Raw genomic sequence first — 144179 nt, 5'->3', positions numbered from 1 at the left:
GACACAATGTTCAAAATAAAGAATAAGACGAAGAAACAAAGCAACCAATTTACTCAGAAATCTATATACTGAGATAAAGACACAAACCCAAACAAAACGAAGTTTAAACCATGTTTAAGAAAGAAAACCAGTTTCTGCTCCACTAGTGTTACCTTTCATGTTGCTAATGACTAGTACAGATTTAATGAAAAGTTGCATCAAGTGATATTACAGTCGAGGAAAAGAGAACAGTGGTTCTTACTGTATATCATATTTGTGTTTGTCTTTTCTTTTGTACATAAATTCGGCCGTTAGTTTTCTCGTTTTGATTGTTTTACACATGTCATTTCGGGGCCTTTTATAGCTTGCTATGTGGTATGGGTTTTGCTCATTTTGAAGGCCGTACGGTGACCTTTATTTTCTTAAGTCTATGTAATTTGTTCTCTGGTGAAGAGTTGTCTCATTTGCAATCATACTACATCATCTTATTTTCATGAGGACTGTGGCTACTACAGATGTAAAGCCAAGTAATTACGAGATTTGTAAACATAACGGCATTAAAAATTATGTGTTTAATTTGGTGATACACTTAGTCAGCATGTCTGTATTTATCGTTCTATTTCTATTCTTTATACAAACATATATAAATAAATCTATCAACCTTGTGTACAATTGAATCCCTTCCACCCTCTAGTACATCCACCAGTGCAGCCTCCAGTTGTATGATCACATTGTGGCGTTAAACAGTTTAAAGAACAATTAAGAAGACACTCCATTCCATAAAAACCAGAACTACACGCTGTAAAATCAATGTATAATTTATTTGACCCATTGTCATGAAAATTTGCGTTTCTCAGTCAAAATAATTTAAAAATATTATTTTAACTTTTTCTGATGTATGTAAATACTAATGGAACCCACTTCTGCAATCTTTCATTAAGTGATTTAAGGGGAACATTTGCAGTTGGTTATAATTATTAATGGTATATTGTCACATCATTGAAGTGTAAGGTACTGGTAAAAAAAGACATGATATGAAGTTGTTACATACTTTTGTCATATCAATGAAACGAAGGTTAAGGAACTGATATATATATCGTTGTTCTTCGAACTATAATTGTGTTTAACAAATAAATGAAACTGAAATGCGAAAGGCTGTTTTCCTTCCTGTTACATTCGTTGGAATAAATTTAGGTACCTATGTTATCTCTTCGATTTAATCTCAGTATGTAAATTTACCGCAAAATTAGTATAAAAAATAGACAGAAATATGTTTAATTTCTTTACCCTGGTCACATATTTCACCAATCCACCCATTTAAACAGCCTAATATGCAGTGTCCTGTTTCAAGATCACATGGTCCATGACAATTTGATGGACATGTTCTGTTACAAATTGGACCATACTGTGAAGAAGGACATCCTTAAAACAAAAACACTTAGATATAACATGGTTTCATATGACATAATTTCATTGATAATTTTGACAAGAAGTTGTCGAAGCTTGTTCCATATTAATAGCTTTTTAATTAATTTTGCCCGATAGGACACGGCTTGGTTTTTTTAATAATGACAAATGCAAGAAAAGAACAATCAATCACTTTGAAATGTAAATGAATTGGGTGAGTTAAAAAAGCACACAGCTAAAAAATTCCATTAATAATTATCATTGTAAGCAACAACATAATTCATACAGAATGTAACATTACATTAATATATCACTAGTGCATCAAATTAATGACGTCATTGAATGACAAAAAGATGTTTTAAACAGTTTTTCCATGCTTTGATATGCAATAAAAGGGTTATTGCATAGATATTGGTGAATATCCTCCCTCGGAAGCTCGTGCAATATTAAAGTACGACAAATTTTAGTAACAATCTAGAGCTAGCTGTACCAACAGAAATATACACAATTCAAAACGATAAAGTGTATAGAAAATTTCTTAGGAACATTGGGTAAAAATATAATGAAAAAAAAAATATTCCTAAATGTTCCTAGAGCTAGAATATACTGTTGACAAACTGTGTCCCTTACATTATCCCATACCGCAGGACGATCAGCAATGTAATCACGATAGAAATGATAAAATAAGTTTGCACGTCAGTATAAACGAAGAAAATATGACAAATCAAAATCTAACAAATCCTTACATTCTAAGAAAAACACCTGTTTTAGAAAAACTCAGTGCCGTATTTCACTTTCTACTTTTGTTTTATGAACGTTCTATAGTGAAATTGACATATAGCTTCTAAACAACTCCTTAGGTGGCTGGGGAATAGGGATATGGTCACTTGGTCTGCTCCACCCGGCAGTAAAATTCTTGCCGAAGTGGGGCATCCGTTTGATTTTTGCGGGTTGTATACATTCGCAGCCACGTCCGGTCAGAATGGGAAATTACAAAACCCTTAAAAAACCTCTTTAGAGGGGTCCGTAAGTGGCCTGTTGCAAGGCTAAATTTCAGTCCATATCCAAAAAAAGTATAAACAAAAACACCGAACTCAAAGGTAAATTAAAAAAAAGTAGAATTCCATATAAAATGAAAAAATCAATCGTTAAACTATATCAACCAACTTTGATTTCACTTTTACCGATGATCATATCTCGTAAACGAATAGGAAGAGACACATTATGGTAACAAACAAAACATGGGACTAGCATGAATTCCAAAATGAGTGAGACCAGGTGCATCGACAGGGTATATCTCCTGCTATGCATTCATCACCATACTAATTCAGTCAAAATGTTACAATCGGGAATAGGATCCAATCGGATACAGATCAGATGACTTTATTAATGTATAAAGATCTAAGACCACCTGTCGCTAGTGAGTTGAGACACCGACACATCTTATCGGTCAACCAATTGGTGGTAGTGAACGTAAACTTATGTAGTGTCGATTTAAGTCGTTCTTCCTTATAACTCTGTTGGATCAGTTTATGTATAAGGAGGACACCAATGTTAATAAAGTCCGTGTAGTGTGAATATGAACGAGAGTAACGCCTAAACTGAGATATGTAAACGTCATACGAAGGAGCAGAGAGTGTGTTACTGCTGAGAAATATGAAGTTGACAATTGGAAAGTTGAAATCATCATGTTGTCATAGATTCTTTTTGAAGTCATCCATTTTTGTCAATTTTGAGGAAAAGATGATGATATTCATTTTTTCTATCATAGTGTTTTGGTTACTTATTCGTTAATCAAAAATTTCGTATAAAACATCTTTGCGCTTGTCCATTTTTACGACAATTCCTAATTACAAAATGTTCAGAACAAATTGAAAATTATCATGACTTTTACGATTTGTGCATTAGACAGACTAAGAGATAAATTGTAAAATGAAAGAGGTAGTACAAAGAAGGTGTTATGGGCCCAATTTGTTCTCAAATGTTGTATGGAAAGACAGCATTTAGGTAAGCGAATTATTTTCTATTTGACAAACTATAAAAATACAAGACTAGTACACTTCTAATAGAAGTTTGGTTTTGGTGAAGAATATCCTTATGATTACTAAATCTTTGCTAAAATCTGTCAAATTTCAAGTAATTTAACCATCATTAATTTGAACAAATTTCGATAATACATGCACACTAAAACTTTAAAATAGCTTATATGGTACTGTAAAATTTTAGTAAAAGATTGAAGGATTTTTAGAAAACAAAAGTCCTGTTGTGAATTAAATTGATAGAAAATTGGCACCACCTCTTTTATTTTTGATTCAAAAAAGCTTGATATTAAGTTTATTTCATTATGAAATACATCAAAATAGTTTTGAAGTAATCATCTATAGTAACTTCAATCAAGGATCCTCCTTGCTTAAATCTGGATATCCCCATTTCTACCAACAGATATTCGAGTTCCTATTGATACTGGATATTCATTCGTATAAATAAGAATTCCTGTTTCTACTAGACGTATAAATCTGGTAGATATTGGAATTTCAATTTTAGTAGTCTGGTTTTCTTTTTTCTCTGCCAGAAGATAGTAACTGTTTATGTGGCAATCTTTTTGGACAAATATAAAGCGTTTTATACATATACATGTAGCTACTCTGCACGTGTGAACCAAAAAGTAGTAGTATTTTGAATAGTTTTGCAATTTTTATGCCGAAGATTCATTTCACAACTAAATAATTTTAAAAACCATAGAAAGAAAATGTTTTAAGAGAAATTGTAATATAACGATGCAAAAGTTAAGGAAGATAACAGTCCAAAACCATTTGACATGTACTTATCTGAACGAAACATCTTTAGACTGGATAAAACACAACATGATGTAAAGATTTCAGATGAAACCGTTAAAGCATACTTCAGATGTAGAAAAACAAATAAAAGATTAGAAGTTTTATTAAAGTCCTGTAAACTACTGCATGTTAAAATTCGGATTCGAAATTGCTAAAGCATACTTGACCTAAAGTAAGAATAGCTTGAATTGCTCACTGACGGACTTTATTACCAAATAATACGTCAGTCTTCGTCTGAACGGAATACCCAGAAATAACACATCTACACAGTCTGATAAGAGAAAACAAATTATAAATTTCAATAATAATAACAATAAAATTAAAATTTTATGTATTCCAGGCATCAGAATAACTTTGAAACTCAAATGATGGTTTAAACAAAATAGAATATGTTATTTGTTTTCAAAGGATTTGCCTTAGTTTAACGTTTTGGTAACGTAATAACAACTTCAACCTTATCCATTATCATTTCAGATTTGTGTACCTCGTTTCGATTCAAATACTCACCAACGATCCCAATTTCACAAATTTCAAGTTCTATTACTGCACTCTTATTATCTGGTACAAATGTCAAGTATCTGAAAACGGCATTTGTGCTGATATTTTTTGGTAAAGATTCCCCACGGTGTAAAACAATTCCCTTTTCCGGGTCACCACTTGAATTTGAAGCGTAAATTGTATGTACACTGCCCTTTATTGTAGCATTCACTGAAAACATGACAGAATGATTAAAATACGAAAAACATTAATTAATGAGTTAACTACAAAACCTTTCTTTGGGAGTACAATTATTATCAAAATTGGTAAAATAGTTCATAAACTTGTTTCCGAATCCCATATTTGAACTTTATCTAACATTGTATTGTAATATTTTATTCTTGTAAATTTTTTCATTAATAAATACTGTTTAAACAAAACCTGGTTTTATAGCTAGCTCAACATCCCACTTGTATGACAGTTGCTTTAAGTTTTGTTATATTGGCAAATTTTGGTAAGTAACCCAAAAAGACATATGTTAATGTGACAATAATTTGGATCCAGCAGCCAAAACTGTGTAAACGTCAATCACAGACATACAACACATCTGACTAGAACAATCAAACAAACATATAAATAAATCTAAAAAAGCTAATCTTACATACCTTACATATCGTTAGCCCTGTCCACCTGATTTCCTGGTTTTCGCGATTTTCGTGTCAAAATCTGTAGTTTTGTGTTTGATGTTTTATGGGCTGTTATTTTCATTTCGTTCATTTTATTTCGCCATACGGATTTTTCATTCTTCTGCATACGAATTTTGAACGTACCTTGGACTTTTATCAGAGTGTTTGCTTTGGTTTTCCTTTTCCGGTTTGAGATGCCCAAGCAAGGACTACATCGAACTAAGTTAATGGACACATTTCACTTGCTTTTTTATTGATAATCTTATACTCATTGTTCCACGTATGGTAAGTGCTATAGTTAGATCAAAAGTGTATACTTTTGCTCATTAACACCAGTCCAGCCTCAAACCCAAGTTATTCAAAAGCACTGATATATATGGATATATATTAAGTTCTTTTATTTTTTTTTTATTTTTTTGTAAAAATATATAAAGGCAACTTAATTAATAATTTTGAAGTGAGGGTTGATTGCTTATTGATTTGTAATTCAAATGTAAAAACCTGTAAACTGACATACCTTTGCCTGTGAGATACATTTCTGTCACGATTCTTATTTCCGTCATGTCAACCTGAATCCGTACGTTAGTTCCTTGTCTCTTGAAACACGATGTTTTATCTCCGTCATTTGCAAGATAAGTCGGTTTGGTACCAAATTGAATCTGTGATACTGAAGCGTCAGTTGCAATGTTATCTGTCATAGAGAAATTCTGATTAATTATATTATGTGGGCTTGAAGGAATTACCAAACGATATGTGTAGCAAACCGTTTATTTTAATGTTTGCTGTTTAAACCTCGATTAATTAGTTTTTTGGGTTTTTTTTTCAGTTTACTAATTAATTTCATCATATCTAAAGTTAGGAAGGCAACTCCAAAGACAAAGTTGATCTTAGATGGTACTGATGCACAAGACTTTTTTCGCTAGTATACATGAAAAAAAACGAAGAAATGTCAGTATCAAACGCTTTTGTTATTACCACTTTGTTTGTACCGCTGGCAATCCCCAACTTTTCGATACGCCCTGACGCTAATACATATAAATCTGTATTGGAATGATTAAATGAAACATATACACATAATTTCAGTTGATAAACAATGAAATCATACTAAAACTGATGTTGAACTCTCTAGGTCCATTAGTGCCCTTAGACCGAATTAGAGCTGAAGTACTGTGTGTTTATTATGCGTGGGTTACTAATCTTATTTTAAATGCAATGTTCCTTAAGGTGGATCATCGGTATATATTTCCTCAGATAGAATTTTCTTATACTCTGCCAAAATGTAGATTTTTCCATGATTTTTTCAAAAATATAATAAAAAGTAGGGGTCACCATGTTTTTTTTCAAGCTATTAGTCGTGTAAAATTAACCAAATTTGCATACATTATTAATGAAAAAAAACACTTTTTTGTGAATAAAAAGAAATCTATGAGATAAAATTTTGAAATAAAATATTAAAAGATAGGTTTTGAAATATACTTTATATATATAACGGGTGCCACATGTGGAGCATGATCTGCTTACCCTTCCGGAGCACCTGAGATCACCCCCATTTTTTGGTGGGGTTCGTGTTGCTTAGTCTTTAGTTTTCTATGTTGTGTCATCTGTACTATTATTTGTCTATTTGTCTTTTTATTTTTGGTCATGGCGTTGTCAGTTTGTTTTCGATCTACGAGTTTGACTGTTCCTCTGGTATCTTTTGTCCCTCTTTTAGAAAATAAAAAGAAAAAATGGTGTCATCGAACTTGTTTTCTTGCTATAAGTAAAAAATGAAAATTTCTTTATCATTCCTTTATGAATATTTTACTATTTGAGTTGTCTCCCCTTAAAAGGCAAAATAAAAATTTGATTCGAACAAACACAAATATTTGGTATTTGATAAAACAGTCTAAATAATGTAATAAAGCATTATTTTTTCTTGATTCAAATGAACACTCTTACACATTAATGCCAATCTGTCTCAAAATTTGCAGATTTAAAAAAAGAACTATACCGATTGTAAACTGCTATTTTACGATCCAAGATGGCGGTATACAGTTATTCTACCTGAAGCATTGTATACAATCGTAGTCAATACTACGAAATAAACTATCTACGAAAAAAAGTTTTTTTTCATTCCATGAAAATTGGTTCACACGAAAATAAATGAATCCGTTGTTATTTCATTGTGAAAACACAGTTGGTTTTGTGAAAAACTGTTCATGTGTTTTGCTTCCCAAACATTTTGTCTAGAGACTAGATAATGAGAGTGATACCAGACACAAGTATAGTGCGCTCTGAAGTCAGTATCGTCCGTTTGCATGGCTACCTTTTCAATTTTTTGACTTGAATAAAACCTTTTCATGATATGAAATGCTTTTGGTCTTTTTCTATGTTTTTCAGCCACACACTTCCATGTTTTTTTTTCTATTTCTATTGATCATCATTCATTTCTATATACAAAAAAACATATGACAGTTTTAGACTCGATTAGCAAATTGTCGGGAAATACCCCCTTGGTTCAAATGTATTTCCAATTTGCGAGATGCACATGGATATGCTAAAAGATATCATTTTGTACAGTTATTTCATTTGCTATTTTGAAATAGTACATACCTATTGTCAATTGCAACACTGAAGGAAATTTCAGTATAATTTATATATTAAAAGACCTGTAAATTCTATCTATCTATCTAAACTGGACACACAAAAATAAATTTCTACTCAAAGTCTTCCTATTACAAATATTTTCGTGAAGTTTCTACAAACGAAAGCTATTAAATATTCTATGAATGCATTTCCATTGAATTTTGCATTCGTATGTGTATAAAAGGGTCTTAATTCTATATTTAAGAATGAAAGCATCTTATGATTAATTCAACTTTTATAATAAAAACAATGTATGGTTAATGATAACTTTTTAATACGAAATTAATACTATATTTCTATTTAAAGCTTCGGTTTCATGTTTTACTTGAAAGGAAGTATGTTTTTTACATTGAACTTCATATTCAGACGACAAAAAACATGATCACACTCGAAAAAACCAGATCAATTCACTCGAGAAAAAACACAATCCCAAACGTACACTATACCTACTGTACATAAAGGATATGATGACTGATCGGGAGTAGCAATTTGCACTAGCTCGTCTGTTCTCTGATACAGTTCATTTAAATGTATCTTTGAAACTTACATTCAATTAATACGTTGACTGCAGTGTAAGTTGTCATGTTATGTCGAAATCTTGGTCTAAGTGGTCTTGGTAAAGTAACTTACATTTGTTGCAATACGTTCCAGTTCGTCTTTCCCTACAACCGTTGGTACACACTGCAGTTCTTTTATCGCAAGTATCATTCAAACAGTTTTTAGTGTTGCACCCCAAAACACACGAACCATTTCCAGGATAGCAATTTTGGTCTATACATCGTTCTGTACAGGACTTAGTGCAGCTACTTCCCCAAAAATGTTTTTTACAACCTAAAATATTTGAAAAGATGCTGGAAAAATAGAAATTCACGTACCTGATGGAAGTACCTATGAGAATGTTGTGATTGTCTACCGATACCATAATTAAATATAAAACATTTTATCATTAGCTATACATGCTTTATACTAGTAAATAGTTTAAAATGCAAATGTGGGCAACAATTTCGTATTTTGTCATCTTGCTTGCCAAAAGGCATACCAGTAAGCGTATAACTTCTAAAATAATTGCTATATTGTAATTTAACATTAGGTAAAAAGTTAATCGATCGACTTTACTTTATCAAAAGATTTGTGTTTATCATTTTGTGTTGAACTTTTGTTTGGCAGAGAAATAATTTCTATTATATCATTTTTTAAGTGAAATCATCTCCTGTTTGCCTTACCTTTGTTTTTTTTTATTTTTTTATTTTTATTAGCTTTTCAACGTTTGCAACTGGATTGTCAAATATTAGGCCTCGGTCATCATCGAGGAGACATTTTAAAATTGTCGAATTGTGTATTTGGTGCAGAAAGATTGTAAGTGTTAATGTCATTTTATAATAGAAATATTTTAAGTACCATTTATGGCAACATAACACAATTCAATAATACTCCCACGTTTACTGGGTGCCAGTACATCATCATAATAAATGACATATTGTCCAAGTTGATTGCATGAAATAGTCTGAATGATGTCTGGATAAGGATAACCTGGAGGATCTTGGTAGCAAAGGTCAGAGGCAGAAGGAGGAATAGTTGAAGTATTGGATATATACAATTCAAATCCATCCATCCGAGTTTGAACTGCAACAAAATTTGGAGCAAAACATATATTATATTAATATGAATGTGTAGAAAAACTGTTATCAGATAACTTGAAAAAGGATAATGTCTATCTAAAGACAAACGAAAAGTATAACAACAGTTATATAAAAGGTCGTGTCAAACATTTTTTAATACTAGACCACAAGTTTGAATGAAACTTCCTACAGTTTGATCATAACCTTTAAAGTACATGTTACCATCTTTATCTATGTGAAGCAGGCAAGTTTCTATTGAACACGAAGGAAGTAGCCAATGTTACCAAGAATTTGAATATAATCAGTGAGGAAAGACCAAAAAACAGGATGGTATGGAGAGACCCCCTGTGTATAAGAAAACCCGAACACAATACCACTCTAGATCGGGATATGACAATTCCGCCTTTTCTAAAAAGATAGCTTGCAAAATTTTTAGTCGGGTGCATCCCCATCTCGATGACCTCAAACCATTAAGGTCTCATCAATTTGGAGATAATTCAAATAGGTACAGCAACGTAACATTATGTTGATATTGAGGTTAGCGGATTCATACGTCCGCTGTATGTCACAAGTGTAATGGTAAAGGCCATAAGGCTACGTTTTGTATTATGTATTAGGTTCTCGACCAAGAAGCGAGCGCTGTAAATGGCGATAGTTCTTGTGAAGCAAAGGACTGTAAGAAAGGAAAAAGCGGTAGCATAAACGTGGAAAAATGTTAAGTCCAAGGCAAAATCTATTTCTTAAATAAATAGACTTTTTAAACAGTAGCGGTGCCACTATCAAATTACACGAATTAAACACTTATCTCTCTAATTATAACGTAGACATTGTCGAAACCTCTTTAAAAACATATAATAGACCCGCTAATATTGATCATGCTTATACGTAGATCGGAAAATACAGGTTATATGGTAAAGGTAAAGGAGATTTAGGTCTTTGTTTAAAAACAGAACTTCCTGTTCTTGACGATAACCTTCTTAATAGTAAAAACGATAAACATAAACGTTTCTGGATTCTATCTAGAACAGGCAATACTAAAAAATGCTATCGAAATTGAATATTTTCCAAATGATTGAATCGGTCGGCAAACACCCAATATATATTCATGTATGAATTACTAGAAACCCACTGCTCAAAGTTAGTGCATTCTGGTTATGAAATTTTATTAATAGGTAACTTTCACGAATAATGTATGGACAATTGTCAAGCTACAAACTTTAATATCATGTGTGATCAAGCATCCTATAATGAAAAAGAGCTTTGTCATTTTAAAGATGCGGGTGACTTACTTACCGTAAATTGTCTCCCTGTTTGTGAAGGACTTTATAAACGTATTCTTAATAACCAAAGGTCTGCAATCGACTACATTATTCTTTCTGAAGCCTTGGCCTCAACGTAAATCGTTTTATATAGATGAAAATTGCTTTTTTATCAACATTATGCTCATGACATAAAACGAACCGAAATAAACACAAACAATTGGATAATAAAAACAAACCTAAAAAGTCGGCTTTTATTTGGAAAATAAACAAAAATACCAGTTGGAATATTTTTTTTCAAAAAATACTTAAAAGAAAACTTAATGGCAGTTGAGCACACTATGAAAATGTCCTCGAATATCAATTCAATTTGAGGTCATTAGAAAAGTCCGTCCTTGATCTGTATCGTAAGTTTTGGGACAACGAACTTGACCTTTTGAATGGCATACTGAATAAAGCTTCGAGCGAATGTGATGAATACCTAACGGTTTTTGTACAAATGGCAGAAGTTTATTAATAGAGACATCATGAAGAGAAAGTACTGTATAATGGCGATGACCATGACTGCGTCTACGTCAAGGAGCAGCGTTGAAAATATTCATCACATTTACCGACAAGATATTTTTCAGAACTTATTTGGTTTTTTTTAAACGTCATTTTATTGAACGGTGCATCGTTTTATTGATATATTGACTACATCTATATTATTATCTTGTCTTGGGGAGGGATAAATCCTACTTTGTAAAGAATCACTCTGATTCAAACAAAAAATTCTCTGAAACTGACATTATCAAGATGCTTGATTTCTTGATTGACAACATATTTGTTACGTTTGGAGGACGTGTTTTTCAACAGACTGTCGGAATTCCAATGGGAACCAATTGTGCCCCTCTTCTTGCCGACTTGTTTCTTTATTATTATGAGGCTGACTTCATACAGGAACTTCTTAGGAAGAAAGATAAGAAGTTAGCAATATCCTTTAACTTTACGTTCCGCTATATAGATGATGTTCTCTCACTAAATAATACAAAATTTGGTGACTATGTTGAACGAATCTATCCCATCGAACTAGAGATAAAGGATACTACAGATACAGTCAGGTCTGCCTCATATCTTGACTTACATCTAGAAATTGACAATGAGGGTCGGTGGAATACAAAACTTTACGACAAAAGAGATGATTTCAGCTTCCCAATTATGAACTTTCCATTTCTATGTAGCAACATTCCAGCAGCGCCTGCATACGGAGTATATATCTCCCAATTGATACGATATTCCCGGGCTTGTATTTCCTATCATGATTTCCTTGATAGAGGATTACTGCTCACAAGGAAGCTATTAAACCAAGAGTTCCGAATGGTGAAGTTGAAATCATCCCTTCGTAAATTTTACGGACGCCATCACGAGTTGGTTGACCGTTATGGAATAACCGTTTCACAGATGATTTCGGATATGTTCCTTATGTCGTAACTACATAACCCTTCCCTTCTCATGAATGTGACCTACCGAGTTAGACTATTTACCGGATTTGTAATAACATAAGCAACACGACGGGTGCCACATGTGGAGCAGGATCTGCTTACCCTTCCGGAGCACCTGAGATCATCCCCAGTTTTTGGTGGGGTTCGTGTTGCTTAGTCTTTAGTTTTCTATGTTGTGTCATCTGTACTATTATTTGTCTGTTTGTCTTTTTATTTTTGGCCATGGCGTTGTCAGTTTGTTTTCGATCTATGAGTTTGACTGTCCCTCTGGTATCTTTCGTCCCTCTTTTAATAAACTTGAAATCAAGGTTACCGCAGGCACAGTTAAAACTTTCTGCGTCATAGCTCTACTCACATCTATGACAATGCGGGTCGATAACTTAAGGCGACAGTAGCTCAATAACGATATTATTCGGTAAAGCGATTAGGAAGAGACAAATCAAGGTAAAAAACAAAAACCTAGGGAATCGCATAAACTCCAAAAGTAGCGAGACCGGGTGCGTCGACAGGGTAAGTGATACGCGTCTCCTGTAACACTTGCAACACACGCCATGCGAATTCATACTCATTCAAAATGTCCTTATCGGAATTGGACACAATTATTTGTTTTAATATTGCTTTCATACACAAAAACCAATATATTGAATGTCAAAATATTGTTTTAACTCAAGAGTAAGTCAAGTACATGCATCAGCATTTAACAAATGTCTACATGATTGCACAGCTTATCTATCTAGGCTATCATGTTCATTTGATAAGTAGTATAATTAAACAATTTAATATGATACTGACTTGCAACCTATACCCAATCAATTGCATCGACATGACCGTTTTGAGGCGGAACATTTTAAAATATCACAGATATGAACTTTGATGACAACTTAATAAAGATGCTGTGTCTACTAGTACTGGAACAATAACATATTTTTCGTAAAGAGAGCATAACGCATCGACAACCTAGTGTTCTTGAAAGGACAAGAAACCTTCAAAGCAATCCAGTTTCATACACTCTACAAGGAACAATATTTCCATTACCACTCGTGATGCCCGCCGCGGTACCCTTGTTAACATCTGTTGATTAGGCATATACAATAGCACTTGCACTTTTTTTCAAGACAAAAGATAGCCCACAAAGTTAAGAGAAAATATATTTTTCAGAAAATACAATAAGTTTAATTAAAGCAAGGATAACATGGACTATTCAACAAACAATAGAGTGGACGTCAGGTTCTTACAAGGGTAGACACTTTCTGCTAGACTGATGGCATCTGCCGTGTGGTTCGTCTTAAGACAAAGAGGGCGATATCGTGACTAAGACAAGTGGAAATATCCGTGGTTACTTGTGACAAAGACATTTTATAACGATCAACCATATATTTTCGGAAAACTTTTGAACAGAATACTTCAACTTGCAGACTTACAAACCCTATTTATTGTAAACAGCTTTAACATTTTAAAAGCAAAGCCCTTCTATCAAAGAAAGTAAGACGGAAAAGGCAAATATTTGAATATCGTATCAACTCTGAGATTTTAATCCGTATACAGGTGCTGTTAGAATGTTCTATCACAAGCTTTTTTGATAGTCCATGTAACATATACATCAAAATTAAGACTCCGTACTTTGGACTAACCTCCAGGTATAGACTGCATTGCCGTATTGGGGCAATATTTTTGGATTTTTTAGTTTTTAAAGCTCTACAACTGCGTAGTTAATTTGTCCTTCACACTGTTTAATTCTACCGCAACTGATGAGTCTTATGTCAACTAAACAAGCGTCTAGCGTACAAAATTATAAGCCTGGTATCTCTGGTGAGTTTTTTACAAACACTTGGTCGATGCTTCTGCTGCTGGACGTTTCGTCGCCGATGGTATCACTAGCCGAGTAATTAGCACTTTGATCATTGATAAGTTCATTTTCTGTAAATGTATTCTCTAGAAAATTCTGAACTATTCATACACTTAGGTTTTTAAATACCCTCAGGTATAGATTGCCTTTGCCGTATTTGGGCACAATTTTTCGGAATTTTTCTGTCGTATTTTATTTGGTGTTCCTTTTTTAAGTTAGCGCCACTAATGAGTCTGATGTTGACGAAACGCGCGTCTGGCGTACAAAAAATTAGCCTGGTAGCTATGTCGAGTTTTTTAAACGTTTTTTTTTTTAATGGAAATATAAAAGTTAGATTAAAGAAGCAGCTTAGAATGAAAGCTTAATTCAAGGAGCAACATTGTTACACGTAATATATAGATGGAAGTAGAAAATATTTGTGCCATTGAAACGTGGTAATACAAAGCCAACCATATATCTAAAGGAAAACAGGTTTCGTTTCACCATTATTCTCAGAAAGGTACTGTATGTCTTTTTGTTAGTTATTTTTGTGCTTTGTAGCAAGCCCTTTCCAAAAAGAGGCCGACAAACCAGAGTTCGAAGTGATTTTAAGAGTTTGGTCTTGTTTTGTGCTGTATCATCACTGTCAAGGTTATGGGAGTGTTGAACGCTCTCAAGCATTTTAAATCCCACGACATTCTCTGTGTGCCTTTTCGAAGTCAGGAGCCTGTAGTACAGTGGTTGTTGTTATTTGTAGTTTTTTGTTATTTGTTTTACATTTTGTAATGCCGTTGCCTTTTACAGCTTTTGCTCCATATTGAAGCATGTACGGCAACCAATAGTTTCTTAGATTCTCGTTTTTTGGTCACTGTTGGATAGTTTTCTCATTGCCAATCATAACACGTACATCTCCTCATTTTGAAATTTAGTTGAGCACAGATCAAGTTTTATATGTCAGAAATGCGTTTGTTTGACAGAATATATATCTAATATTCAATATTCAGGTGAATTATGGAAGTGGGTTCAATGCATCAATAGCATTAAATATCCGAATTTATATATTCGAAAATTTAAATTCAAATTCGAAACATGTAGAATTCTTAATTCAAAATTACGATCAGTTGACGAAATTTTACATACTAGATTGAAAATAAGTATCTGCCAATCAGAATAGGTTTTCAAATTAATGAAATAAGTTCTCTTCTTAAAGGCCAGCTAAAATGAATTAGTAGACTTTTATCCACATTTTTGAAAAAAAGGGGCGGGTGGGAGGATTTTATTTTTCAATTTCTATTTCCGCTGAAACCCTTTTGTGACGTGTTTTTCAAATGCAAGGGTAAAAAATAGTCTTATATCATGTATATATTAGAAAATCTACAAAATTTTTCAAATTCTTAAATACAAATTTCTGATTGGCAACCACTGCTATTGCCGCTTTAGAATCCTATTTTTAGTAAATAGCAAAAACGTGGAGAAATGCTCTTTTAGACTACCTACATCAAAATAATCTTGCTTTCTAAGCTCTGGTTTGTAATGTTCATACAATGAAGCATATGCATTGGTATGCAACACAAGTATTACGATTACAGAGTGAAATGAAAACTCAAACGGTGTTGAAAATACTAGGGTTGATATTTTTAAGATTCGTTTGCAAAGTGCAAAAATAGTTACAATGTAAAACATGAACTTTACAAAAAGGAGTTGTGAAATGACTCTATTGAGGGGCTGGGGACAGAGGGTGTTTGCTAATTGCCAACAACAAAAAAACGACAGCCTTGGGGGTAAATCTAAGGATTAGCTAAAACACGTTTTGTACGTTGGCCGACTTTTTGTACTCAATATACGGTCATAAATCGCACTAGGTCGTGCTTGGGTCAATTCTTTATTCCAGTCATGTTTTTGTACGAATTTGTTCACGATTATTGCGCTTTGGATATCATTCACAGTCCAAATTTTCTGACACAAAGTCATTGTATAAATAAAAAAAATCCACGGGTTTCTAATCACTGAAATTCAAGACATATCGCAATATGCGGTTCGGGACGATTTTAGTTGGAATTTTTTATTCACCATTTGTATTTTCCGTGGCAAATGGGATATGTAAAAGAAAAGCAGTTATCCCTCTGCCCGCTGCACTGAACTGCTTAGGGTTTATGTATTCCGGGTAATTTAAAATAAAAGATACTATTCATTAAAAAAAGATGTTATTGAACTTTTCTTTTGACAACATATTGGTTACGTTTGGGGGACTTTTTCAACAAAAAAACGGCATTTCTATGGAAATGAACTGTGCTTCTCACCTTGTCGACTTGTTTCTCGATTTATTTGACGCAGACTCCATATAATATGGGAAGCTCTTTATAAAGAATTAAAAGAATCTAGCATTATTTTCGGATTTAAAATAAAATAAGTCCTGTCACTAAATTGTTCAAAGTATGATGACTTTGTTAGACGCAAATTTTCTATCGAAATTGAAATAAAGGATACCACAGAATCGGTTACTTCACAGTTATAATGACTAACAGCTAGAAATTACCAATGAGCGTCAATTTTTGAAAAGAACTTTACGACAAGGGAGATGATTTTAGCTTTCCTGTTGTAAAATTTCCTGAGTTCACCCCAGTTTAAGGTTGATTTCTTGTAGCTCTATTTTTAATTTTCTATGTAGTAGGTGTTGAATTTTTCGTCTGTTTTTACTCAAGTTGAATGTCCACTTGGTATCTTCAGATTCTTTTTTTCATTTCAATTTTATAGCAACATTCCATCAACGCCTACGTATGGAGTACATATTTCCCATTTGTAACGATATTTAGGGCTTGTGTACTAAATTATGAGTTCCGTGATAAGGGTTGCTGATAACAAGGAAGCTATTGACCTAAAGGTTGCTAGTGCGTAAGTTAAAGCCATCCCTGCGAATGATTCATTAGTTGATTAACCGTTTTGGAATATAAGTGTTACATATAAACATGGATATGTTCCAAATGGTCGTAGCTACAATCCCGTCATCTTTTCCTGGATTGTAACATCAACGAATCAGATGTGTCACCAAATTTGTATTAACCATGAGCAACATGACGGCTGCCATAGTGAGCAGGGTCTGCTTCAGAAAAACCTTGAATCGCCCCGGTTTTTTTAATGTTCGTGTTGTTCAGTCTATACTTTTTTCACATTTGTAAATAACACATGTATTGGCAATAACGAAACATATTTTAACAATTAAGTTAGTTCTTAAAATTGAACTAAAAGTGATTGACAGTGAGACGTTACAAATTTCCACTGGCTTCATCTAAAGCGATTTATTGGATCATAAGAACTTCAATGAATGTAATTTTGAACTACGAAAAGGTGTAGATACATGACTTCAATATCATGAACATTGAGACTATTTGATAAAAACATCATATTTTTTTTTTACAATTTCACATCTCGAATTTAGATATTGAAGTATAAATGTCAAATATTTAAAGGAATTAACATCCATGTCATTTGGTCTCTGGTTTATAGTTGTATTATTACCATATATACATTCATAGGAATTTATATTTTCCGGATATTCAATCACATTTAAAACATTTGAACATCGGTTAAATCCTGTTACCTCTTCTGTATGTAGTCGAGATACAAAATCATAAAACGCACTTTACATAACCCTACGGTAAATAAAATGACGAAGCCTTCAACACAGAGCAGAGATTTTGACCTCACTGCAAATAAAATAATTTGTTTTTAAGTTGCTTATAATCCCCCTAAATACTGACATATAACTGCAGCCACACCATACAATTGTCAATAATTGTACGCTAATTGGTTAACCTACAAAATCTAGTTAGTATTTATTTCAATACTAAATATATAAATATGAGTTAATCATCGATGTATACGTACAAATTTCTCTGTAATATATTTTTACGTCTGTGATAAATGCAGATCCAAATGAAAAGTTAAACATCCACCAAGCTGGCCTTTTATTTTCAACAGTGTGTGTACATCCCGTTGAACTCCATGCATTTGATATGGGTTCATCAATTGCATTTTGTGGTCCAGCACCATATGCTATTGAACTTTGTGTAGCCTTACCAAATGGTGTAAGGTTTTCTGAAATTAATGATTCGGTAATTTTACAAATATCTCCTTGAATTGTTTCAAGTTTTGCTCATAATAATCAGAAAACCCAAAATACTGATGGCAAACTGTGCTGTGACAATCCTTTGAATAGTTGAGTTCTATGAAGTATTGATCAGAGCAATTACAAGCAACGTTTACAGTTCTTGGCCAACTCCGATATATGTACATGTATTTCATTAGGTTACTAATGTCTTTCTTCGACGGTTAACTAGGTTCGTATGATATACGGTAGCATGTAGATGAGATGACCTTGCAGGAAACCTGACTGTTTGAATCTGATGTAAATGAAGATAATACCTTCCATGCATTCTCATCCATGTGTTTTTATTTTTATACGTTTTACCTTATCATGTGAAAACCCTTCGATTCCCCATCAGATTATTCAAAAACGACACACAGGGATAACACAACAAACTACTTATTCTTTGTCTGAAATTTTTCAATTGTTGACGTTATGAACATGCGTGTTTTACTGTACTTACTATTTAGTACACGTTCTATACCCATTCTAAACTGTATATAATGATAGACTTACAATTTACTTAAAGCATATACAGTGAATAGAACTATTTATATTTCATTACGACTGTAATGATCCAATAACTGGTGATATGTTCAACATAATTAAACATTATACATAGGAAATACTATGAATAAAACAATCGTGTATACAGTGCAGATTAAGCAAAGGAAATGCATAAAAAAGATATCAATAAAAATATCAGCGCTTATCCGACGCGATCATATTTCAATTTATATACCTATATGGAGTTATTTTCTTTCAGAACGATAGGTCTTTCTTTTGATGTGTCAACCCGGACGATACCAAGTTTCAATGAAATTTGCTTTAATGCATAAAATAATGACCTGTGTAAGGTCATTATTTTCCTTGATTAAAATGCAAACTATAATTTACCTAAAATTAAATTCGTTTAAAAGGTACCGGATGTTGTTGCCAATTGGGATTATTTTGTTTATTTTTATCTTTAATAGAAAAAAGTAAAATAACAAAAATACCGAACTCCAAGAAAATTCAAATTGGAAAGCCCCTTATCAAATGGCAAAATCAAAAGCTCAAACACATCAAACGAATGGAAAGCAACTGTCATATTCCTGACTTGGTACAGGTATTTCCTTTTTTAGAAAACTAATAGGTTTAAGGCAGAAACAATCATCTCCTCCGTTTATTAGACTGAAATACCAAAAAACGTCGTTGATGCACATTTTAACTTTCGAAAACAAATAATGTGAAGTTTTGTTAATTTTCGTTACAATAAAGAGACATTATGTGAGTTGAATTTAATAATGCAAAATTTTCAAAACACTTTTAAAACAAGCCAGATTTCACACAATCGTGTGTAGGATTTTGAATATCTTATTGATTCACACTTTATTGGAAATCATACTTTGACTTATGGATATTCGTTTTTCGTGTTACGTGTACATGTATCACGATTTCATGCTCTATTCGTGCCAGTTCCTAATTTTTTACATCTATATAAACCTTTTACTCTATTAAATGATAAAATGACCAAATATTCTTATTTTCTATAAATAACAGCCATGTACTTCATAATTGGATGGGGGTGTAATATTTAAAAAACAATTATTCTGAATAGTTCGTTATAATCCGTTAAAAGAATCTGCTTTTCTGCGATATAAATATCATAAAGAATTACTATTTGTATTGTAACTGGAAATACTATTTGTATTGTAACTGGATAATGATTTCTAAGTTGATAAAAAAAACTAAGAGTGAGTTTTATTTCACATTATAAATGAGCCGTAGGGCGTATTCAAACCTGAACACACCAAAAAAGAATATCCCATTTTAGTATGGTCGATAGAATAGGATGCAAATCATTCAAATCTTTGCAGAAAATAATATTTTTGACGATATATAAGTCAGATAATTCATATTTAATGTTTTCACTGTCGTATAACACACCTCTGGGTGTCAGGATTGCCAAAGAAAGACCTCCCTACGATTTAATCAATCCTGACAACCCTCGGTGTGCTATACGACAAGAAGAACTTTAAAATATGCATTATCAATAACATAATCCCTTCATCGGGGCTCAACACCCATAACTTCTTCGCCTCTATTATTAGACGTTCCTTATAAAATAACTTATCTAAGCCAATAGAATCTGAGCAACAACATCAGGAAAAAAAACAATCGAAGTAACTTTTGTTAGATAATAATTTCAAGATGGTGTGTATATCTCTGGAACTTAATATCTTTGCATCTTGATGCGACACAATACGCATAAAATTGAATTTGTGTTATAACCGCTTTTAATGTTGCATTAACCAACTATTTTTATAATCATTGAATATTCTGTTCTTGAGAGAATTTGTCTTTAGCATGACATGATTGATTATTTCCAGAAACCAAATAGGTTATTGTTCTGATAAATAGAGATCTAAGGTTATCGTTAATGAGACAACAAACCGAGCCAAATAAAAACAATATATATCTAGAGGTCAGCATAGTTTACGGTCTTAAAAAACTTCATCAATAAAATAGATCAAAATTTTCACCGGCGTTTTGACAATGAATTATCAGTTACTTGCTATCAACGCTACATTTTCCCCAAAAAAAAATATATTTAACAAAATACAACTATAGGTAAATCCCATACTTCGACGAGCAAATAAACGTGTATTTACACCCCATGGGATTATTCAGTGATTCCTGGTGAAAATGAAACCAAACATAAATATTGAACAGATGAATCAATTATCAAATAATTTCAACTGTTATATTTTTAAGATTGACTATTTCAATATTTAACTCATACACTACATTGTCAGAGCAACTCAAGCTTATTTGAAGACTGTTTGACAATTTCTCATTTGATATCTGCAAAATGATGGTTATGACCTGTTCTTGATTGCAACAATTGATCTTGAAACTCGTGTGAAAAATCTTATTGTTATACCTTACATATATTATAAACAATTTTATTGGGTAACACGTTATTGCGTGACATGGATAAGTTCAGTTAATTTTCATTTAATTGCAAGGAAGGACGTATAACCCTTAAAATCTACATCGGCGAATAACCTTTCTGAGTTTCTTGATTTGTACACGAGTTATCTCCCATGAAATTGACGTCACAGACGTAAGTAAACAAAATGCATGGCAAAGTTCCTGTTACAGGCAGCCCATCGAGTGACGAGGAAACAAGGCTTTGGAAATTCATCTAGTGCTAATGATATCTCTTAAAAACGCTCTTTTCGGGGCCATCAACGTTTTACAAAAAGATTCTACCTTTGTTGTACATACGAGAAATTCTAAGGCACAAATTTATTCTCGAACGTTAATTAACTTGTGTTTGTTACTTTACAGTAAGGTTAGTGCTTTTTCAATGGTTCAAAAGGCCCTTCCACTGTTAGTTCGGTATAATAAAACAATGGTGGCCCCTTAGAAGCGATAATATCCAAAATTGTCAACCCTAAAAATTATTTCACTTCGGGGTGCGCCCTCAGTGAAATAACCTTATCGTGTTGACAATTTTGAATATTCACCTTTTCTACGGGTCATAATTGTATATTATCCTTTATGGGTATTCAAAATTATCCACCATGACGAGGGACAAATATGTCGGCACAAAAGGTTAGTGTTTTGTCAATTGTCATATCGGGTATAGATTACTTTTAGTATATTGAGACAGGAAAAACTGATGTATATCAGACAACAAATTAAGAACTCTGAACACCAGGATCGAGTTAAACATTCAGTTTCAAGTGTCTAAGTGCCATTCTTATTTTACTTGAAAGTCAAAATGTAACAGCCTAATAGAACATATATGTGAGTAAACTTCTCTATGTCTTTCAACGAAAAAATCTGTTTTTTTTTTTGTTTTTTTTTTTAATTTTTTTTATCATCGATACTTTACACTTGAGTGAAATGATGTAAATAAATAATCAGTGGATATAATTAACAATATACAAAAACATAAGTTACCTTGTGCTGCAACAGTCCATAAAACAGTTACTTGGATAAGTATTTTACATAACATGGTATAAAATCTAATGTAGCACGTCCAACCAGAACTAAGTTATCTGCCAATAAATTGTTAGAATCTAAATAAATTTGTATACGTTGTTTTTTTAATTGATGATTAACATGTACAGGATGTAAAACAAAATATGCTTGCAATCTTAGTTGTTATCGTTAATACACAAACAAAATTCGTATTCCATCTGACCTAATTAATTTATTGAAATATGAAATCGTTCGATATACTTGTTACATCCATAAATGATTTCAATGACAAATTTGGTCTGTATGTATCAATTTGATACATCATATGAATGTATTAATACCACAACCGGCATCTGTAATATACATTTACTTGTCTTGTATTATTAAAACGATATACATTGAAAAGGAGAACATATAGAATTTCACTAAATCTCGTTTATCTTAAACAATTTTAATGAAATTAACTCAAACATAAAATTATATAAATACTTAAAGACGATTGTGAAAAACCTGTGCCTTGAATATGATGAATCAGCATAAATTCACAGTTAATAGTATGCATAGTTTACCTAAATCCCTGTGTGCAAAGTAATTTCATGATATATGCATATATGTAATTTTGAGTGTTAAGAAGTGCTTATATTTACTTTTCGCAGTCATTGAAACTCATAGATCCTTGATGACCATTGTTGTTGGTGTGTTTTGTCCTGTCGAGTTGCAGAGTTATTTAGCAAATTTGAGCCCCCAGTGGCAAAAACAGAGAAAAATCCCTAACCTTTTGGTCATAAAACAGATAATATAACCTGTAAAGGCTATGCTTTTATTATTATAATGATCTTTTGCATAGAAAAAAATAACCTTGCTTTGAAGTTTTGCAGATTTTAACAGTCAATAATATAAAACTTTTAATGAATTTATATATCAAACTAGTAACTTCATACATATTATAACTTTTGCAAATATGGCTTTGTTTAAACACTTCTAATTCATATGTTAGCAAAATTATGTTTGATATATGGTTAGAGATGATACAATTATAACAAGTTCTTTAAACTGACCATTTGAAGCAAACATAATTGAATAGGCATACAGTAAGATGTGGACTGGAGACAGAGGCAGGATTGGATACTTTATATAACCTTGAATGTTTGTATGATTAACTGTGAAACGTTACATTTATAGTACTCTATAACGCTTTCAATTTGTTATCAGAATTATTTCAAACAGATTCTAGGCATTTCATATATGAAAACATGAACATAGGGTAAGCTGTAAATAATTAAAGTCTTGTTTTCAAATTCTTTGAAACAGAAACAGAAAAAAGGTATTAAATGTTTTGTAAAAGAAAAGATATAATATATGCAGTGAATTCTTTTAGACTATGATTCTGATAAATAAGTATTGTTGCGAGAAAAAGTAATTTTGAAGATTTTTCTATTTACATAAATGTTAGTATATGTTGCACTATGCAAATACAGCAATTTCATAAACCATGCCTCTTTTGGGGAGATATATAATATTCATAGATATTTTATTTTGTTAACCTACTGGTTCCCAGATATGATCTCTGTTTCATCTCATAGAGACACAACTTGGGAATTTTACCAGTATTAATACACATGGATAGCAGCCAAATTGATTCTGAGGAAGACCCACAGCGAAGGGGTCGCACAGCCCTATGTTTTCACCTTAGAAAAATGGTAGTGCATATGAACTAGGATATAATGTTTTACGAAAATTCATAGCAAGTGGCACAGTTTTAGCCGTAATAGAAGTTCCTATACGAAATTGCATCGTCTACATTTACAGAAGTGCAACCTATAATAGTTTTAAACCCTCAAGCATATATCGGGTAAAGAACGCTAGCCAAAAACGATTCATGGTAAAGTAATTTTCTGTTTCATAGTGGTAAATGAAACTACATTTTCCAATTATAAAAATTTGGAAAAAAACAATTAATAGCTGCTAAGTATTTGTTTGACTTTAAACTTGAAATAAACAATTACAAATTACCTTGTTAAAGAATGGTTACTGTACAATCACAGTGTACTAAAAATAATAAAAGGAAGTATTCTTACGATTATCAAATAGTACTTAGTCATTTGATCCACTTTTTAACGTAAAAATACGAAGTAAAGGGTTTTTATCAATTTAATTTCGAGACAAACTTAATGTATATTATAAACACATGATGTGCTTTTTAAATTCTTCTGCTTGTATCTTGTGGATAGATACCTTACGTTGACTTGCTAATCAGATCGAGTTTTAAATTAAACATATTAAGCAGGTCGGGTACACTACCTTTTACGGATACGCATAGATTAGCATACTGATGGTTTCATCAATATAATTGTTTGTTTACATAACAAGGATCAATTTTACCTCGGCTCATTGACCAATTTAATCACTGTATTAGGTGCAATATATGGAGGACTTTTATGTGTTTACATTTATCGGGAACACGTGTTCTAGCTCACCTGACCCTTCCTTGACCCTTTCGCGTGGACCAAAGGGCAATGGGAACTTTTCTCATCACTTGGCGTCCGTCGTCGTTCGTCGTCCGTTAACTCTTTCAAAAATCGTATCCTTTGAAACTTCAAGGCCAAATTTAACCACACTTGGCCACACTCAGCATTGGGGTATCTCGTTTTAAAAATGTGTCCGATGAACCCGCCTGTCTACCAACAAGAACGACATGGCTTTAAAAACATACCAGTAGGTAAAATGCAAGTTTTGTCTATTATCTTGAAAATTGCTATAAATAGGGAAAATCGTACAAGGCAAAATGCTGAGAATGTTGAGATCTACCTATTGTCCTTTTACATCAAAACTCTCAGACAACTTCTCATAGAAGTTATTGTCTTTAAAAGAGAAATTTTAGCATCTTTTTTTCATTTTTCCCTATTAGTATGAAAACTTTTATGGATAGAGAGAAACTTTTAATAGCAAAAGTGATTAGCAAAAAACAATAAAAAGAAAATAACGAACTCCAAGGCAAATTCATATTCATGACTTGGTAATGGCATTTCCAAAGAAAATGGTGGGTTAACCTGGTTTCATAGCTAGATGAACCTCCCACTTGTATGCCGGTTGTTTATAATTCGGTTATATTGACAAAATTGGGTGAGCAACCAAAACATACATAATAGGTTAATATGACAATAATTTGGATCCAGCAGCCAAATCTGTGTAAACACACATCACAAACATACAACACAACGTACTAAATATCTCAAACATACATATAAATTATTCTAACAAGTAAGATCTACATACAAGGCCATTTGAAATAGTTTGACGACTCCTTATATAGTTATTACTTTTGAATAACGATGTGTATAACTATAATCTTGAAAACTAACAAAATCAGACACTTTAAAAAACAAAAATCATTAGAAAGACAAGATCTACAAATAGATACAATTTTTGCCGAAATCGCGAGTAGTCACTTTTTACGAGTGATTGACCTTAAATGACGATGTTTACCTTTTTTTGCTTTGGACAAAGATAAAGAGAGAAACTGTAAACATTAAAAAAATGTCAACAAAAAAGAGATTTGTTCTTCTTTTCTAGTCCACAATGTTGAAGCGTGTCCATATGATTGTTGAGGATGAATATAAACCTAGATGCGCGACACATGCTCTTTACAGCTCCTTGTCTTACTGACCCATAACGCACATTGAAACAGATTGCCGGAAAAATAATTCATCTTACTTGTTCCTCTTTTGTGTTTATATTTACAGACTATAGTACCAAGCATAAGTTCTGTGCTCAGATTTACGAGCAAAACATATATGAATGAAAGATATAGGGAATAATAGGAAGTACGTTGTTAACAGGTCAAATTTGAAGGTCACTGTTATCAAAATAAAATATTGTGAGGGGAATAAATCCAATTGTTATTTCAGTTTCAGTTGTTGGTTTGAAATGAACCTTTACAAGCATAGATGAAACTAGAAAGGGAAAGAAGTACTTTACAGTTAATAGGTCAAACATCAAGGTCAGTTTTTAGAATTTGACAGACGATATAGATGTATTAGTTGCAATGTTGTGTTGGAATATATGTTAAATAAAGGTAGATTAGTGAAAAATTGATAATAGAGGTTAAAGCTAGTAAAGGGAGGCGGCCTATTAAATAAGTTCACTATGGCAAAAGTTAAGACCACAGGTGATAAATATGGTTGAACTTGACATGCAATTTTTCAAAATGATATGTCTAAAATATGGCATGTATAACCTTACAAGTCCCAAACAATACAGACAACACAATGTTTAAAATAAAAACGACGAAACAATAACAACATCTGTTCACATAAACTGCACAGAAAACTAAAGATTGAGCAAAAACGAACCATTAGATATCAGGTTATTAAATAAGATAGATTCACTTATATACAGGTTAAACCTCGATATAAAACATAAGACGATATCAAGAATGCAGCTGTAATCTCAGAAACTAGATAAAAATACAAATATTAGTTGTCACAACCCTACAAAAAACACTGGTCGATATAGATTAAAGAAAAAGATTATGAGTGATGTTTCATGTACTCCAGAAAGGTAAGCAGTTTCTGACCACCCATCATGCAGCTCTTGACAAGTAAACGTCCAGTGATTGATCGAGTTTGGCAAGGTCAAAATCGTGGAAAGGTGGACAGAATTGTGGCTACTACAAACAGAAAATATTTTTACAAATCGAAGGTTGGAGTCAAGCTCTTTATCATTGATTTTTACCGTAAATTAGGGGAGTGTAAAGCTCAAAAACATGTTTAAACATTCAAAACTGAAAACATTTGTATCTATCCCTTTAAAAGAATCCAGGTTGTCGTATGTTGTTGTATACCATATGTGTTTTTAGTTCATCGTTAAATTATAAACCGGTGCCTTTTATAGTTGAAGGTCTTAGGATTTTTTTATATAAATTTTTCTTATTGCCAATCATACCACATATTCCTTTTTTTTTTATATTACATAGGGCATTGTGTCCTCTTTGTACTGGGCAATATGTTGCTATTTAAAAACTACTAGAATTAAAGTACAGCTAGAGGTATGAGGTTGTTAGAGAAGCATGATTTCTATATCATCAAAAGAGGACTCCGTGCTTGATTTCATTAAATGCAAGAATTACTTATTATTGTTTTATAATACCTGGTATCTTTGATGAGTTTTCATACAGTCATATTTATCTTCATTTTGATCGTTTTTTATCCAATGTATAGTTAAATGTTTTTCAACCAAATCTTTTCTAGATTATTCAATGTACATATTGTTCCACTGATTGAGATAAAATTAAATACAAACAAGAATTAAAAAACAAACAAAAAAACGGTAGGTAAGTACATAATTAAAAACACATTTTACCCTGTAAAATATCAACCTGGTATCAGCGATCTGTAACTCGATAACCGATATAGTACTTCTTTGGACACAATGTGACATTTCGATGCTCAACCTTTATACACGATACAACTGATTAAATTCATATTTATCTGATCATGCTCAAATTGTAGTCTTTTTAAAAGGTTGTATGTCCATTCAAAATATGAATATAGATAGAAAATACAGTGAGATAGATATGACATTTAAATGGGAGACTATTTCTAAGGAAAAATTATATACTGTTTTAGAAGAAAGCAGCACTAGAGATGAAATACTTGGTTATGAAAATACACCATTTGAAATAAATTGTTCTGGGGTTGAGAGAGCAGAACAACAACTAAATAATATATTTAAAACATTAACCATGCGCTCATGTAAAATTATTAAATCCTTTCGTAAAAAGAAATTAAAAAAGAAAAAGCCGATGTAAAGAAAACTGTATCAAATCTAGCCAAATTATTACGAATAAATCCTTATAACCTCAATTTAAGAAATAATTTTCTTGGTCACTGTAAACTATGTAAAACATTAATAAAAAGAAAGAAAAATCAATTTAAAAAGGAAATATTTAGTAAGCTTTCAGCCCTTAGAGATACAGACCCTAAACAATATTGGAAATTATTAAAATCATTAAAATATGAGAACACTAATAATAAAATTGAGCTTCAAGCTGGTTTTCCAGAAATTATTGATCATTTTAAGCATCAAGGAGAGACTGTAAACTATGATAAAGAATTTAAAACTAAAATTGAAACCGATATATTAAATGAAAATGATGCACTTTTATTCAATGAGGTAACTGATAAACCTTTTACTATCAATGAAGTAAATAAATGTATGCAAAAATTAAAAACTGGGAAAAGCTCAGGTTCAATGAAATTATTAAATATAGTGGTGTTTTTACTTGTAAAGCTATTACTAAGCTTTTTAATTTAATTCTTGATTCTGGTAAATATCCATCAAACTGGAGAAAATCTTTTACCATACTTATTCATAAAGCTGGAGACAAGCTAGATATTAATAACTATAGGGGAATTTCCCTTCAAAATTGTATTGCTAAACTTTTTAGTGCTGTTATTAATTCTAGAGTTGTAACTTATTATGAAGAAAAGTTTTCAGTTCATCAATTTGGATTTAGAAATAATCATAGGACAGCAGATAGTATTTTTATTCTAAAAACTTTAATAATAAAATATTTGACAAAAAAAGAAGAGTAAAATTTACTCTTGCTTTGTTGATTTGCGTCGTGCATTTGACACCGTTTGGCATGCTGGTCTCTTATACAAATTAAAAAAGGATGATGTTGGAAAGAAAATATTTGAAGTAATTAAAGATATATATAAGTGTTGTGAATCTTCAGTTAAAATAGATAATAAACAATCTGAATTTTTTGAAATAAATAAAGGGGTCAAACAAGGAGACAGTTTGAGCCCCACATTGTTTAATTGTTTTATTAATGATCTCCATTCAATTTTTGATGGGACATGTGATCCTGTGTCCTTAGATGAAACATCATTAAGTAGTCTTAGTTTTGCTGATGATCTTTTAATATTATCAGAACACAAAACGGTTTACAATCTACTTTGAATAAACTGGAAAAATATTGCTACAAATGGCAACTGACTGTAAATACAAATAAAACAAAAATTATGATTTTTCATTCTAGAAATTCTTTTGAGTCAAAATTTTTTTATAATCAAAATCAGTTAACTGAAGTTAAAGAGTATAATTTTCTTGGGGACATTATTGATAATAAAGGAAAATTTAAGAGATCTACACATGAACTATCCAAGAAAGCGCTTAAAGCGTAATTTTCATTAAAAAAATATATGTCTAATTTTCATCATGTTCCTGTTGATTATCATGTAAATTATTTGATTCACTAATTAAACCCATAATTTTATATAATAGCGAGATCTGGTTTATGGAAGATTATTACTCAATTTTTAGAGCCATAAATAGAGCCACTTTGCATGGAACTAACTGTGATATTTTATCATTGGCAGATAGATTCAGCTTTGAGAAAGTGCATCATAAATTTTGTAAAACTGTTCTTGGAATTAAAAAAACCTCATGTAATATAGCTGCAAAGTCTGAGTTAGGACGATTTCCGCTTGACTCTTTTATTAAAACTCAAGTTTTATTATATTTTTGTAGAATAAACTGCCATGAAATAAACCCTCTTGTTAGAGAAGCTTTTGCAGTAAATAAGTCTATGTCTGAAGATGGAATATATACTTGGTATACTTTTGCCAAGCATATTTTTAAAGAATTTAATATTGATGAAGAAGAATATGTTGATTTTGATTAACCTTTTAAACTTATAAAAAATTCACTCAAAAAAACTTTTAAACATATTGTGAAGGAAAAGTATAATAACATCACTCTTCAAAAACTTTCAAATATTGATAACAGTTCAAAACTTTATCTTTATAGTAAACTTAAAAATGAAATTAAATTGGAGGACTACTTGCACAATCTAAACAATTTTAATAGTCGTCAACTTTTAACAAAATTACGTGTAAGTGATCATAATTTGGAAATTGAATTAGGACGTTATAAAAAAAATTCAAAGAGAACACAGACTGTGCAAAGTTTGTAAAATTTTAGATGATGAGGAACACTTTTCCTTCATTGCCAAATTAACAGTAATGTAAGACATTCCCTTATAAATGCAATTAAAACCCATTATCCTAATTTTAACCAGCTTGACTCAAACTCTAAACTTAAAACTATTCTAGATCCCAATAAAGATATTTTGTCTAGTGTTGTAGACTATATAAAGCAATCTATGGAATTGCTAAAATAGGGTCCACATTGGTCAATTATATGTTTGCATTTTAACCCTCCAGGGTTTCATGTTTTGCAATAAAGTTTATATTAAAGTCAATTATGCGAAATAACCATTGTATTTAAACAATTACTTGTCTTTTTAAAATCTACGTTTACTTTAATATTTTGTTAACATTTCGTATTGATTTATAAGGATTATCAGATTTTATAACCGACAATTTAAATACCTCCACAGATACATTAATAATATTCCCACGAGAAATCCATAGTTTTACGTTTTTGAAAATGCATTTCCTTGTTATTAAACTTTTTATACGGTCTACTTTTAAAGAGATTACAATTTTAGAAAAAAAAGTATATTAATACTTTTATTTTTCCCCGTTAAGAATTGAAAGAATGATGCATTCGTTTCACTTCCTAATAAATGTTTTGTTCGACCTAGGTAAAATTTTAAAGTTCAAAAACTGTTTGACAGTAATCATACGAAACTGAAAATAATTTGAGTATTTTAGTAATGAGCTAAAGGTATTGTTTGAAAACTTATTGATTTGAAAAAAATAAACTAGGAAAAATTTAAAAAAGGAAAATTATTACTTTTGTCAACATACTGTAGTTTAGCGGATCGGAATGACAGATAGGTATGTGGAAGAACCTTAAAAATAGTACAGATGAACACTTAACAATATCATATCGGTTACAATCAATCATGTGGTATAATATTACCAATAATGCTTTTCATCCGACCGTGCGAGGGCTTTATCGTCAGTCAAGGTCGTTAAAAAAACCCAGAAGTAAGTCATCATGTGTATGTTAAACATTTAATCACAGTTGGTACTTGCAAAACAACTTTACGTGTTGTAAATAGGGAAAAGAAGATAACAAGGAGATATACAAACTCATACATCGGAGATAAACTAACAACGCAACGGAAAATACGAAGAACGAAGAAAAGACAAACACATGTCTATAAAGCACAACATAGAAAACAAATGGCTGAGCAACACAAACTCAATCAAAAGTCGTGGTGATGTCAGGTGCTCCAGAAGGATAAGCTTATCCTTCTCCACAAGTAGCAACATAAGTAACATGCATAACATAGTATCACATCGAATGAAGCACGTCCAACCAGAACAAATAACAAAATGATAAAAAGTCATACAAATAGATATGTTGTGTACTACTTTGGGATTTATATGTACAGAAAATAGACGATTAATGTACTTACTATATAAGATGTCATCGTAAAAATAGAACAAAACCCGGAATCCCTGGCCATATTAATTGGTTGAAAATATACGATCGTTCAATATATTTGACACTTCCATATCTGTATGTATGAAATGGTATTAATTACATAAATGTCCTAAGACCACCACCAGCCTCAGTGATATATCAACCGGTAATATTTAACTTATATTATCAGATTATTACATGGAATTTTTCATATCAGATGTATTATCAGCCCAAGGTTCAATATCAGCCCAAGAGCCGAAGGCTCGAGGGCTGATATTGACCGAGGGCTGATAATACATCTGATATGAAAAATGACATGTTATGATATTTTTATCATACATGTATGCTTCAACAATGAAGAAAAAATAACAGTTTAATATATTAATCCTTTTAAGTGGTTCTCAAGTAGAAGTTCAAAAAATGAAAAGTTTACGGACGTCGGACACCAAATGTAATACATCCGATATGAAATCTTTCTATCATACGGCTCAACAGAGGAGAAAAACAACAGTATACTATATTTTTATATTGACGATGAAAAAAAAAATAATCAACAAAACATAATGAACACTGTTTGTAAAAGTCAACATTTGTAAAGTAACTTTCTAAATTATGCTGGAAACTTTGAAAAAATGCATTTATTGTAGTGTATCATTTTTTTTTTTTTTTTTGCATTTTGCATTTTGCATTTAACATAATATATTTCCTGTTTCCTTTTAATTGTTTTGTACCCTACTTTGTAATGTTTTTCACTGAAAACGTACCATTCAGGTGTATTTTTCGGAATTTGCCGAGTAACGCCGGAACGCCATGCGATAACGTGTGATAATAGTCGGAAGCATGTGATAAATTTTTCATATCAGCCCGCTAAACACTATTTCGAAAAACATGGAATTCGCGTAAATGTAGTGCCATTATCATACTGTAAAAATTATAAGTGATTTACTCTAAGTGTATGATAAATAATTATATAACCTGAACAACAGACCAAGTAGACAGCTACATGTATAGACGGTTCATAGTAAATTTATTACAAGGTTCTCTTTATAGTGTTATAAGGAAGAAATCTGTACTACCGAAATACTACAGTTTCCAAATATCAAAAATTTGGAACATTTGATTTAGTAAAATGGCAGAGTATTAGTTTGATTAAACTTAAGATGCTAAATATGTACTATTATTTACTTACCTTGGATGAAGGATACTCAATAAATACTGTACTATCACATAATGATAAAAATCACACAAGGAAGTATTGTAACATACACCAAGGAGGACTTAATCATTTGAGTCACTTTTAGACGTAAATATATATTGACCCTAATCGAAAACAACTGAATATTTTTGATAAGAATTGAAGGTATTTCAAAGTTCGAAAATGTTTATCCCTTATATTTTGAGACACACTTTAAAGGATATATAAACTTAGGTTGTGCTTCCTAAATTTTTCTGTTGCTATCATGTGTATAGATGTTCTACATGATGTAATCTTATTACCTATATCGGATTTTAAATTAAACACAATAAAAGTATACTTTCTGAACATATGAGGGTATGCTTTCTAATATAAAGACGAGTATGTGTATAGTATGTTAGAAGATTGACTTCAACAAAAATGATTTATATTTTTTTCTGAAGATCAATCTCTCGATGAGCCAATTTGAAAATCACTGACATGAATTTGAGCATCTTTGGATAACTTTGAAAAGGAGTTATACTTATGATTTATAAGGTGATTTATGCCTTCCACATTTCAAAAGTGAGAGTATTATAGTAAGAAAAACTTTATGTTTCAACAAAGGAAGGCTTTCCGGTATTAAAAGACAATCGAAACAGATCTATTTTTAAATGAAGAAATGTTTTAGACGATGCATTCATTGTTTTTTTATGTCTCTCATACAAAAAAAGAGATTAAAGGCTGTATGCATTTCATAATGGTACAAATTTTGCCACAACAGAATTTATCAAACTTTGTTTCATGAGATCGCCTCTGTGGTTGGTAGCGTCCTCGCCTCGAGTGGTTGGGAGGTCGTGGGTTCGATCCCCGGTCGGTTCAAACTAAAGACTTGAAAATTGGCATTTGCTGCTTTTCCATCATCATCATCGTCATCATCATTATCAATCAAAAATGCCATGGTATATACGTATACATGTATCTTGTTTAAAGAAATCACTGTAACCGACATCATCTAGATGCTGGATTGTTTTATTAATGATATATCTATTACGTGCTGATGACATGTTTTTCACAGACAATAGACATTTCTGTGAGAATCTCTGCTTGCCGACTTGTAACTTTAGTCTTACAGTGATAACAAAAATATTATAACATTTTTTTTTTCAATTTTCAATATAACAAAGTTTACAACTCATGCACTGTAAATGCGCTATATTAAAATGTATTATTTTTTTCAAAGATTTATTTTTAGACATTGCTCTTTATTCAAAACTAAAATGGTTATCTGAAAAAAACATTGTGCCAAAAACATAAGTAGTAACCATTTCACAAATTAAGCTGCAAATGTGTGTATTGATTAACATAAGGATATTGAGTTACAATTTATAAACCCAAAGGAAGATCGAATGCAGCCACCATCACCTCAGATTTTTTGGAAGGTAGTAGTATCAAAAACTGAGAATGAGACTTTAAAGAATTTTGGGTATTGTTACCAAATCATACCATTAATTTTGAAAGCAGTTAATGACTGCAGTTCACACAGCTCCCCACAACAGTAGTACTTTCTCGTGCTGCTTTAAAAGGCGTACGCATGAAAGAAATAACATGTCAAAACACACGTGGAATCAACGTTCATATTCCGTGAGGGGAATATCCCTTGGAGACGAAGTTAACTTTGTAGTAAGTTGTTGTATCCAAAATTATTTAATAACGAAATTTAGAAAAAAAAGAATATATTTTGGCGTCTTGTTTAGTGGCTGTCACACTGACTTATACCCTACAAATGTATGGTGCATGTCATTTTTATGTGCTTTCTCCTTTTTTTAGAGTCGCCGGTGACCGAGTTGTCTAAGTAGTTCATGTACTGTATCACTAGCCTGTCAACACTGAGGTTGTGAGTTCGAACTCCGCACGTGGCAAGTGCGTTTACGTATTACTTATTTCCTTCTTTCCAATTTATCATTTAAATCATTCTCGTCATGAATTTGCAGAAATACTTACCACTGGACGTTAAACATACAAAATCAAGCAATCAATGCAGTCCTGTCGTCAAAAAGAAATACTTGTCAATCCAAGATCAGCATAGCTGTTCGTTTTAGTAAAATAAAGAATAAAATATAACAAATCATGTATACTTAAACCACATGTATTGTATATACATGCACAAAGCTTATATGGTCATTTCCATGCCTCAAGCTATATAGTTTGTGGTGAAAAGAGAGAGGGGAACCATCGGTAGAAAAGTTACCTCAGAGAACAGACTTGACAATGACTTGGTTCCAAAGAAACAAGGAATTGGACAGAATTTCTAGGTACATGTATTGCCGTTTTATAGTTTACATTTTATTTATTTCTTGCATAGAGCGACAATGTTTGTGACTTCACAGAGAAATATCGAATTAAACCTTGGCTCAACTCGGAGTGTGTGTGAAACGATGTGACTTAGAAATTTCCCCTTTTCTTTGAAAATGAATATGTAATTGCTACTTTTCTCTTTAAAATGTTGTAAAACACAGATTTGGTAATAAGCACTTCTAAAGTCTCGAATTTTTTCTTGGATAGTGATTTTAAAAATTATTACTATATAAGTGGCCATGTCGCTTCCGCAATTGATGGTATTGTTTAAAAGAAACACGTTGCACTGCTAGCTATAATAATTGCCAACTAATGAAACCCTGGTATAAATATTTGGTGCATGTTTGCGATTGATATGAAAACACATCACACGGTATACCATGCTCACATGAACCTTCACTTTATTTCAAATTTCAGAAAGCTTTGATTTGTAATTCCGGAGAAAAATGCATGGCCATTATTCCATAAACAGAAAGTTTTGAACGATGAATCTGAAAATGCATATTTCACGGTATACCATGCTCACATGAAGCTTGATACCAAATTTCAGAAAACTCTGATTTGTAGCTTTTTAAGAAAAATGTGACGAAAATTTAATACATGGCTATTTCTTTGTCGGAACAAATAAGTATTCCATAACCAGTTAGTAAATTAGCGATTAATGGGAAACGGTATTACACGGTAAACGTGTAGCATGCTTACATGAAGCTTCATACCAAATTTCAGGAAGCTTTGATTTGCATTTTTAAGAAAAATGTGACAAAAATTTCAATACATGGCCATTATACATGGAATATATAATAGGTATTTGGTAAACAGAAAGTTGATGAGCGACGAATGCCAAAAAATACACCACACTGTGTAGCTTACTCATATGAAGCTTTCTAGCGAATTTGGGGAACATCTATTTTTTTTATTTTTTTAGAAATATGCGATGTTTTATGTGATGGACGGACAAATGTACAGAGTTAAATAAGTTTACCCTCCTTTCGAGTAATGGTGTAATAATAATTCCTACGTCGAATTGTCCACTATGAACTATTTATATCGTTAGGATAATGCTTTTTAAATATGAATATTTAATTCATTGTTATACGAATGACTAAGCGTGAAATTTCCTTTTATTTTTATTTGATCAGATAATTGATCTTTAAATATATTACATTGTAGCCTATAACAATGACAGACGAAAACTATCCCCGTTTTTATAGTTAGATATAAACATTTGATTGGGTAACAAATTTGAAATGTATATACCATTCTATGTATTTTTGTCGAATTGTTCACACATTTGAATCCATTGATTTCCGGTACATTGTATGCACGTAAAAGGAAATTTGATCAATAATAAACATGCAGATTCATATTTGATGTCAGCCATTTTTTTTTCGATGCATATATATACAGATGTTCATTATATCTTAGTCACCTTATCGATAAGATCATGATATGTTTGTGAAGCTGTATACGGCAACAGATGAGCCATTATTGTTTGCCACAAGAAGTTTGCTGAAATCTTTGGAGAAGTGAAGTTTAAGGGGTTGATATATACCGTCCATGCCGGATAATATGATCCGCGTTAGGGTGCCATCTGGTGTAAGTTGGTGAACATTGTTGGAATGAAACCCAGCAACGTATATATTTCCATCATTGTCAATTGTAATTCCTGTAAGATTAACCAATTCCGCATTATAATAACTAAACGCGAATTTTCCAGAGACATGTCGACAGTGAAGTGTGTTCCCATGATGCTTGTGGTAAAACCTCCCTAAGTTGTCTATGGTTACATAATAGTCTGATCCTAAGCATGGAATGACATGTTCAGATCTTCCACCGAAATCGAAAATTTCTACTTTATTGTCGAATCCTATAACTAATTCTTCACCGTAAACGGAAACGCCCCAGCAGCCATCATCGATTGCAATTTGACGTAAAAGTGTCATGTCATTGACATTGACATATTGTAAAACGTTTAGGCCTCGCATCGTAATGACACATCGGTGTCGGTCCAGTGTTGCCACATCCCATGGCTTTCCAAGAAGAACCAGTTCATTAACCTCCTTGCCTTCTCCGTCAAATAGAGTAAGCGTACAGTTATTTTCATCAGTTACGACTATTCGTCCATCAGGGAAAGATGAGATTCCTGTGATTCTTGCGTTCTTCCGTTTTGTCTTCAAAGTCATTGTGTTCTTGGGTACGTCTCGAGTTACATCAAAAACACCCTTGACAAAAACTTTACCCATATGTTTTAGACTTGACGTAATTCCTGCAACGTTTTTGTCGGGTTCAAAACCGAGCAGCCGTTTCGCTAGAAGAGTTTTGGATTGATGTATAAATTTTTCACATTCCATGTGCTGATTTTTCAATCGCTTCATTTCAAATAAAAGTAGCCCTGGAGATGCATTTTGTACAAAAGCTTTCAAAACCTGTTCACTATCTTCCAACATTAAGCTTCTCATTCTAAATTCATCGATTCTATCTTCTAATTCAGCCGTCTGTTCATTTTTGATGCTTACTAACTGCTTCTTAGCACTGACCTCGAGGTCATCGAAGTGTTTGTTAATCATTTTGCGCATTTCTTCAATTTCTGCACATATAAAAGATGCACTGTGATCTAATTGTCCTAGATGTTCGGTTCCTTTCTTAATCTCTTCTTCATACTTCAATTTCGACTTTTGCAAGTTTTTATTAAACGCCTCGAACATGCGTTTTTCTTTAAATCTAGCAACTGCATGTTCAACTGTTGCAACCGTTTTGCACTGAGAATGATGCTCTGAAACGCAAGATGAACAGCAGACAACTTCGTGCGAAAAACAGTACATCGCCATCTCACTTTCTCGATGTTCTGGACAGATAACCGGTGGAGCATGTTTTAACAGATCTGTTTCCTTCACAATCTTTGCTATGCTGACCAATAAATGGTTGGATGTCGATTTATTGGTTTTGTGGTATTTTTCACAATCTTTGCATAGAAACTCTACGCATTTCGAACAGTAGCATACAGCTGGACTGGTAATGTCTATTCGTTTACACGGATAGCAGATATTTTCTGAATCACCAACTTCCTTCCGTTTTATAATGCTTAGAGCTAGGTTATCCATTGGGAGTTCTGCAACATACTTCTCCGGCTCCGTGTCGGGAATGAGCGGAAAAACACTCTGGCAGACTACGCATTTTATCTTGCTTAAGCTTTTTCCGTGTTTCTCAATTTCAGACTCGATATAATCCTTCAAACAATGTTGGCAATATGTGTGATAACACGGTAAAAATCTGGGCAGGTTGAATTTTTCATTGCATATAGGACAATCTGTTAAATTTTCCAACACTATATTAGAAAGCGCCATATTGTTACTAAGAATGTTAATTTATATTTGTTGTGTTTAACTTTCAGATTTGAACATATAATTCTATGGTAATTTGATTCAAATGTCTACTCTATTGTTTAGAATCAAATATTATAATGTGTTTGAAATACAACACCAAATTAGTTGACTTAACCTTTTTGTAATAAGAGTTGTTGATCTTTACGCATATTGGACAGACTTATTTCTATTTAAACGATAGAGGTATATAAAGAAATACTGTAATATTTCGCTAACTATCAAATTTTATTATACATTTTATATGCTGTGATTTCTTTTAAGATTTTTTCCCTGGTTTGGTAAAAACGTTTTCAAAGATTAATTTAATGTGGAATAAAACTTCATTTATATATATGTTACAAAAATAACGGATGCATTTTATTAATGTGACATTCCCAAATATAGCAAATCAATTTATAGCAAAATATTTATCCCAATGATAGCTTGGATGTGTCATAGTATCTAAGATATGACTAAAGAATTGTAGCATGAAATTATGGTGATGTGACCTACTTTTCCCTGGTTGGTTACCTGTCAATTGAAAAGCAAGTCCAATACCATACTATCTATTATCTTTTTTCATTTTTGTGGATTGACATCACTTTTTATGATTATTATAATAAAACACATTTATTTGATTTTTAGATTATTTTTTTTATTATTGAGCATGAAAAATCTACGATGGTAATGTTCGACTTGTTTTCAGAATTTAAGTCAGAATAATGTGCCCGGTAGGCTGACATATCTTCCTGTGAACTTTTACCATGTTAACAAGCACGTTATGTCCCGGCTCAGTGTGTCGGTCTTGCACAAAACAGGGTTCATATTCAATCTATTCTCGTCCTGATATGCATTTTTAAAATGAAACATGAATGCAGAAATTGAACTGATTACCTTCTTTAGAGGAGGAAACACATGCAAGGATTAAGAAATTAATTGGTTTTGGTTATATCTTCAAGTATTGCCACTGGAAGATATAACCTAAATCAATCAATTTCTTAATCCTTGCAGTCACAAAACACTATACAGAAAGCAAAAGATTGACCAACACGAACCCCAACAAAACATAGGTTGAACTCGGGTGCAGAAGACATTATCTTGTGAAGTAGACATCACTTATGAAGTTGTAGGTTTAGTATATGTACTTTTAAGGCCGAATGGGGTTTGTCCTCTCAAACGTTTCATATTTTTTACCTTTAAAATTTTGTTCTGTAGCGTACCTGATGGAGGTTACTCCAGAAACACGTTTTGTGCGCATGGAAATCTTATCACACATTTTAATGCCGCTAGGTCAATAACGCTACTGGTTTACGATCAATCCCCGAGTTTACCATCCGGAATGAAATACAGGAAACATTTTGTCTGTAAATTTTCAGTTCCTAAAATTATGTAATTGTGCCTAAGTTTTGTTGCAAATTCCTCAGGCTAATTAGACCTAAGATGATTGTGTTCGATCGTGTCAGGACTCTGCGGTGTTTTACATTCTGGTTTTCCCCACTGTTAGTTTCTATCGTTACATGCGTTCCAGAATCATGTGTTGTGTGCACTTTTATATTAATTAATTTTCAAGCAGGCTACCACAGAACCAATTCATGAAGACTCTGTAAACATTTATACTGTTATGCTAATTTGATAGTTCATTTGAAATATAGGTCATCGGAAATTGTTCTGCATTGAGGGTTCCACAAGCAAAATTGTGCACATTGGCCATGTCATTGCACAGTTTTTTTATTAACGATAATGGATGCTGGATCCACTGCTCAAACTTGCCTATGAAAAGGAATTCGAATTATTCTTTCACAAATAATAGTAAAAATAGTGGTCAAATATCGCAGAATCTCGGAAAAGTAGCTTTATGCAATACCGCTATTCTGAAAAGTTCCTCGCACCTGTATATGTATACAATATGCATGTACTGAGTACACGAATCTCTTTTTCAGCTACAACCATTGATAAAATTTTAGTTCTTCAGTTTTGCCATGGGTTTAATATTCATGACTTTGACACGAACATGACTTATTTGAAACGTTTTGATAGAAATGCATAGTTTTATTGGCAATCTGAATTACTTTAAACACACGAGAACCAATAAAAATGAACACAATATCAGCAAAAACAATCTTTTATAAAAATAAGATGTGTACAATGAAAACATTACATCGGTAAACAATTATATTATTTTTTTTTTCGGTAAAAGTGCATATGAAATCGTATATTTTTAGCTTTTGCATTGTATTAACAATCTTATTTTCACAAATATTTAAAGGGAATGGGCCCTAAATCTTATAAAACTCCCGTATTCTTAGTCTAGTCTTATAATAGGATGTTGCATTTATTATTGTAAATAGAGTTCATATGGTAGAATAATATCATTCTGGCGAGCTGGCGAGTGCAATTACTATTCTATATAAGATGGATAACTGATAATGTTCTCCTACATTCATGCAAAGCAATTTCACTGTGAAGCACTTTTTATTACGACAGAATGTTTACATTTTGAACTATGAATATAAATGAGATAAGAACAGTTTCACCTGCATGTATTTCATACCAGGGCCGATTTAAAACCCTACATTCTTTTTATTGCATGCTATCACTCTCGTGTGAGAACCTTTAAGTTCTAATTACAATATCACGTGCTCCCGAACTTGTGACCAAATTTGACAAAAAATCAAATGGCCAAAGATGATTCAAGCATTTTGATAGATTCTGGCTTTTAACTATTTATTCAAAACATGGATAAGAAAAACATAATAATTATCTTAGACATTCTAAACAAAAAATGTTCCATCCGAAGTAAGTAAGCTATGTAGTGTCATTCAGAAACAATTTAAGGATATCCTTCGATGCACAATATTATGTAAAGTGGCAATACTTTATCAAAATGTCTTTAGCAACAATGTGAGGCTCTGAATAACAGTTTGATTATATTGATAAACGTAAAATAGTTTAAAACATTTTTTTTGAAAATATTTATCATAGAGACTCATTTCTACTGAAATTCATACATGTTTCAACAAGTTTCAGATTCTAACTTAATGTCAGTGAGTGAATCAAAAAGATTAGGAAGTTGGCTGTATTTTTTTGATTAATGTACAAATACGTATACTTTGATTATATGTATAATAAATTATATATATACAAACGACTTCAACTCTTTAATTTGCATAAACCTGGATGTTATCTTAATGAATTGCTGAGAACTCGGGACAATTTAAATTATATTTGTATTTGAAAATCGGCCACGGGTATTTTGCTGTATTCTGTAAACAGTTTGATCATGTATTGCTGCTGAATTCCCATGTCTATACTTTAACGTTGAATAACTATCACCTCGCAAAGCATCAAATTATCCAGTGCATTGACAGAATTTTTCATTTCTATAATGATGTATCTGAAACACAAAATATTCATCAAAAAATTGATTTTTGGTGAAATTTGAAATATGTATAATGTAAAGATTGAATGAAAATATTTTTTCCGTAATTCTGCAAAAATGATTAAGAATGGATATCATTGATAATGTTATAAGTTTGGTGGTTGTTGTACTTATTCTTTATAGCTTTGGAAAAAACAAAATATCAGACGGGGACTGTATAATGTTAACAAAAGTATCGTATTTAGATATACGTTATACTATACACAACGTAAATATAAAAATTGTGATATTGTATGGTAGGATGAAAACATTTCCCGTTAATCCTATTACAATTGTGATCCCCTATCATTGACTTTAACATGTTTAAATATATAAACAACGTTTTTGTTCTTTCTCTTATAATATATTTAAGTAGTTCGAATATAATGTTTAGTGGTAAACTTAAATGCACGTCATGTATAATGCATTGTTTTCCTGTATTTATGAACTGTCACTATCAAATTTTGAAGCTATATGTGGTGGTACTTTCTAGACATGCTTACATTTCTTAAATCTAAACGGTATATTATACTATACAGTATCATGACATAAAATTGAAGCATACCGTCCATTAAGAGGCTGACCACAATCGGTGATAATAGCTTGGTTCTTTACAAGTCCTTTATGTTGCTCGCAAATATTGGTTTCTGACGTATAACTATGTAACCCGTCCTCTCCAATAACATATATGGTAATATCATGTAAGGCTGAAAAAACAATTACTCAAACTTTTCTAGAGAGTGATCTAAAACTAATCATTTAAAATCATTTGTTTATGAAGAATCAAGTCAATATGTCTGCATGAAAAAGATTTGATATTGCAGTAAGATTTTTTTTTTTAAATTGACTCATGTAATTACGTTTTTTAACTTTAAATTTCAAACTGCAAGGTTTCTATAGAATGATTTAAAAACATTGCAATGTAAGTAACAAGTTAACCTTATACATACCATTTTGTAAATTACCATGCACTAAAATAAATCCTACTGGTCGTTGATATTTGAGATCTATTTGTAATCTTGGTGACAATTCTGCATCTAAAAATAAAATTGCTTTGTTACTTCGTTTATTTTAAAACAATCGTGCATGTATCTGTTACTCACCGATTAAATGTTGCATATTCAATGTCACGTTACCAATATTACATAGGTTGATTGATTAGTGTTTGTTTGCTTAATGTCCTGTTGCAAAACTTCACAGGTATGAATGGCGGAAATTTCAAGCACCACTTGAAAATGATTGTAAGCTGTACAGAGGCAGAAATTTTGCCTTGCAACAGGCCACCTACAGAACCTTTAAAGAGTTGATGCAAGAGTTCGTTAATGTGCTGAGAACGCTTTGTTCTTATTCCACTTCGTTATAACTTATTTTCTAATGTATTATGTTCAATCAAAAAGATATAGTACTTTACTTATAATGAAAACTTTGAGGTGTCACCTATACCATTTACCGATTTTAAGTCAAATTGTGAAGGCATTGACAAAGTCCTCTGTGAATATCGAAAAAAAAATTTATAAGCGATTTCATAGTTTTTCAAAGGCTCTGCGGGTTGTCTTTAAAAGTTTATATACACCCCACTAAATTAGCAACATCCTAAATAAGGAACTGTCCCTTAAAAAGGAATATCTTCAAAGTAATGCAAATAGCTCGGTTTTTTTTTAATTGGGACTTAATTCAAAATGTTTTTCTTGTAACACAAGGTAATGCGTTTCATTGAAGCGCTCTATTTTATTTATTGTTTAAAGATTAGTAGCCTTGATTAACGTACATTTTTATAAGGTCGTAGTTGAATGTTTTCAAAATAAGATTATAACATTTATCTTGATGAAAAGTCATTGCATCTGCCATTTCAAATGTTTATAAATTAATTCATTGAAGTGTTACTTTAAAAAAATGTGTGAACATTCATTAGCGGATATAACGTGACAAAACGTGTGAGAAAAATTCTATGAGCAGGTTTTAATATCGGATTATCGAATGGATAATAGGTCTTTACTGGAATTTGATATGATAATTTCTCTTTCCATTCAGTCAAAAAAAGAATCCCTTAAATAGGTGTGAAATATGGTTTGAGAATGGCATGTGTTGACATTTATTGCCGTCTCCTCGTTACCGGTCTTATAAGTTGAACGATGGACAGTCTTCGGACTGAATGCTTTCATACTGCCTGATTGTAAGATATTACTGACTCATTCATAGTAAATTAAAAGTCTGTTGATTGGTTGGGCCAATTCGAAACCTAGTAAATGTTCTTCAATCCCGAAGAGTATCGGGTTTGAACTCTTTATTTTAGTTATTAAAGTTGCATCGTGATCAATCATGCCTATCGGTACACAGGAACATGATTCTATATATAGCCAAAACTCCTTGTAAATTTGTAATGTATAAAAACACACATGTGATCATTCCACATTTTATCCACATTCGCTCGTTGTTATGGATGTTTATAGTCATCATAGTTATGAAAAACCTAGGGACACACCGCGCATGCTTTTTTCCACGGTTATACATATGGATACTTAGAAAGATAATCCGAAGGTAACAATTTAATTGAAAAACGGATATAACCAAATCAATTATGTTCGATTAAAATCAATATTGATTAATACGGGAATAATTTAGAGGAGGGTTTGCGCTGGGCTAGATATAACCGTGGCAAGATTGCAGAATGTGAAGAACATAAGACGAGGGTAGAATAATAATAAGAAAAAGACTCTCAGACTATAAAAGCAATTATTTGAGCATGTAAACATATTTTAATTTCAAAATATGATTTAAAGGAGATGTGAAGTATACATAAATAATTAAAGATAAGCAACCCAATTAAATGACACACAAAACTGCTTAAGTACTTCTAAAGTTCAAACCGCGCATACCTCTTACAAGTTATAAAGTTTTCTACACTGGACATATGAGGTCATTACAATTTTTAGCTTTTGACCCTCCGAAGTCTAGCTAGATATAGTATAGTCGTGAAAATGAATTAATTTATATAACTGAAAACAAGGAACGGAGTCAGAACCAACTGTCTTAAACTTGTTGTTTTTTTTTTTTTTTTGTTTTTTTTTTTTAGATTTGTTGAATATTTATACTAACCATACTTTATGAAAAAGAGAAAGAAAATAGATATACATCTAAAACGCTCTCCCACAAAAGAATATGTTAATTCAGCATGTTTAGCTTTGAAGGGGAAGTACGATAAAGGCCTTATTTTGTCTCAATATCATGTCCATCATGCGACAAAGTGAAATAGAACGAATTTTGTCGAACGCTTCGAAAGTGACGTTGGAATTTATACTCGAAAATGGCCTCAAAAAGTAATGCCCCCCCCCCCCTCTTTTTCTGGTGTTTATACATTCTCCCATAGGCATTTATTCCTGTGATTCCATACAAAAAAGATATTAGAAAATCTCAAAATTAGTATTTGCCGTTTATTTTTTGTAATTCAAAATACAATGCTATTCTGTATGGAAAACATTTTCAAATTTCATCAGCTATGAGACGGCTAGCTTTTCAGAAAAGCCATTACTTGTCTTATATCAATTAAAGCTTCGCACCTATGTTTGTATATATTTAGAACTTTGAATCAAACATGAATATGAATAAACGCATGCACACACGTAGCTATGATATTTAAGAATGTTCGCTTATCTTGTTTTTGACCTTTTGCCAGATATTCGGAATCGCATGGTTTTATCCATGTGGTGCTGTTACAAATGTTACCCGCTGACTCCTAGTTTTCTTTTCCTAATTTTATTACATATAGGTTTGAAAGCAATTTTTTAAAATCTTATAAATCCTTGTTATTATTTCATATTTTTTGAAAGAAAAAAAGGTGCCAAATTAATGTTAAATGTTTGAAAAATCTAGAAAGAATCATTCCTTGCAAATTTTCAATGGGTTATAGCTTAAAAACAAGGACACATATATATATATATACACTATCATTGTATATCAGTCTTTTAAAAAGCTTGTTAGTTTGAAACAGAGTAGAGAACATCCTTAAGGTAAATAACTCAAGAATAATCTGCGAAGTATTGGTAATGATGGTGGACAGAATGCAATTTCTTAGTATTACACGGACATAAGAACACATCTGAAGACATCTGACTATACTATCGAACACAAAGAATGGCTATAAAAGAAGTGTGTCTTGTATTACTGTTGTTGAATTTTTTTTCAGTTGGATTTGTTCACAGATATCCTCCATGTATATATTTTCTTTCTCTAGACAATTTTTTACACTTTGACATTTATTTCTAACTTTGAAATACAAAATATGTATAAACCGATCACGATATACTATCTTAAAAAGAATGTGTGTCCACAGGACTCGATATCTCGCTCGAACAATTACGTGTCCATGTTTTTTTAACTGGGATATAGGTGTTGCATGCATATAGCCGTAATTTGGCATAAAACTTTAGAAGTTCACATTTTAATGCAAAATTAAATATTTGATAAAAAATGAAAACAACACGTTATAAATTCATGCGTCCGGAGCGTTTTTTCTGGATTTACCTTCATCAGGAACGCTCAAAGCCGAATATTTGAAAGCCAAGGCTGTATAAGAATCGAAACAGTTGAAGAGAGCTATATAAACAAAAAGGACCTTTAAAATAGCCGCATCCATCTAAGGTTTCATAATAAGTTTCAAGTTGATGTGACCACAAAATTATGGTAAAGTAGCGTAACCAAAAAATTAAAGCTTTTGTCTATCTTAAGATTTGGTAAGTTAGTACTCTATGTATACATACCTGTTCTGGAACATGTTTTAATGTCCCCATCTACTGCTAAATATGCCGGACCATTCGAGTTTAGATATGACATGGACGTTTGGTTGACATTCTTTTCTAGAGCATAATTATTTAAACCTACTAAATCATCTGCGAATGAGAAATATATATGAATAGATAAAATGTGAATGAAATGCAAAAATTAAGAATTCACTTTATGTCAAAAATGCATGATCTTTGAACTTTGTGGTTAAGGCAAATTCGTGCTTAGTATATTATATAATTTTATGCAATTGTTATCATTGCTAAATAAATCTGAACGGCAATGGATTTTTTTACGTGAAAATTTAGCAAGCTATGAATTGCAAGACCTTTTTTTATTAAACTTACCAAAATGGACAGTAAGAAACCGTTTATCCCACTGAGCAGAAATCTAAAATTGAAAAGACAAATTCTTAGATCTATATATAGAAATAAACCTTGCAGAAAATTTTTTGTCAATGATTCTAACATTCGTTAAGGAAACAATCATGTAACATAATTGTTTCCTTAACGAATTACCTAACTAGCGATCAGAATGATAAACTATTATAAATTACATAATTATCTACTACCTCTATATTATAACTGGTTTTTGCATGATACTAGCTGCGGTTTTGACTGTAAATTAACTGTTTATAAGGTTTTTAAACGCATGTTAGAAAGCCTTGGTCAGATTTGCCACAACTGTTGGGGTATATTTGGTTTTCATAGCTTTCAAAGTTCTTCACTTTCGTAATTGACTTGGACTTTCAACTGGTTGATCCGATCGCCATGATGAGTAGACGAAGCGCACGTCTGGTGCTCCAAATCATAAACCTGGTATTTGTGATGATTGTTGACACACTGCTACATAATATGTCATTGGAGTACATGAAGAAGAAGGTTTTCGCGGCAGAAAATTCTTACCATATTGACCCAATATAAAAATAAGAGGATGTGGTATGATTGCCAATGAGACACTCTCCCCAAGAGACCAAATGACACAGAAATTAACAACTATGGGTCACATTACCGTACGGCCTTCAACAATGAGCATAGTCAGCTATAAAAGGCCCCGAAATGACAAATGTAAAACAGTTCAAACGAAAAAACTAACGGCCTGATTTATGTACAAAATATTGAACGAAAAACATATATGATATACAGCAACAAACGACAAGCACTGAATTACAGGCTCCAGACTTGGGACAGGCACATACAGAATGTGGGGCGGTTAAACATGTTAGCGGGCGTCCAACCCCCCCCCCCCCCCCCCTAACCTGAGACAGTGGTGTAACAGTACCAATAGGTCTCTTTCTTACTTTGTTGGAATCCGACTATTTCCTTCCATGTGTATATTTAAACCAAGCTATTGAATGCATTCATAGTACGAGATGCTAACCATGTCGACGGTGTCGTTCCGTTTGTTGTCTTTTTATTCCGACTTTTTTCTTCTGTAAATATATTCATACCAAGCTATTGAACCAAGGGTTGTTAACGGGCACGTTAATGTCATCTCTTCGGAAATTTTACCGATATCATTATTATTTGCATGGGTTCACGGTTATGAAACACAATATCACAAATAACTAGATTTTTCAATTTTTCTCAGTCTTATCATGCTTATAGACAAATAAACAACGATCATCATGCTACATACACTGGTACCCGACCGTTATTGACAAGCTTGACAATACGACGGATGCCATTAGAAGAGCAGGGACTGATTACCTTTCCGGAGCACCCGAGATCACTACAGCTTTTATTTTTGTGGCTTTTTGTTGCACAAACTTGACTGTTTTGTGTTATCATTTTGTGAACTGTTGTTTGTCTTTTCCACTTTATTCATTTTGCCGTGCTAATATCTGTCTTTCTTCAACTTATATCTTTATTCCCTCTCGGTGTCTTCTTACATATTTGACTATAAGATCATTTCTGAATATAAAGATTTAAAAAATGGCAGGAACGGCCTTGTAGAAACAGTTTTGTATAAATTATATATAATGTGTCTGCTGTAGATAGTAAAGAATATTGTGTTTTGTTAGGAACAATAAAATATATAATAACTTAATTCATCATCTTAGAGTAGCAGCACTTTAACAAGTACAAAAAGCTTGAATAATACATTATTTAAAGTCGGACATGTTTAAACTATAGACAACACAGCCTTTGTTTAAGAAATAATTCATGACTGCAGTAGATTTATTTTCATTTAACCATGGGTTGGGCATTAATATTCGATTATTTTATCCCGAGTGACAGCCATAAAAGACGTTTTATTGTCATGTACTAGTATTCCTAGTCCAATTGAAGTATCCTCTAATCGACGCGCAAAGTGTCTTTAGTTCTGAAGTGATCAAATTGCCTTCGTTTTTTTTCTGCCTTAATAGATAACATGTCAATTACTGTAAATTCAGAAATCATTGCGATGTTTTATTAATGCGAATAATGCGACTGGTTGAGTATCGCAATAATAAGAACTCGCATTCTTCCATTCGTTCCGTTGGTTGATAAAGTTTAACGGTTTGATTTTGTCAGTTTTTGATGGATTCCCCTTTAAGAAATTTACCTTCGAGTTCGGTATTTTCATTAAAAAAAAATCTGAAATCGCAATTATCAATCTTGCATGTTTGTCCATTCTTAAAAAATAGTTATAATAAATGCACGCAATAATTTCTTAATTTGCCGTTATTTATAACATCGATGCTGAGTTAACTTGTGAAAAAGGAGACAACATCCTAACCCCTAATAAGCCACTAAAATACAATAAATAGACATTTTTTTTCACATAAAAATGTTGATCCAGTCGACCTATAATATCAAAGACATTGAATTTCGATTAATGTTAAGCTTTGTTTCCTTTTGTCTTTTTTACATTTACCATTTCATTCATACAGATTTACTCCTTTATGTTGATTATTTTTTTCAATTGTCTATCAATACCAAGTGGACACCTCATGTCATGGCTTTGGGTGTTGGAGGTCCTTAGATCGATTCCCAAATTGGTAAACGAAAAAGACTTTAAAGCTGGTATAACTTCTCCGCAAAACCCATTGTATTTATGGGTAAGAAAGTAGTCCCGTCGGCTCGGAGTTAGAATAATGATGTCTTAGAAGCTTGATATGTTTTATGTTGTGATGTACAACGTTAAAACGACTCAACGTGTTTGTATATCGTACAAAGTTATATATATATAGTTCGAGATTGCTCTGACGTCTGGCGACTTTTTTTGTAGGTATCACTGAAGCCACGGGTCCCAATGAGTCCTATTCAAATACAACACAGCAGCTTAAACACCAAAATACAGCAACGAGGTGAAAAGATTTTATTGTAGCAAGGGATCAAATAAGGTCAACTCTTTTCATTTTATTTATTAACAAAGAGTAAGAAAAAAGTTAAATTGATATAATATTTTCTTGTATTAACTGGCAAAAAAGATTTTTAGACAAAATTCAAGAAATCTTTTAAAAAAATATCAATTTGATTTGTCACAACTTTTTCACTTCGCTACGACCAGAAAAAAGGATGTCGATTAGAGACGCCAGGAATTAGACTTTGATGCGAAAAAGACTTCATCAGCAAGGATCAGGACAGACTCTCGATTTGGAATCTTGTGTTATCATGACGGCAGATTCGACTCCGATTTGAGCAACAGAAGTCGATTTGAATGTAAAGTAATAAGATGTAATATGATTGCCATTAAGACAATCATCTACCAGAGTACAAATAACGTGGATGTATGAAACTATAGTTCACCTACGGCCTTCAACAATGAGCAAAACCCATAGCGTAGTCAATAAAAGGCAATAATGTTTTATCTTATTTTGAAAAAGGCCAAGAATTATTGTTGTGCCAAAATATATGCCATTCTGTGCCAGGATTATGTATGATAACTTTTAATATAATCTGTATGTATATATGAAACAATCAAACTGTTTGAAAACTGAACTCCATCTCTCAGATTTATGTTCAGTACTCACTATTGTATTTAAAAAAATAATACATACTACTAGTTTAGCACAAAACGAATTCACTTTATTTTTCTGAAAATTAGAATTAAAATAGGTCTTATAGTGCAGAGCTCAGCCTAGCTTCCTTAAATTTTGTCTGATACCTAATTTACACATTGCTTAATAGAAACTTGGGAATCTGACATTACTGATTGCATTACAGCAATATATGTATGTCAATCAATATGTGACACAATAATAAAATAGATTATTATTACAGAAAATGGAAAGCTGTTCTTTTTTTTTTAATTAAGTAGATCTACACATGCGAATTTGTACATCACTCACAGCCAAACGGACACCCCACATTGGCAAGGTTTTTTACTGCCGGTCGGAAGAAGACCATTAGATGACAATATTTCTTTACCCAGTCACCCTTGGGGTTAACATCCATTGAATTTGAGTTACCCATCCTAAATACATACAAAGCCTGCGACCTAACCATTTTTTCCCTTTCATGTAATGATATCGCGACACATAATGCTCCTTTTTCTTGTTTATCATATTATTATGCTATTCGTGATCTTCATAGGGGAATTTGGGTTCATATTCCCATGTTCGTGTTTAATACGTGTTTTATACATGACACAGACAGGGGAAATTGAACCTGAAAAGATCCCGAATGATAATTATATTATACTGGAGTGTCCTGATTTCAACATTAACTACCAGGACATTGCTCATATCCTCCTGCCAGGTTAACCTATCAAATTTCATTATAACCCGGGATATTTCACTCCACTATAATAAACATTAATGTCCTTTTGATTGTAATTGCACATAATAGATTTCCTATATCATCCTTCCTTTTTAGTATCTTATTAAATCATCGATCCTCTTTATTAACTTTACGACTGTATATACTCCATTTGTTAGAAATCTCTCCCGGTTAACCAATCTATTTAACCATATGGGGCTCAATAAAATGTTATTCAATTTTGTAATAATTGAATGCATAACAGTAGTAACGTGACTTAAGAATGGCGTAAAGCACGGTATAAATGGCAAACAAATGTCTTCTTAACCTAATTAAATGTCTGAATATTGAAACAGAGTCGTCTGCTGGTTTCTGGGTTAAATACTGAGTACTTGCAGTATTAATTATAACCCGTTTCGCTGTAGACTTAATTCATAATGATTTATTTCAGTTAATATCATGTCACGATATCAATTTTACTTCATTGTGTACAATGTTTATCTGCTGGGAAAGCAGGGAAATAATAATACTAACATCACAATTAAAAATTGTAAGTTTAAGGACAGACAGTAGCACGACTATTAAACATAGGAACATTGGAGCAAAATTCGTTAAAAATGTTTTTAAAAAAAACATTGCACAGAAAATTGAAGACTAGGCATATAGAACATCCAAGAGAATATAATTGGGATAAAACCGTGGGCGCCGGAAGGGAATATGACGTGAAAGTCGCATACGTACATAGTATAAATAATAGTTCATCGACACAACCAAGAAATGTTACTTAGCAAACAAACAAAAAATTATGGCAGGTCGATAGACGGTTTAGCATTTTACTTCCTTTCAAATCTGTCCGCATATTAGGACATTATAAGTTTTTTGCCAAAATTAAAATTATATTTTTCAGGAGAAAATTGCTGCCAAATGGGGGTAAAGTTTTATATATGCTAGAGACGTCACATTTTCCTTTCTCAATTATACCAGTAAATATTGAAAGTGGAGTATTGTAACATTTAGGAACTTGAATCTCAATGACAACTTAAAAGAATTCTCACAAATACGCTGATGTGTCGTATATTAAAAAACCCAGTTAATTTCAGAAGACATTCTATAACGGCAGATAGAGAACTTGGAGTAAACTTTCAGCTCTGATACCGATATCATTGAAATAAGTTGGGCGGTTTTTATGCCCCACGTAGGGGCATTATGTTTTTCGGTCTGTGCGTCCGTTCGTTCGTCCGTTCGTCCGTCCGTCCGTCTGTCCCGCTTAATGATAAATTTTTTGGTCAAGGTAGTTTTTGATGAAGTTGAAGTCCAATCATATGATCTATGATATGATCTTTCTAATTTTAATGCCAAATTATAGTTTTGACCCGGTCCACTGAACATAAAAATTGATAGTGCGAGTGAGGCATCCGTGTACTATGGACACATTCTTGTTTTTAACTGATTGTATTGCGCGCTTTTCTTCGTACTTTTTTTCTTGTTCAACTGGTCAAGATAAAACGAATGAAGGATTGAATATTTTATAATATATTTTCAAACTGGGAAAACGACATAAATCTTTTTTAAAATAACAATGTACATAAAAATGCTTTAGATAGTAATTTTTTTACCATAAAAAAGCACACATACCTTACTGGGGTGACATTGATGGAATCGTATAGTTCCTGTTATAAGAAATACCAGAGCAATAAACACAAACATTGACCCAAGTATGATCATCATTATACGTTTCTTATTATCACATGGTTTGGGTGTCTGTACCCGAATTACTGGTACATATTTACGGGTAATAGTCAAGGCATTTTGGTTATCGTTTTCCGGAATTTCAGCTTCTGATGCTAACATTGGAACAACATCTGATCTTTCTATTCTGTCAGAGCTCTGAAGTGTGGCACTTCCATTGCAATGGTCATGAAGAAGCTTGTCGTGTGACATGATGTTTATTTAGTCGTTTTCCATTATCTGGAAAAAAAGAGGCGGATAATACCAAAGTTTGAATCAAAGCTCGCAAATGGAAGAGAGATCGACAAAATTATGGCACAAAAATGAAAAACGACGAAAAGGGAACAAATAGTATACAAAACACGAGCCTGAAAACGGCGTGTTATGTTTGCGTGAATTTGTCCTACGTTTGAGCGAGAGAAAAAAAATCACGTTTGCGCGATAAAACGCATTACGTTTGCGCAAAATTTAACCTGTTGAAAAACTACTATTTTTGTGCGGATTAATCATTCTTAATATTAAGAAAATATCTAATATCGTAGAACTTTTATTTAAAAACTATGAATTCTGAAATAAAACTAAATAGATTATTTTTTTTTTAATTAACTGAAATGACATGGTGAAAATCGACATTGAAGATGAAGAAAAGTCCTTAAAGTAATATTCGATGGATTTATTTTCAGAGTAGAAAAATTGAGACATTTCCTGGAGATGCACCATGAAAATATGCAAATGTAGAATAAGAACTGGACCAGGTCATGAATCAAAGATTTTATTTACAGGAACAACTGAGCACCATCTTGAAAAAATAAACGTAAATTAGATAGACAACAATTTATACTGGTTATACTGAAAGTTCAACTGACATCGTACATTAAAATGACGGGAGGCGATATCACAGCTCATGTGATACGCACATACAAGAGAGGCGAAAGATACCAAAGGGATATTCAAACTCACAAGTCGAAAATAAACTGATAACGCCATGGCTAAAGAAAAGAGACAAACAGACAAACAATAGTACACAAAACATAACATAGAAAACTAAAGACTGAGCAACACGAACCCAACCAAAAACTGGGGGTGATATCAGGTGCTCCGGAAGGGTAGGCAGATCCTGCTCCACATGTGGCATCCATCGTGTTGCTCATGTTAGTACAAACTAGGTGATAAGTTTAATTCGGTATGTCACATTCGAGAAAAAGGGGGCGGGATTATAGTTACGACAATTGGAACATATCCGTTGTCATCTGTGAAAAGGATATCCCATAACGGTCAACCAACTCATGATGGCGTCCGTAAAATTTACGAAGGGACGATTTCAACTTTACCCCTTGGAACTTTTGGTTTAATAGTGCCCTTGTGAACAGCAACCCTCTATCAAGGAAATCATGATAGGAAATACAAGCCTAGGAATATCGTATCAACTGGGAGGTATTTACCCTGTATGCAGGCGATGCTGGAATGTTGCTACATAAAAATGGAAAGTTCACAATTGGGAAGCTGAAATCATCTCTTCTGTCGTAAAGTTTTGTTTTCAACCGACCTTCGTTGTCAATTTCTAGATATAAGTCAAATTATGAGGAAGACTTAACTGTATCTATTGTATACTTTATTTCAAGTTCGATGGGAATACCGATTGTTTGTTGAGAACGTCCAAACGTAACAAATATGTTGTCAATCAAGAAATTAATCATCTTGATAATGTCAATTTCAGAGAAATTTTTGTTTGAATCAGAGTGATTTTTCACAAAGTACGATTTATCCTTCCCTAAGAAACTTGTACAAGGAGAAAATTCAGTTCACCATTGAAAATTTTTTTAAAGTTCATACTGGAGAAATACCACATCCTATGTTATCATTAGTTGCTCCGTTACAAGATTGTTGTTCCTTTATAGAACATAAATACTGTGTTTTAATTTTTGATCAAACACGGGCTCTCATTGCGGTCCGGGTTTAAGTCATGTTGATGTCACTCAAAAACATATGCAACGATTAGGATGGGAAACAAAACGATACTTTTTAACTCAATGTTGCAGGATGAAACAATATTCGTGCAGTGTAGGAAAATACAAAACATATTTGTACTCGCTTCGAATCTGGAGAAGCTCGTTTTTCTCTCTGTTTCTAAAGCTCGTCAAATAAATTTTATCTTGAGTCTGGTTATATAATATTGTATATTTATTCCATTCTATGTTTTAAATATTCTTTTCCGGGGAATACACACTGTATTTTATTCAAGACGTTTATATTAACGAATGGATTATGTATTGCTCAATATAACTAAATATAACTAATTATAACAAAACTTCGTTAAGCTCATGTTATTTTCAAGTGTAAATTCGCGCAAACGTAATACGAGTTGTTCGCGCAAACGTAATACGAGTTGTTCGCGCAAACGTAATACCTGTCAAAATGCAAATTCGCGCAAAAGTAGGTTGGCCCCTTGAAAAGTGTTATATTATATGAATTTACCTATTTGAAAAGTGCATTATCTTACATATCTATTAATTCCATTGAGATATAATACTTTGTTTTTAAATATTGCAGCTAAAAACCCTTTTTTATAGTCAGGTATTAAACACAGGTACATGACGGAGACTTAATCACCGTGTTAGTATTGAAAAGTCAAGACATGTTAATAGATGTTATAGATATATTTTATAATTTCCAATTGATAATACAGTCGACAGGTAATCGTGTTTATTGCATATAATCATGATCCCTTATAATAAAGTCATGGTAGTTTTGAATGTCGTAATATAGACCTTTATTTTGGTGAAAATTGGTTATTTTTGATAAACGTAAAAAGTAAAAGTCTATGTCTATACATAATTACGTTGAATGTTAAAAGCCGATATAACACACTTTCCACTTCACATGATTTGTACCAAGAACATTTTTCTCCAATAGATTTATCGATTATCAATGAATATTTTATAAATCGTATGTAACCTGGCTTGAATTCAATGAATTCATTTCCTCTCATCTGTTGTTAAACCAACACGTATTTCAAAGGTGAAATTACAGAAAACCCAATTTTAAATTGCTTTGTATCATTTACATGCGCATATAAATTTATCTTTGCATACTTCTATAATATATTGTTGACACAACTGTTTTTTAATGATAAAATTAATACAATTTTGGGAAATTAAAAGTTAAAAGATGTGTTCTTCCAATTAGGTGGGAATTTTACTGAACCCCTTCTATTCCTGATTACCCCTGCTCAGAACACATGCCTATCTGAATTATCAATTTCTCGATCAACGACTGAAATTAGTTATATCCATCAAAATATATAAAATCTTTATGCTTAGCTTGCTAAAAAGATTAAACACGATGTTCAATTATCAGTATGTAAAAAAGAAATTCAATTAACGTCCAGTGGAACAAAAAAGTAACTTTAGATCATGTCTTTGACATGTTTTAAACATAAATGTACATGCACGTCTCAAATGACATACCTGCAGCAGAATATCTAGTTACAAAATTCTGCATATGTCATATAGATCAAAATGCATGCATATAGAAGTCTTGTGTTTCATAATAAGTTACGAAAAATACCAATTTCAAATCTACTTACCGGAAGTAATTAATTAAGTAGTAGTTTCTTTTTTTGCCGTCGGACAAATCGATCAAACAAATAATTTCCAATATCTTATCTCCTAACCCACCTTTCAAAGGTATTCTGCAAACTTATTTGTCGCTGCAAAGCTTCATGCTCGGTAAAATCAATATCATTTGCTTTAATCATCTCGCATCGTAAAGTTGTAACTCTGTCGTTTTCGTCATTGTTAGCTGCTTATAGAAATCCCAGGATTAAAAGCTATTTAGATTTACTCCACAGAGATAACTTATAATCCATTGCTTCTTCACATCTTTGATTGAAATGACATGGTGTCAACATTGATATGAAGAATAGATGATGAACTATTAAAGCCATGTATGAATCCTTGTGAGACAGTGTTATCCCCCAGTAGCAGACATTATTAAAAGATCCTGTCTACCTCAAAAATCCAATAACCACAAGATAAAAGAGCGATATTCCCAGGAAAACAGGCATTTCAGTGGTGTGTTTTGACTTTTCCCTAGCTTTAACGCTGCAGAAACCAAGCACAAACAAGAAACACAAACAAGTTGCATGTTTCATGTAGAAACATTGCTATTCATATAGCCTTTTTATAGCACTTGCTCGTACATGAAGGTTGTTGTTTTTTGTTTGTTTGTTCGGTTGTTTTTTCCAAATCCTGGATTATAGATAAATTTCCCGTGTTGCAACAGCATTGACAAACTATTCGACAGAACAAGGTACTGCATTTTTAACAGGTGGGATGGGATGATTTCACAGCCACATTTATTTTTTCATTTGATCATTTTTATTATTATTATTATTATTTATCTAAAATTATGATAACAAAGCAGAATTAGTTTCTACTTTTTCGTAAACCCACAAACAAAAATAGCTGTAAAACCAATTTGAGGCCTCCGTTCATTGTATGAAATATTTGTTTCTTATAGATATATATATATATATATATATGATAAGTACGCCTAAACAAAAGGAAAAAACTTTACCTATTGTTTCTAATTCCCTGTCGTGATATTTTTTACTTAGTTTGAATTCGCATGGTGGTTGCTGCATGTAGACCAGGAGACAATAATCCACCCCACGTGTTGCCCCTTGGTTGGTTTATTGACAATGGATTCGTGAGTTTACAACATGGACAACTTTTTTAAGCTCTACCCATCAGATCTAAAAGCAGTTTTGCAGTTCAATTATATCCCCTTTTATCTTATTCGAATTTTCAAAAACTATCTACAGACAATAGAATTGATATAAATGTACTGTTTAAATTTTTTCGCCATCATGTACACGCATGAAAAAAGAAGGTAAAGAAACACAACAAGCATAGTCAATGATTCTCTTTGTTTGGGATTGATAAAAAATTATTATCAATATCAACATTCGTGATGATGAACACATTTTCTCATATATACTACATTAAAACCTATATCTTATATCCTGTACAAAAAGCCCTATGAATATATATTTATGATCAATTGCTGATTTCGATCTTTTAAAATCATCTTGTTGATACAACATATAATTTTATATATTTTATCAATTGACAAATTGACAAACAACCTGATGTTTTGATAAGTTAATGCAACATATGCATGTATGTATCTAATGTAATTACCTTGAAAATCGATTGAAAGTCGTTCCAACTTAATGCAATTGTATTTCAATTTGCGCACGACACTTTCAACGTATCCTTGTATTCAGAAATTATTTTAGAACATTCAGATGTCAGTGCCATGTAAGTTAATAGGAAGTAGGTAACAATCTATCTTTGCCTGCTTTTTATTATTGTGAAATATTTTGTAGTTGCTTTTGCTTAATGATCTGATGAGTAAAAACTTTTTCAATAAATACTGTACTTACTGTCTCGTTTATTGTGTTGTTCATAGATGAGACAGTTGGTTTTCTCGTTTGAATTGTTTACATTAGTTTTGACATTTCATGTCGGGGCCTTTTATAACTAAATAAACGGTATGGGATTTGCTAATTGTTAAAGGCTGTCCAGTGATATGCATTTGTTGATTTCCATGTCACTTGGTCTCTGGTTGACAGTTTTTTAATTGGCAATTATACCCCATTTCCCACTTTATATACTTAGAGTTGCCTTTCTTTCCACGACTTACTTGATTTAGTATTTTCTAGTGCCTGAATAATGCGATAAGGTCTCGGTTCAATACAACTAACCTCGAATCTATAATAGGGCCAATACAGAAACAGCCTGTAAAAACTCTATATTCTACAATTATTATCCATTTGTATTGTATAACAGTCAGTTTATATTGTATATTTTTTCTCATGGTAAACCATATCATTTGGTCAATTTTTAGCTCACCTGGCCCGAAGAGCCAAGTGAGCTTTTTCTCATCACTTGGCGTCCGTCGTCCGTCGTCGTTGTAGTTGTCGTCGTCCGCCGTCGTTAACTTTTACAAAAATCTTCTCTGAAACTACTGAGCGACACAGGCTCTTTAGAGCCTCTAGTTTATATTTGTTCAGTTGTTTTCCATACATAATCATTTTATCGACTAAACTCAAAGTATTTCTGAACAACTGTAAATTATTTCTTTTTCAGCAACTTAATGTATCTGTGGTGAATCCTGCATTGGAGCTGGATGTCGTTGTGGACCCTCTTGCAAATGCCACAAAGAATATTCTAATTGTCCTAAATGTAAAGTTAAATGCGCATGTCTAAGGTAGATCTTGTATAAATATACTTGTGTCATACTCACAGGTAGCGAAATATATATATAAAGTGCCTAGAAAATCAACTTATATATCTCTATACATAAGGTAAAATGGGAAATGGGGCAGAGAGCAAAATAAAGCACTAACGAAAAATGCATAATGAATATTCTTATCATTAATTGGTGATATACTTTAATGGGAAGTTTAAAGTATTCTAAGAATTATTCTTCAATTTTTGGTAGTGTTTTCCCGGTTCCCCGCTTTTCCATGTCCCATAGCTGATGATACGTGTATTTAGCATTTAAGTACGCATGTTGTGTATTGTTTCAATATGTGAAGCTGTCGTTTCTTCCCTATCAATTTGGTATTGTATATAGATCATAACGAATGAGGTACCACTGCAAAAGTATCTTTCCACCTTTCCAAAAATGAGCCTGACGCATAGAATGAAGAAAAAAGATATAATTTGATTTTGTTACCTTCTTGTAAATGTCATGAATCATTATACCAACCAATAGTGGTTCTTCACCTTGACGTTTTCTACAATTTTCCATTTTCCAAAATTAATGTTTCTTTTTTTTTAAATTAATGATTCATAAAGAGAAATTACAATTTTTAACACAATGAATGTACCAGAATTGTTTAGAAACTTTTTCTCAAAGTCAACTACATTCTTCAAAATATATTTTTTGTCAAAAGGTTTCTTTTTGAAATTTAATATGGTAATTAGAATGCATGATTAAGCTTCTTGAAAGATTATTATAAATTAGATATACCGCCATGATCTAACCACTCTCGTTCTTTACCTCATTCTTCTTACCTACATGTACATCAAGGAAGTATATGTATGAAGTAAGACTGTACATGTATATGTATGAAGAAAAACTGTACATTCATGTATATGTATGAAGTAAAACTATACATGTATAAAGACTGTACATGATACGGGTTATGTTCTTCTCATATATTTTATGATAGGTTGATACTAAACCCCTATAACGGGAGGGATTGTGCTTGATTTTCATATGATGAAGACATAATCTTTCAATCAGTTTAATTGAGGTTTGGAGCTGGCATGTCAGTAACTGCTAGTAGACCTTTGCTAATTTATGTATCATTGTCATTTTGCTTAGTTTCTTTTGTTACCTATTCTGACATCAGACTCGGACTTCTTTACAACTGAGTTTTACTGTGCGTATTGTAGTGTGTTTGTTTATTCTACATTGGCTAGAGGTATAGGGGGAGGGTTGAGATCTCACAAAACATGTTTAACCCCGCCGCATTTTTGCGCCTGTCCCAAGTCAGGAGCCTCTGGCCTTTGTTAGTCTTGTATGTTTTTTAATTTTTGTTCATTTATATGTTTTGGAGTTCAGTGTGACGTCTTTTTTATTGAACTAGTACACATTTTTGTTTAAGGACCAGATGAAGCCCGCCTCCAGGTGCGGGATTTTCTCGCTGTTTTGAAGACCCATTGGTGGCCTTCGACTGTTTTCTGCTCTTTGGTCGGGATGTTGTCTCTTTGACACATTCCCTATTTACATTCTCAATTTTATGTATTTATTAAGACTGTACATCTATGAAATAAGACTACATGTACAAATGTATGAAGTAAAACTGTAATTGTATGAAATGAGACTGTACATGTATGAAGTAAGACAATACATGTATAAAGACAGACTATACACGTACGAAGAAAGACTGTACATGTATGAAGTAAGACTGTACATGTATGAAGAAAGACTGTACATGCATGAAGTAAGATTGTACATGTATGAAATAAGACTGTACATGTATGAAGTAAGACTATATAAAAGTAAGGAGATGTGGTATGATTGCCAATGAGACAACTATCCACCAAAGTTCAAATGAAGTGGATGTAAGCAATTATAGGCAATCGTACGACCTTCAACAATGAGAAAAACCCATACCATATGGTCGGCTATAAAAGGCACCGACATGAAAAATATGAAACAATTCAATATAGAAAACTATCGGCCTAATTTATAACCAAACAAATTTACGAAAAACAAATATGACAGACATGAACCAACGACAACCACTGAACTACAGGCTCCTGACTTGGGACTGGCGCATAAAGAATGTGGCGGGGTTAAACATGTTTGTGAGCGCTCAACCCTCCCCCTAACCTGAACAGTGGTGTAACAGTACAACATAAGAACAAACTTTACAAATCATTTGAACAAGGCTTAACTCATCAGATGGATACAAATAGAAATACATCTAACAAAAACACACAGTGGACGTGGACGGGTACTTCTACATCCCCACAACAAAAAGACACAAAGTACAGACCTGAGAGTACTCGCAGTTACTGACAGCTAGTTCAAAGCCAATAACATATAATAAAAAAAATCATGTATCTAAGAATGAAATATAAATCAGTACACATCCAACATCCAATGGATTTAGTGTAAAAACGTCATTAACAGTCCGAGAAAAACATGACCTTGTACAATGCCAAACTATAGGTATCTACAGATTGTAGTACCGTGAAAGTACATATGTGTAATATTTAGTATGGTTTTAATTCACTGATAACAAAATCAATATGTATACCAATAAAAACAATATTCAAAGATTAATTACAGTGTTGAAAAGGTAACACATGTATAAAGTAAGACTATACATGTATGAATTAAGACTGTACATGTGTGAAGTAAGACTATACACGTATAAAGAAAGACTGTACGTGTAAGAAATAAGACTATATGTACAAATGTATGAGGTAAAACTGTATAAAATGAGACTGTACATGTATGAAGTAAGACAATACATGTACGAAGAAAGACTTTACATGTATGAAGTAAGACTGCTGTACATGTATGAAGAAAGACTATACATGTATAAAGAAAGACTGTACATGTATGAAGAAAGACTGTACATGTATGAATTAAGACTATACATGTATGAAGAAAGACTGTACATATATGAATTAACGACAGGCCGTGACGTTGCTTAATGAAGGATGACAATGTTTTCTCCCCTTCATCTTTTCCCTATTCACATTTAAACTTAGATACAATGAAAATCGAATGATTACCCGGTGTTTCCTTAATGTTCAGTGGCACATATTTCATACATTTACAGGACGAGAACAAATTAACATTTAATACAACAGATAGGTTTTGCAAGGCATTTCGACCGAAATAACGGGTGGGGAATTTGAACGGTCACTAGATAAGGTTATGTCGGATCGTTTATAAATGCCCTGCAACAGTCCTTCCCTCAGAGAATTATTGCAAGGTCGTTGTTATATGTAGAGAGTTGCAAGGTCGCTGTAATGTGTATAGTTGCAAGGTCGCTGTAATGTGTAGAGAGTTGCAAGGTAGTTGTAATGTGTAGAGGGTTGCAAGGTCGTTGTAATGTGTAGAGAGTTGCAAGGTCTTTGTACCTAATGTGTAGAGAGTGTTACCAGAAGTGGTTGCGTATTTACACATTCTACACAAGATAACGGACGTTCTACTTTAGCATGTTTTTTACGGTCGGACGTAAGAAGTCCATTCTATATATACACAATTCAACCCTTGAGTTTTAATCATATAATAAATTGAATAGTGTTTGTGTCGAAATATTAACACAGAACCTATAGTCGCTATCAGTCTTGTCAGTTTAATGCATACCGTTTGAAATGTCACCAAAATTAAAAATTTTATTTATTTTAGCTCTTGCTTTATTTTACATTATTATCTGACTGTAAAAGTACCCCCTATTCCCCAATTAATATTATTCATTTGGCGTACAACCAAGTAGGAGTCACTCGTTGCTGTCGTGTAATTGAAAATTCAAGGGTACATTTGCGGTATACACTTTGTTCAATGTAAATCATTGTCTGTATTCATTTTGATTTCAACTAGTTATGGTACTAGGATAAAGGGCGAAAACTGTGAAATGCCAATCTGGAAAATGAGGGTATATTGGATAGGGACAGAAATTAAGTCTTGCAACAGGCCATCTACGGACATTTCAAAGATTTGTTGCAAAGGTGCTTTAACATACGGAGAGCGTGGAACTCACTCTAGATACAAGTGGCATCGGATGTAACGTCCTAATTTTAACCGGACGTGGTTACATATTCATACATACCGCACATCCAAACAGAAGCCACACGTTGGCATGTTTTATGCTGGTTTGAAGCAGACCAAGGGATGATCACAATTTCCATACCCCCAGGCAACCCGTGGTGTACACAACTCAAACGAGAAAACCAACGTCTTCGCTTATCATGATAAAACAACAAACGAATAAAAAAACACCAACGACAACCACTGAATTACAGGCTCCTGACTTGGGATAAGCTTATACAGAATGTGGCGGGAATGACCAAATTTCTCGAACATTGGTGAAGATGTCCTTTCACTTCCCACATCTATTAACACTTAGCATAGATAATCTGTAAATATCGGTAACGTCAATGAAAATGCTTGATTTAATTTCACACTTTACGAGTAATTGAACTTTGAGTAGCATATACGCGTTTAACATAATGCGATGAAATATGTGATATATAATTTTTTTCCATACTTTACTGCATTTCCTGTGATCATTATATGCGCCAATCAATTGGTCGCTAAGGTCGACACCGCCCATAAATGTATTATACGCGCCTATGATCCTAGGTTAACCGTTTAGTGTATCAATAGCATTGTAGTAAGTAGACACCAATGTGACGGGTTTTTTTCTGTTGTGGTCGCGGAAACGGCAAAGCATGATTTGTCTTTGTCTAGCGTAAACAGCATTCCCTGCCTGCGGACGTGCATTTTTTATCATCTGTGGCATAGGTCTATTTGTTCTCATTGTGCCTGTGAGATACGTACGCTCTCTCAATAATTTGTTAGCTAAATTAAGTGAAGCAAAAAAGCTATCGGCGAAAACATGAAAGCCTTTCCCAAGAAGATGCGAATTCTTCATTAAATTTATTACTACATTTGTTCCTTGTAATGTTCCAGCAGGAGTGTGATCGAAACGTTTCCCGTGATATACATCCATCTGTAAAACATACCCGGTGACGGACTCGACCAACATCCAGAATTTAACGCCAAACCTTGAACGTTTACTTGGTATATACTGTAACATACTTGTCTTTCCTTTTGTACCAACAAGGGATTCATCTACAGCAAGTTCTCTGCGGGGATTATAATACCGTAAAAATTTCCTGTTAACGAAATCAAGTAACGGTTTGAACCTTTGAGATGGTTTGTAAGCAGGATCATTACGCTTAGGGAGTTTTTTGGTGTCCACCAGGTGCAAAAATTTTAAGATGTTTTGGAATCTGTTTCGACTAAACATACAACGGAACCAGGGTGTAGACTGAGATGGACTGTGCTTATTCCAATATTCTTCAAATGATACTTTCCTAATTAAGCCCATGTTATAAAAAACGGCAAGGAATCCCTTAAACTCAGGTATGGTCAGTTTACCCTCCTTCTGCCACTGCATTTTTCTCGAAAATCGACTGGTTTGGCGAATGGTTTCATTACAAAGATTCTTTGCATATCTACAAAAAAATTCAAAAATAATCATATACATCTATTATATAAAGTCGTAGAATCTTTTATGTAAATATCTATGTTTTTAAGGGAACGACCATAATACTTTGAAAATGTATATTTTTTGGTGGTGGTGATTAAGTGGGGTTATTTTTATTTTCTTCATTTGTTTTTGTATTTGGTGATTTGTTGATGTCTTCGTGCCAGTAACTTATATCCGTTCTTTTTAATGTTTTGTTTTCGTATACTGCCCGAATAACCGTTTCTTTTGAGTTACACGTGCTTTTGTGATATTTTATATCCTGTCATTGGGGCGCTTCCCCTGTATCTCAGCAAGCTGCAACGCAACCACAGAAAAACATAATGTTCATTTCTTTATTGAGCTGAACGAACAAACAGTCGTGTTAGGCTGTCTTTCTATTATCTTGACCGGTCTACACATACCATTTCAGCAGGTGGATATAAAAGTGTTCAAAAAATTTCTAAATTATGTTTTAGAAAGAACAATGTCATAAAATGAAACAACTTGTAATCACAAAGATTTAAATTGTATGACTTTGTTGATTATTTTATTGACTGTGTCATTAACATTTCAACGGCGCGTTGGTTCTATATTGATGGTAAAAAATTGCAATATGGCTATGAAAGATACGTCTAGTAACTATAAACTAACTCAGAAAAGATTATTTTACCAACCTGTTTGTTTGTTTGACAAACTCTTTGATGAGGTCAATAGAAAACAGCAAATAAAAGTAGGCTATCGGCGCGGCATCTCTGGGCGGCATATTAATGGGTCCAGTGGGTGCTCTATTAAACGGTGGGTCATTCATACACATTATCGCTAATCCCGCTTGACCCGAGAATCAGTCCCGCTCGAACTTTTGACGTCATACAACAATCACTTTTCCATTGTGGCGTCAGATATTTTCTATTATGACGTCAAAATTTTACGGGAACTTGTGTGATGTCCAGTAATGGCGGACAAATAGCGATAAGGTGTATTGGCTCTGGTGGGAGAACCCGGAACCATGGATTAGGTTCAATTGCAGCCATGTTTCCTTCAGCGCTGCTTAGAGTCTATGACGTCAAGATTACGTCATTGATGCTGCACATCGGCCAAAGCCGATGCCTGGCAGTCAAAGGTACATTTTTAAAATCGGCGCGTTTTTTTGTTGTTGTGTGTATGAGGGATGCCCCCTTTTGGAACGTGATATTCCAGGTACATGAAAAAAAGAGTATTCTGTACTCAAAGGAATGGTACACAGTATTCAGAAATTAACGTGTTGGTACTCGATACGCCGGAATCATAATTGTTTCTGTTTATGCCCCCACCCACCGGAGGCGGCATTAAGTGACTCTTAAAGTGTTACCTTTGACCACCCGTCCGTCCGATCTGGTTTTGGTCTCCGCGCTTAAAACCGAAGTAAAAAGTCGAAGACGATTATGTAAAGTTTATAGAGGGATAAATGCAATAAAAAAAATATAACTTAAAAAATTATTCCTTCATGTCATGCTCTATGCTCATTTTAACATGGGTAGTCATTATATTTGTATATATTTAACACTGAGCGTTATGTCGATTCTAATAGGGCAAATACAGTATTTTTATAGGTCGAAGCGCACGAAAATACCTTAAAAATGTTTGGCTGTTCTCGTTTCCTCCCAATGGAGTCTGTACATTACATTTTCATATTTAATTACTTTAAAAACTAAAAGCAGGGTAAATATGTGTTGTTTGATAAACAATACATAATAAAAGTTTATGTAAGCTGCTAATATATATATATATATATACTTTATTAGAATAACAATGAAAATAACGAAAATATAAACAGTAAATTTGTGCGCAGGTGTCAAACATATTTTGTGGTAATTAGAACACGGCTTTGTTTCCAAGGCGTAACAAGGACGTCATATTAGAATGATAAATGATTTATGCTTTTTAAGTCCTTCATTGGTCCATATGCACATCAACAAAATAAAAGAAAGTTTTGTTTTATTCCTATATCATAAAATTGAGAAAGGAAATGGGGAATATGTCAAAGAGACAACAACCCGACCAAAGAGCAGATAACAGCCGAAGGCACCCGGAGTATGATAAAGACGCATTTATACAATGAAGATATTGGAGCTGGGACGACTTTTAAACATATCCGTTTATTTGGAAAAATCAATAGAAAGAAATATGTGAATGTAATCAAATGACAATGCACTTCTGGGTAATAATGTAATAATAAGGATGGCTGGATCATGATGGGGCTCCATCGAAAGAAAAGTCAATGAGCCCGGTAGCAGAACTCTGAACAACGGGTGATTTTCTTTCCACGCCGGCTTCGCTGGGCGCTGCAAATTCTCTATGACGTAAAGGAACAACGTCACAGCGGAAAACAACATCGGCTTTGGGCCGATCCTTGGCAGTCAAAGGTACTGTTTCTGCATCGGCCAAATCGGCCCTATGGCAGAAAGGAGGTTAATATCAAATGCTTTACTTATATTATATAGTCCATTTATTTAGTGATAAAAGTTAACAAACAATTTATAAATTCAGCTGCATTTCATTTTTTACACACACATATTTGAACAATTCATTTTTAATGTGGAGTTTTGTATTTGCAGTGTCTTCTTTGTGTCATTGCTTATTGGCATTGGATAGAATGTCTAGATATTTAAACATTTAAAAACGAATACTTAACAGTAAATAGATAAAATCAAAAGACTGATTCCAGATTCGATTATTACAATATAAATTTACCAATTTGCTATGTACGATATGAAGCCTAATGACCAACTATTATAAGTTATATGGTTTGCTACTGACCCCCTACGGATCCATAGAGGGTTAGTAAAATCCATAGGGGGTGAGGCTGAAGGCCGAATCTCCGATGGATTTTATTCACCCTCTATGGTCCGTAGGGGGTCAGTAGTGAACCGTATAACGAATTTATCGCACGCGGGACTTTTTCTGCTGTATTTTGTAGAAAAATAAACAATGAAACACAACAACATTAATAGATGACGTCACTATTAACAGTAGACGTGACGTCATGAACCCCCTATGAAATTTACTAACCCCCTACGGATCCTTAGGGGGTCACCACGTGACGGCGTTAAACCAATCACAACGTAATAATTTACCCGCGGTGCGATAAAATTACTTGCCGGATTTTAATATGATCGTCGCGACAGACAACTGCTGATACATCAAGAGGCATTACATGGAGCACCTTCACCACTTTGGAAGACCTAGATTTTGCTGACGACCTAGCATTAATGTCTCACACACACCAACATATTAAAGAAAAGACCACAGAACTACAAAAAATATTCAGGACAAATGGGGCTGTTAATCATCATTAAGAAATTAAAATCATGATGCTAAATGTAAACACACCAGGGTCAGTTTTACTGGATGGAAAAACATTACCACATGTTGACACCTTCACATACGTTGGCAGCACTGTTACTACCAATCTACCAATGGCGGAGCAGTATCTGACATAAAAACGACTATCTAAGACAAGGTCTGCTCTTAACAACCTGCAAGCTGTATGGAGATCTGGGCAATATAGCATTAGGACCAAACTCAAACTTTACAGTAGCTGTGTCTTGCCTGTACTTTTGTATGGATCAGAATGTTGGGGATGACAGATCACGACCAAAACAAACTGTCTGTATTCCATACCAAAAGCCTCAGAAGGATTCTGAGAATCTTTTGGCCACAAAAAATCTCAAACCAGAACCTTCTTACCAGATGCCAACAAGCAGATATAGCCACAACTACATGTATAATGAGAAGACGCTGGAGGTGGACTGGACATGTCCTGCGGAAAAATAAGGATGATATCACTAAGACAGAACTCCACTAGACACCAGAAGGTAAAAGAAAGGGAGAAAGACTCAACATGACATAGAGAAGAACTGTAGAGCCAACAACCGACAAAAGCGTAAAATCTTCGTTACTGTCCTACACGCCAATGACGTACAAGGGCAGTAAGGATGTTCGCGATAGGTGTAAATATTGGAACAGGAACCAGTAACTTCCGTAACATACGAGTTTCGTCAATTAAGATTGTTGTTTTTTTCACCGTTTTTTTTTGTAATCCTTCAATGTATCTGAAGATTATTTACTTGGTTCGTGTTGCTTAGTTCTTTTTGACCGTTGTATGTTTTTTATTTGATTTGTTATGTTTGATTCCAACCTTGCCATCGTCTCCCTTTTTTGTAACCTAAACCATTCTTATTTGAGCTTCAAACCAAAACAACAATAACGATTTATTGATTGTTGGTTGCTTAAAGTCCAGTGACAAATATTTCATGTATGTTCCGGACGACAACAATAACGAAGAGGTCACCGTTCTTCCTGACCAACTTGTAACGACTACTACGACATATGAATGCTCTTAAAAGGTTCTTAAAGGCATAGAGTCATCTTTATGCGACCCATAACTGGTAGTCAACGAAAATAAACGCACCAGTTCTCATTTGTATCAAATATATATAAGAGAAGGTACATTGTCAAAGACTGACAGAAAGTTTAAGAAAGTGGGTCGTGTTTGGTTCACAATAGAGTTTTACATTATATGGGGCTCAAGCAACAGATAACTATTATAATATTAGTTACTAGTATTATTATGAAGAATCATGTCTTAAAAGAGACTGAAAGTTCCCGAATAGTCAAATAAGAGTTTGCATGATATCGATTCGGGTGCCATTGAAAAATCTAACTACATCATTCTTCGACATTAACCCAAATCTGAATAAATCTAAATCCGTTTTTACCCTGACTTTTAAAGGGAAGTATTTCACCAGGTATATTACATTTGTGGACTTCAATATTGACAAATATCACATGCCATTTAAATCTGCACTAACAAAGGCAGCTTTTGATGGTAAGTTTGTATATGTTTTGTTTTGTTTTGTTTTTGTATTTGTTTTTGTTTTCTTTTTTCCCCCCAAAGATATTGGGCTACAGAGCAAACGTTTCTTTTTCGAATGCTTTCCTTTTCAACCAGTCCCTTTGAATATACACGCATATATTACCAAGAAGGTATTGAATAGAAATCATTTATTATTCTCGCGAAAATTTATATCGTAATATTTGAACTATCATAAAAGGAACTATCAATTTCTTTTTATCTGATTTTTGTTTTAAAGGAATAAGCTGCCTTCACCGAGGCGCCTCGTAGGTCTCGAGTACGGGTCATTATCCCTGGGATCAAACCGAAAACGTGGAAATTAGTATTTACTGCTTCTCTGCCAATCACGAGGCATTTAGGGATTAGAGTAAAGACTGGTCGGCTCAAGGTAAAACTGATGTTTCCGGGTAGGATGTCACGTCTACTGCAGACTGTTGTCTCGGGGACTAGCACGTATAAAATCCGACTCAGCGTGTTGGTCTAGTTTAAATAAGGGTTCAATTTCATATCACATTAACATGTTCTCGTCCAGATATTCGCTATAGTTCCCACTGTACGTTAAACTCATATTCATCATGCTTTGGCTTGCAACAGGCCACATACAGACCCTTCAAACAGTTTTAAAATGTTTTTTAACCTACTGAGTATGGTACTCTCCCAATCCGAACGGACGTGGCTGCGTACTTATACATCCCGCATAGCCAATTGATCGTCCCTCTTTAGCAAGGATTCTACCGCCGGGAGGAAGACAACCAGTTAACATATGTTAATTCCCAAGGCAACCCCAACCGAAGGAAAAATGACGAAAACCAATAGCAAAGCAAAAATGTCACTTATCTACGAAGCAAGCATTATACTCGAACAAAACAAAACCCACATCACCTCAATTTTAAACAAGGATGTTCTTTTGTTTTGATTATTTTTTTTATATTTTTCGTTCAAATCGTTTTTCTGTTGTAACCTTTGTAAAAGAAACTACTCCAGGGGCGGTGTACATCAGATGAGTACTAAACAAATGCAAAGATCTGTTAGAGTACATGTAATCTAGGTATTTTTCTTCGTGCAATTTAATATAAAACATTTGATATTTGCACTTTTATTCCACAGTCTAAGCTTAAAGACTTGTTCTTTTGTTCATATGATGCATATTTCAAACAGATTTTCTCAGGACGAATGAAAAGAAGCTATCGTTATCATTTAACTTCACGTTCCGCTATATATGTGATGTTACGACAAAAAGATGCTTTCACCTTTCCAGTTGTGAACTTTCCATTTCTGTGTAGCAGCATTCCAACAGTGCCAGCGTATTGCTTATATATCTCCCAGTTGATACAATAAACCAGGGCTTACGTTTCCTATCACAATTTCCTTGATAGATGATAGCTGCTTTCAAGGAAGCTATTAAACCAAGGGTTCCTAGTGATAAAGTTTAATTTATCCCGTAGAAAGGTCATGATTTGGTTGATCGTTATGTTATATACAGATAACCACGGATATGGTCCAATTGTCTTAGCCACAATCCCGTCCTCTTTGCTTCGATTGTGAAACACAGAATTGGTATATGCCATGAGCAACACGACGGATGCTTTATCGAGAGCAGGGCCTGCTTACCCTTCCGGAGCGCCTGAAATTACCCGCTATTTATAGTTAATGGACTGTTTGTCTTTTTGTAGAGTTTCGTTCTTCGTCATGGCGTTGTCGGGTCTTTTGTCTCATAGCAAATAATTTAGAAAGTCGATGGGGAGGGGAGAGTACTACTAGTATTAACAAGACGGTCTAAGAAAACGAATAAAGCAATTAAATTAATATGTTAAACGATTTTTCTGTTGTCAAGACCTCCGGATTATGTATAATGATGAAAGGATATGTCTTCTCAAGATAATCAAGTGACATCCTACTGCATTATTATATAATAACTACATTCTCTGCGTCGCATATACATGATATAGCTCTATAGTTAAATATAAGTTGATGTCAACATAACTTCATATCTACCTGTGGGTAGCTATAACAATCAAAATATGTGAAGGATTTTACATTTAAAAACCTGATTACTGCAGCGTGAAATATTTGGGGAGTTTCATTAATGTTTCTATTATTAAACATCTATATTTAGGGAGTTTTATTGATGTTTTTATTACTAAACATCTATTTTGATTTGTGTAAGGTTTAAATAGTATATGTATATATTCTTTTGGAAATGTCTTGAATTGGAATAAAAGCAAGTTGAATGTAAGTAATTAGTTATCAAAGGTACCAGGCTTATAATTTGATACGCCAGACGCGTAAGTAAAACGTTCAGTACTAAGTCTGATAGTATTTTAACAAACTATGTTGAGTGTCACTTCCATAACTCATCTAACCATACCTGACCTGACAGGTATGAGTGGCCGTTCATGTCAAAATAGCGATGGTTTCATCTAGTTGGTGTTTCCATCTAGATACTTGTTGAAAGCATCTAGATACTTTCAACAAGCATCTAGATACTTTCAACAAGTATCTAGATGCTTCGTATAAGTATCTAGATGGTTGTAAGATACATCTAGATACTTTAGCGAACTATCTAGATACCTTTTTCCATCTAGATACTACTTGAAAGCATCTAGTTACTTTTAATTAGTATCTAGATGGTTCTCACAAGTTATCTAGATGCTTCGCACAAGTACCTAGATGCTTCCTACAAGTATCTAGATGCTTCTCACAAGTATCTAGATGTTTCCTACAAGTATCTAGATGCTTCGTACAAGTATCTAGATGCTTCGTTAAAGTATCTAGATGCTTTGTACAAGTATCTAGATGCTTCGCACAAGTATCTAGATGCTTCGCACAAGTATCTAGATGCTTCGCACAAGTATCTAGATGCTTCGCACAAATATCTAGATAGTTTAAAGAAGCATCCAGTTACTATGACTAACTATCTAGATGGAAATAGTTAAACTGAATACAAATACTTTTCAATTTGCTTTTAAGTATCTAGATACTTTTGGGAGTTGTACTGACCAATCAAAAACCACTTAACAATGGAAATTTCTGCATGATTCTGCGGTTTTTTCTAAACAAAGTAATAACAGAAATATTTAAGATGGCCGAATCGGACAAGGAACGTTTTTTGCGACAGGTACAATCAACTATAGATTACTGTGCACGTTTAGGATCTTCAGATTCGCTGACACCACAGATCATTGACAATTTGAAATTAAGGTAACAAATATAAAACTATAATACAATACTCCATACTTAAAAATGTGTGTTGTTATGGTAATATCATATTACAGCTTTTGAATTCATGCACTTTCATGTAAATTTCTCTAATATTTTTTCTTGTATTTCATTTTTTATTTTATTTTTAATTTAAGATAAAAACATGATTGCCTGATTACTCAGGTGTGGATAGGTTTCAAGGAGCACATCGTAAGTGAGTGCACCATTGAAGGTTTCTGTAGTGGTGTTTTTTGTTATGTCTGAGGAAAATTTGTAGCTGTCTTTGTTACATTGGATTTGTCGGTAAGCATCTTTATTGGTGGATCTTGTATTGGACTGACTCTGCTGTAATAAATTCTGCGATGGAATGGCAATCTTTTCGTGTATAATTTTGTGGAACATTATTAGCCTTGTTCTTAGTCAGCGTTCTTGTAATGTTTGCCATTTCATGGTGTCTAGCATCTCAGACACACTACTGGTCTTGTGATGTCTGTTACATGCATACCTTGTCGCTCGTCTCTGTACTTTTTATAAAGATCGTATGTTTTCCTTTGAATATGGGTCCCATACAGTACAGCAGTATCCAATTTGGGTCTTATGAGAGTTTGGTATGCTCTTTCTTTAATTGTATGTCACTGGACTTTAAGATTTCGTCTGATAAAACATAAAGATTTATTTGCTTTTAAGCGGCTGTTTGTTTGATGTGGGTGTTCCATTTTAGATCTGAAAAGATTGTGATACCTTAATATTTTGCATGTTTTACTGATTCTAAGATGTGCCCATACATGCCATGCATGTTGTAGTAAGGGAGCTACCATTTGATTTTTATGGGGAAAGTAGACAGGACAGGAGTTTTGAGTAAAAAAAAAGGCAGGATGAGACACTTTGCCAAAAAAAAAAGGCAGGATGACAATTTATGTAAAAAAAGTCAGGAAACACTAATAAAAAAAGACAGGACTGAATAGAGTGAAAGATAAAAAGGCAGGACAGAGATTACAACTAATAAAAAAATGCAGGACAAAATTTAGTCACTAAATATTTCATCCTAGCCCCCATAAAAATCAAATGGTAGCTCCCTAAAAGTGGATGGGATTTCTTTTGGTTGTCATGTTCATGATGTTTCATTTGTTCGTTTTGATATTTGATATTTTTTTATTTTATACGATCGGAGATAACTACTATGCTTCATGTTATAATAATATCTAAAAATTAGGTTTGAGTTTGTAGAAGTACGGTTTGGTAAAAGTACGAGGTACATGTATTAATAATCTGGTACGAGTTGACAAAGTCATAGATCCTACGGCAACGAAAATAGTCTGCTAAAACACTAGAGATGAAATAAAATATTTATTACCCTGTTACAAAGTCGTTATCGTCACCATTTTCTTCCTCTGTCCTTTCTCTAATTCTAATTAAGCTTCTTCTCAACAATTGTTGGTATCTTTCAAGATTCGACATATCAGCTGTGCGGGGAATAAAGCTCACGGGGAGAGAAACTACGTGTTTCCCTCTCTAAAATCCCGCGAAATTTGTTAATCAGTAGAGTAAGAAAACGCAAATTCAATTGGTTAGAATACGACAGAATACTAAAGATTTTAAGACTTTTCGGCCATCTAGATACTTTAACGAAGCATCTAGATACTTCAGCGAAGCATCTAGATACTTCAACGAAGCATCTAGATACTTTAACGAAGCATCTAGATACTAACACGAACTATTTAGATACTTGTGCGAAGCATCTAGATGGTTATGCGAAGTATCTAGATGGAAAATGCATCTAGATGGAACCATCGCTATTTTGACATGAACGGCCACTCATAGACAGGTTGAGGGATAGTGGCATGTTCTCTGCTGGAAACAGCTATTAGACCGATTAATTGTAGACCTATTACGAGTCTAATACAAAAAAAGGGTAATATAAATTACCAAATATATTGAACAGACCACACCAACACAGGACAATAGACATACAAACAAAGACAAACAACACAATGTTGATTTGCAAAAGACAGATGCGAGGCTACGGTAACAATAGAATGTTGTTAGGTGAAGTCCAGATTTAACTCCGGAAAAATATAAACTAATCGTTAATTATTGAATATAATTACACAAAATATATAGATAAATTAGGGAATCCAAGGCAACACACTCCCCGTCTGATATCAGACTTATATCACTATATAATGATTAAATCACATATGAATATAGAATATATAAATTCCAATTGAAACTGGGTATGCACAGTTTCTCATTCTTTAGAAGGAAGTATCCGACGATAGGATAGTCATCTGTGTACATTTTCCATTGTTGTTGTTGCAACGGTAAGAACAATTTTTCCCAACGTTGAGAGACGGCGATCGAAGAAAGTCCTCTTCGGACTTTGCTATAGTTACATATTTGTGAGTCTCTCGTTTCGCTTTAACGTTTAATCCTGCGGATCTAGTTGTTCTGTCTGTAATATGACGATCTCGATATTTGATTTTGTCGAAGTAATGTCTGACAAAAGGCGTTACTTTGTGATGATGTCCAGATAAGATCACTGGTTCCTTTTCACTAAGATTCGAGTCAGACTTGATGATACTACTTCCTACTCGGAGTAGTCCTTGCTTGTTCAAAGGCAGATTGAGATTGGCAATTGGTCCTTGTTTCGAAATAGGTTTTTGTTTCTGAACGCAACTTATTTTTTCTCCGTGAATTTCAGGTTTTGCTGATTCCAGAATGAAATTTTCGTTATCCATAGAATTTTCTATTGCAGTCATAGATTTTGCTTCTGTTGACACAAGTGCTGTTCCTTTAGAAAGGTTAGTAAATCTACCAGACTTGGTACTAGGTCCAGAACACTGAAGAAATTTTATGGAATGCGTTTTTTCAACCTTGACATTCGAATTAAAGTTTTGGTCGTTATCCTGACCAGCGATTAGATTCTCGTCCTTGGCGGATATTTCCGGTCTTGAGGCAAGAGGTTGTTCTGGTTCCGTGAATGAAACGTTAGTTATCTTCGTGTTGACTTCAAGTGGAACAGTTTGCTTGTCAATATATGTATTTCCAATAATGACCCAACCAATTTTCAACTTTTGGGCAAATGGAGTTCTGGATGGTCCTAGGTGTTGTTCAAGGACGTGGTGTGCCTCTATAAGGTCTCTTCCAATTAACAGTTGAATTTTGCACTTTTCCTCTATTGGTGGAATGCTTCCTCTGAGTTCTTTTAAATGAGGATGATGCATTGTTACTTCAGGAGTAGGGATTTCGTCCCGATTATTGGGAATATTATCACATTCAATTAATGTAGGCAGATCAAACTGTACGTCACCATGTACAGATTTTATGACGAAATCTCTTCCTCTCTTCCCAGAAGTAGCTACTCTGCCAGAGCATGTTGTTAGAGGGTAGTTTTCCGGTTTTTCCAGAACGTCGAACTGTCTGAAGAATTCAGGCGAGGTAAGAGACCGGTTGCTTTGGTCGTCAATGATGGCGTACATCCGAATAATTTTGTCTGTCCTGTCCTTGTGGTACACATCCACAGGTAATATCTTGGCATAAGATTTCTCACTCTTATGTTCCTTGTAGATCGCTGTGCAGGTCGAACTCACAGAGGTTAACTTTGTTTCAGCTAACTCTGTCTGCTCCCCGCCGTAGATTGTTCCAGGCGAATTATCTTGAGAAATGGTGTGTGGTTGCACCCTTGTTATGTGTAGTGCGGTGGTGTGTCGTTGACTTCCACACTCGTTACAACTGATGCTCGCGTTGCAATCACGACTTCTGTGTGTTGTTTACTCACAGCACTTGTAGCAAACATTGTTCTGTCTTAACAGATCCTTGCGTTCCTCGATAGATTTTGTACGGAACGCTCGGCATTCGTTTAAGGGATGCTTTGTATTATGCAAAATGCAAAGACTTTGTTGTTCACTGCTGTCTCCAGGTTGCTGTTCAAGTGCTGTCTTATGGACGTTGACTTTAGAATACGTCTGAGTTGTGAAATTTGGCGTAGCACCTTTTGTATTTGGTATGACTTTTGACCCAAAGATGAACCCAGGATCGTTCTTAATTTCCCTGATGAAGGCAGAGAATTCTGTGAAAGGCGGAAAGGCAACTTCGTATTTAGACTTGTATCTTGAAGCCCTTGTTATCCACTTTTCTTGGAGTCCGTATGGCAGTTTTTCCACAATTGGATTTATCCCGGACGAAGAGTCGAAATAAGCTAGCAAACATCCCAGCTTGGGATTTTCCTTGTGATATTCTATTTCTGATAGAATGTCAGACAAGTCATAAAGACGTGCGCTGTCTTTGTTCGTCAAGGTAGGAAAGTTGACGAGTTTACTTGTGAGAGAGGCCTCCAACATTTCTGGAGCACCATATTGCTCATCCAGTCTCTGCCATAACCTCTGTATGCCTCTTGTTGGCATTTGATGCCCTTAAACTCATGGCATGTTTGGCAGATTCTGGACCTAGCCACTTAATCAATAGGTCTATCTGTTCCGAGTCCGAAACTTGTAATTCGTCTATGACGTTTTTAAAGCTGGCTTTCCATGTATTGAAGGATTCTGCCCGGTCATTAAAGCTTGTTAGCCGGGAGAACAGCAGGTCCATGCGTAGGAGAAATCTGGTTATCTCCGACGTAGGGTTGATTTATTGCTGGTGTGCAACAGGAATCTCTTCTGCAACACCCTGTTTTTGGTGTTCAGCAAGGATCTCCTCTGAAACGCCTAGTTTTTGGTATGCAACATGGATCTTTTCTAAAACGCTCTGTTTTCCTATGCCAGTTATTGTTCCCAGATCTGGGAATACATTAACTTCCGGTGATTTAGCATGTGTGGGCAAGACCGCAGGTGTCTGTGATGGCAGGTTCAGTGCCACGGATGGCACGAACGCTGGTGTTTCATGACTTAGCTCTATTTTAACAGGAATTTGTTTTGTCTTTTGAGGTCCTGTTACTTCCTGTACGGCAGTTGGTACAGGATGTTTATTGACGAAATCTAGCACCCGTTGGAGCGGGTCTTCTGTCTCGTCAGGTATATCGCCAAACGCTTGGCTGTCGTCGTATTCAAGAATACGAGCCTCTGCTTCTGCGGCTGCAGCTTCTCTTTGTGCTTCGAGAAGGTTAATTTTGGCCTTCAGCTCGGCCTTTTCCCGGCTTACTCGTGCGGCCTCTTGTTGCATTTGAGCCTTCCTGCGTATGGCCTCTTGTTCTAGCTGAACTTTACGTTGAGCTACTTCTTGCTCTATTTCCGCCTTTTTACGTGTGGCTTCCTGCTCCATTTCAGCCTTTTTACGTGTGGCTTCCTGTTCCATTTCAGCTTGTCTGATCAGAGCTTGTTCCTCTGACATTGCCTCCTGTTGAAGGATCAGGGCATGTTGTTCGACAAAGGCTATTTTAGACTTGGCAGCCTCTGCTTTGACACGCTTCCTCCGTGCTAGGCTTGGCATGTCAGACACGTTAGAGCTACCGCTGTGTGAGGTTTTCGTACCCTTTGAGGTCTTTGTTTTAGTGGATTTTGCCTTTGTCAGGGCGATGCGATGTTCATGCAATGTTTCTATTGCCATGTCCACTTTGGACAGTCGAATATCCAACGTGAGATTACATGCGTCTTTGTCCTTTAGACTGTCCAATGTTCTGGTCCTTTTCAGAAAGTTCAGGTATTCATCTGTGAGCCTACGATAGTTAGTACAGGCTTTTACAAGTTTGTCCTGTGCTGTTAAGAGTTGCTGGAGCTCGTTAGGTAGCGTGGTGACTTCCAATAACTGGGATTCTATATCAGACCAGAGGGCCTCTAGTTCCTGATAGAACTTGTCACGTTTTTCTGTGAATGCTCCCTGGCCTTTTTCCGTGAGGTCACATACTCGCCTAGTCTCGGGATTTTCCTCTACATTCGACGGATTGTCCACAGTCTGTCCAGCATCTATTTTCAGCTCCGCTTCTGTTTGGAGTTTTGTTTCTTGACGCTCGGGGTCATCTTGGCGTTCTGCGTGATCAGAATCCATGTTTTCTAATCAACTTACGGATAGTAAGATTAAAATAGACTGTTGCAAACGTTGGCGGTTTGCTGCCTTGTAAACACAAGCTGTGTTGCGTAATGTTGTTGTAACGATGCTACGTTGCAGTTCCTTGTCTGGATATGTGTAGACAGGTTGTCGTCAATTTACAATGTCAAGGAATGCACAGCCGACGTCTGGTTGTAGGCGTTGTCACTGCCGCAAGGTGGAGTGTTCTGTGATACACAACAGGCAAGTTGTAGCTTATTTACTGTGCTGGCTCGACCAGTCAGTTTAAACCAGGTGATTGGGTTTACTAAGAGATAAAAAAAATCAAGTGCTGACTTTTATTCTATCACCAATCCAAAAATGGTAAATAACTGAAAATACAAAATAAAGTCGAATTTTACAATGTGTTAAATAATATTATTAACGTTAATGATTCATCCGGTATGGAGTAGCGGCGTAGTCCGGGATGTAGCAATTCAATGCTCCGACACGGCGTAGTCCAGAATGTAGAAAGAAAATACTTCCAATGTAAAAATAGATAAGTTATACTTGTGTTGCACAGATAAATGTATCACGCGCAATTTGAAGGCATCAATTAAACTATTTCCAATGTTACTCACGCTGTGGTTAGCCACAAATTGTGATTAAGAATGCATCCTGCGACAGTCCTTTGTCCAGTGATGTGACGTGGCAAGGTTGATTTGCAAAAGACGGATTTGAGGCTACGGTAACAATAGAATGTTGTTAGGTGAAGTCCAGAGTTAACTCCGGAAAAATATAAACTAATCGTTAATTATTGAATATAATTACACAAAATATATAGATAAATCAGGGAAACCAAGGCAACACAGTTGTCGAAAATGTATCAATACAAAAAAATGGATAAATTCGCATTTAAATCTTTGTTAAAAATATTCTAACACAACATGGCCTTACCTCGCAATGTCGCAAGACGAAGGTTTGAAAAAATGAATATGCACCAAATAAGTTCTTTTTTACAATAGGTCATAGAGAAGGATCAATACACGAACTTTCAAATCACCCCCGGCCCATTTCAAATATTTATTCAAATAAGGAAGTAAAGCTCTCTTCATATGAAAATAAAGCTTTAAAACGAAAAAATCAGGTGGCGTTTATTCGATGTTTATCATTTTCTTTGTTGACTTTCTCAAATAGTTCATATCCCATGAAACGTCCTTTTATGTTATCTTTTTTCTATTGAAATTCACGAGAAAAAAGAATATGTGAATACAATATATCCTGGTTAAATACTCCGGATTTAAAACAAAAGCTTTCGATCAATCCTGCGTTATTACATGATAGTGTTTTTTCCATATTTCTTCCAGATTATTAACGGTGCTACACTATGACTAACCGGTGCAAGACGTTCCTTCAGCTGGACATAGAAAGATACCATATGTTCAGTTCTTATTGTGAAAGTGATTCCATTCTTATTGAGCCAGTGCTAAAATATTTTAAGAGACGAGGATGTCTGATCAATGATTCTGGTCTAACAATAGGACAACCAGTGCTACAAGCCTTGGTTGATGATGAAATAGAACAATCAAAATCAACAGTTCTATTCATCACAAACAATTTCCTAACTGACGGAGGATGCCAAGCCATGATGAATATCGCGATAATGAAGTATATCGAAACGAAAGGAAGGCACAGAATTGTGTCAGTGATCATGGAAAAATGTCCAATTCCTTTACCATTAAAAATGTTCAAATGTATTCATATCTGGAAATCGTCACTGCCACCACATACCAGTACTTGGAGAGACCGTCATTTCAATAGAGCTCTGATTTTTAATCGGGTAGTTAACTGTATAACAGGTAAGTCTGTTATATTTCTCAATAGATTATGTAATGCCATGATTTTATCGGTGACTAAGGGTGTATGTTTGATAATTCAGTAGATACTCATGTATGAAGTATGTAGTATAAATACTACCCTTGGATGAAGGTGTACTGTTAGGGTAAATTGACATACGAGGGGAAAAAATATCACCAAAGACGAAGTCGCCGGTGATAATATTTTCACCGAGTGTGTTAATCACCCTAACACCTTCATCCAAGGGAAGTATGTTTTTTATTATACTGAACGCCTTATGATTCACGTGTGCAATATGTTATAAGAAGGACAATTGTAAAAAAATAAAGTCATAAATTAAGATTGTTTACTAATAACAATAACAAAAAGACGGAAATGATGTAGGAATAAGAATCGGTAAGCCTCGGCCGGAGCGGGTGTTAATTGTTCCGGATCGGCAAACTTTGGGTTCAGCGGGTGTAAATTTAATGCTTTAACACCCGTTGCTAATATTACCTCATGTTGCAATGGGTGGGCGGGGCTTATGAAAGGTTGGTGAAAATTAACAAATGCCGCGTATCCAATGAAATGAATGGATGATAAAAGAAATTTGCATAAAGCATAATAATGCCATATTATAAAATAGCAATTGTATTATTTTATATTAAGTTTCTTTGATATGGATTCAATTCTAACGTCCAGTGACAAATAGTAGAGTCATATTCATGTCAAGAGAATGATTTTGAAATAAATTCTTCTTCGAATTTCAGTTCGAAAAGTTAGAAAGTGTTGAACAGGCAGAGAAAATTGTGCCATTTTGAGTCGTATCTTCAACTTGTAGGGAGCACTATACTCTCAAAATGTGATCGCATTTAAACATCCCGCACAGTCAAACCACAGGCGCTTTGGCCTTTTTCGTGTTCAATTTTTTTGGGGAAATTTATTTAATATGTCCTTGCTCTTTTTCATACAGTTTTACAATATAATAGTTTGGCGTGCTGCCCTCTTTATTGTATTTACCATGATGGATCAAGAAGGAGAAGAATCAGCACGTATAAATTACTGTAATTGTAAGATTGTATGGATTAGATCAAGTACACATTAAAAAGGGAAAATAAGTTGAATTGTTCAGGAAGTTTACTAAAAATCTCAAACACGTAAACAAACAACAGATGGGAGGGGTGGTGGGGAGAGTCAATCATGTGAGACAAACACGGTTCCCATATTGAAGAACAAGATAAAACCAAGTGAAATATCTATATTACAGTCACCTTTTGGTTACAGTAGATAGAACACCATAAGAAATGAACATACCCGTATGTCAACTACTGTTAATTCACTAAATATACAGTTTTCCATGTAATTTATATGTCTGCTCATTAATTCTAAGTAAGCTCAACAGTCTATTTTTTTTTTTTTTTTTTTGTAAAAGTAGCTGATGTTAAAATTCCTGTATCGTCGTAATCTGCTGATATATAAAGACAGTTAAGGTATTTACAGAAAAAAGAATTATTGATCTACTGTTTAAACACACTACTGCTCATATTACAAATAAGGAAATACTAAAAAGGTGTTATGTGTCATGAAAATTTGAATATTTTTCGCAATTAGCACTTTCATATTTGCAGCAGCCAAGCTATTTTATTTGCGTAAATAAACCAGAGATACATTATCAGATTTACAATATTATTCCCTATTACGGAATAATGGCTGGGTCTATTTTCGTTCCGATGACCTTATAAATCGCAAATATACAAAATAGATTCATATGTTAACAGGTCCTGAAATTAAAGAAAAACCAATATCAAATACAAAAATATATTTAGTATTTCTTACGCTGACAACGCTTATTTTGGAATATGGTAATTTCGATTTTGGAAATACTTCTTGTCTATCTCGCGTTGAATATGGTACTTTATTTGCCTTAATATATTTATAATTTGCAACCTTACAGCTATACAGTATTGTATTTAAATACGACCACACCAAATTTTCCCGAATAAGACTGTTGTGCTACATTAAGGTTAAGGTGCAGTTCTTGGGGTATGTCACAGATTTTTTTATTAAATTTTGCAAACGACTTTGATTGATTGATTGTTGGTTGCTTTACGCCGCATTAGCACCCAAACGACTTTGAACTATTAGTCTACTTGAAAATTGAAAACAAATAATGCTTTTATTTGTTTTATTTTCTGAAATATTATTGAATTTATTTTTTCAAAGTGGATACACATTTGTATAGAAAGCATATGAAATCGGCGAAAAGCTTCTTAAATTTGACTTTAAATCATAAAATCTCCAATTACAAATGCATAGATTTTTTTATTAAAAATTTATAAATTGTTGCAGAGACATATGTCTCTGGTTGTTGATTCATTAATTTCCATTTTAATGATGTAAAATAATAATAGCGTCACCTATTTTTCTATCAATCAAACGGAAAGTTGATCGACAAATTTTACAAAAATAAGTGACATAGTCTATTAACTGTAAATACTAGTACCTTTAATTTGAGCGTCGACATAACAAAAACCCGTTGGTTACAGATTTGTACTGGTTGGAATATATCCTTCTCATCAACAGACATTATATTATTAAATTTGTAAAACTACGTTGTGATATAATAAAGTGGCATATTTAAATATGTTTATCACATTAAGTAAGAATTCCCTTGTTTTTGCTGGGGTTCGTGTTGTTCAGTCTTTAGTTTTCTATGTTGTGTTTTGTATTTTGTTGTTTGTCTTTTGGTCTTGCTCTCTTTTTGTTTTTGCCATGCGTTGTCAGTTTATTTTCGACTTATGAGTTTGAATGTCCCTTTGGTAGCTTTCGCCTGTCTTTTCTAACTAAGTCATTTTTGTGAAATTAAAGGCTGATGATATCATTTTGCCAATACAAAGAAAAAAACAACTTCTCTTTGTCCATTTTGGTTTATAAGCACTTCATTTTTAATAAGTTTTGGATTATCAAATATTTCGCCCTCGAGCATGATCGAAGAAGATTTTTTTTATCGGAATACGCATCTGGTGCAGAAAGAATAGTACCAATAATGTTATTCTTATACTCCTGAATATGCATGAAATATTTGCCACTAGACGCATAGCAAACAACAGTTCGTGTTTTTAATAATTTCTATAGTATGCTTCTAGTGACGAAAGGGTTTCGTCATTTCAGTTCAGATATAAACGTATCTTGCCAGTGTTAAGGCTCTTTTTAAGTCATCTGAAACGAGTCTCTGGCGATTGTAATGTTCAGGAAATTATTGAACCAATGCATGCATATATACTACACTTAGTTCTCTGTGCACTGTTTTTACGTTTATTTAAAATCCATAACGTATTATTGACAAATAAATATTTCATTCGGTGATAATTGATCAAAAGCTTTGGCTGCTAATTCACTGTCGAGTTTTAGAGCCGAAGTTTACGATCGTGATCAAGATAAACCGAATAAACATAAAATCATGAATCACGTGTGTAAAAATGAGATGATTGAGCGATGTGTATTTGTTGATTTTTTTAATATTTTCCATACTTTCCCATTTGTTAATTAAACTTTGTCAAACCAGTTTAGATGTTTTATTTTTTTTTCAGAATCAGATACTACTAGCTTTCTTCCACGTTAGTTTAATTTTCTTCCATTATCACTGCTTTCCCAACGAACATGCGCTTTGCGATTGATGAGACGTGTATTTTTTAAGGTCACTGCACACGATAAAACTGTCGGCGAATTAGAGTACGGGAAGACAATAATCCAAAAGCAGTACATTTTTAGAGACTGATTTGAATTAAATAAAGCATTTGCATTTGCTTTATAAAAAAATGGTCTATGTAGCGGGTTTTATAGTAAAACTTAGTCATTCAAATATTTAAAACAATTTCATCTTTTTTGTTAAATTTGAAGGATCAGATGATTTTAACATTAATTTTACATTCTATTGTGACAATACCGACCACAACACTTCAGTTTCCCAATTTATAAAAGTTTCCGACGTGTAGGATGTACAGTCACTGTGTGGTCATTATTTTTTTTATAGGGGAATATTATTTAAAATTTAAAATTTTGATAGAGCATATATATATTATATATAGATACATGTAAATATATATATATATATTACATGACATTATATCATATTTAAATTAGTCATTTCGCACAAATAATAAGCATTGTCTGTTCATATATGCTAGCATGATTGATCATGAAGTATATGTGTATATATTGACTAATACCTTGTTCAAATGAAACTGGGAGTAGTGTTAAGCCACAATATAATACATACGGGTATTCTCATTTTTTTCAGATCCACAACCTAAGTTCCAGAGAATTAATAGGTATGGATTAAAGACAATGACAAATACGGAGAACATTGTAGATAAAGTGCAGCTGAATGTTTCTGATAACACATTAGCTAAAAAGAAAAGGTTAATTAACTCAATACAATCATGGAGATTTTCAAAAAACCTTCACCATTGTTTTATCCACTGCAGATATGGACAATGTAGTTTCTTTTGTAGAGGTGAAAATGTTCATCTCTTTACACAACACGTACAAGAATGCAAGTATCAACCAAACAAATGTCCAAATGAGGGGTGCTTGTTTACTCCTTCTAAAAATTCATTAGCAAATCATTTAGAATCATGTCCGTTTTCTACGGTCAATTGTCCATCAGAAGGGTGTGACAAGCGACTTAAAAGACGTCTGGTTGATGATCATCTTCATATATGTCACCATCGACTGATTTCCTGTCCATATAAAACATCTGGTTGCCAAGAAGTGATGACAAGGGAAAATGTGAAGGAACACGCTTCCGTGTGTAAATTCAAAGTGTATAAATGCCGATATTGCGGAGGAACTGTTCCCTGGAAAGAAGCTGATTTACATTTAGAAAAATGTACCAATATTAAAATAAAATGCGAATGTTGTCGACATGAATTATCAAAAAAGGAAAATATTACACATGAGAAAGTTTGTTTGAAGGCACATGTTGCATGTCCTAATACCGGTTGCGGAATGCAAATGAAAGGCTACCAGTATCTGCTACACAAAAATTACTGTCAATATCGTATTGTTGACTGCAAGTATAATCAGAATGGATGTCGGGTTAAAGAACCTAATATAACCATCAACGGTCACATTGACAAATGTCCATACAGATCAATGACATGTGACATTTGTGAAAAAGAAGTAATTGCGACTGATTTTGAACGTCACAAAAGTGACTGCACTTCGAATATTAGCTGTAAAAGGTGCAATCAGCAAGTAGCGAAGTAAGTAGTATAATGCTCGAATTATCATTCTGGCAATTCATCAAACATTTTATCTTTTTTCGGTATGATGCTTTCAGTCACCATGAACCACCCCGGTGGTCTCGTAAAAGCGTGCTCGCCTTGAGTGAGGGTCATGGGTTCGATTTAACTAGTCGAATCGAAGGCTTAACAACATTGGTGTTGCTGTTTCCAGGCTTTCCAGTAGGTTCACTTTATATAACCTCAATGCTGTTTGTTTTTATTATTATTTCTTCTCGTCCTAAAATATGCATGAATTATTTGCCACTTGAAACTTTTTACTTGATCAGCAAATAATTAATCATTAACATATGGTTACCAACGACGAGCGTTTACAAAGAGGCGAAGACTCTAATATACATAAGAGCCGAGTGCGAAAATAAGAAATAATACAGAAAGAGTGCAAATCTATTTATTAGCAGAGCGCCAAACCAATGACAAGAAATATCAATTTTGACCTGGCTTAAGACGGCCATAAATAAATCCGCATGCTTCCTTCACAAGTGACTCGGGGGCGCAATTTCAAGGTTCCTACATCTAGGTGTACAATTTTTTTTTTAAACTTGAAAATCAAAAATGAATGATTACATAATTGTATAAACATGAGTATCAAGAGTTGAAAAGTATACATGTCTTTGAAACATTTACCAGACAGCAATAAAATCTTCAACATAGACAAGAGACCATACTATTGTTAAATTTTAAATCTTCCATAGTCAAGTTATGAAAGCATAAGAGACTTTTAACTTTTTGGCCATCAATACCTATATAATAATAAGACGATGTGGTATGATAGCCAATGAGACAGCTATACACCAGAGTTCAAATAAGTGGATATAAGCAATTATAGGTCACCGGAGGGCTTTCAACAATTAGAAAAAAAAACATTCCGTTCATTCAGCTATTAAAGGCCCCGACATGAAAAATGCGGAACAATTTAAACGTGAAAACTAACGGCCTAGTTTATAACAAAACAATCTACGAATTTCAAAAACAAATATGAAAGACATAAACCAACGACATCCACTGAACTACAGGCTCCTGACTTGGGACAGGCACATAAAGAATATGACGGGGTTAAACATTTTTCTGAGCGCGCAACCCTCCGTATCCTGTGACAGTGATGTAACAGCACAACATAAGAACAAACTGTAAAATTCAGTTGAAATTGTCTTAACTCAAAAGATTGGTACGAAGCACAACAACAACTAACATAAAAAAGAACAGACACAAAGCACCGATATAAGAGTATTCGCAGTAACAGAAAGCTAGTTCAAAGTCAATAACAACTAATAAATATACCATGTTCTCCCAAACTAAAGTATCAATCAGTATACATCCAACGGATTTGGCGTAAAGACGTCATAAACTGTCTAAGAAGCGCATGACCTTGTGCAATGTCAAAATATAATTAAACAGTATCGATACGAAGTAGGATCAAATTCATTAATGGTCAATGAGCAAACAATGATAGCAATTAGGCAATGTTCCCAAATCGGGAAAACATTGACATAATGCAGGGTAACCTGTCGTATAGCTTCCATTGTGTCAACGTATTTATACATCCTTGGCTTTCAAAGTTTAGGTTTGAACGTTCCTTAGGAAGGTAAATCTAGACGAGCGCTTTAATTCGGACGAACAAAATTTTGAAGTGTTGTTCATAATTAAAGAATGTTTGCGACCTAAAGTATCAGACTTTAATCTGATTAGAGGAATACAAAAAGTCGATCATATATAAGCAAGGAAAAACACTTTCTGTATTGATTAAGGTATTACAGAGCCAACTCTGGTAAAAGGGAAACAATAATAAACAATTTTATCTGTCAAACCCAATCCTCACAATAACGTATATCTACAAGTACTAAACTTATTAACACAGAAGACACGCTTTCTCACATTCAATTATCGGTCTCTGTACTTCCAAGTAGATTTAAAACAGTAATATGAAGCTCTATTTAACAATCCTTGGTCTTAAATTTTTACGTACACCCTAGTACAATGTCACCAGACGAAATTCTGACTGTGCAACTTTATATGATATGCAATTACCCACTCCCCCAGTTCCGACCTTCCAAAAAATGGTAAGAGCTCAACTTCTATCTGCCAAAGACAACAACAATACACAGACTTTTTTTTTTATTAATAACGCATTATACGCTTAGTACTCGTTGTGTTTAAATTCAGATTACATGTTACATGTACTTGGTCATCTTGTTTTTTAACATCGAACTTGGTAGGACGGTCTGTTCAAATTCATTACCTTTCGTTACGTTAACAATTATCCATTCATTTTCAAAGATCTTTATAGATGCTGAACTACAGTTCGAATATCACGTACAATGACAAATATTACAGAACTTTTAGTGTCGTTCACAATTACTTCTACATTTTGTAGTTAAAAGAACATAATGATACTCATATATTTACTTTCAGGTCAGCTTTAAATTTACATAATCGTTTGTGTCCTAGAAAAAACTACAAGATTGTATGTGATATCTGTCGACAGTTAGTCGATCCGTTTAAACTAGAAAATCACAAATCTCAGTGTCAAAATTGTATAACTCACTGTCCATACATTAAACAAGGATGCCACGTTCGTGAAAGTATCATGTCGATTGATAGACATGCAAAGGAATGTCTGTTTAGACCAGTTATTTGTGAAGATGGTGGATTAGAAATGACTGCAACAGAAATGGATTTACATCTGAAAGAATCTAACTGCCTTAAAGACACAGTTTATCCATTGGTAGATGACGAAGAAAGTAAACCAAAACTTGAGGTAGAAGTAAACTCATTTAAGTTTCACTCTCACATCCCTATCGACTCACTTTGTAGAACCTACCTATTGGCGTATTATTATATAAATAACACATAGCTGAGAGGGTGATAGAGCAGATTGTTACCCCGAGAAAACATTGTCAACTGAGGCGAAGCCAAGGTTGACAATGTCTTTTCGAGGGGTAACAATCTGCTCTATCACTCTCTCAGATATGTGTTATTTAATCTATTATACTGAATGTTCTGTTATTACTGTCTATTAAATTTCAAATTCAAAGTAATAAATTATGTCGTCTTGTACATAGCAATCATCTGTATTTATTAAAGCGCACATTTGAGCAAACGTCTCCGTGAAGGGTAATAGAGTATTTGCCATGGGATAGAGTAAATTGTCTCTCTCGTATTAACCAATCAAAATCTGGCATTTTGACATGAAGTATAATAATAATAGTTGTTCTCGTCCTGAATATGCTTGAAATTATTATATTTGCCAAAAAAAATGGACGTTAGGCAAACTACAACCAATCAATCAATTAACTATAATCACAAATAAGAAGTTGATACATTTCGATGGTGAATTGTTAGACTCTAGATTATGTCATTATACTCAGGTTGTATTTTGGGTCTTCCTGTTGTATGCCTCTTGAAACTACATGATTTAAAACTTGTAATTGTTGTTCAAAACCTTTAGTCTTTTGCATGTTACATGCGCACTTTTCAAAAATGCATACCAAATGACACCAAAATAAGGCAAAAAAACGTATTTCAACTAGATTTAAGCTTCTGTTGAACAATGCATGTTTTTTTTCATTTTCATAAGCATTCTTTCAATCCTATGGATTTCTCCTAATTATGCTAGTTTCGTTCTCCGTCCAGACGAAACTTGGCTATACATGGTAAAGTGTGAATTACAAACGTCACAATTTAACTACAATTACTGTTTAATGCTTCAATATTTTTAAAGGACTATTGCTTAACGTCAGGTATAAAATGTATTTTCATCTTGTTTAACAAGGGATAGTATGTCCTTTTTACAATATGGTTCAGTGAAAAAAATAGATACCATCATATTTCCATATCCAAGTTATCTATTGTGTTTTGTAGGAGTGTTTATTCGTTTAACGTTTGGTTAAATATGCTAGGTATAGCTAGCTAGGTATATCGTAGATGTTTAATTAGAGTCTTGATGGGTATCTTCATTTCTGTATTCTTTATAATTTGGACATTTTTCTTTATTCTCTTAATTATTTTTGTTTGTCTATTTTGTCTATTCTTTATTTTTTACCAATTTTTCGTAGTTTTGGCTCATTATTCTCTATTCTGTATACCCCATCCAGACCCTCTTTTATAACTACTATCGCAAGTTAAAAAAATGAAAAATAGACAAAAACACATGCAATATTTCAACTTTGCATGACGTCATTACAATCTTATCATATTCTTATCGTAATAATATAAATATTATTTTTATACGATTTTCCAGCAAGCGAATGATGACAAAAGTAATGATGAATCATCACATGAAGAAAACTCTGATTTAGGTGAGATCCTTAACGATCGTATATTTTAAAACTGTTATAGTACGTCTTGTTTACAGCAATAAAATGACCATTTGATATTTTTCTGGGTAGGAGGATTTTTTGCTTATTGACTATTCATTTTCAATTGATGATCTACACATGCTAATTTTTTTCCGGGGTTTTGCTGCAAGAAAATTAATTTCACTTTTGTACACAATAATTTCCTGTATTTTTTTTTTATTTTCATCCTGTCTTGGGCAAAGTTTGTTAAATTTTTAGCTCTTACAAGGCCAGCTGGATATTCATGTTTAAAACCCCCACCAGAAAATCAAATGGTCATAACTCAACGAACAAGTCAGGCAAATTGTTTTGAAAATTATAGCAATTTGACAATAACAAAACAAGTTTCCGTTCCAATACACAATACGCATCATTAAATTGGGTTAATTCCGCGATTGTAACTGTAAACGGTATGGTTATCATGTCAAACAGATTTTTTTCTGCGTACTAGTATATAATAATAGCCTATTCTATTGTATTGCCACCCGAGTTCGTTTATTTATTTCCTTAAACCGTTTGTCTTCACGTTACATTTATGTGTAAGTAAATTGAATTTGTACTTTTGTATGTGTGCGCGCTTAATATAATCAAAGTACTGAAGTACTGAAGTACTGAACATCGGATGACCGCAGGTTCTTGTGGATGGTCAAAAGCACATGTCACAGAAACAGATCACATCTCTATACCTGAAACTGAGGTTAATTTACAAAGATTTTTTTTCTTATACAAGTTCGTGCTTGGATGATGAATAAATGACAGGAAATTCAACCTCACCGTAATAACTATTATATTGTAGTGATACAAATCAGTATACCTTAGACTATTATACTAATATAATAATAGTTCCAGAGAATACACTGGTTTGTTGTTATTTATTATATTAATATTACGGTTGCATGTATATATAATTTTCATCTATTTGTATATCATACTATTCTACTATTATTATAGTGTAATGCAAGTGCATGGTGGACACTCTTCTGTAAAAAAAAATCAAAGTCTTAAAGGCTGTAAAAGCAATTGCTGCCATGTTAATGTTTTGTGGACTTTTATTTTTCATCCATATATATAAGAATTAAACCTGACAGGACAGGAGTGTTGACTAGTGAGAAGCAAGACGGTTTTAACTTTATATCAATATAAGACTTTAGCAGGAAATCATTTTAAATATGTTTTATATTTTACAAGGAGACAACAAGTTTACAAGGCTAAAGTTAGGGTTAATTATACATGTGCTGAAACATATAACTGAAAAAAAAAATCATTATGGATTATCCTCTGGTAGTGTTTGTAACTGGGCAATAATTTCCTTTATTGATTTAATTTTAACCATTTTCATAATTAATTTAAATTAACCATTCAGTTAAAACATTTCAACTTTCCAGACGCAAATGTTGAAAAACGGGACAGAAATAAAATATCTTACAAGACATAAACATGTAAAAAATAAATATATATTTCAGCTTACTAAAAATATTTTCATAATGTTACTTTGACATCATTTCTTAAAACTAAGTCCCAAACATAATTGCTCAGTTGACATGTGTCATCCTCATGCGATACGAGATAACTATAATTCTGATGCAATCCCGAAAAGGGGGGTCATCACAAACAAACATGACATTAAATTGTCATTATACGAACTAGAACAAACAGCTCTATGTTGCTTTGATATTTATCAATTTTCAGGAAACATGTGAAATAAATTTCAGGTCCATTTCATTATAGTGCCTAACAAGATTGTGTGAGGTAGACGAAATTGACCTTAAAACGATCGTATTGTCTTTTGATGTCCAAAAATAGGCAGATCGGACATATAAGGACTTTATCTAATGACTACATAAATTTGGGATTTATTATTATTATAATATTCTAATGAAACTGAAAATTGTATTTTTTTTTAGGATAAACAACAATTTTACCTGGCGTAGCCGTTCATAAATGTTTTTCTGCATTTATCTTCGAAAAATGGCGTATTTAATGGAATAGAACGTTAATACAGTAAACTTTCTCTTTTTTCTCCGCAATAGGCTATCAAAAATAATTTATCTAATGTGTATGTGGAAAATTATGTGAAAAGATAAAAAGTGGCAATTGTTACCTTTCATACCTTAAGTTTCGTTCATCTGATTCTGACCAATGCTTATATCACTAAATATCTATTTATATGCCGCTATTATTGTTGTTGTTACCAATTATGTAAATCAATTGTATCTGATTTTATGCCCTTTATGGGCCCTGTAATTTGGGAAATAAAAAAAAAATCTATTCATTGATAAAACGTAATAAGGACTGGTCCAGTGTCCAGTTTGCAGGTCATTTAATTTTCTGTACACATTCATGCACGCTCTGATTTAATCAATTTGTACGACTTTGCCCCCAGCAGAGCTATAGAAAAACAGTACATTAACGGGTGTTACACGGACACTTTATAGATGTTAGCACATACTTACAACTTCTCGTCCAATCAAATTGCTTATATTTGCCTTCTAATTTTCATAGTACATACTTTTCCTGTGTACTAAGTAACTACGCATGAATGACCACAAGGGTAAGATTTCATTGTATCGTAATCAAGATATTTAAAACAAAAATTGCCATTGGCTATTTTGAAATAAAATGCTGTGTTCCAAATTAAATTAAATAGTTTGTAATTAGTTTTCACATTGATTTTTAAATATCCTGCTATTAAAATCTTTGGATCTAAAAAATGTTTTTGACAATTGCAAATTTTATCATTTAAATAAAGGGTAATACATATGGTTCTTTATACCTTGATTAGAGTACAACGATATCTTAAAATTATGATAATGTATCGTCCATGCAATTACTTTGTACACAGAAAAGTGTGTACTATGAAACCTTGTGAAGGCAAATTAAAGCACCTTGGTGATAATTTTTTAAACTTTCTTAAGGAAAGTGATCTATTTCGTCATGAATTGATTGATTTATTGATTATTGGTTGCTTAATGTCCAGTGGCAAATATTTCATGCATGTTCAGGACGATGTCATGAATTGAAAAACTGTGATTATGTCTGAAGATAATGTGCCACCTATATTATTTATATATATAAACATATTCTGATAAATCTTTGTTTTTACTTTGAACTAATAAAAAAAAAACACAAAACCTATAATTTCTGATCTATTTATAGTTGCTTTTTAATGCCTATCTGCTAGACTATATCTTTGGGGACAAACTATCTATATGTTTCAAATTTATTATAGCTTTAGATTTACTGTGAAATTAAAAAAATGTTTTCAAAACATGTAAAGCTTCCACTGCAATTTAATTATTGCCTGCTTTTGGTCAATTTATTTTGTCATCTTACCTTGTAAGAAGAACATGTATAGTAAAACACCGCTTTATATCAGTATACATACTTACACCAGCAGCTACCATCTTTTCATTCTGGAGTGAAGGGCCTTTTGAAATCACATATTTTACAATGATACTAGTGAGTAGATTTACAAAATTCGTTAATGAGCTCCGTTTTACAAACACCTGTGATACAAGTAGTCAGCCAAAATAAACTATCAATAGACCAATTAAAAGATTACTCGAGTTGTAAGTATGTGCTAAATTGGATAGTCTATGGAAAGGTATATACTATGAAATTAAGAGCTCGGGGCAAGCCCCTCGCTCTAAATTTCATAGTATATACCTTTCCATAGACTAACCTAGACATACACGGACACTTTTTAGTTGTTACACGGACACTTTTTATGAATAGAATCACTCGTGCATGATCAGTGAGTTCATGGGCACTTTAAATTTCGATTAGATTTGAACTTTTTGTTTCACCGACATATTTCCTGTCTTTTTTATTAAAATATTTACGTTGGCATCAAATAACTGTATTTTTTTCAAACAATTCCAGTATATTACTATTCATATCAGTACACTACGGAATTGACCATTTAACTTCACAAGGGGGGGGTTATGGTTTTTTTCACAAAAAAAATATTCTGATCCCCAATTTTATGAGAAAAAATATAGTGTGGTCAAGCAGATGACAAAATAATGTTCTGATTCCTAATTTTCCGAGTACAGTATATTAAAGTGCTAATTTCGAAAAAAATATTTGGTGATAGCGTTGAAAAGGTAAATAATTTTCTTACTCAGAAAATAAAACATACCCCTTTTGAAGCTAAATGGTCGGTCCGTAAATGTATTTTTTCAATATATGGACATGGATAGTATTCTGGACAATACTGAAAGTAAAGAAATGCTGGTACCGACGTTTATATTTCAATATAAAAGACAGTAAATATATATAAAAAAATCAAATCTAATCAAAAGATAAAATCCCTATCAACTCACCAATGCACGATTGATCCTATTAATAATAAGTGTCCGTGTAATACACGTCCAAATAGGCAGCAAATCTTGAAGAAAATCTTTCAACTTATGTCACCAATTTTGGACGGTAAGCTGCGATTGGATCATAATTGTGACACGTGTTTAATCCTGATCAATACTATTAGAGACCTACAAGCATAAAAATTTAAAAAAAAAAACCCAAAATATATACCTATATATATCTAATAACAAGCCAAAATCTTTTTTATCATAACATTTCATTCACTAATGAAATAAGAGCTTCGTTCTTTTTATACATTTATACTGTTATTGAAATCATATATATTGAATTCATATATTTGGGAGCAAACGGACGATTTTTATTATTTTCTTAAGGGGGAATGGGGAATGGAATGGCACATCCTGTATTTTTTCAACAAAAAAGGATCAAGCCTGTTATTTTAAATGTTTAACCCCCCCCCCTTTCCGTTTTTCCCCAAATAAAAATCAAATGTTAGCTTGCTTACCTCTTAAATCTTTTTCCTACATTACTTACTTGCGAAGTTGCATTTAAAAAAGTCTCAAATGTGTACGACATTCATCTTTTACTTGATATGGTTCTTTTTTACAAAATTATTAGATTGTTGAATTTCTTGAAAAAAATAAACTCTCGGCTGAAGGAAAGCGAAAAAAAAGTTTGTTTAAACTGTAACTTACATTAACTTGTATATAGTCATTAAAGTTTCTAATCTGTTTAATTTTGCTACCTCTTCTAAATGCAAAATGTACTACTTCTTTCTTGAAACGTCGTACAAGTCAGATACAAAACAAAGGTAACAAAAAACAGGCCGGAAACAAACTGCCGTATAGTTTTTTCTGCACTTGTAGTCAGGTCAAGGTCCTCGGCTATCGCCTCGGACCTTGATCTGACTACTCGTGCAGAAAAACTATCCGGCAACGCTTGTTACCGGCCTGTTTCTTTGTTACCTTTGTATTGTATCTAATACATACTCGTACGAAAAAGCATGAACAGTTTGAAGGTAATCTAATAATAACTTAATCCAATCAAATTGCATAAGATTCAATAACAATGTCAAGTCCACATCATAATGAGTAATAGAGGTAAACTGGGTAGGGAGAAAATGACAGATATTTCAAGTTAAAATTTATGCAATAAAGAATTAAAATTTGTCAACCAAAAGTTTTGCTACAATTTCAAAAACATGTCGTTCTGCATGGGTATAGTTTTCGGATCTTTCATTAGCGTATTTAAGGCTATAAAAAGTTTGGGCTTCAAAAGTTCACACAATTATTGACTTTATACAGAAAATTCGTCCTTGTAAAACATTTAATAGTTCACAAATGATACGCGATTTTAAAGTAAAATTATTTCTTAAAACACTGCAAAAAATTTCATTCATATTGATAAAGTGGTATCGTCATAAAGTGCGTTGAAATGAACAGTGGTATAGCAAACATCGAATTCCCTCACAAAATGTTATCACACACTACAGTAAGGGGAGTCATTTAAGTTTGTCTATTTTTAGATACTATACAGGTAATCTTTTGACACTACGTATACAACCTGTGTGACCTGTGTAGTGATTTTGATTTTACGATAAATTCATGAATGAACGATAATTTTATGAATGAACATGAGCACCTGACCTCTTTCTTAAACACCTATTAAACATATAAAACCGTATTTAATAAGGAGATAATTCAGTCAAATTTTCAGTACTAAATCAACAACTGAAATGATTCCATTTTTTTATGAAACATCGTACGAGCGGAGAACGGAATCGCAGGTATAAAAATGCACTTTTTTCCCTTGTAATGACCGCGGATCTATAATTTTTATAGATCGGTTGAAATCCCAAAACTAATTTGCATAATGGAAATTTAGGCGATAGCAATACATCGGAATGACCTCAATGTCATCCTCTGTAAAAATAAGAAAATGTGGTATGATTGCCAATGAGACAACTCTCAACCAGAGAACAAATGACTGAGAAGTTAACAACTATGGGTCACCATACGGTCTTCGACAATGAGCAAAGCCCATACCGCGTAGTAAGCTATAAAATACCCTGAAATGACAAATGTGAAACATTTCAAACGAGAAATCTAACGGCCTGATGTATGTACAAAACTATAACGAAAGATTATGACATACAACAAAAAACGGCAACTACTGAATTACAAGCTCCTGCGACTCTTTTCACAAAAAATCTTACGATTAAAATTGATCGTAAGTTATACTGAAATGTGTATGACTTACGAGTATTTTTACTCTTAAGATTTGTTGTGAAAAGAGCCGCTGACTTGGGACAGGAACATACATAAGTGGCAGAGTTATACAACTTATATTGGGTATGAAATTTCGTTTCTTTTGAAAATGTTTGTTTTCTTGGTGGTTTAAATTCGACTCATGTGGAATTTTCTGTATTTTTGGTTTTCAATGCTCTTCAACTTCGTGTTTGATTTGGCCTTCTAAATGTTTTGTTTCGAGCGTCACTAATGAGTATTATTTATATATAGACGAAACGCTCGCCTGGCGAGACAAATTATAAGGTATCTTTGGTGAGTATTTTGGACTGAATAGAAACTATGTATTTCGTTTCGTAATACATTTGGCGTGGTTGAAGGGAACCACAATCCATGAAAATTGATACCCTACAGCAAGTATACTTTCGATTAATTGCTTTTTAACTTGTATCATATCCCTTTGTGTAGCAATTATTTATACACATACAGAACGAGAACAAATAAATAATGATCATTAAAACAGACGTACAGGTTCTGTAAAGTATTTACCCGAAAAGAGACAGAAATCAAAATTGTCACTGGAAAGGGGGTATGGACAAAAAAATTTCCTTGCAAGGGGCTTCAAACAGTAAAAAAAATGGAGAAACAGAAATTATATACTAACGCAAAGCAACTTGATGTTGGTCCACACAAAATAAGTGTTCTCTTTTCTAATTTGCACGCTTTCAACATTTCTTAAAATAATTATTCGATTATTTGTCTCCCATTGTACCCCATTGTTTGTTTTGTAACTTATTATTTTAAGCATCTGTCCTTGTTTTGTTTTTAAGAATTTACGATTACCCTCTGAATTTTGTTCTTCCTCTCTCTTTCTCTTACTCTAGTATCTCTCTCTCTCTTCTCTAATTTTCGTTTCTGATTTTTTTTTCTTATACTTCATCATCTCCACAGTTGCTTTAATGTTGTAGTAGTGCTTTAATCTTACGAACACATCGTCAACATATGTTTGTACTGTATGCCCTATGTGCATATACAATTACAAAAAGTATTGTGTATTGTCAAGGACAAATGTAGAATTATGTAATATCAATCGTGTGTAGAGCAAAAATGTATTTCATAAAAAATGCAGTATAGTTTATACGCTTTGAATGAATCGATTATATTATATAATATATCTTTATATTACTGTTTTAGATCATGCAGACCGTACACTTTTTATAACCCACCAAGAATCAACCATAAAAAATGAAGCTCTTCAAAATGTAACTCTTATATCATTTGATCAAGCATTCCCAATACCGAAATTTGTTGATTGTGGTGGGGGAAGTTGGGATGAAAAAAGATCTAGTACAAAATGGACCGGAGGTAGATATGCAAAAGGAAGGAGAAAGTTTAACTGTCTGCTAGAAATGATTGACAGAAAGAGATTGAATATAAAAACATCGGACATAAGAGATGTATATAATCATGGATGCAAAAAATTTGACAACGATCATTACGGTGTACTTCAGTTTCGGTAACAAACTCTTTTCAATCTCACCAACAAAAAGAGTTTAAATAATTGCATGACGTTGGCCAAAAAATAAGAATTAAGTGTGCACTACACTATATGTTTTACGCCACTTTCAGATACCTTGGCATCATGCGTTTTAGTTTTTTTAATGATTTAGGAAGCCAGAATAACCGAAGAGAACCACAAACCTTCGGCAGGGAAAAAAGGCAACCCTTTTGAATTAAAATCAGAATAGAACAAAATTCGCCATGTGCCGGATTCGAACTCTCAACCGTAGATTTGACAGGCTTATGAAAACTGTAGATAAAATAATTAGCCAGCGAGGCCCCTAAAACTGCATATCAATGCAGTCAGCAGCTTCTGAAAACTAACTAAACAAAAGTAATCTAAAAAAAATAATCAAAAAATAATCAAAAAATTTGTCTGTTGATAAGAGGATATTGTATATTTTGATTAAAATATATTATTAACAGTTTGCTTTTTATTTTACCTATATCTAAGAATTTTTTATGCTTGTTATTATGATTTCTTTGTACCTGTCATGGTTTTAATCATTACTTTACACTCGATCTTCTGTAAAAGCATGAATATTCCGAATTATTGCAAGTATACCCCTTACACCGCACTGACAACAACAAGAAAGCTAGAAAAAAAAATTAACAGATCTATGAGGTCTGGATGGGGTTTACAGAATGGATAATAATGAGCCAAGAATACAGAAAAAATGAGACAAAAAATAAAGAAAAGAGAAAAATGGGGTGCTTAACTATAAAGAATAACAATAAGGGGCAAAATAAATAAAGAATAGAAAAAAAATGGCCTAATTTATTAAAGAACACAGAAATGAAGATAACTCATCCAGACTCTGATCAATGTTACATGAGCCTAATCAGGCGGCTTTGATAGTCTAAAGGTATGTTCTTTTCATTAAATACTATCACAGAAACTAATTTCTCTCATCTGTTTATACGCGGACATCGAATAACGTACTAACAAAGTCGATCACAAGAACATGAAGTATAATGTATAATATAAAATAAAAAGATGTGGTATCATTGCCAATGAGACAACTATCCAACCGAGACCAAAAAACGTAAAAATTAGCAACTTTGGGTCAACGTACAGCCTTCAACAATCAGCAAAACCTATATCGCATATCAAGCTATAAAGGGCATAACAAATGTAAAACAATTCAAACTAGAAAACTAATGGTCTGAGTTATCACATACAAAATAATGGACACAAAATAACAATTAAAAAAAAGACTGAAAACACAGAGTACTATAACAACTACTAGACTAAGTATACTATGATCATGTATGCAAAATTTAAACTAAAATATGAATCAAGTCGGTTTATCGGTGAAATGTCAATTAACTCTAATAATCAGGTGAAAGTTTTTGAGGAGGTCAACCGAAGTTTTGATGGAATTGCTGCTAATTTAAACCTTTCTCCGGAAATTGTGTTGACATTTGGAACTTGGTATGGGTGTTATAATCTGACATCCTTTCACTTTAATTGTGAATCAAAAGTACAAATTGGTTTATATTTCATATATCTTATTGAATTGTCTTGTTGTAAAAAAGGAGCATCAAGTGGTCCTCTGACAGATATTTGAAGATGTCTTATCAGAAGGTTCAAAGTAGAAATTGAACTTTATGAGCGATATGTAAAATACTTTTTTCATATCTAATATATTCACCCAGTTTGAATATATATAGATTAACAAGAATGATCACTGGAATATTTTTTACAGTGTTACAGAATTTAAAAAAACATGCTGATTGGATTTTCAAAATGAGTCCCATGGCCGATTCCACGAAGCGTTCCTGATTTACTTGATTTAGTTTTTTCCCATTGAAATCAATCCGAACAGAAAGACGCATTGCAGTTCACTAGCAGCTAGAAAAGGGATGTTCTAAACTCCTTACAGGGATTGACACAATTGGCAATTACTTAAATCGAAATATATATTCAGTCTTCCAGGATAGTGTATAATTCCTCCCTTCTTAATAAAAGTGATAAAATAACATGCCGGCTGCGTGAACAACAATATCCTAACACCCCCTTTTCATGCATCAAACAAACACAAATTTGAAAAGGACCTTTAAACCTGAAAGTGTTGTTTATTGTTATTGTTGCAATAGTGTTGTTTTTTATGCAGATTGAACGATGAATAACTGAGATAAAAAAGTAAAAAATATGGTTGTAGGTTTTTGACATACGAAAGTTGCAAAATACTGAAAAATCTGTTTGCAGATGCTGACGAAATAATGCTTCCCAAAACCAGACGAAATATCACACATTCATTTAGATTGAAAAGTCATATCCATTCCGATACAGAAATTGAGCACGGTTATAATAACAAGCGTTACAAATTATTTTGAAAATACCCCTATAGTTCATCTGTAGGATGTGTAGTCTTATTCTCATTCGGATTCCAAATCCGAAAGGTAATGTTAATCTCTAATATGCATATCAACATATAACTTGCTATGTTGGAAAATTTAAATATTATTGGACATTGTATAGGACACAACTGTTTTTTCATATCTTTTTTTATTATGTAGCGCAAAGTCAACATCCATGTGTCAATGTACTACAGTATTTTTACTTTTCAAGTCTTATGCGAATTTGAATCATAAACCTTGTGGAATGCGAGTTTTCTGGCACTGAGAATACACATTTAACACAGCAACGTAATTTTTTGTGTTAAGGGGACAATTCTTTGGACATCTATATGTATTTCATACAAATATCGAAACACTAATTTCACTTGAATTTTTAAGGTTTGAAAAATTACAGGAAATATACCCTCTTTGGTATAAAAACATCATACTTGTGAAAACTTTCTAAATAGCATTTTCATCATTAAATCTGATATATTAACGTTAAATTTCGCAACATTTAACTGATACTGGACATACCTCATGATGCGTCACACTTTTCCCATTTTCACCTAAGCAGGTCTAGTAAGCGCTCGACTCCGTCCGTCCGTAAAACATTGGTAGGAAACTTTCGTCAAAGTTTTCTAGGCTTTTATGAAAGGGAATGATTAATTATTTGGTCTGTAGCTTGAAAATGTTGAGATGTAGCGAGTAAACAGTTTTTATATCCGCCATATAGCCACTTCCTGTTTGCCCATAGTTTGAAATTTTTAAACACTCATTGTATATATAATGAAAATATTCGTCAAAGTTTTTTTATCTTCTATGAAGAGGATTGGTTTAATATTTGGTCCGCAGCATGATAATGCTGAGCTGTAGCGAGAAAGCACATTTTACATCCACTGTGCAGCCACATCCTGTTTGTCGATAGTTTTAAATCTTACAACACTAATTTTACAAGGAGTATTTTCATCAAAGTTTTCTTGCCTTGTATGAAGGGAAATGATTAGATATACTCCGGTATACATGCAATCTCAATCAATTACATGCAGACACGGTATTGGTTTTGTTTTCGACTCCAACAGGTTTTGAAAAGAAAACGGATATTGCGTTATGACGTTCATGAACGGGGGTGAAGTTTTATGGAAAAGGAACCCGCTACATATATTTAATGTCGAACAGCATCATGCATAATGTAACGCGGGACAGGACACAAATTACAATTTAACAAGCATTGAACTATTATTTCTCATAACCTTATCATAGCACTGCATAATCGCATGTTAGCATTACATTTTTACTGAAACATGTTTTTGAATAGGTAGGGCACGTTTTTTCGGAAGTAACACCAGTATTTTGTGATGTATCTACAGAAAACAATATGTTAAAACACATTTGATTACAAGTTGCTGAACTTGTCTTGAAAGGTTTGTAGTGTATTTAGATATGCAACAACAACTCCCACATGATATTAGATAGTTTTGTATCTCCAGGTTCTATTTGGTAATATTCCTCCCAATATTGCTATCTCTTAATATCCTTTTTTTTACTCTGAAGCTTCTTACATAATGTTAATCCGAAAAAGAGCAAATTCAGTAGGAAGGGAAACTCAAGTAATGAAGTTGAACAAAATGAATGCATGAAAATACACAAAAAATTGTGGTGTCAATTGGTACGTAAATATCAAATAAATTCGATTACATTATGAAAATTCCAATCCTGCCAGAAAAAAAAAAACATGTAGGATTTATTTCCTTCGAGGTTCATGCAAATTGTTATAAATTACATCTCGATTTGAATCGGCTTCATAATTGCCACATTAATTTTACATGCTCTATTGCTAATGATACAATATGAATGTAAAAAATGAAATCGTGCATATTATTATATGTATAGACGAAACTTTGTAAAACTAGAGTGTTTACGTATAAAATCGTACCAAAATTATACATAGCATGAGGAATTGTAGGAGTTAATATTGCACTTGAAACTGCAAAAATAACAAAATTCTTCAATCCTTTCAAATTCAAATATGTAAATTCAATTGATAAATGAAATGGATGATAAAGTCAATCTGTTCACCGAAGTTATAATATTTTAAACGGTACCAATTTTATAGCACAAATGTACGGGGTGTCTGAAGGAAGCAAGACTTCGTCAGTAAAACTGGTGTTGTTATATCAATTTTTAAAACGTTTTAAATGGTTGTTTGATATGAATTTGTCAAGAAGTCGTACACATTCAAAAAAATGTAAAAAAAATACCGAACTGCTAGGTAAATTCAAAAAGGGGAGACTGCAAAAACTGACAAAATCAAACGTCATCAACCAAATGAAGGAGTGAAAAACAACTGTGATATTCCTGACATGGTACAGACATTTCCCGAAGAAAATGGGTTTTAAACATGGTTTTGTAGCTAGCTAAAACTCCCACTTGTTTTAGCAAAATAACATTTGTGTTTCACACAGATGTTAATTAAACACCTACACAAAATGAAAATGTATAATGTAACTGGAATGGTACTTACTTTTCCTTTGTTCTTCATGGCGTTAACTGTTGTTATATAAAGAGGTATACATTAACAGGGCGTTTTTATATAATTCAACTATTCTCATACTAAACAGTACCGGTACCGTATCTTTGATTGCTGACAGTTACTGAATTGTGTAGTACTTAATCGATAGAGAAACTATGCCTTCTTATGCTATTGTGATTTTTTTGAGTAATGTTCAATGCTTAGCATTTTTAGCATTTTCAGGAAATCAGAGCACGGTAGTCAAGTCAAAGAAAAGCTTCAATATCATGGCCAAAAAAAATTGAATACAAGAAATAAAAAACAGTTCACTGAAAACCGATCCCTACTATAAACAGCTGGTGGTCTCAGATGCTTTGAAAAAGTAAACAAATCCTGCTTCAGTATATATATATAAAGTTGTACAAATCTTACAAGTACATGAAATATTTGCACTTGTTTTTTCAAGAAAAATCAGTTTGCATTCATCTGGTCATTTTTTGTGAAATTTTGTTTCAAAGATTAAGAAATTCGTGGTAATTCAAGACATTTCACTGTTAACATGGTTAATTACCTCGTAAAATTAGTTTTTATCTCAATGAATTATCTGATAAATTACGTAATGTATGTATAAATAGACACCTGTACTGATATGTTCCAGGATGTAAAGTTTGGGCAGACGATATAAATTTCCAAGTGGATGCCAATTTAATGAAATGAAATGCAAACACTCTATAAATAAACTATCATATTGGAAATTCCAAAAGAAAATGAATATAAAAACGTTGAAAATGTTTCCCAGAAACGTGTGAGGTGACCGACGATCGATACACACGTAAAAAAATATTTAGATTTCGCCTGTGTTTATACATTGCAGAAATGGCAAATCGATTTTAATACAAAATTACACGATACAGAGATAAATTTCCTACACCACATGTGCATTTTATACGAATGATTTTCACGTCAGTGGAACTCAAATCCGAAAGTACAAAACTAGAAGAAAAATTAAACCAAATTATCACAGAAGGACGCCAAAATCCACTTTGAAATTTTGGAACATATGTGCGTCGGAAAGGTAGAATTCAACAAATCTTATCTTTTTGGAATTACTTCAATCAGGATCGCTCAAACCTAATTAAACATTTGAAAACCAGGGATGAATAGAAAATATCTAATATTCTGTAAATTATATATTATGCTTAGCCTAGTTTGTTTAGCATTTTGGTTTAAATAATTACATTGTCTTCCAAAGTAGTTTGACCAAGTCGAATATGTGGGAAGTGTTAAATAATATTTTTTCACAACATTTAAAAAATGCCGTGGTCAAGTACCTCGCATTGCCATAGATGACCTTGGAATGCCGTAATGCTAAAAGTAATTTTTCTTTCTCACTAAAAGAGAAAACATTGTAGTTTGGTTTAAATTATTATATTGTCTTACAAAGTAGTTTGACCAAGTCGACTATGTGGGAAGTGTTAAATAATATTTTTTCACAACATTTAAAAAATGCCGTGGTCAAGTACCTCGCATTGCCATAGATGACCTTTGAATGCCGTTGTGCTAAAAGTAATTTTTCTTTCTCACTAAAAGAGAAAACATTGTATCATACAATATTTAGATCAGTATATGTGTATACCATAAGCTTTGCAAGGTGATTTTCAGTTGAACTGATATAAATGTATTCCTGCAAAGTATTCGAGTTTGAAGTCAGAATTAATTCAATTTCTTTCGACACAAAATTATCGTGGGTAAAGGTACTGTTTAAATTTGACGTCTCAGCGGATCCTTATTTTCAACGATTTTGATAACGGCCAAAATGACGAAATAATGGTTAAGCTAATTTTCTTCAACTATAGTTGTGGAAATGTCATCCACAGGAAAAAGAAATTATCTGCAGCAATCATCAACTTATTGAACGCTGTACCATTATTATATAAAGAGCAATGTTTTTTTTTTTGACTGAGTAGCATAACAAGAAGTGATAGCCCTAAAAGAGTTAAAACCAGAAGAACATGGTTGGCGGAGTCAGACATTTCGTTCATGGTAAACAATAAACATGATCCATTGTTGAGATATCTTATAAAAAATTATCAACCCGCCACACATTAATGTACATGTCACAAGTCTGTTCACAGTTGTTGTCCATTTCTAGCTTTAATGTTTTTTTTTAATCTGGAAAATTCGATGCGGATGGCAGATCCTTGATAGTTTCTGTTTGATTTATTCACAACTTGTTTTAGACTAGGAGTTATTTAGCGCTTTATCATAACTGTTTTTCGTTTATTGTTTGAAGCATAAATCAGACCTTTGGTTTTCTCTTTTGAATATTTTTTTTTTGTCGTCCGGGACTTGTATATCTAACTATACGGTATGGGTTTTGCTCATCATCTTTAAGGTCGCACAATGACCTGTAGTTGTTCACAGGCATTGGGTGGATAGTTGCTCTCTGATTAGCAATAATACTACATCTCCTTTTCATATGTTTAGCCACCTGTCTAATGTTGAAGACTGTTGTATTTCCCGTAAGATGTATTTGTTTATTTGGGTCGTTCGGTTGCTATTTCCTTAACTTTTACCTCATATCTGCTCTTAGTGTAAAAATCTGAGAATAATTTGCACAGAAAGACTGGTTCCCTGTCCTGTTTCTGTTTGACTCAGATACCTGTTCGTTGCATGGGTGATAAACAACCTATTTGACCAGAAAGCATAACACCGCTGCTCCGAACGTTTGCGCAGTAATTCCTGTAGTAACTGGTGTCAATTGAAAGAACTGGCGACTGACGATATTGACCATTATACTATCAAGTTGTTGACTGTTCAATATATTTTTTTTTTTCATTTTGATATGCATGTGTGTTGCATATATTTATATATATATTTAGTATAATCCGGTGAAGATGATATGTTAGGAATGGTTAAAATCTCTCTATAAAAGGCCATACTATAAACGGAGTATACGCTATTCAAATTTATGTTTGTAGTATTTACATAAGTTATATATTGACATATCAAAATACATATATCACGCTTCAAAGAAGAAAAAAATAATAACAAAAATGACTTGTTAATGTCAAGAATCGTAAATTGTTATCAGATGTAAGGAGTAACTATGATTATTTATGAAATTAAAGATCCAATGGGGAGATATTTTATTCTTATGACAAATGAATACGCATATTTGGTGCATTCAATTATTAATTTCAAATGCAAGCCTAAGTGATATACAAATGTAAATTAAATAATAAAAAAATAATAATATACAATTTCTATAGCCGAGCACGTCGCCGCCAACGATATCAACCAAATACCCTGATGCAGACGCACTTATGTCATATAAAAAGAATTAAATGTTTCGTTCAATAAGAATTTGTGGGTCCTAGCCATATTGTATTTTAGCAGGCGTCCACTATTGTTTGAATATTTGAGATCGGTGATCTGATATTGGCAGGGGATGTTACTTTGTAAAGGCATTTTGGATCAGGACAAATATATATGAACTAATAAAACTTAAAAACATGGAAACTATCATGAACAAAATGCCAGATGTTTTATTATCATATATTTACATATCCCCGGCTTTCAAATGTCAATGTTTGAGCGTTCCTAGAGAAGGTAAATCCAGAAAGAGTGCTTCGGAGGCATGCAGGACACATAAAGTGTTATATTCAATGTACGACATTTCGAGATCTCTTTTCTGTCGTCTGCTAATGGTCGTTATAATTGTCGCGTTGCTATAATAGTGATACAGCCTCTAGGTCAATGATACTTTCAGAAAATTTGAAAGTGTTTTACTGAAGTCATAGCTACTTACATTTCAAAACTCCTTTCGTATTTTAGAAATGTTATTGACCCTGCATATTAAGGACGAGATCCTTGCGAGATCTGTAAGGTATGGTTCTGAGAAGTGGTCGGTTATAAATTTCATGTTTAAAGAGAATATTATTCACAAGTTGGCTTGTCGCTGACCTTATGGTGATCGACCTCTAAAAAGGAGTATTTACTATTGACTTTAAATGTTAAGATTGCCGTCTCTATGACGCTTACAACATATCTCATGTTATCTATAAATATATACATGTATATATATATATGAATATACATTTATATGACAAAACTTTAATTGTATTGAGTTTTGTAGTCAGCGTATATTTGTTCCGCCTAACAGAAGTTCCTCGGAAAACTTAGTTGAAAACATGATATAATATCTCTTCCTATTGGAACAAATACTCTACACCCTTTATTCCGTTAGAACACATATGCTATATATATATACACTTATTCCACCAAGAACAACTATTCTATAGCCTTTATTTCGTCACAAACAAAAATTCTATAACCGGTATTCTGTTTAGAACAAATACTGTATTATTTTCCAATTGAAATATTATTCCAGAATATTTATTCCATTTTGGTTTTTTTTTATTACAAAGGAACTCTTATTCCATCACATTGTGTTTTATGCTTTTTGCTTAAACAGCTGTTATATTTGTGATGGATGTAAAAACTGTTTGAACCATGAGAAGGATTTACTGGAAAACAAGAGCCGATCGATTGCTATTTGCTTAATGTTCAGTGGCATATAGTTCATGCATATTCAGGACCAGAGCTTATTATACAATATACCAAGGTATCTTTTGAAAATAAGGAACGGAAGAATGGTTGAAATATACCTTCTACGACTGGAAATGAGGATGTATCTTGTAAAATAAAACTTTAAAAAAGCAAGAAACTTACAGACTACATAAGCACTGTGAAAACAGACACCCCTTTATGAAGGGTCCAACTGTCGTGCTCCTCAACTTCGTACTTATATTGGGATTTAACGTTTTTGATTCTAGCGTCACTGATGAGTCGTTTTTGGACGAAGCGCGCGTCTGGCGTACACAATTTTAAGCCTGGTATCTTTGATGAGTTTTCTTTCCGAAACGTTCTGGTAAGCATTACTCAATTGTATCTGTACATTTATAACTGCAGGGTTTTAATTGATTAATTAAGTCATCTTTCTTACATCGACTTTGGACGCACAAATCAGTTGAACGTCTGATACATGGGTTATCCTGCTATCAGTTATTTTATACATATAACAAATTAAGATTTACATATTTTCTTATGCGGGATATTCGTGTACTATACAATTAGTGTCTCCTATTATCTTTTTTCACATTTCATACTCCTCTCCGTGGTAAGTGTCAAAACAATGAAGGTTTCTGTGAAAAATTACGATTGGGAATTAAAATGTTTTATTATTTAGCGTATAATAAATAAATTGACGGTTATAAATAATACATGTGCATTACTATACCATATAAATTTTACTTGTAATACCTTCGAAACAGGAGAAAATCTCAGTGTTTTAGAAAAAAAATCATTAAATTGATTAATTCAAATTAAAGTGTCTTGTATAAATCTATATTTAACTGAACACAACTTAAAGAAGATCGTCAATGCCAGGTGTAAGTTTATAAAGAAGCTATATATCTAAACCTCAACTATGTGCTTTTTTGCTGAATGAAAAGATTCCTTGGGATTGTGTGCGATTGCTTATCTTTAATGAAGAACATCAACTTTATTTTTGAAGGAAAAAAACAGTGTTATTTGTACAAGTACTTTATGTCCAAAGGTATACTGGATTATAGTTAAATTGCCATCTCTGGACTTCTCTCTTCCGACAGTTAGATCCTTGCTAAACTGGGGCTTCCATTTGGCTGTGCAGGATGTGTACATATGCAGCCATGATTGGTCCAAAGTGTGACCCTAAATTCGATGCCCCGTGTAGGGTGCATGAGTGCCAAACTTAAAGATCCATCGAAAAAACTCTCTGAGACCTGATTCAAAGCAAAATGTCTGCCTTTATTCAGCATATATACCCAGTGTAAACTCCGTGCCATTTATGCCGTCGACTCAGTTTGAAGTACTTACCTATTTTATAAGTTGTTAATTTGTTTTCGTCCTGAATGTGCATGAAACAATTGCCACTGTGTATTAGTTAAGCAATCATACTTTTGAAAAAGCGCGCGCATTAGGCTGTCATGCACATTTTGACTTTAGTGGAAAGGTAGGCTATAGCTAGTTCACAAAATCTCTATTTTACTTAATTCAATTCAATTCAATTACTTACTCCTAAAATTAGGGACGTTTATACTTTGGAGGAACATACAATGTTTACGTATTCAGTCAGGAAAAATCTTGTAATCTATAATAAACTAGAAAAGAATGCCACGTGAATATTTACAGAAAGATTTCATTTGTAAGGTCGTGAAGAGGTTGCCTGACTGGAGTGACTGCATGGTATTAGATTTCCTGCAGTACTTGTCCTAAATTAAAGATAGGAGTAGATAAAGGGTATCATGTTTAATATTTGATGCAGTGTGGGTGCAGTCGTCAAGCCTGAATCTTAAATTTTCTGTACGGTGTGTACTCTTGCGTATAACATTGTACCAAAAAAAATGAACGTTCGATGAATTTCGGTACTTTCCCCCATAAACCCACGTTTGTTCTTTGATGAATTAAATCATATATCGTACTTAATATCTTATCTCACGTCAAACTATAAATTCTGTCTTTTAAATCTTTTTATTTGATATCCAACATTTAAATTATCGTCAGAGATTAAACAAAAACTTCAGAAAAAAAAAGAAATTAATGGAAACTGTAAGTATATCAATTTCTACCGTAGCCATTGTATTATTCAAAAACAAAGAAGAGAAATAACCGTATTTTAGATATAATATATTTTCAAAAGTTCAAACACATGTTCTGACGATTTACCCTCTATCTCAACTTTCTGCGGTGTTTGCGTAAACTTATTACTTATATTACCGTAGCTTTAATCCTCCTGTCTTGTGTCACCAATGTTGTTTTCTTTATCTTCGATTTGTTTACCTTATACATCCACTTACTTAAAAGGTCTCACAACATATTGGACATGTTAAATAGTTCTTCACCTACATACAGATAATCTTTTTTAAATATGCACTGAGTTATTATAACGTCTTTGAACATTTTTAAAAAGAGTTTCGCTATTTATAAAACAGGATTTTACGTGACCGCGGATTCCTTATTCAGGCCGACCGGTGTGTTGTGCACAGCTTGAGAAGTATAAACAGTTACATATTTACGAAATCAATTATATTGAAATAGTAATTCAACGAAGAAACAGGATTACATCAACATTTGAACGGACAGACTTTTTATATACTACAGTTTCGGGATTATTTGAACTTTTGATTTGCACATTTCACTACTATCTAATTGCAAATCAAATATCGTGTACAGTTTATACCGTTACCTGTAAAATTGATTGTTCGAATCAGTGCAGACGTTTAAGTCAGACAAATTATGATTGTCCGATTTACTTAAGGCGAAAAGATACAAGATAAATTATTGTTATTTAATTTCTCAGTGGTCACTACATTTGATAAATTTGATAATGAGGATAATTTCAATAATAGTTTTATAGCATCTTTTGATAGCTATCAATTACGGGGATTCCCACGATCGTTAGCTTATTAAACTTTATCATCAGTGGCTAATGATAGCAATTGGAAAATCCTGTTGTTGTTCTGCAGTACACATGACACGCGATAGGCTGTTTGTTTTTAAAATGGCAGACGACTTAGACGGTGGGATGCATAGAGAGAATATTTCTATTCTTCATTCTCCAAAAAAGTTTTATAAAAATGAAAAATCATTAAATGGATTAAATAATGTATTAAATGAAGAAAGTGTCAAATGTGCTGTTCCGCAAAATGATATAGAAATTGTGATAGAAACTGGTGGTAAACTTACATCAAAACTTAAAGGCGCAAAAATAAATCGTCTGCCAAAATTGTATAAACCACGGGACTTATTGTTTTCCATATTTTCAACGTGTTTATTTGTTGCCGATTTCGTATCTGATATTTTGTTAGCCTTGCAATATTACAATGAATCAAATATTTTATTATTTCAATTGACCGTTTCGTTTATTGTTGTTCCGTCCATATTTTCATTTATAATAAACTGTGTTTGGAATTACATGGTTTATGTTGAAGAATCGGAAAAGAAAGAATTGGAAATAAGGATTCCGAAGAAACTATTATTTTTGAGAATTTTCTTCTCTCTAATACAACTAGGTAGATTATTCAGGTATGTATATCATAAGGACAAGTAAATATTTACGTATAATATAGGAGAATCCCTACGGTAAACATAAAGTTTATGAAGTATTTGTGTCATACATCTGCACATATCTGCACATGTTATTTCATGTAACAGCTGTAAACAAATGTATAAAATGTACATGTTACAATGTGTATATTATGTTTTCGAATCGGGTTCACAGCGGGAAATTATTTTTCTTAAAGTTATACAAAAGGAGAAGTGGTATGATTGCCATTGAACTGTCCACCAGAGTTTAAATGACGTAAAACAAACCGTGTGGCCTTCAACAACAATGAGCAAAACCTATACCGTATATAAAGTCAGCTATAAAAGGGCCCGATATAACAAAAAAGTAGGGGTTTTTTTTCCTGAAAATTTAAATTGCATTTCAATGGTGCTAGTCTACCCTCTGCTTTAAATATCTTATTCCCAATTTTGGTTTCATTTTCAGTGAAAATTCTAGCCCTTGATCCTTTTCTTGCACACATAATTACTGCAACACATTAACAGTATAACTTTTATAGTATGTTGCTGTTTTTAAAGTCCCTACTTATTGGTTCATTTTCAAATAATGTAGCTAAAACGGTGAATGAAAGTGAAAGGCAGGTCGGTCTCTCTCTTTATAGAATTAAATCAAGAGTTTCAATGCGATAATTATTTAATCGAAATACTTTGTGAATTTGATAGCGGTTTAAATATACAAATGCTAGCTGAATCACGGCCTCCCTCTTTAATAAATAAATGCTTCTAAACCAGATCGACAATTCAAAAGTAGTAACGATGTGTTAACTGTTTTTATTTCATTCTATTCGCCAAACTTGTATTAAAGAAAATAAAGTCGTGTTATTTATAGTATTATAGATAACGTCCCAAAACTGTATAGGTCAGTATTATAGATTAATTTACACTTTGAATTTTGATTCATATATAGGTAACAATTATTAATAAATAAAGAAAAGCAGATAATCACAATGGGGACATTTAAATCTCACAAGTTAAGATAAACTGACAATGCCATGTAAAAAAATGCTGTAAGACGACGAAATGGCAAACGAGTCCTCAAAACACAACATAGAAAACTAAAGATTGAGCAACACGAACCCCATCAAAACTTAGGGGGATATTAGATGCTCCGGAATCGTTAGCAGATCCCGCTTCGTTATAGGCACCGTCATGTATTTGATGGTGATGTCAACATCGAAGAAATGAGGACAGGATTGTGGTTATGACAATTTGACTCAGATATTCCATAAAGGTCAACCACCTGATGACCAATTTTCAAAACTCCGAAGGGATCATGATTTCAATAATAAGATGATTGTTAAAAATTATAAAATTCAGGCACGTGCAAACATTGAAACAATCTTTCCCTTAAAACAGAACGTAACATATACACTCTTACGAGATATACTTTTCATTTTTGTTGAAGCTGTTTTCGTTTGAGTCTTTGGTCGACATTTGAATGCGGGATATCTGACCAAAAAGAAGAATTTAACTTTAATTGTCTTATTGATCAAATTTGAAGACAACCAGTGATTTTCACTAATAAGGTTATTTATTTCCTAACATTGTGGTATTTCTTTCTTACTATTTTTAGGTGGATGGCCGGGTACTTTTCATTTTGTTAGCTGTTATTAATGCAGTGTTGTTGCTTGATGTCTAATCATATAACATTCCAATATCTAGTATCTGAAATTTGTTGGATAATTTTAACTGGCAGAAAGAGCAGATGTTGGTTTGGTTAATTACCAATTCATGTCATTTATCCTTGTTTGTAAGTCGTATTAGTGATTTTAATTACATTCGATTAAAATACCATTTATTTCGACATTTTTTGTTAAAAGATGTTTGATGTCTGAATGTTGGAGAGTTGAAATAGTTAATGCAGATTAATTGCTTCACCTCAATGCTCAAGCTTTTATAAAACCAATTTGTATTGGGTCAATAATACCCTTTAACGAATAAGAAGTTCTGGTAAGAGAAAGTGTTAAAATTGTTATCCAGCCGATAAGATAAAAAAAATCAAATTATTTCTCGAGATACTCCGCGATTTTTCATAAATATCAATGGAGTTTCCGTCAAAATTATTGTAGTTTTCAAATTCGTACATTTTAGTTTTGCACTAACAAGTATACTTAGAGGTATTGTGTATTCAAATAAGCTCATGACGAGTTTGTGACATATGCTTACATATCAGAACAAGCTGGCCAATAATAATTAGAACTTTTTTCAGTCAAAATCAAAACTTAAAATAGAAAAGTTAGTCCAGGAGGTGAAACGAGTGATATATGTGTCTACTAAACCCTTAAAAGGACATTTCATATAATATTTTCTTATTATTAATAAGTACTAGAAGGTACAAGATATTAATTTATTCGAATGCATGTATATATATAATATATAATATGTCTATTATAAGTTTGTATTTGTGGCCTTAGACTTCAATACGACAGTTTAATGATAAAATCCTACGATGTCATTTGTTGACCACCGCGCTGCAGGTATAAATTTAATTAATGAACGGTCAAAGAGGTTTGTCACAAGTTCGTTTTAACATAAATGGTCATAAATTTAAGAGTCCGAACTTATTTATCAAACATGCCATTAAATAAAATATATACGTAAATATACCGGATAAAGTGTGTTTTGCAATAAAACAACTAGCCCATATCACAAAATACTTGGCATTTCACATTATTGTCAAGATTAATCTACGCCAGACAATTCAAACGATATGCTTAGAACATTTGTATGAAGGTGTATTGCACTAATATTATTGAATACAAATTCTTATTCTTATTCTTAAATATTGATTTTCTCAAATTTCATCAATATTCCTGCAATATCCCTTTTATTGTATGGCAAACATTTTTTTTAAATTATACAAATACGATATTTTCTTACTATACCGATAATGCCGTTTTTTTTCAAGCGATATTGTACTTCGGCAAATATTACACGCTAATTATTGGTTGCGTTTTGGAATGACTAAAACTGTAACTTTACAATAATAGATGTCATTTTGATACATGATAAGAACAGTATGGATCCTGCTTTAGTCTACCAATACAAGAGACTGTAGTTCAATTTTGATATGTCGATAAGGATATATAAATATGGTCATCCCTGTACCTTCTGTCCGACAGAAACACCTTTGCAAAAGTGGGCATCCGTTCGGCTGTGCGGAATTTATAGATACGCAGCAACACCTGATTTGAATTGGGTTCTCTAAGGGGCTCATGTGTGGCCTATTGCTTATCTAGCATTTCCTCATTTGTCATATTCAGTACAAACTTATTGACTTTTATAGGGACGGTTTACCTACCTTGCTGAACCTACCTTTTGTTTTAACTGTTGATTAGTTTATGTACTTTCTAGGCATGAAATATTTGCCGCTGGACGTTTAATTTTCCACAATTAATCGAAGTTAAAAGTAAGTTACCTCATCAGGTAAATGAATTTAAGAATTGAGTTCCAATGTAAAAATAAGGAGATGAGGTATAATTGCCAATAAGACAACTATCCACCAAAGTTCAAATAAAGTGGATGTAAGCAATTTTAGGCAACCGTAGGGCATTCAATAATGAGAAATACCCATACCGTATAGTTGGCTATAAAAGGCCCCGACATGAAAAATATGAAACAATTCAATTGAGAAAACTAACGACCTAATTTATAACAAAACAATTAATGCAAAATGTCTTTTTTACAAAAAAAAACTTGCGCTCACTTTAATTAAGTGAAGTGTATGTATACATTTAGCCATATCTGCTCAGAAATACATATGATAGATAGAGTGCTTAAAGGAAACCATTTTGCAAATTATCTGAATCAATAAGGGCCAAAACTCTAATCACAAAAAAATACATACAGAGCCCATTTTCCGAGTGATTTCAGCTATTATAAAACTTCAGCATTAAACGAAATTTTATCCAAACCTTTTGTCAGATATGTCAATTTCGACAGTGTCCAGATTTACCATTAGTTAAACATAATTTTACATTTTATTGATTTTACTATTTTTGAAATTTCAAGGACAAGATATTGCCTCTTATGTATAATTACTGATAAATGAATAGACTATATGATCTGGACACTGCATTGTATCATTGTAAGTTGTTATGATGTCGAAATTGACATATTTGACCAACCTTGACCATTTCACATAATGTTTTTGGCAAAATTAGATAAGAGCCACAGCTTTAACTATTAAGATATTTTATCAACTTTATCTCTCTCTTTGAAGACATTTTGTAGCAAAATATTGTTCATGTACAAGGTTGTAGCTCCTATCTAATTGATAATGATAAAATCTGACGATGACGCATGTGATGCAGCGATTGCAGTTTTAACTTAAATGCAAGAAGTTTTTGATCACCAAATAAAACGTTAGAAAAAAAAATATTTATACCTGAAAGATATCTTGCGAATATCTGAAGGAATTTGTTTGATAGATTTATGATACTTCTTAATTTTAAAGTTCAAGTGACCGAAAAGGGGGCCTTATCATAGTCCCTTCTCCGGTTTCCACGAAATCTGTTACAATCTAAATTGTTTGTTTAATTTTGTAGAAATGTGGAATACATGCATTACATGATTTTAAGCTGGAGATGGAAAGGTACAGATTTAGAAACAAGAGTAAGATTACGAGCTATGGAGGAAAAACGAGATGCCTGCATTCTTGGACTTGTTGATGGTTTCCTGGAATCGGCAATGCAGCTCCTCTTGCAGCTTTACTTGGCATTTTATCACAATCTTCCTGCTACATTTTTACGAGGTAACTCCCTCACAATGTATCATTTTCACCAAATAAATTAGAATAGTTTAGATTATTTCTGATAGGTTAATGTGTTTTATAATTATGAAATCACGTAGTATATGTGTGTCAAATGAAAACGTTTAGCATTATATATACTTCATAAACATAACATTAAAGAACAGATTGCTATGATTAAACAAATTATAACTTTTGATGGCACTTGACTTTTGTTACGTATACTTAAAACAAAGGTTGAACGAGAGCTTGTTTATGTTCCATAAAGAATAAATTAATCGAACACGTGTCTCTACTTGTTCGATATCTCAGATTTCGTCTATTTGCATGTCCGCGTTATCAAAACACTCTCTTACATTTGAAGCACACCCGTAAGTTTTTTTAAAGTTAATCGAACGATTTTTTCGAACGATTACTCAATTTACTGGAATTGATTGAATTAAAGGCCATGATGGTCGAAATGCAGTTGAAATAAAAGTCCGGTTTTTACACAAAAATTAATAATTTTCACTACCAATGATATGGTTTTAATCTTTACTTGATGAATATTTAATGGTTAATAATTATTTATCTATGTAAAATACTGAGTACGTTTGTTTCGGACAACGAACATGAGAAAAAAACTTTAAATACCACATACTTTTTGAAAGATTGGCATTCAATTTAAGGGGCATGTATGTTTGAAGGCGTGTCAAAAAGTAATACATGACCAGCATTCGACCGAATAAAATTCGTTGTTTCGAGTCGTTTGTTCGGAAACTTGTGTACGATTAGAACGATTTACACTTGGGAGCTCATAAATGTATTAAAGTCGAGCAGGAATTGAAATAAAAGATAAATGTGTCTGAGGACACGAATGTCCCCGCTCAAGCTTTGCAACGAAAATGGGACGGACGGACGGTCAAGGTAACACTTAATGCCACCGTCGCCTACGACGGGGGCATAAAAACAAATACACAAAAACATGTGAACTGTATAATAATGTTAATTAAAGACAAGGAACAATTGAAAAACAAATTAAAAGAAATGCCATCAAAGATAACACAAGGAAATGATCTTGTTTTATCATGATTAAGTAGAACTGCTGCATAGTCAACTATTCTGTATCTTTGCCAGTATGTTTGACACACAACATGCGGTCAATTAGTATATGCAGTATATTTTTTCATAATTATCATGCCAAACATTCAGACTCTTGTTCATTAACCTCGTAGCATATGTACCACTTCGTATGTCGTCGGGGAATAGTCAGTGTGCCTCCAGAATCTTCAAGTTAATAAGGGAGGACTTGTACATGTATGTTCATATAGCAATCCATATAAGAATTGGGAGATTTTCCCCGAGTTTAAGAATTTTAACCTTTACACCAGTAGGGGTGAAAGGAATTCAATGACTGATTTGAGAGTCTTCGCCTTTTGGACGGGTGTGTTTCTTATTTCGTTCGAATAACTCCATCTTCAAAAATACTATACGTTTAAGAATTACCAGGGAAAATTTATATTTCCGAAAGGGTGGGTTAAACAAAGCTTTACACCGTACTCACCTACTTCCATTAAACTTGCATAACATATTTCAAAATTGCCTGACCCCGATCGGTCCAATAAAACGGCCGTTGTCGATATAAATTGATGTTTTAGTCGATGTGTCGCGTATTGTTCGACATGACCTTTGACATTAACCTTCGACCTCGGGGTAAATGTTTCAAGTGGAATGATCGTGTCAAGCTCAGAACTTGTTTTAATTATTGACTGTGCTTCTTGACATTTGGCACGTGGTTCCATCATACCAAGACAATATGTTGCGTACAATTCGACATGACCTTTGACTCTGATCTTAGACCTCATGGTCGACATGTTATATTTTAGTGAATTATATATCGTGCTTCTTTCAATAAATTTAAATATCTATATTTCTCATTGAATTACGCAAGGTAAAGCCACACACATTGAGGGGAGACATCACGTGTTTTAGAGTCAGCTAAAACAACTCTAGTTTCAAATTGATTTGCAGATATTCTATTTTAAACACGCATATTGTAAATGTCTTGTTGACTTTACATAAGCCAATCAAGACGCCCATATACATTGTATAATGGACAGAATATTTAATGACAGTTTTTGCAATTTAAATTAATAAACGCCTTATAATTCTATGTACTTGAATGACGAATATATCAAGGATTTTAACTACATCTGTATGAATTTCGCCTTCATATCACATTTTGTTTAGTTTTCGTTGTTTATTGAAAAACGACTTCACAGCATAAATACTTTTTGGTAGAATATCCGGTTATTAAGTCAGGTATGCGGTAAAAGAGGCTCAACTATAGGACTTTCTAGAAATTCCCTTCCGAAAAGCCCAATTTTAAATTTCTTCATTGAGCTTCATTGCCGCGAAGCAACTCCAAATAATAAATTTATAGTGAAATTATGATTTCTAAAACAGATTTCTGAAAAGAGCTCATTGTAACTGTCGTTTGCTCCAACACTATCATCCGGTATAATGAGAAAAAATATCGTGAAAGAATATGTACAACTAACGGTGGTCAAGCATTGCGATCTGGTATCGGATCGTGAACACAATTAACTACAATTCAACTGCAAAATCTGTGAAAATATCCTTTGTATTAATATAAGGCAGAAAAAATCAGAAAAAAAGAAATATGCCTGTTAAAATAGTTCAACTTCCTTAATAATAATGTGACTGAGAAAAAGAAACAAATGCAGTTCTTTTTAAGAAAGCACACATAAACGAATGCGAATTATTGAAATAACAATACACGTTTTGAATCTAAAACGGTCACATTCCGATAAATCAAGATATGTTTGAAACTAAATCTTTATATGTCAGATAGTACAGTAAAATGGAAATGATGTTCTGCCTGAAAAAGGTTTAGATTATTTTTTCATAATAAAAGAAGGATGCTGTTGATTTTTAATCCAAATTGGTAGTGAAAGATTAGGCAAGTCGTTATTTTGATCGTGAAAATAATGCGTGACCAGAAAAGACTGTAAAGGTTTTGCTCATCGTTGAAGGCCGTACGGTGACCTATTCATGCTGGTGGATAGTTGTCTCGTTATCAATCATACCACATCTTCTTATTTTTTTATATTCATCATCAGAAAAAAAAAGTTGTTTTACCATTGATTGATTGATTGTTGGTCCAGTGGCAAATAATTCATGCATGTTCAGGATGATTTTACCATTGATGTATTTCAATTGATTGAACCGTGTGATATCTGATTAAGAACGTATTTTTTTGGTGTAATCGACAACCATCTCATTTCCTTCAAAACCTTTAAAAACTTCATTATATTTATATTTATTTACAAGTAGTATCCGTGGTTATTCGCATTTGAAAAATAAACAACAGATATATGTTACAATTCTAGCACTTTCTGTTCATAACTTAAGAAAAACAATTTTATATATATATATATAAGTCTAGAGATTTGCACAACGATACTTATATAAGATGATATTATACGAAGATGTTGTTATTAAATCGTGTTGACAAATATTTCGGCTTAACAAATAGCCTTCTTCAGTGTCAATTATTTTAACAATACTGATTATATGTATAAAAATAGCTCAATAATACAGGTAAGTTTTGGTCTATTGATTTAATCCAAAATCCTGAACATCATAATATAAAACAAAACTCAATACTCAAATATACGTGACTGTGTATATTTACATCCCAAAATGAGTGAAAAATAAAACTTAGTATTTTTTATTGATGCCGTTTGGATGATGTACATTTAGTTCCTTTATCCAAAAGCTTTCCCGAACCTGTCGCTGGGCATCACTCCAGTGAATGTTCTGTTCAATCACTAGGATCTTCATGCGGTTAAAGTCATCAAGTTTGTGAACAGACTGTCTGAAATGCTGAGAAACTGGGAGAAGTGGCTTCTTAGAGATATCACTCCTATGGCCATTGAGGCGTTTGTGGAAAGGCTGCTTTGACTTACCAACATATTGGAGGCCACAATTGAGGCGTTTGTGGAAAGGCTGCTTTGACTCACCAACATATTGGAGGCCACAATTATACGATCCGGTACATAGAAAATTTGCTGGTTGGTCCTTTTTATAGACTTCTATATAATATATATATATATATATATATATATATATATATATATATATATATATTTAGACCCCTCTAACAAGAAATTTGTTTTGCATGCACACGTATAAAAATTGCGGTTTTTATCCAACGCAATCATAGGTTTGAACGTTGTTTTCAATATAGACTGTTTATTTTTTCGTTTGGGCTTGTATTATATTTGCCTCCGGGTTTATATGATCCGTTCATCCTATTTGGACTCCTCAAAATTCAAGAGTCTATCCTAAATTGAGGTAAATTATGTGGCCTTCCAATAACCGTTTCGATTCCTAACATCACTGAAGAGACATTAATTGTCGAAATCCGGATATGGTGTACAAAAAATCTTTGCACCTTTGTTTGCGGTATACCATCTTTGCCGCAAGTTTATTGTTTTCTGTTTGGTATTAAATTTATAGTTGTGATCCATTTATTACACCTTGTGATCCGTTTATTTGGCAATCGCCAATGGCAGTCAGCAGGGTTTAAGAACATTTGTTGTTCGACCTGTTAGTCAAATGCGTTTTGTTAAAATATACTTTTTCACTTTTTTGGTCTTTTGGAAAATGTTGTTTGTGCTGTATTTAGACCCCTATATATATATATATATATATATATATATATATATATAAACAAGTCTAAATTGAAAACAACGTTCAAACCTATGATTGCGTTGGATAAAAACCGCAACTTTTATAAATGCGTTTTGTTAAAATATACTTTTTCACTTTTTTGGTCTTTTGGAAAATGTTGTTTGTGCTGTATTTAGACCCCTCCACAAAGAAATTTGTTTTGCATGCACACGTATAAAAGTTGCGGTTTTTATCCAACGCAATCATAGGTTTGAACGTTGTTTTCAATTTAGACTTGTTTATATTTTTTCGTTTGGGCTTGTATTATATTTGCCTTCGGGTTTATATGATCCGTTCATCCTATTTCGACTCTTCAAAATTCAAGAGTCAATCCCAAATTGAGGTAAATTATATGGCCTTCCAAATACCGTTTCGATTCCTAACATCACTGAAGAGACATTAATTGTCGAAATCCGGATATGGTGTACAAATTTTTGCACCTCATGTTTGTGGTATACCATCTTTTCCGCAAGTTTATTGTTTTCTGTTTGGTATTAAATTAATATAATTAAGATCAATTGTGTTACATCTGTGATCCGTTTATTTGGCAATCGCCATGGCAGTCAGCAGGGTTTAAGAACATCCGTTGTTCGACCTGCTAGTCAAATGCGTTTTGTTAAAATATACTTTTTCACTTTTTTGGTCTTTTGGAAAATGTTGTTTGTGCTGTATATATATATATATATATATATATATATATATATATATATATATATATATATATATATATATATGTTTATATAAACACACATTTAGACCTGTTTTCACTCAAGAGGCAAACATAACTAGACATCTTAGAAAATAAGGCCACCAGAAGCATAACTTGACGAAAAATAAATATCTTTGTATCAATAATGTTTAATACATGTGTCAATGTATCAAAACGTTTATCTTGCGGACACATACGGTCTCGTCCAGTTTAGAAGTAATAAGATAGTATAAGGGTTTTATCTCATGTTACGTATCTTTAAAAAATCTTTTTAATCTGAAAGGATAGTCAATTCCTTCACGCCATAGTAATAGCACGTACACTTTCTAACTCTAAGTCAACATCATATGTCCGGATGTAGTGATCCTGCGAACTGTTTTTTCAGCTCGACCTTAAAAATTTGTCTTGGCGTATCTTATACAATAAAGGCTTGAGTATCATTCAATGTTTCCACCGCCGCTATTTAGACGGTACGTGGCATTGAAACGTAGAAACACAAAATTTAAAGCAGAAAATTATTTTGCCGCGGATTTGTTCTGTTTATATACAAAAAAAAATCTATGATATATTAGTTCACACATTTCGAAAATAGCAGCCAACTGATAATCAGAATGACATACAAAACCTATGTTTTCGTTAAAATCATTACATACCGTTGAAGGATGATTCTCAAATTGTTTTATTTTTTTAATGATTGCTCACTTTTTACCGCAAATTGAAAACCGATAATCTATCTAGAATAGCATAATACACCTCTTTTAATTTCGTTCAAGTCCTAGATCAGAAATAGTTTACTTCAAATTTGTGTTTTTTATCACTATTGTTAGTCGAAAATTTTACACTGGGTATATATATCAATCTGGAATTCCATACCTTAAGATAAATTGTTGAAATCCTAGCACATAAAAATGAAAATCATAATTTGTTAAATTCAAATAAAAATAAACACTTTTCTCTAATGTTTTCGTGCCGCTATTTTGAAATCCCCGAATTCAATTATCATCTTCCATGGAAACTAGATCAAATAGATATTTCTCAAAATTTGTGAGTGTTTTAACCAAAAAGAATGTTTTTTTACGAAAGTGCCGTCGTTTTTAATAAAAAAAATATCGACAAGGTTCTTACTCTTATAGATATAGATATTGTTCATAAAAATATTGCTTTCAGATGAGACAATCTTTACTTATAATACCACATTAAAATGTTGATGAACGGACAGACAGACAATAATTGCTAAAGGGCACCACGGACAAGTGGATGTGCTCTTATTAAAATAAAAAAGAAACAGACTAAATGGCATTGAACCATCATAGCCTAACAGTTTTATTCCCCAACAAAAGTGTACCAGAAGAAGTCATGGAAGTTCCGTCTTTTGCTGTACCAATTACATAATAAACTTTCATATAATTGCATTTTTCAATGATTTGTGCAATGACAAATAAGTGACACCGGATCTTTCACGATCACGAATAAATCATAAATATCATATGTATATAAATATTCCAATTTTACCCCACCTTTGTTAAACATTTTTAGAGTACTAGTCATTTGAAACATTAAAATAGAACGACATTATTCAGAGAATAGTAATTGAGTCATTCAAATAATGAAAAATATCATGTTTGTTTACACATTTTTTTTTTAAGTCATTGGAATGTTGAAGAGTAATCTGCCTTTTATAGTTTTGTAAAAACGGCGATCTGTTAAACTATGATTTTCTCAGATACTGATCATAATGTTGAATAATTTTGACAGACAGTGTTATTTTTTTCAAAATTTGTCCTTATAATTGAATAAATTAGATTATCTATTGACTTTACATTTGTCTTCTCGATAAGATTTCCTTCACGATCCCATACCAGAACTTTCACACAATCCTGTCGCAATACTTGACAACCGTTACTTATTCTTTCACGATCATTTTTCTCGATATACCCGAATATGACAGAGCCGTGAACAAAGAATCGTCAAGATAGGAATGCATTTACCGTTGTAGACCTTTAGCTCTCTTACGATTTTCCTTTGACTTCAGGTCAATAACAAATAAAACTTTATTGCCTATGCCAGTTTAAAGCCTCTGGTCTTGAATTAAACCAATATTATAACTTCAAGATAGCACGATACAGAGGTGATTCGTATGTAAATCTCTGTTTGATGTATACTTTCTTGGGTTTAATTTTCTCCAATACTCCTATATAAGTATCTATAAACAACATGACATGTAAGTGTTTGTTAGTTCATACGTTTGGGTAGCCGTAAATACATCATCGGAATATTAAAACTATGTATTTAGGGGATCACACGGGTGCTCATTTCCATAATGCCGCTTTTTTTCTAATTTTTTCCCCACTTCCCACTTTTTATCCTTCTTTTTTCCCCAGATCCCACTTTATTACCCCTATACCCCACGTCTCCGGTTTTTATACCTTATATCTCTCATTCCACAGGGTGTCATGCCTTGGTATTCTTCTCAGAATTTGTTTTATCTCCAAGACCTGATACCAATCTGATTTTTTTATTTGAAAATGGCATGTCTAATTGGATATCCGTTATCATGTTTAACATCGAAGGTCAATTTGCTGAAAGACCCCCTTCTTAATCGATGAAATCCATCATTTTGCATTAACGATAATATCTTAGTGTAAATTTTGGCCGCCAGTAATACAACTGTAGAATGTAGGTCTATAGATATTTGATGCATTGTTTGCTACGAAAGAATTTTTTATTTCTTCTGCATTGATTGGAAAGTCAGAATCTTGGTAAAGTTACAAAATGTATTATACCAAAGGGAAACCAAAATAAGACCATCCTTACACAATGTGTGATCAGAAGTTCAAACCAAAGAGGATTTAACATTTCAAGCTATTAATATATGATATTTTTTATTGATAAAACATAACTGTTTCTTGAATAATGCCTTTATTGTACGTCAAGAAATTACATCGATGATCTAACAGGGCGTTTTTGTTATGTACAAATGAGGGCAGACTGAATGTCATTGTTATTTAAGTTTAAAGCCTTTTCTCTTTTCGCTAATGTTTTTCGTTTAGACGAAAATAGTGGTATTTTACTATAACGTTACAAAACAGTATTATGACAGTTATCACTTTATGTGGTCTTTAAATGTTAAATTATATTTAATATCACAGTTTACAGTCGAATGTTGCTATGCATGTACTTTAAACAAAGAAAATATTTAGCAATGACGTCATTTAACAATGTACAACATCATGTTTTCATGTCGATCCGTATCAATTTATCAATGAAATGAACGCGACGGAAAAAACTATCACAACAATATGAACACAAAAAACACATCATGTAGTTTCATGTTAAACCAGCAAAAGCATATAAGTAAGAAAAGTTGCCAATAAAAAAATAATGGCATTTAAAAGATTGTTTATGCTGACTTTATCAGCCGGCCCTTGTGAGCTCGCTTGATATTGTTGCTGATAAAGTCAATTCCAAAAACAGAAATGCAATTAATTATTGTTCTATATATATCATTAACTCTTCGTGAACTGCCTTTTAATTCTAATAAATAAAACTCGGAGATGTCACCACCGTCATAAAATTTGATCTTTTTAAGATTGACCAGAACTTATAAGTGTCAAATCTAGGATAGCTTATAAAACAAAGAAAAACACAGTATAAAGTTTCGGTCAGGACAACATTGCAAATACAAGCCGATAAAATATATCGTGTTTTTCTTAAAAACCGACTGCTCGACAAAACAAGCTTTTTGGGGATTATTCGCTGAGTACACTGGCCAAAAAATCAAAGTGTGACTCACAGCGGATATTTTAAGCTAGTGTACGATGACCATATCAACCCTGCTCAGTCGCTCGTTATCAGGATTACTTCATATACTTTAATCAACCGCAAAAAAAAAGAGTTAAGGACGACACATACTTTTAGATAAGAATTTTACGATATACAGATGATAGAGTTTTCTGCACATTTATATCGTAAAAAGTCCGACGTTTATTTTGACCTCATTTGACTGACGGCGGATATTTTACGATGTCAATGTGAAGAAAACTTTACAAATCAATCTGATAACTAGTACTTATTCCCAACTTTAAGGGGTGTCGAAGCGAAGGGGGCATTAAGTTTTACCCTTGTCCGTCTGTTCGTACGTCCAAAAGTTGGTTTGCCTCAACCAAATGATATGAAACTTATACACAATGCTTATTACCACAAAACACAGATCAAGTTTGAATTTAGTGGTGTCACTTTAACCGTTATAGAGTTATGCCCCTTTACAAATGGAATAATTGCTAAATTTTTCGTTTCCGTTCTCTAGTTTAAGTTTGCCTCAATCAAATTTTATGAAACTTATACACAATACTTATTACCACAAAACTCAGATCAAGTACAAATTTGGATAGCGTCACTTCTACCGTTCTTCAGTTATGTCCCTTTATAATTTTATATGATATGCAAGTGGGGGCATCATTTGTGTCCCATGGACACATTCCCCATTTATTTTATTCATGTTTAATGCTATATGCATTTTTTATTTTCAGTTGTTACATTATCTCTGTCACTGGCAAGCACGTCATGGATTCACACAGCTTACTACAGACACAGCAGAAACATAGTCATTACCAAGCATAAAATGGGAATTCGGATTTCGTTTGTTTACTGGTTGTGTGTTTTAGCAGAACTGTCTCCACGATTTTTACTTCTGGCATCCTTTGGAGCCTATTTTATGCCATGGTGCTTTATTTTACCAGCGGCACATTTTTTACTGATGATGACTGTTCACATGTACACCAATCCTGAACTTTATGGGATGTGCTGCTGTAAAGCAGGGAAATTCCTGTTTCTTATTTTATGCAGCTATATCAACATTTTTTGTTTTATAAACGTTACCGGTGGAAGAACCTTTAAAAAGCGTTTGATGTTTTACATTTTGTTTTATATAGAAAATATTATTATGGTGGCCTTAGCGTGGTACAAGACACAAATGCACCAATCATACTTGGTCTATACTTTACTAATCGCGCCCACGGGCTTCGTTTGTCATATGTTGTTTTTACTGTTGTATTACAAATTATTTCACCCAAATAACAGAACATATTTATAAAAAAAATGAATGACCGTCTTAGTTTGTTATTTTGCCGTATTATAGGTGTTTGACATTTAAATGCCCGTGGTAAGATAAAGTTATTAATCCATATTTGTACAGAAAGTAAACAATATGTAATTTGTTAGCCTACACAAAATGACCTTCAATAATATCGTTATAGAAGATACAGGAGAAAAAAAAAGAGGGGAAAAAACTGGGATCAAAATATATCAATAAAGAGGAAATCAAAAACAAGACGTCAAACAATGATCAACAAAAACAGATAAAAAAAAACAAACACACAAACCACTTTACATTGGCATTTAACATGTATTCTCCGGAAGGGTTAATAATTGCCTGTCCCACACATGGCACAGGCACTGATAACACATAAAAAATATTCAATAATAAATCTGGTAAATACTAATAAACGAGGAAACGGGGTAGTCTGGAGATAAATAGTACAGTGGAGATGCTTTATCGTCTGTGACAACCATAAACAATCTCAAATCGTCGTCAATAAAATGTTCTTAGTTAGCATTTAAGCAAAACCCCTGGAGTATACAGAGGTAATTCTCTCTCTTTGTAATAATTTTTTTTTTTCAAAAGGATTTCCTTGTTCGAAGGCGTTGTTACTGCGTATATGAATAGAGGATATGGAGGTACATCTAACTGATACAGTAACATGGTAAAAAGAACATATGTTTCGATAACAAAATATGCAAATTAAAAAATATATAACGTGCATTTGTTTTTGTGCATGGTTGTTGAGTTTTAAGACTGATTAATGCGTTTCAAGGCATGACGCATAAAAGTGATTTAATCAACAATTAAGATGCGAGTTTAAAATACGACACAAATCCCGTGGCATATTGCACACTTTAAAACATTCCAAACAAATCTGAACCAATAGCATTTCGGTCTAGACCATTAACGCATGGAAAGAACCCATTCATAAGAAATTATATCCTACTTAGAAATACTAAGGTAGCTTAGGCTCGAGCGATTTCGGAGCTTGAGATTATTTATAGACATATATTAATAATTGTTGAAGACCGTACGTTGACCTTTGATTAATGCTTATAAACAGTGACAACAACTGCCAAAATACCACGCAGTACAATATACCACATCAACCAACAACGTCCAACACCTACGAAAACATGTCTTGTTTTTATGTTGTTTTGTTGCGGTCTTATTGACGAATACTCGACATGTCCTTTTATTCATATTCCTGAACTGTATTTACCGAAAATATTTATTTTGTAAATGACATATATTTGTACTTAGTCCAATACCAAAGTGTGTTTATAAAAAAAGTTTTTTGTAAGATTTGTTATAAAAATATTTGTATTTCATTTATTTGAAAGATGGCAGTGCAAATGATTGAAAAAGATATAACTGCAAATAATTTAGTCTTTCATTTACATGATTTATTTTGATCTTGATAAAAATTATAAATTGGCATTTTACCTACAGGCGACATTTGATTTGATAAATAAACATCTGCAGAAACGCATGATGATTTCTTGTTCAGATAATTAAAAATTAGTCGACCTGAAACTAAGAAACCGTACAGTTTATTTTTTGCAACTGATAGTCTCGCGACACCTTTTGTTCTCGGATCGACATTTTGTTAAAAACTGATGATTAAAAAGATGGAAAATTCCAAGTGCATTACAAGTTAATTTAATTTGTTTTGCTTTTACGAAGATTAACCTTTGTTTTAGTGTTTTGTTGTTTTGTTTTGGGTTTTTTATTTGTTGCTTTATAACTTTTTGTGTTTTTTGGGTTGTCTTGGTTATTTGATTTTTGTTTGTTCTTTATGCTATTGGGTTGTTTTTTGTCTGCTGTCGACAATATCTGATCTGTAAATAAACTTGCTGACTCAAATAATGATAAGATGGAAATTTCCAAGTGCATCAGTCTTAAGTTGATGCTTAACCAATATAAGCGTAATGCAAACGTTACAACCAGTAGAGGGCATTTTATTGCTTATACATTACCCTAAAAATGCATGTTTTTCATTCTTTTTGTTGTTCTTGTTTATTTATTTGTGTTTTTTACTAGTTTAATCGTTTTTATATTCATTTATTAATTTGTTTTGCTTTAACGAAGGTTAACCTTTGTTGTAGTGTTTCTGTTTTTTTTTTTTTTTTTTTTTTATAAGTTGCCTTTTAACTTTTTTGTTCTTTTGGGGTTGTCTTAGTTATTTGATTTTTGTTTGTTCTTTATGTTATTGGGTTGTTTTTTGTCTGCTGTCGACAATATCTGATCTGTAAATAAACGTGCTGACTCAAATAATGATAAGATGGAAATTTTCAAGTGCATCAGTCGCAAGTTAATAATTGACTATATATATGCGATATGGATTTTGCTCATTGTCGAAGGCCTTACGGTGACCTATAGTTGTTAACTTCTATGTCATTTGGTCTTTGGTGGAGAGTTGTCTCATTGGCAATCATACCACATCTTCTTATGTTTATATTGATCAATATAAGTGTTGTCTAGCCTCAATGCAAATGTTACAGCTGATAGAGGGCGTTGTATTGGTAATACGCTACCCTCAAAATGTTTGATTTTCTTTCTTTTTGTTATTATTGTTTATTTAATTTTTATTTTTAACTAGTTAATCGATTTTATCTTCATTTATTAATTTGTTTTGCTTTTACGAAGGTTAAGCTTTTTTTTTAGTGTTTTTGTTGTTTTGTTTTGATTTTTGTTATTAGTTGCCTTTTATTTGATCTTTTTTTTTTGTATTTTGAGGCTGTTTTAGTTATTTTGTTTGTTTTATTCGTTAGGTTGTTTGGAATTTTTTTCTGTTTTTTTTTTTTTTTACTTTTTTTGTTGTATACGTTGCTTTGTATTGCATATTAATACATACACAATATGTGTCATTTTTAAATATCAGGTATTGAAAATTGAATTAACACCTGTGATATTTCTTTATTTCACAGATTGATATAAAACATCATATATAGCATGGATGCTACGCGTGGTACATGTATAATGTAGATATAAACCAGGCAATATTCCATATATGCTTAGAAAACAGAAAAACGAAAACTTACATATTTTTGGTTTGATATTCATAAAGTAGATAATTTTTTTTTACATGTGGCGTTTCTATTTTGGGAGAGCACATAAATTACAATTGAAACACTTTTTCGGTAAAAAAATGCGGGATAGGTGTATAGTCAAGTACAATGTTTCACATCAACACCAATGTAATTTTAGAATGAAAAAGCAGAGGAAAATCCCTTTAATACACGGAAAACATAAAGATAAAGGACAATCCGTTAAGTATAACACAGCAGGTATTCCCAATCCCTACTTTTCTTCTTTAAAAAAAATGACAACAGTAGATTACCGATGTTCACAACAACAGTATATAACCGATGTTCACAACAACATTAGATAACCGATGTTCACAACAACAGTAGATTACTGATGTTCACAACAACAGTAGATTACCGATGTTCACAACAACAGTATATAACAGATGTTCACAACAACAGTATATTACCGATGTTCACAACAACAGTATATTACCGATGTTCACAACAACAGTAGATTACCGATGTTCACAACAACAGTAGATTACCGATGTTCACAACAACAGTATATAACAGATGTTCACAACAACAGTATATTACCGATGTTCACAACAACAGTAGATTACCGATGTTCACAACAACAGTAGATAACCGATGTTCACTACAACAGTATATTAGCGATGTTCACAACAACACTAGATTACCGATGTTCACAACAACAGTAGATTACCGATGTTCACAACAACAGTTTATAACCGATGTTCACAGCAACATTTGATTACCAATGTTCACAACAACAGTAGATTACCGATGTTCACAACAACAGTATATAATCGATGTTCACAACAACATAATATTACCGATGTTCACAACAAAAGTATATTACCGATGTTTACAACAACAGTAGATTACCGATGTTCACAACAAAAGTAGATTACCGATGTTCACAACAACAGTATATTACCGATGTTCACAACAACAGTAGATTATCAATGTTCACAACAACAGTAGATCACCGATGTTCACAACAACAGTATAAAACCGAAGTTCACAACAACATTAGATTACCGATGTTCACAACAACAGTATATTACCGATGTCCACAACAACAGTAAATTACCGATGTTCACAACAACAGTAGATTATCAATGTTCACAACATCAGTAGATTACCGATGTTCACAACAACAGTATAAAACCGAAGTTCACAACAACATTAGATTACCGATGTTCACAACAACAGTATATTACCGATGTCCACAACAACAGTAAATTACCGATGTTCACAACAACAGTATATAACCGATGTTCAAAACAACATTAGATTACCGATGTTCACAACAACAGTATATTACCGATGTCCACAACAACAGTAGATTACCGATGTCCACAACAACAGTAGATTACCGATGTTCACAACAACAGTAGATTACCGATGTCCACAACAACAGTAGATTACCGATGTTCACAACAACAGTATATTACCGATGTTCATAACAACAGTATATTACCGATGTTCACAACAACAGTATATTACCGATGTCCACAACAACAGTAGATTACCGATGTTCACAACAACAGTATATTACCGATGTTCACAACAACAGTAGATTACCGATGTTCACAACAACACTAGATTACCGATGTCCACAACAACAGTAGATTACCGATGTTCACAACAACAGTAGATTACCGATGTTCACAACAACAGTATATAACCGATGTTCACAACAACATTAGATTACCAATGTTCACAACAACAGTATATAACCGATGTTCACAACAACATTAGATTACCAATGTTCACAACAACAGTATATTACCAATGTTCACAACAACAGTAGATTACCAATGTTCACAACAAAAGTAGATTATCGATGTTCAGAACAACAGTATATAACCGATGTTCACAACAACAGTAGATTACCGATGTTCACAACAACAGTATATTACCGATGTTCACAACAACAGTAGATTACCAATGTTCACAACAACATTATATTACCGATGTTTACAACAACAGTATATAACCGATGTTCACAACAACAATAGATTACCAATGTTCACAACAACAGTAGATTACCGATGTTCAAAACAACAGTAGATTACCAATGTTTACAACAACATTAGATTACCGATGTTCACAACAGCATTAGATTACCAATGTTCACAGCAACAGTAGATTACCGATGATCACAACAACAGTAACAACAGTAGATTACCGATGTTACCAACTCGTAAATCATTTTTTAATATGCAAATCAATGTAATTGCATGGACTCCAAACGGTACGAGACCGCGTGAGTCGACAGTGTAAGCGAAATACTTTCCTGCTATGCATGCTTCAACCGTCATGCAAGTCCACATCAGTCAAATTGTCACAATATGGAATAGCACAAATCGGTATTTACAGATCAGACGACTATTTTGTATCTAAAGATCTAGAAAATATGTCGCTTGTGAGTTAAGACATAGGCACATTGTATCGGTCAACCAATTCGTGATGGTCACTATCAAAATTATGTTGAGTCGATTTTAATCTTTCTTCCTGGCGGAGTGTTTGTGTCAGGATTATACAGGTATATATATATTGACACTGTGTGATTTATTTTATATATTGCTGTCATAGGTTTATTACAATATACACGTGTCAAAGATGACCATGTAGTTATTGCGATCACAACCATCCTTTTTTTAATTTTATGCTTGAAACATTAGGGAAATCTTAATAAGTCAATATTAGGACAGGATATTTTCTGACCATATGTCATATAACTATTGTATACAATATTGACCAATGTCCGCATCTCAAAAGGTTTGTAAATAGTTGTTTATATAAGAGGCACTTGGAGCCCAGTAGCTTTAGTACGAGGGAATCGTTTGGCTTCTCTGTCAAACTATTTTTGGAAAGTACGTCAACGAATATCTCCCATTTTTATGATAGGGAAAACCTTTGTGTAAGATACTTTCAATTCACAGTAATACTTTGAAAAGTGCAATAATTGCATCTGTTTTTGTAACATGGCAAACTGTAATGGTACAGTTTATTATAGTCTTATCTAAAATGTTCTGCATGTTTCTACAGACTTCAAATTTGATCAGCATGATGTCTGGGAAACTGCACTGGTAATGTATTTTGATAGTATCATTTTCGTTTGCTTTGACATAACATTCGATAGATACAATTACCACAAGGTTATTCATAACTATGTAATGATGTGGTTGAAATATTTCCCAGTTAGTAGGCGAAAACGTTTATCACATGCTATTAAGTAACTTATTCCAAATCCGTGACTGAAATAAATGATGACAGATTTACACTTTTTGTAAAACAAAACCACAAAAAACATTAGTGCTTAATTAAAATGAAAAACAAACGTATCGTACAAAGATGGTTATGGATAGATATAAGACGATGTGGTATGAGTGCCAATGAGACAACTCTCCATCCAAGTCACAATTTGTAAAAGTAAACCATTATAGGTCAAAGTACGGCCTTCAACACCGAACAGCAAGCTATAAAGGGCCCCAAAAATGACTAGTGTAAAACCATTCAAACAGGAAAACCAACGGTCTAATCTATATAATAAACGAGAAACGTGAAACACTTATGAACCTAATCAACAAACGACAACCACTGAACATCAGGTTCCTAACTTAGGACAGGTGTAAACAAATGCAGCGGATTTAAGCGTTTTAATAGGCGCCAACCTTCACCCTACCTGAAACAATAGTATAACATCACAACATAGAAAGACACACTATAAAATATGGCTGTTTAACGTCCAGTGGCAATTTAAATTCATATTTAGGACTAGGGCATGTTAATGTGATTTGAATATGAACCCTGCAATATATAAGAGCGACACGCTGAGCCGGATTTTTAGCGTGTTATTTCTCAAGAATACAGTCCACCGGAAACATGAAACTCTTCCTGGGATCGTTTTTTTCTAACTCCTGGCCGACCAGTCTTGTCTTTGATCTTACACTTAAATGACGCATGCTTAGCGGGGAATCAACAAATGCAAAATTTAAAGTCTTACGGTTAACCCGAATTGGAATTAAACCGAAGACCTCCCACACTCTAGTCGTGCACGCTACCAAGAGACCGCCGAGGTAGTGTCAAACTATTAATGACACAACTACATTAATTATGGCCTGATCAAGGATATACATTAAGCGAAAGAGGAGATGATGTGTCGATTTTCTACTTCTGACATAATAGAACATAATCTCGATTTTTTCATATTTCCATTCTTCAGCGAATACCAAAGAGAACAATTACTTTTTTTATGAAATATCCTTTATATATTATCAACCAAATAAAAAAAAGATTTGTAACCAGACTTAGATAAAAACCACTCAACTTCTCAATTCATAATTGAAAACAAATTATTTGCGAACTAAACCATTGATACGAAATTGATTTTCAAACGACTTATACATCAAGCTTAAGCATCTAAAGTGATTTTTTACTTTAAGAAAATTAGCTTTTATGTTGGGGTAATATGTAAAACTATGTAAGTTTAGTTTAGACGACGATTTTGTGTTTTGTTCAGACCCTTTTTATTAATGTTTATTGTGCTTGAATTACAAAACAAAATAGATTTCGAACGTAACTGGTGAAGACTTTTTTAGATACTTTTATCGGGTATACTAAAGTTTGAATCAAATGTTGTAAAACCAGGGCGTTTATTCTTCATGACAACACATGTAGATTCTTTTCGGCTTATTGGGCAAATGCAGTTATTTTGCCAAATCAATCTTTTGTTTGTTTGAAATCCCAAACCTTTGATCTGGAGGTACATTGTATGTAATGAAAGTTATTCAAGAAATGTGTTAAAAAGAAATCGGTATTATATGTAACATAACAGAAGCATTTCTTTTATCATACAACACGCTTATATTCTTATCACTTTTTCGTTTAAATGATGTAATGTAACTTTGTGCGTGTGTCAATCCAAATAGTTTCCATAATTTTTAACGAATATAAAGTATAAACTGATAACTGATTGTTAAAAGACTGTTCGTACTAGCTAACAGACACATGAACAGAGATCGATCATTCGTACTAGCTAACAGACACATGAACAGAGATCGATCTTTCGTACTAGCTAACAGACACATGAACAGAGATCGATCATTCGTACTAGCTAACAGACACATGAACAGAGATCGATCATTCGTACTAGCTAACAGACACATGAACAGAGATCGATCATTCGTACTAGCTAACAGACACATGAACAGAGATCGATCATTCGTACTAGCTAACAGACACATGAACAGAGATCGATCATTCGTACTAGCTAACAGACACATGAACAGAGATCGATCAATCGTACTAGCTAACAGACACACGAACAGAGATCGATCATTCGTACTAGCTATCAGACACATGAACAGAGATCGATCATTCGTACTAGCTAACAGACACATGAACAGAGATCGATCATTCGTACTAGTTAACAGACACACGAACAGAGATCGATCATTCGTACTAGCTAACAGACACATGCACAGAGATCGATCATTCGTACTAGCTAACAGACACACGAACAGAGATCGATCATTCGTACTAGCTAACAGACACACGAACAGAGATCGATCATTCGTACTAGCTAACAGACACACGAACAGAGATCGATCATTCGTACTAGCTAACAGACATAGCTAACAGACACATGAACAGAGATCGATCATTCGTACTAGCTAACAGACACATGAACAGAGATCGATCATTCGTACTAGTTAACAGACACATGAACAGAGATCGATCATTCCTACTAGCTAACAGACACATGAACAGAGATCGATCATTCGTACTAGTTAACAGACACATGAACAGAGATCGATCATTCGTACTAGTTAACAGACACATGAACAGAGATCGATCATTCGTACTAGTTAACAGACACATGAACAGAGATCGATCATTCGTACTAGTTAACAGACACATGAACAGAGATCGATCAATCGTACTAGCTAACAGACACATGAACAGAGATCGATCATTCGTACTAGCTAACAGACACATGAACAGAGATCGATCATTCGTACTAGCTAACAGACACACGAACAGAGATCGATCATTCGTACTAGCTAACAGACACATGAACAGAGATCGATCATACTTGAGATGACCAGTCAAAAATAGTACAATGTTAGATGTTCGTGAGATGACAAACCCTTTGTATATTTTGAAAATAACAAAAAAGAAACTATAAAAACAATTATCATCTTTATAAAATAACTTTTCATGTAAATAGCAGCTGTTGTTTTAAAGTGTACAACGTGGAACTGAAGAAAAGCTCAAATCTCAATACATCAGAAACTCATACACTAACCGGCGGCAACATTATGTACACCATGAACCAAGAATTTATTTAAGATTTGCAAAAGATAGTTTTTTGGTTTAATTTTCAAGGCCCTTATTGCGCCTTATCCTCAATATTCATTAGAAGTGTCCGAAGAAAAAACTAAACTTATATCCATTAATTTACATTTCGGGTATGTCTTCCTTGTACGGAAACAATAAACTTAGATATTATGCTATGTTTGATAAATTGCTTGTCAAGAAACCTCAGTTAACAGTCTGGTATCTTCACAGACTTGATTTAGATTGGATAGTTATTTGTTCCACTAATATAATTGTGGTCTTTCATTTATTTTAGCAGCGGAATTAATGTACAGTTTTGGAAGTTGTTACTACTGCTTGTGCAATTTTTCCACCTTTCTGAACATGACTCGAAATGGTTATAATGCAGACAACTATCTACAGCAAATTCAATATTGCAAAATATTTCTTATTTAGAATATACTCGTAAAGACCTACTTTAGTTAATCCATCTTTCAGCCGAATATAATAAGAAGAAAATATAGTTGTTACTTTAATCCATTCTTGAACATATTGATATGATTTCCATAAGGGAGCTACCATTTGATTTTTATGGGGGGGGCTAGGATGAAATTTGAAAAAAATAGGCAGGACAGGGGTTTTGAGTAAAAAAAAAAAGGCAGGATGAGACACTTTGCAAAAATAAAGGCAGGATGAAAATTTAGGTTAAAAAAAGTCAGGATAAACTAGTAAAAAAAAAGACAGGACCGAATAAAGTGAAAAATAAAAAGGCAGGATAGAGATTACAACTAAAAAAATTGCAGGACAACATTTTTCATCCTAGCCCCCCCCCCCCTCCCCTCCCCCCATAAAAATCAAATGGTAGCTCCCTAATGAATTCCTTAAAAAATCCAGCGTTAATTTTCAAAATCTACCTCGATGTCCATTTTAGATAATATTTTTTATTATTCAGCGACTTATCAAAGATAACAGGATTACAATTAAATATGCTGGAAAGCGGTTTTTCTATATATAAAAGATTCAATGAGCTTTTTTAAAATACCCATTTGAAATATGTTTGCATAGGATGGGACTATATAAGTACCCATTTTCGTTCCATTAATTGTAAATATTGATCTCTATCAAGGATGAAGTTGTTGTTCTTCGATACCATCAATGCATTCGGTAGGAAAAGATTTGACAGTTTATGAATCCAAACCTCTCTACATGCAGCAATACAATCAGCATGGGGAATGCATAAGTACACAAGCGCGCGCTCAGTATTGTATTCTGTTTGTCCTATATCGTTTAGAAGTAGGGATTAAATCCAAAATGTCCTTATATAGACATGATTACAATCACATCAATGGAGTTTCAGATTGTATGTTTAAGGTGGTACATAATACTACAGGGAGATAACTCTGTAAAAATCAGCTGAACCTTTTAATCACGTTCTAATGTTAAGGAAATATTAAGCTTCTCAATGATCAAAATTAGTGTTTGTCAAACTGCTATATATCCAATGAAATTTTTCCGATAAAGTGTGTGGCACAAGTTTTTTGAAATTTTTATATTTTTGTCAAAGGGTCAAAGTAAATATTTTGTCAAAATTTTATGAAAATTAAACGAGCCAAATTAATTTTAGTTAAGGTGTTTGGTACCACCTTAATTTTGAGAAAAGATCGACACTGACGAAGGTAATTTATTGTCCCGAAATATTGTTTCATCTTTAAGTTCTTCATATGTATCTTTCATCAGTATTGTTCATTCTTCTTTAGACTTGAAAATTTTTCCTGTTGGTGTATCATTGTCATTTCCTGATGATCTGGTACCTATTGAGATTGTTGGTAAGTCCACAACTATATGCAAACAGCTAGTCGCGACACAAACATTTGCTTTTTTAGTGTTGAATTTTTGTTTATTGGTTACTTTTTAAAAAAAAGATCATGTATCCTATTGCTGTTAAATATATTTCAATTATTTTTTTGTGTGCTATATCTATTTATTTGTACATAGAAAAATATTTCATTGCTTTTAAGGACGTAGCTGGAAAGGTGTCAATAGGCAGACAGCATGTTTTGTTTTGTTTATCATTAAAAACATGAACATTTGTTGAGAAATTTGACAATATTAGTGGAAGCTTGTGAATATTTGTGTGTGTCTGTAGAGTCAAAGAATGGGACGTTTTTCAATGTTAATTTGCGTTGATTCGTGTCACTAAAACCTAAAAATTCAAGGCGAAGTATAGTATCCGGGATATATCGATAGAAAGTTGGAATACTCGACAGTAAGCCTAGAACAAACAAAACATCGAAATGACGCTAATAAACTCTTAAATTACAGAAATCCTTTTGAGGAGTGTGGGAAAAAAATCCTAAGTGTTAATTTTTAGAAGTTGTAAGTTCCTGGAAGATCGTGGTTTTGATTAAAACTGTCAAAAAAAATTGTCTCTGTTTTATTTGTCGAATCTAGAGCTACCCTTCCCATTGCCTGTGCTCTTTAAAATGATACTGCTTCTTAGAATTTGACTATAAAGGTGTTACTTTTTTTGAGACGTTACAGTATAATAGAATTTAGTTTAATATTAGCACTTTGATATGAAAAAGCCATATACCATTTAAAATAATAGTGTCTATTGTCTTTAACATAATCTCCACTCCTTCGCAACTCGATCATAAATAAAATTCTACGGGTACACAGTGTATATATAAACATCATTGAAAAAGCCTACATACGGTCAGTAACTGTATCATACACGTTAATATTATTTGACTGCACTGGGTTAAGTCCAATAACCTTTAAAAATCAGTTGATTTTCTTATTGAGCTTGTTGTTTTCGATTTTACCGTATGATGTGTCGTTTTTCTCACAAGTTGAACTTCTGAGAAAGTCAATATTTTACTCAAATTCAGAGTTTCATAGCTTCACGGATGTATCTTTAGGTTCTACATTTGTAACAACATTATGGTGAAATTCTGAACAATTTGGCCAACTTATGAATGTCTAAATAGGGGCTCTAAACCGTAATTTTGGTAAAGTTGAAAATTTTGAGTACTAGTATTTTAAAAAAATGAATGAGAACATTTTTGAAAAAAAAATCGGAAGTAAAATTTTATTTTATTTTCAGTAATTTATTAATACATAATGGTTAAAGGTGTCATGGATTTAAATAAGTTTACGAAATATACCGGTAATACAATTTTTAAATTGATCCAAGTCTTCAACAACACTGTTTAACACTTAATAACATTTTAATGTTATAGTTATACATGTACTGTATGTAAATATCATTTAAGTAAATTATTTAGTCTCTTTGATTTGCAGGTTCTAATAGGATCCAACAACTTTCTAATTTCCAATTAATTTTTAACCTATGCAGGGAATAAGACAGGTGAAAATGGCCTTATACATATCTCTCTTTCTTCTATAATATGGGTAAGCGAACATATATTTATTGATTTGACATGTCTTTTTCCATCTCGGCCCTGGTATCACCCCAACACATATGAGAGCTCATATGAAGGCCAATATGGAAAAGTATGACATTGATCATTCCCTCCACTGAAATATTTTCATTTTTACGAGGTTTCCCAAGTGTTCCGAACTATAGCCATTGACTATTATAATGTCAATGTCAGTTTTTCTTTTAGTGTTGCTGTTCTTTTTTGCTAAACAAATTCCGTCGTGTCATTTTGATAGGCGTTAACAAAACGAGAATCTCTTCTTTCGTCATAATAGTAATGTAAAACTTAGGATGCCCTTGAGAGCAGGACAGAATAAACGGTTATTTGCCCGCGGCAGAAATATGATTAGAGAAATTATATAGTCTTCACATATGCTATACCCAGTGTTTTCGCTACAAATATGCGCTAAAGAGCATAACGTTACTCATGATATTATCAATTAATTTTTGGTTGTCATGAATTATTTCTGATTTAGAAAAGTATAAATACGTATTAGGTAATGTTTAATCTAATAATTAATATACACGAATATCAAGATTTTGAACATGTCTTTGACTGTTGACCTTGAACTTAATATCCTGCTAATGACCCAAATACATCCGCCTGAGAAGTATTTTTGACATATGATGTATGACGGTATCATCGACATACCACTTATGTCAAACGTAAAAAGGGGGAAATCATTCTTATAAGATTTCTCCGGATTGATTCGGGGAAAATTAAACAGCTCAAACAGAGGAATTAAAGAACATTTTGTAAAAAAAAATAGTCGATATCTTTTACTGTTTCCGGGAAACGATAACAAGAAAACATTGAACGGGGAGATAAATCACATAAAAAAAATGTCCGGTAGAACAGGCTGAATTTCAAAAGCGCAATATCTGTTCATTATCATATGTCAAATATCTTATCACCATGTTGCGAAACAAAAGCGACATTTCAGAAAAAAGTGTCAGATGATCACAACAAATTCAAAAGGTCTTTTACAGAAAAGTGGAAAGACCTTATATAATTCCACACAGAAAGAGACGATCACATTTACCTAGCATAAAGCACGAACATAGGAACTATATTTGAGGACAAACGAATACGACCGACTAACAGATCAAATAAAGCAGAGGTTTAGGCGAAAAATTTTATTAAACATTACACTGTTGCTTCATATTTGAGCCCATTGTGAATTTTTGGACATGCATAGGACGATGCGAGTACTTCATAACCCTGGCTCCTTTACACCCCACCCAAACAGAATTCTCCAGGTACATACTTTTAATATAAACAGCACAGGAAAGGCTCTCAAACGGTCAGTGACTGCATATATCATTACATTTATATACTGTGACTGTGTTTATATATATAGCATGGGTTCAATGTGCTTGTTGTTATCGATTTTACTTTATGGTGTGTTGTATTCTAAAAATAAAAAGTCAATCTTTACTAAAACAGAGTGGGAAGATACCAAAGTGATAAGTTATCACATGTCTCATGTACATGTATCTCAAGGTATTAACAACATTAGGATAGGTTATCACATGTGTCATGTACATGTATCCCAAGGTTATAACAACATTAGGATAAGTTATCACATGTGTCATGTACATGTATCTCAAGGTTATAACAACATTAGGATAAGTTATCACATGTCTCATGTACATGTATCTCAAGGTTATAACAACATTAGGATAAGTTATCACATGTCTCATGTACATGTATCTCAAGGTTTTAACAACATTATGGCGTATTTTGTTACAATTTAATGAAATTTTAAGTCTAAACAGTTACTATAATTTTGGTAAACTTTTACAAATATTGAGTATCTTATCTCAAAAAAAAAATGAAACGATGTTGAACTTTGTAAGTGTTGGTAAGTTTATGCATGCGAGGTACACTATTTGTTCGGATAAATCATCCGAATTTATTTAATCTAGAAACTTTATATCATACAGGAGAGGCAGAAGATACAAAAAGGATATTCAAACTCATAAGTTGAAAACAAACTGACACCACCATGGCAAAACTCATAAGTTGAAAACAAACTGACACCACCATGGCAAAATAAAAACTGCGAAAAGACAAACAACTGTCTACAAAACACAACAGCGAAAAACTAAACACTGAGCAGCACGAACCCCTCCAAAATCAAGGGTTATACATAAATATTAAAAGTGTGCATATTGCCATGATTTTAGTTTTTATCAAAATCTTTAAATCTTCCACAAATACTAGATATTTAATTCAGGCATGTTTGTATCGGACGAAAAGTTTGGTATCTTATTTGACAATGCCATTACATTATGAAGTAGATACATATAATATTAGCTATTGTTTTATCTGTCCCATATTCGCAAGTTGTTAACTGGATATGGGACTTACAATGACTGGATGTTGAACTGATTCATATTTTGGTGAAATTATGCATACTGGGTACATGGATTATCCCTCTAACTCCTCGTACAGTTTTAAAAATAATACTCAAATTTCCCTGCATTTTTGCGGATTCAGCAGAACATATAACAAGCCTTGTAGTTTCAGAAATGGCTTCGCAACTAATGCAAGTGCTAAAACGCTGTTAAATGAAAGAAAGGAAATCTGATGCGTTCAAATTGTATTTTAGCCAATTAGGTCAAATTTCAAACCTTTAATCAACCTCGTCAGTACTAGTACAATATATTTGTGTGAACAAATTACTGTTGTTTATCATTTTATATTTTGTACAAGGGTTGTGAGTCACAGCTTTATATTACATATTGCATACATATAATAACTTTAACGAAACCAATTTTACTTTACTAAAATGTGCATTTCGACAATTAATGTCTCGTCAGTCATGTGACATAATGGCAGTATATTGCAGAACATGTTGACAAACGAAAAATAGGCAGGACAGGGGTTTTGAGTAAAAAAAAAAAGGCAGGATGAGACACTTTGCAAAAAAAAAAGGCAGGATGACAATTCAGGTTAAAAAAAAGTCAGGATAAACTAGTAAAAAAAAAGACAGGACCGAATAAAGTGAAAAATAAAAAGGCAGGATAGAGATTACAACTAAAAAAAATGCAGGACAACATTTTTCATCCTAGCCCCCCTCCCCTCCCCCCATAAAAATCAAATGGTAGCTCCCTAATGAATTCCTTAAAAAATCCAGCGTTAATTTTCAAAATCTACCTCGATGTCCATTTTAGATAATATTTTTTATTATTCAGCGACTTATCAAAGATAACAGGATTACAATTAAATATGCTGGAAAGCGGTTTTTCTATATATAAAAGATTCAATGAGCTTTTTTAAAATACCCATTTGAAATATGTTTGCATAGGATGGGACTATATAAGTACCCATTTTCGTTCCATTAATTGTAAATATTGATCTCTATCAAGGATGAAGTTGTTGTTCTTCGATACCATCAATGCATTCGGTAGGAAAAGATTTGACAGTTTATGAATCCAAACCTCTCTACATGCAGCAATACAATCAGCATGGGGAATGCATAAGTACACAAGCGCGCGCTCAGTATTGTATTCTGTTTGTCCTATATCGTTTAGAAGTAGGGATTAAATCCAAAATGTCCTTATATAGACATAATTACAATCACATCAATGGAGTTTCAGATTGTATGTTTAAGGTGGTACATAATACTACAGGGAGATAACTCTGTAAAAATCAGCTGAACCTTTTAATCACGTTCTAATGTTAAGGAAATATTAAGCTTCTCAATGATCAAAATTAGTGTTTGTCAAACTGCTATATATGCAATGAAATTTTTCCGATAAAGTGTGTGGCACAAGTTTTTTGAAATTTTTATATTTTTGTCAAAGGGTCAAAGTAAATATTTTGTCAAAATTTTATGAAAATTAAACGAGCCAAATTAATTTTAGTTAAGGTGTTTGGTACCACCTTAATTTTGAGAAAAGATCGACACTGACGAAGGTAATTTATTGTCCCGAAATATTGTTTCATCTTTAAGTTCTTCATATGTATCTTTCATCAGTATTGTTCATTCTTCTTTAGACTTGAAAATTTTTCCTGTTGGTGTATCATTGTCATTTCCTGATGATCTGGTACCTATTGAGATTGTTGGTAAGTCCACAACTATATGCAAACAGCTAGTCGCGACACAAACATTTGCTTTTTTAGTGTTGAATTTTTGTTTATTGGTTACTTTTTAAAAAAAAGATCATGTATCCTATTGCTGTTAAATATATTTCAATTATTTTTTTGTGTGCTATATCTATTTATTTGTACATAGAAAAATATTTCATTGCTTTTAAGGACGTAGCTGGAAAGGTGTCAATAGGCAGACAGCATGTTTTGTTTTGTTTATCATTAAAAACATGAACATTTGTTGAGAAAT

At 33.0% G+C, this 144179-nt stretch overlaps 7 protein-coding genes across 9 annotated transcripts in view; 2 read left to right on the top strand and 5 right to left on the bottom strand.

The window, feature by feature from the left end:
- LOC127738129 (uncharacterized) overlaps positions 1-9623 on the bottom strand; it is a 10359-nt gene extending 736 nt beyond the window's left edge. Inside the window, exons 1-2 of the mRNA XM_052249261.1 lie at positions 9410-9623; positions 1267-1401 (exon numbers count right to left, since the gene is read on the bottom strand). Coding sequence (XP_052105221.1) covers positions 1267-1401; positions 9410-9623 — 349 coding nt within the window. The remainder of the gene's footprint in view (positions 1-1266; positions 1402-9409) is intronic.
- A 26731-nt stretch (positions 9624-36354) lies between these two features.
- Positions 36355-38603, bottom strand: LOC127724952 (E3 ubiquitin-protein ligase TRIM71-like). Its single transcript, XM_052231957.1, has one exon. The coding sequence runs from the start codon at positions 38593-38595 to the stop codon at positions 36694-36696; it is 1902 nt and encodes a 633-aa protein (XP_052087917.1). The 5' UTR covers positions 38596-38603; the 3' UTR covers positions 36355-36693.
- Positions 38604-40717: 2114 nt separating this feature from the next.
- LOC127724941 (uncharacterized) lies at positions 40718-57214 on the bottom strand. The gene is made up of 7 exons (XM_052231946.1): positions 56810-57214; positions 53131-53463; positions 47158-47200; positions 46789-46917; positions 42982-43068; positions 42597-42738; positions 40718-42007 (listed from the first exon to the last, which is right to left on the bottom strand). Exons 2-7 carry the CDS (start codon positions 53434-53436, stop codon positions 41926-41928), a joined length of 789 nt encoding a protein of 262 aa, XP_052087906.1. The 5' UTR covers positions 53437-53463; positions 56810-57214; the 3' UTR covers positions 40718-41925.
- Positions 57215-64129: 6915 nt separating this feature from the next.
- LOC127738118 (piggyBac transposable element-derived protein 4-like) lies at positions 64130-65002 on the bottom strand. The gene has a single exon (XM_052249253.1). It carries the CDS (start codon positions 64946-64948, stop codon positions 64130-64132), a length of 819 nt encoding a protein of 272 aa, XP_052105213.1. The 5' UTR covers positions 64949-65002.
- A 4803-nt stretch (positions 65003-69805) lies between these two features.
- Positions 69806-99109, top strand: LOC127724906 (uncharacterized). 2 transcript variants are annotated; one of them, XM_052231912.1, is made up of 6 exons: positions 69806-69887; positions 80441-80932; positions 85210-86176; positions 88628-88973; positions 90456-90513; positions 98319-99109. In XM_052231912.1, exons 2-6 carry the CDS (start codon positions 80461-80463, stop codon positions 98642-98644), a joined length of 2169 nt encoding a protein of 722 aa, XP_052087872.1. In that variant the 5' UTR covers positions 69806-69887; positions 80441-80460; the 3' UTR covers positions 98645-99109. The 2 variants fall into 2 exon arrangements, with proteins under 2 accessions (XP_052087872.1, XP_052087879.1); XM_052231919.1 differs by lacking the exon at positions 69806-69887 and adding an exon at positions 71870-72146.
- On the bottom strand, positions 77742-80434 carry LOC127738110 (uncharacterized). The gene is made up of 2 exons (XM_052249242.1): positions 79715-80434; positions 77742-79465 (listed from the first exon to the last, which is right to left on the bottom strand). The coding sequence occupies exon 2, from the start codon at positions 79092-79094 to the stop codon at positions 77742-77744; it is 1353 nt and encodes a 450-aa protein (XP_052105202.1). The 5' UTR covers positions 79095-79465; positions 79715-80434.
- Positions 99110-110354: 11245 nt separating the features above from the next.
- On the top strand, positions 110355-127007 carry LOC127724923 (XK-related protein 7-like). Of its 2 annotated transcripts, none has more exons than XM_052231929.1 (3): positions 110355-111666; positions 116253-116458; positions 126431-127007. In XM_052231929.1, the coding sequence occupies exons 1-3, from the start codon at positions 111071-111073 to the stop codon at positions 126991-126993; spliced, it is 1365 nt and encodes a 454-aa protein (XP_052087889.1). In that variant the 5' UTR covers positions 110355-111070; the 3' UTR covers positions 126994-127007. The 2 variants fall into 2 exon arrangements, with proteins under 2 accessions (XP_052087889.1, XP_052087896.1); XM_052231936.1 differs by lacking the exon at positions 110355-111666 and adding an exon at positions 113308-113455.
- Positions 127008-144179: the final 17172 nt, after the last annotated feature.

This window comes from Mytilus californianus, unplaced genomic scaffold (assembly GCF_021869535.1).
Source record: "Mytilus californianus isolate M0D057914Y unplaced genomic scaffold, xbMytCali1.0.p SCAF_1, whole genome shotgun sequence".
NCBI classification, from domain to species: Eukaryota; Metazoa; Mollusca; class Bivalvia; order Mytilida; family Mytilidae; genus Mytilus; species Mytilus californianus.
Note: the sequence above shows the minus strand (reverse complement) of the source record. Positions and strands in the feature narration are given on the sequence as shown.

Coding starts and splice junctions, on each gene's coding strand:
- LOC127724941 (XM_052231946.1), bottom strand. CDS start 53,436: ATGTCACACGACAAGCTTCTTCATGACCATTGCAATGGAAGTGCCACA. Junction 43,069..46,788: donor TAAAACATGTTCCAGAACAG/GTATGTATACAT, acceptor TTTTATTTTTAG/ATGCAGAATTGTCACCAAGA. Junction 42,739..42,981: donor GCATGGTAATTTACAAAATG/GTATGTATAAGG, acceptor TTGTTTTTTCAG/CCTTACATGATATTACCATA.
- LOC127724906 (XM_052231912.1), top strand. CDS start 80,461: ATGACTAACCGGTGCAAGACGTTCCTTCAGCTGGACATAGAAAGATAC. Junction 86,177..88,627: donor TGCAATCAGCAAGTAGCGAA/GTAAGTAGTATA, acceptor ATTTACTTTCAG/GTCAGCTTTAAATTTACATA. Junction 88,974..90,455: donor AAAGTAAACCAAAACTTGAG/GTAGAAGTAAAC, acceptor ACGATTTTCCAG/CAAGCGAATGATGACAAAAG.
- LOC127724952 (XM_052231957.1), bottom strand. CDS start 38,595: ATGGCGCTTTCTAATATAGTGTTGGAAAATTTAACAGATTGTCCTATA.
- LOC127724923 (XM_052231929.1), top strand. CDS start 111,071: ATGATAGCAATTGGAAAATCCTGTTGTTGTTCTGCAGTACACATGACA. Junction 111,667..116,252: donor CAACTAGGTAGATTATTCAG/GTATGTATATCA, acceptor TTAATTTTGTAG/AAATGTGGAATACATGCATT. Junction 116,459..126,430: donor TCCTGCTACATTTTTACGAG/GTAACTCCCTCA, acceptor TTTTATTTTCAG/TTGTTACATTATCTCTGTCA.
- LOC127738118 (XM_052249253.1), bottom strand. CDS start 64,948: ATGCAGTGGCAGAAGGAGGGTAAACTGACCATACCTGAGTTTAAGGGA.
- LOC127738110 (XM_052249242.1), bottom strand. CDS start 79,094: ATGGATTCTGATCACGCAGAACGCCAAGATGACCCCGAGCGTCAAGAA.